General features: G+C 30.4%; 16 protein-coding genes and 1 long non-coding RNA gene across 44 annotated transcripts; 9 read left to right on the forward strand and 8 right to left on the reverse strand.

Moving 5' to 3' along the window:
- The first annotated feature begins 11,911 nt into the window (after positions 1-11,911).
- On the forward strand, positions 11,912-13,285 carry LOC113851157 (UPF0481 protein At3g47200-like). Its single transcript, XM_027481636.1, has one exon. It carries the CDS (start codon positions 11,912-11,914, stop codon positions 13,283-13,285), a length of 1,374 nt encoding a protein of 457 aa, XP_027337437.1.
- Positions 13,286-19,136: 5,851 nt separating this feature from the next.
- LOC113851158 (UPF0481 protein At3g47200-like) lies at positions 19,137-20,576 on the forward strand. Its single transcript, XM_027481637.1, has one exon. The coding sequence runs from the start codon at positions 19,137-19,139 to the stop codon at positions 20,574-20,576; it is 1,440 nt and encodes a 479-aa protein (XP_027337438.1).
- Positions 20,577-31,083: 10,507 nt separating this feature from the next.
- Positions 31,084-32,541, forward strand: LOC113851159 (UPF0481 protein At3g47200-like). The gene has a single exon (XM_027481638.1). The coding sequence runs from the start codon at positions 31,084-31,086 to the stop codon at positions 32,539-32,541; it is 1,458 nt and encodes a 485-aa protein (XP_027337439.1).
- A 2,314-nt stretch (positions 32,542-34,855) lies between these two features.
- On the reverse strand, positions 34,856-37,703 carry LOC113850185. Of its 6 annotated transcripts, XR_003502175.1 has the most exons (5): positions 37,495-37,703; positions 37,223-37,403; positions 36,467-36,527; positions 35,329-35,371; positions 34,856-35,018 (listed from the first exon to the last, which is right to left on the reverse strand). XR_003502175.1 is itself a non-coding variant. In XM_027480598.1 (4 exons), the coding sequence occupies exons 1-3, from the start codon at positions 37,632-37,634 to the stop codon at positions 35,352-35,354; spliced, it is 279 nt and encodes a 92-aa protein (XP_027336399.1). In that variant the 5' UTR covers positions 37,635-37,703; the 3' UTR covers positions 34,856-35,018; positions 35,329-35,351. The 6 variants fall into 6 exon arrangements, 4 of the variants coding, with proteins under 4 accessions (XP_027336399.1, XP_027336398.1, XP_027336397.1 ...); XR_003502174.1 differs by lacking the exon at positions 35,329-35,371; XM_027480598.1 differs by lacking the exon at positions 36,467-36,527 and having other exon boundaries at positions 37,285-37,403.
- A 4,108-nt stretch (positions 37,704-41,811) lies between these two features.
- Positions 41,812-46,522, forward strand: LOC113850140 (O-fucosyltransferase 29-like). The gene is made up of 9 exons (XM_027480526.1): positions 41,812-42,400; positions 42,483-42,573; positions 43,529-43,605; positions 44,067-44,155; positions 44,257-44,446; positions 44,624-44,805; positions 45,186-45,288; positions 45,453-45,781; positions 45,916-46,522. Exons 1-9 carry the CDS (start codon positions 42,173-42,175, stop codon positions 46,241-46,243), a joined length of 1,617 nt encoding a protein of 538 aa, XP_027336327.1. The 5' UTR covers positions 41,812-42,172; the 3' UTR covers positions 46,244-46,522.
- Positions 46,523-46,647: 125 nt separating this feature from the next.
- Positions 46,648-62,695, reverse strand: LOC113850075. 15 transcript variants are annotated; one of them, XM_027480425.1, is made up of 17 exons: positions 62,558-62,683; positions 62,345-62,439; positions 56,647-58,451; positions 56,019-56,534; positions 53,752-54,131; positions 52,910-53,200; positions 52,728-52,789; positions 52,289-52,341; positions 52,095-52,202; positions 50,229-52,009; positions 49,916-50,024; positions 49,435-49,615; positions 48,654-48,721; positions 48,449-48,564; positions 47,517-48,377; positions 47,253-47,349; positions 46,648-47,155 (listed from the first exon to the last, which is right to left on the reverse strand). In XM_027480425.1, exons 3-17 carry the CDS (start codon positions 58,439-58,441, stop codon positions 47,139-47,141), a joined length of 6,435 nt encoding a protein of 2,144 aa, XP_027336226.1. In that variant the 5' UTR covers positions 58,442-58,451; positions 62,345-62,439; positions 62,558-62,683; the 3' UTR covers positions 46,648-47,138. The 15 variants fall into 15 exon arrangements, with proteins under 15 accessions (XP_027336226.1, XP_027336218.1, XP_027336225.1 ...); XM_027480417.1 differs by having other exon boundaries at positions 52,728-53,200; XM_027480424.1 differs by having other exon boundaries at positions 46,879-47,349; positions 62,345-62,436; positions 62,558-62,695.
- A 5,774-nt stretch (positions 62,696-68,469) lies between these two features.
- LOC113849671 (formyltetrahydrofolate deformylase 1, mitochondrial-like) lies at positions 68,470-71,813 on the forward strand. Of its 2 annotated transcripts, none has more exons than XM_027479737.1 (8): positions 68,470-68,673; positions 68,747-68,859; positions 69,456-69,606; positions 69,729-69,802; positions 69,895-70,054; positions 70,289-70,387; positions 70,508-70,594; positions 71,568-71,813. In XM_027479737.1, exons 1-8 carry the CDS (start codon positions 68,548-68,550, stop codon positions 71,712-71,714), a joined length of 957 nt encoding a protein of 318 aa, XP_027335538.1. In that variant the 5' UTR covers positions 68,470-68,547; the 3' UTR covers positions 71,715-71,813. The 2 variants fall into 2 exon arrangements, with proteins under 2 accessions (XP_027335538.1, XP_027335539.1); XM_027479738.1 differs by having other exon boundaries at positions 69,943-70,054; positions 71,568-71,780.
- A 2,123-nt stretch (positions 71,814-73,936) lies between these two features.
- LOC113849663 (VAN3-binding protein-like) lies at positions 73,937-77,821 on the reverse strand. Of its 3 annotated transcripts, XM_027479724.1 has the most exons (8): positions 77,319-77,821; positions 76,988-77,120; positions 76,517-76,855; positions 75,735-76,119; positions 75,071-75,250; positions 74,866-74,915; positions 74,730-74,787; positions 73,938-74,299 (listed from the first exon to the last, which is right to left on the reverse strand). In XM_027479724.1, exons 3-8 carry the CDS (start codon positions 76,787-76,789, stop codon positions 74,061-74,063), a joined length of 1,185 nt encoding a protein of 394 aa, XP_027335525.1. In that variant the 5' UTR covers positions 76,790-76,855; positions 76,988-77,120; positions 77,319-77,821; the 3' UTR covers positions 73,938-74,060. The 3 variants fall into 3 exon arrangements, with proteins under 3 accessions (XP_027335524.1, XP_027335525.1, XP_027335523.1); XM_027479723.1 differs by having other exon boundaries at positions 73,937-74,299; positions 76,988-77,821; XM_027479722.1 differs by lacking the exon at positions 77,319-77,821 and having other exon boundaries at positions 73,981-74,299; positions 76,517-77,289.
- Positions 77,822-82,053: 4,232 nt separating this feature from the next.
- LOC113851353 lies at positions 82,054-83,373 on the forward strand. Of its 3 annotated transcripts, XR_003502208.1 has the most exons (3): positions 82,054-82,195; positions 82,302-82,454; positions 82,674-83,373. XR_003502208.1 is itself a non-coding variant. In XM_027481817.1 (2 exons), the coding sequence occupies exon 1, from the start codon at positions 82,296-82,298 to the stop codon at positions 82,452-82,454; it is 159 nt and encodes a 52-aa protein (XP_027337618.1). In that variant the 3' UTR covers positions 82,674-83,047. The 3 variants fall into 3 exon arrangements, 2 of the variants coding, with proteins under 2 accessions (XP_027337618.1, XP_027337617.1); XM_027481817.1 differs by lacking the exon at positions 82,054-82,195 and having other exon boundaries at positions 82,296-82,454; positions 82,674-83,047; XM_027481816.1 differs by lacking the exon at positions 82,054-82,195 and having other exon boundaries at positions 82,296-82,450; positions 82,674-83,047.
- A 3,039-nt stretch (positions 83,374-86,412) lies between these two features.
- Positions 86,413-89,943, forward strand: LOC113849893 (inositol 2-dehydrogenase). Its single transcript, XM_027480120.1, has 7 exons — positions 86,413-86,708; positions 87,035-87,205; positions 87,880-88,044; positions 88,126-88,290; positions 88,788-88,922; positions 89,148-89,245; positions 89,379-89,943. Exons 1-7 carry the CDS (start codon positions 86,523-86,525, stop codon positions 89,578-89,580), a joined length of 1,122 nt encoding a protein of 373 aa, XP_027335921.1. The 5' UTR covers positions 86,413-86,522; the 3' UTR covers positions 89,581-89,943.
- A 2,806-nt stretch (positions 89,944-92,749) lies between these two features.
- Positions 92,750-95,433, reverse strand: LOC113849802 (60S ribosomal protein L15-1-like). Its single transcript, XM_027479981.1, has 4 exons — positions 95,361-95,433; positions 94,624-94,790; positions 93,268-93,465; positions 92,750-93,180 (listed from the first exon to the last, which is right to left on the reverse strand). Exons 1-4 carry the CDS (start codon positions 95,362-95,364, stop codon positions 92,935-92,937), a joined length of 615 nt encoding a protein of 204 aa, XP_027335782.1. The 5' UTR covers positions 95,365-95,433; the 3' UTR covers positions 92,750-92,934.
- LOC113849803 lies at positions 94,069-113,527 on the forward strand. Its single transcript, XR_003502142.1, has 3 exons — positions 94,069-94,295; positions 97,018-97,029; positions 113,516-113,527. It is a non-coding gene; the product is annotated as an uncharacterized LOC113849803 (long non-coding RNA).
- On the reverse strand, positions 102,759-111,101 carry LOC113849800 (E3 ubiquitin ligase PQT3-like). 4 transcript variants are annotated; one of them, XM_027479976.1, is made up of 16 exons: positions 110,449-111,059; positions 110,072-110,252; positions 109,495-109,591; positions 109,224-109,305; positions 108,961-109,130; positions 108,263-108,339; positions 108,094-108,150; positions 107,829-107,985; positions 107,601-107,749; positions 107,239-107,403; positions 106,843-107,142; positions 106,649-106,690; positions 106,247-106,496; positions 105,884-106,003; positions 105,435-105,510; positions 102,759-103,587 (listed from the first exon to the last, which is right to left on the reverse strand). In XM_027479976.1, the coding sequence occupies exons 2-16, from the start codon at positions 110,235-110,237 to the stop codon at positions 102,973-102,975; spliced, it is 2,523 nt and encodes an 840-aa protein (XP_027335777.1). In that variant the 5' UTR covers positions 110,238-110,252; positions 110,449-111,059; the 3' UTR covers positions 102,759-102,972. The 4 variants fall into 4 exon arrangements, with proteins under 4 accessions (XP_027335777.1, XP_027335779.1, XP_027335778.1 ...); XM_027479978.1 differs by lacking the exon at positions 110,072-110,252 and having other exon boundaries at positions 102,780-103,587; positions 110,449-111,086; XM_027479977.1 differs by having other exon boundaries at positions 102,814-103,584; positions 110,072-111,101.
- On the reverse strand, positions 113,077-119,069 carry LOC113849801. Its single transcript, XM_027479980.1, has 11 exons — positions 118,922-119,069; positions 117,910-118,008; positions 117,033-117,092; positions 116,895-116,934; positions 115,815-115,993; positions 115,626-115,664; positions 115,412-115,498; positions 114,931-114,991; positions 114,599-114,723; positions 113,547-113,638; positions 113,077-113,394 (listed from the first exon to the last, which is right to left on the reverse strand). Exons 2-11 carry the CDS (start codon positions 117,955-117,957, stop codon positions 113,280-113,282), a joined length of 846 nt encoding a protein of 281 aa, XP_027335781.1. The 5' UTR covers positions 117,958-118,008; positions 118,922-119,069; the 3' UTR covers positions 113,077-113,279.
- Positions 119,070-126,610: 7,541 nt separating this feature from the next.
- LOC113851160 (probable glycosyltransferase At5g03795) lies at positions 126,611-132,323 on the forward strand. Its single transcript, XM_027481639.1, has 7 exons — positions 126,611-126,781; positions 127,133-127,471; positions 127,563-127,693; positions 130,052-130,127; positions 130,723-130,953; positions 131,932-132,228; positions 132,315-132,323. The coding sequence occupies exons 1-7, from the start codon at positions 126,611-126,613 to the stop codon at positions 132,321-132,323; spliced, it is 1,254 nt and encodes a 417-aa protein (XP_027337440.1).
- A 9-nt stretch (positions 132,324-132,332) lies between these two features.
- Positions 132,333-132,573, reverse strand: LOC113850373. Its single transcript, XM_027480900.1, is given in 2 exon segments — positions 132,333-132,452; positions 132,487-132,573. Coding segments are annotated over 2 exon segments (207 nt in total).
- A 6,708-nt stretch (positions 132,574-139,281) lies between these two features.
- LOC113849647 (transcription factor MYB114-like) lies at positions 139,282-141,352 on the reverse strand. The gene is made up of 3 exons (XM_027479692.1): positions 141,217-141,352; positions 140,011-140,140; positions 139,282-139,609 (listed from the first exon to the last, which is right to left on the reverse strand). The coding sequence occupies exons 1-3, from the start codon at positions 141,350-141,352 to the stop codon at positions 139,282-139,284; spliced, it is 594 nt and encodes a 197-aa protein (XP_027335493.1).
- Between the last annotated feature and the right edge of the window lie 1,527 nt (positions 141,353-142,879).

Raw genomic sequence — 142,879 nt, forward strand, 5'->3', positions numbered from 1 at the left:
CAAAGTTTTTTGGCTGTCAACATCTTCTGCACATTTACAAGAACATTCTTAGCTAAACACAAGTGAATTGCACTTGCAACTCTCAAATCTAGTTCCTCCCACTTCTCTTTTTCTGTGCTGAAAGTCTTTCCTTTCAACGCCTTGTGTAATCCAGATTGTATTAGCACATCCTTGACTTGTGTTTGCCACAAGCCAAAATTGATCCTTCCATCAAATTTCTCTTGTCACACTTGATAGCACTTGAAAATGATATTGTAGCACTTCAGCGACCAAGGATGATTCTCCAACAACATGGAATTAATTAATCTTTTCTTATGTGGAAGATCAGACTAAGCTACAACTACAAAGCATACTAAGAATATCCTACCGAACCATAAGCTATTTATACCACTATTAGGAAAAGAAGAAAAGTACCTTTACTCCTTGAGAATTACCCTTTTAACAGAGAAATAAGATAAAAATAATCACACAAGAATATAATGTGAAAACTCCAAAAACTGAAGAAAAAATCACAATCGTTGTCTAATGACAACTAGAGAATAACACTATGTGAAAATTTTACAATGCATAGACTATTCTCCCTTGTCCCAATTATACCTACACTCTCAAAAGCAAGTAACTAAACTAAACCTCACAACACTCTAATAAAATTACAAGAGAATAACACTATGTAGAAATTTTACAATGCATAAACTATTCTCCCTTGTCCTAATTATGCCCATACTCTCAAAAGCAAATAACTAAACTAAACCTCATAACACTCTAATACAAGAGTATAAAAAAAGTCAAATACAAGCTTAAAGTATTTCTGTCTTAGGTGCTTTGATACCATGGACTCAGGTCCATGATATAGCATTTTTCACCTACTCCCTTGTTCATCCCAAGCAATGTGGGACTTCTTCTAATATATCTTGAACAATGTGAGATTTTTAAGACGTACTATTTTCATCAATCCCAACAAGAAGGATATCAAAGAATGCAGATACACGTATTTTAGAAGGAAGCTAGCTGTATATTATTCTATAATAAAGGGACGAGGCCAAAATCAATAAGAAAATGAGGGAGAAGGACCAGATGAAGAAGCAAAAGTCACTGCATCTCAGAAAATACAAGATTGGCACCGTACAAGAGCTAAAGGCAGAAAGGATTAGAATAATTAAAAGTTTCAATAGCACCTCTTTTTACCCCCAACTTCACTGCTGATGGAAAATTACAACTTCCTAAGATCATTGTGGATGGTTCAACAACTTTTATGTTCTTGAATCTGATAGCGTATGAGATATGTCCAAACTTTGACAACAACTTCGAGATCAGTTCATTCATAGTGTTTCTCAGTTCTCTCATTGACCAGCCAGAGGACGTGAAGGAGTTAAGGCATGCTAGCATAGTATGAAATGAACTTGCCAGTGAGAAAGAGGTGGCCATTCTCTTTAATAAGATGGACATTGTGTTGGTGCCCGAGATGAAAAGATTTTCCCAAGTCAAAGACCAAATTGAAGCGCATTTTATGTCGAGGCGTGGGAAGATCAAAATGACAAATTGGATGGGAGAGGCTTACAATAACTACTTCCAATCACCATGGACCACCATTGCCTTGTTGGCTGTCATTCTTGGTCTTACTCTCACTTTTATTCAGACATGGTATATCATCCACCCAAGAGGTTCCTAATCTTAAGATAATCCATATGCATCAATTGAGTGGTTATACATATGGACTGAAGTTAGTGATTTGTGGCGACTTTATTGTTATTATTTCATTTGAGATTCTATTAAAATTGTTATTATTCCATTCTCTTTTTTTTTAGTCAATTTTTAGTGTTTTCAATAAAGTTTTTTACTCGCGTTCATTATTGAATTAACGCGTGATACTTTCCTTCTTAATCATTGAATCTGTCTGAATTAGTTTTGTCATATAACCGTTGTGTACTAATTATAGAGTTCATTTTTTTTTAATTTCTCATAAATTAGATTTTAGTTTTGGTTCAATTAACAAGACTGGTTCAATTAACAAGACATAATGAATCGTATTGTAAATTTTATAATGAGTGATGTTATTAAAATTCAAACGTTTTTTTCACATAGCTCATTCTTTTTGTTTTCACACATCACTCAATTTGTTTCACATTTTTTCTTTCTTCTCTTACTATCTCTTGCTCGTTGTAAAAGGATTGTAAATAAGTGTTAAAATAGCATTACTCTTTGAAGAAATTTTACTAAATCAACGATCATACACGGTGTAGAGTTGAGAACGCATACTTGATTTCCAGCTAATACCAAAGAAATCTTCTTTCTAGGAGTCTTGCATGCCAATGAATTTTTATCGAAGTTGCCTACTCAGAAGAGAATGCACATGTTATCTGCCCAACTCCAACTTCCCCATTGGCAAATACCATTTGAGGCTGTTATTTACTTCTATTCTTTCTATGATCAACAAACTTGAGAATGTGCCAACCATTGAAGTAATTGAACATCATTGTTAATTGATTAAGCTACATTGATGAGAGAAAAAGAGAGTTGGGGTAGAAGATGATGCATACTCTGTTTAAAGACTTGGATTGGCTTCGAGGGTTTTGCATTGTGCTTGTGGAAAAAACTCAAGTAATAAATTATTGAAATTGCAGCCGCTGATTAAATTGGTGGAACCAATAAAGAAAAAGGTTCATTCGGCAGTTATACATCTCCTACCCGTATCCACAGACGAAAAATTGGCAAATATACTAAACCTTTCATTCCTCATATTTTTCAAACATTTGTATTCAAGTTGAAATTGTCTAAAATGTACATTCCATCCTAAGGAGGGCTGTTATCGATTGTTAATTATTTCAATTTTAGTGTTAGTTATTCAGTTAGGAGCAGTTAGAATATAAATAGTTGTAATTGTGCCCTCCTTGTACTACTCGGTCATTGTAATGAAAAAAGGAATCTAAATACCTATTTGGTTCAACCTCATGACAAACATCTATCCAATCATAATAAAGATGATTAAAGAAGACTAAAATAGATAATCATTAAAGAAAATGATTAATTACCTAAATAATTAGAAGGCTAAAGACAGGGCTGAGTCATGAAGCTCATTAGCCCAATATCTTGTTTGTATAAAGGAAAGTAAGAGATATAAGTAAAGAGTTGACTTATGAATAATAAATAGCATTTATTACCTAGACTGACATCTGACTTTACTATTGAAGTGCCTTTCGCATGTACCTCCCTCACATCATAAGAAGAGGACTTGGAATATTCACTTCCACTGTACCAAGGACACTGCGATAGAAGGTAGAGAAAGAGAGCAAAGAAGACAAGTGTATCCTTAATAGGAACACTCCTCAATTGAACAATTTAATTTCTGTTTTAGACAATCTCTTTGAAAGTTCTAATTTACCATCTGTTTTTACTGTCAAATCACTTAACAAAGTAACACCACATCATTTAAATTACCAACAAGACATTTTGTCTTTCATTATCATGATTGTTATGGTATTGAAGATGATTAGTGTGTGCCAAAACTTGCAATCTTGTGTTTCACCATGCCACTTTATGTCTTGTATAGAATAAGAAAAGAAAAGAAAAGGTGAGAGAGAAGAATATGGCTAATTTATTTAAATAATGCATTTTTTTTAAAACAAATTCTTTTAATAGGAATTTTTTTAAAACTAATTATTTGTCTAATACGATTTTTGACTAAATCAGCAACAGTATCATATATGCATGTCCGATAATATATTTTTATTAATATTTTAACATACTATTGTCCCTCATCAACCGATATACTTTCAGAGGTTGACATGTGGTAAAGATTGAACATGTATTGCCACAACAGCAACAATAGACATTGGACGATTTATATATTGACACATGTCATCCACAGGATATGGCCAAGGACATAGTCATATCCTTGGACAAAGTGCACAATGCTATCGGATAATTGACATTAGAGTTCCTAAACAAAGCCGTGAAACCAATGATGGTGAGTGGGTCAAGATTAAGGAGGAAGGACTTGTGAGCTTTCATGCGTAGTAATGTTGCCTTTAGCAAAAAAGATGGTGATAGAACAATACCCCAACTTTATTGGCACTTATTGGGGAGCAGTTAGCACTGCCTTTTGTTCAGCAGTTGTGGATTATGCTGATGCATACTTTTTTGTTGGCCCAATATTCAATGACATTAACTCTTTAAGTTTCTCACTGTCGCTTAAAATAAAGAGAGCAATTGTAGTGCTGCCTAATTATGTAATTATTGCAAATAGACCTACCATTGGTTGTGTTTCAATGAAGGACTTCTTCTTTAAAGTACTCACAAAATACCTTAAACCTAACACTACTGGTCGATATTTATTTTCTTTTATTTATTTATCAAATTTTAAGTTTCACGTGTAAAGTGTATTGGTTGGTAAAATTCAATAGTATGTTAAAATATTAATAAAACTATGCTATCAGACATGTAAGTGGAATACTGTTGCTGGTCTGGACAAAAATCGCACCATACAAGAAATTAGTTTTTAAAAATTCTTATTATAAGAATTTATTTTTAACAATACATTATTTAAATAAATTAGCCTCTTTTTGGTTTAAGGTTATGTTGGGAGACGGATAAAATAGAGAAAAAAAAGTTAAAAATTATGTTATTTAAAAGAGTGAAAAAATAAAAATAAGTAAATTACATTAAAAAAAATATTTATAATAATCATAAAAAATTAAATTAATGATATATTATATGTTTGTTATATTTATATTAATTATTAAATAAATTTTTGAGTAAAAAAATTAAAAATTTTAAAAAAATAAATGTGAATAATTAAAAATAAAAAATTAAAATCACATATAATTAAAATATGAAAACTATAAATAGAATTAAGTCTTTTTCATGTTTCACTAATAACATTATTTATATTACAATATATTTATCTTATTTTATATATTTTTTTGTAATTTATATTTATTTATTTAGATGAATTTTAAATTTCATTGAACTGAATTTTTTTTAATTTAATTTCTAATAATCTAAGCACTAACAATGGTTAAATCTCTAAATAAATTAAAGAGATTGTGTTGAAAAATTAATTTTAATATGAAATTTAAGACAATAAATTTCTAAAATATAGATTTTTTTATAAAATTACATAAATATGGTGCTTCAAAACTCATGAAATGTTGAAAGTTTGAGCAACATCTTAATGTGTGACATGGGAGGGAATATCTAAAAATCATTCTCGTCATGAACAAATAATTTTCGTGTTTTTTAAGGTCCCAAAACTCACTAATAGTAAGATTTAATGTTATATAAATGGCAGTTTGAAGAAGAAATCAATGAATGCATTGTAAGACTTAAAAATTTGAGAGTCTAAGGTTAAAAAACAAGGTTACACTCTTAAAAAAAAAAAGAGTATTGAGATGGAAGAATGGTACCGAAGGAGAAGTACTTTTTTAAAAAAAAAATATGCGATTATCATTTAAAATAACACTTTTTACTTAGTTATGAATGTTTTAAAAATATTATTTATTATTTTTGTATAATTTTGTTATTAGACTTTTTATTATTTATCTGTTATGTGTTTATGCAGTTTTTAGAAATAAATAAATGATATAATATATAGAAAAATTAAAATAAACTAAAATGAAAATATACTGGTTAAAGATAACATTAATATACATAAAATTTGATAATAATGAGTAAAGTTAAGTAGTAATTATATTAAAAAAGTTAGTTATTCTGTGATGAGTAAGTCTCATGTGCATTTTGCTATAAATAGTAACGTATCATTCATTTTAAATGAATATATATAAAAAAATATATGTTGTTTTCTTTAATATGATATTAATTGTTTAATTGTCATTTCTTTTCTTTGCTTATGATCAAATGTAATATTATTATTTTTCTTTTCATTACTACTTCACACTTTCTTCGTGAAAAGTATTTTAAATCCTTTGTTCTTCCATTATTTTTACGGTCCTAACTTCATTCTTATATTTCAATCTCTCATGAGAATCAATTATAACACTTGAAGTAGAGCTATGTTTAGGGGTGTTCAAAGGTCGATCTGTTCAGATTTGAAGAAAAAAAAACAATCCAAACGATTAAAATGGATTAGTTTAGTTTAACTTGTATCTGTGAAAAAGATTTAAAAATCTAAATCAATCCGAATTAGACATGAACAGATTATTTTATTCAGATCATCAGATTGTCCGATTAAATAATCTAAAATTAAAAATGTATAAAAAAATAAAAAAATGTTATTTTTTTATTCAAATAATTCTTGATATATAATTTCTAATACAATTACACAAATCTAAAATAAGTTTCAATTAAAAAAACAAGTTCACTGTACGTGAAAGTGTTTTTTTTTTTTTTTAAATTGACACAAGTCAATAAATTAATAGGTATGTTATTGGGTCTATGAGTCGGCACAGTATCAACCTGTTATCCGAACTAAACTACTTTAGGTTTAATCAATTTGAATTGGATTAAACTCATCAAGTATCGATTTGGATCGTTTAGGTACATTGGTTTATCCGATATGATGAAACTATGCTGATAATTTTATTCGCAAAAAACAAAATGAATTTTATGGATCTCTCAATTCTTAAACCAGATGAATAGGAAAGCTTTTTTTTTTTTCTTGAACTTGTAACAATAACGTCATCATTCGTTTGTGGATCTTCAATTTAGTATCCAAAGAAATTAGCATCATGTAATTAGAATATGCTTTTAAGATTTGGCATGATCTCAAAATAGGGTTTCAACAAAAGAATGGTCCTCACATATTTCAACTTCAAAAAGAATTAGAATCTGCCTTTGATTCTGTCTGCCAGTGTTACACAAAACCCAAATTATTTGGAATGATCTCTCCACCTACAAATCACTTCTAAATTGCAATTGCAGTGGACTTCAACCTCAACATGTCGTGTGCTTTCTAACGATATATATACATTTTTATCCTAATTTAATCCTATAATCAGAAGAGGTCTCTCTAACGTGAATGTTATAGCGTTTCTTGCAAGAACATCCTTTATTAGAGCTTTTGAAGAACTTTGAACCAAAGTCAACCAGCATAGAAAACTATCTAGCCAAAAGAGCTGTTTAACACAACCATCTTGTACAAACCATCAGCAAACTTTTTCTCTTGTAAAAGAAAAAAAAAAGATATAAGGAGCATTTTGACATTTTATAAATCGTCTTTAACTTTTACTATCAATAATTCAAAGTCATAGGAGAAGGAAAAAAGATATAAGAAACATTTTGACATTTTATGAATCGTCTTTAGCTTTTACTATCAAGAATTTAAATTCTATTGGAGATAAGTTCAAGCTAAGAAATTTAAAAAAGGATCAACTTATACTCAATTATCCTCTACGTTACAAATTTGAACTTAAATAATCAATCAAGTTATTGATTCTTCTCTAGTTCAAAATCTCAATACACTATTTTCTAAATATAATTTTAAATTCTTGCAATATAGGTATTATGATTTGAAAAAGATCAAATCATAATTTAATCAAATATAAACTGTAAATTAATAAAAGTATTAAAATATGACTTTACTTATATTAAAGAATAATAATATACTTTACAATTTTTTTATTAATATTTCTAGATAATTTATTTCTTTATCTTTAATTGTAAAATTGATAGTAGAATTATGGATATACAAAATGAACTCACCGGTCCCTACATGCGCACCCTTTAAAATTAAATAGTTTAAATATTATTTTAGTCTTGTTACAAAATCAATTTTTATAATTTGATTCTTATAAAAGAAAAAAAGTCGTAAAGAAGTCTTTAAATAAAATATTTTCAAAATAGTCTCTAACGTTAACTTATGTTACAAAACTATTATATCATATTTACATATTTTTTATTTTAATCTCTATATATAATATATTTTTTCATTCTAGTCCTTATATATAACAAAATTTTTATTTAGTACTTATATAAAAAATAAATTATAAGAATATATATATAAATATATATATTTAAGGAATAAAATATATATATATATACATAAAAGTAAAAAAAAAAAAAAAAAAAAAGAAACTGTTATGATGATTCATGATAGATTATAAAAGATGATTTAATGATTTTAAAAAATATTACTGTAGCTTAATATGATTATCGAAACTGTTATGAGAAAATAATTTTTAAAATTTAGATAAAAAATATTTTACTTTTATTTATTTTTAAATATAGCATAGAAAAATGTGAAATGATTTAAAAATATTAAAGTCGTCTTTTTATTTGAAAATGCATTCAAAATTCCCTCAAAGTATAATACTAAAATATTTTTCACTAACATGGTAACTCCTCAACACAATTTCCATTACCACATTACTGTATGGTTATATTATTTAAAGTTATTTAATTATTTTATAATTCACCATCACTATAATTTCTTTAAATTTTAATCAACAGTAAATCTTATTTTACAGATTGTCACACTTATTTTTAGTCCTTATCCATGACAAGTTATTCTATTTTGATTCTCGTTAACCACTTTAAACAGACGACCTTTACTTCCTCCGTTCCCACTAAAAATTTTAACCGCAAAAGTCAAACCAAGTCAAAATGGACTTTCTTTCCCGTATAGCTTGCGTGTGCATTTCAAAATGGATTTTCCGCAGCAAATCAAGATTCTGGTGAAGAGGAAGTAGAAAATGGGCGGTAAAGGCTGGAGTGCTTGATGATGCGGCGCATTCATGAAGACATTAGAACAAAATGTAATGAAGTTTAAGAGACCTAAGATTCAAAGGGTTCCAGATTATATGGGAGGACAGGTAGAGTTTAATAGATTCTAATTGCCCAATCTCATTTCCATTGGTCCAATTCATTTTTCTAAAAGACACCCGCCAAACCTACGATGCTTTATTGAATAGAATTTTCGATTACCTATTCGATATTGCGTTGAACTCATACGCGCCAGGCTTATGGTCCACGGTTCACCCTTCGATTGACTGTAGCAGGTATTGGGAACCTTTATGTTGATGGAGGATGAGTGTTCTGTACTTCAAGTGTTGGTCTGTAGATTCTGATAATCCAGAAAAATATCACTGACAAGTTGGTGCGAGTGCATCCCTACCAATTGCTCAAGCTCATATGTGACTAGGGTAGTGCAAAGCTAAAGAGATGTATGCGCAATTTCCTTATAATCCATGGTATTGGGGAGGCATCCAGAAGAAATGATGGTGACTGTGATGAGGAGCACAATATGACAATAGTCCAAGACCATGAAGAAGAGGAACCATCTCATCTTTTAGACTATTTGTGGAGGGCACTCCTTAGAAGGGACAAAACGCAAATCCACAAAGAAATCAAATTAAAACCAAAGAAGCGGAAATCTCTGCATCTCAGAAAATACAGGATTGGGACCACACGGGAACTTAAGGCATCAGGGATTGGAGTAACCAAAAGTCCCAATAGCACCTCTTTCTACCCCATTTTCACTACTGATGGAAAACTACAACTTCCCTGTGAATGGTTCTAACAGCTTTTATCTGATAGCGTACGAGATGTGCCCAGACTTTGACAACAACTTCGAGATCAGTTCATTCATAGTGTTTAAAAATAAATAAAAGTAAAATATTTTTTATCAGTGAAGGAGTTAAGGAGTGCTGGCATACTTCGCAACGAATTTATCAGTGATAAAGAGGTGGCAGATCTCTTTAATAAGATGGATGTGGTGTTGGTGCCCAAGAGGGATGCATATGCTCGAATCAGAGACCAAATTGAAGAGCATTTTGTGTCGAGGGCGTGGCGAGATCAAAATGTTGGGTTGGATGGGAGAGACTTACAATAGCTACTTCCGGTCACCATGGACCGTCATTGCTCGTTGGCTGCCATTCTTGGTCTTACGCTCACTTTTATCCAGACCTAGTATGCCATCCACCCTAAAGGTTCCTAATCCTAAAGCAATCCAAACAAGCTCATTTATTAACTGTCGTATGTGATTGATCTGGTGTATGATATGCATTGAGTTGTTATGTGAACTTAAGTTGTTATTTATGGAGGGCTTGACTGTGATTTTTCCACGTTCCCATGATGTTAAAACTGTTAATTTCCTGTTCCTTACCTGGGTGTATCGTCATGTTGTAAATTTCTCAAAACTCCCATGGTTACCTAATCAATAACAAGTTATCCTTTTGTCAATTTTGATTGCTTTGACTAACTTGAAGTTTTTGACAGAATAAGTTGTCACGTTCGTTTATTGAATTGATAGTGAAACTCCCAAGTTAATATTGAATCTGTTTTGTCAAATATAACCGTTCTGTTTCCTTTTTTGAAAAAAAAAATTTCTTAACAGCATTTGTCATCATTTTTCACAACATAATTTTTCAGAAAGTAGAGTTTTGCTTTGTTTTTAATGAAGACATAATGAATTGTATTGTTAAGTTTATAATGAGTTATCTTATCCTCACTCAAATAATTCTGCACCACTTTGCGTCACTCATCTTATCTCACCTTTTTCTCTCCCCTTTTTATCTCTTTCCTTGTAGTAAAAAGTACTTGGCGAAGGTGTTAAAATATACTCTCTCTGTCTTTTGTAGTATGTTATATAACATTTACTAGTTCTTGTCACCCAAAAAACTGGTCAATTTCGTTTCAATCATCACATACTCAAAGAGATGTGCACAAGGGAGAGATGGAGTGGTGAGATAGAAGTTCTGCAGTAGGCAAGGGTGTTAAGATATCCTTCTTTGATATAAATAGAGTCAGAATATTCTTTATAAGAACTAAGATAATTCTTTTTTTATGAGCTAGTTAGCTTTTGAGAGTAAGTTAAACTCAAATTTGTTAACATAATATCAAAACTTATTCGGTTTAAATGTTGAGTTACCTACATATATTCAGTTTTGTTAGAGTTCTGCAAATTTTAAGCACCATATATCTAATTTTGAGCGTAAAAAAGATGTGTTAAAATATCACGTATTGGTAGGAATAGAGTTAAAATATTTTTTATAAGAATTAGAATAATCCTCGTCCAATCAGCTAGTTTTAGAGTAAGTTAGACCCAAGTTTTCATTTAGGTTTGCTTCAAAATGCGTGTTTGGGGGTGAGCTTATCTTGACAGACATATGGGTGGGCTATTAAAAGACGTGTGTGGCTTGGGATTGTGTTCATGCTCAATGACGTGTGGGGGTAAAAGTTTTTGGTACGGAGGTGCAAATCAGTGAGGGTGAATAGACGAGGTGCAGGCTGTTTGTGTTAGGCAGTGGGATCACAGTCAGACCGAACAATAGAAAAGGCAACAACTATTATTTCAGATCAATCATAAACATTGGCAGAGGGTGCAAAAGTTACAAAATAACTACAAGAAATTTTACTAAATCTACGTAATCATCGTAAAGAAAGAAGCAATACATGGTGTTTAGTTGAAAACGCACGCCTGTGCTCCACCAATGAAAAAGAAAGCTTCTCTCGGGAGTATTACGTGCCAATGGTTCTTTGTCTGCATCTTCTGTCTACCTCCTACCCCCTCCGTAAGAATGCACACATTATCTGCGTAACTTCCATCTTCCTATGGCCAAATACCATATGAGATAACAGCAATAAGTTGAGATAATGGAACTCAAGAGGGTAAGATTGCAGCTGGGTGATTGAAATGGGTGATGGACATTTGTTTCTAACATTTTCTTTTTTTGATTACTAACATTATTTGATCACACATATTAAACCATTTAATTTTTAACATACATTAAAGATTTTTTTATAAAAGCAAAATCGTTCATGTATGTATAAAAAATAATAATAATTTTGAGCCGACATGTGTTTCTCGATGATTTACTCGCTACCACACAAATTAGGTCAACTTACCCTACCTTTTAAAGCAAGCAGCGAGTTTCCCACCAAGACTTTAAGTTGGAAGTCAAATACAGTCTTGCTTAGAAGCATACCTGTCTCGTTCGCGTGTGTTAAGTGCTGGAAAATGATGCCTGAAGCTGCAGATTTTGATGAAGCTCAAAGCCGTTGGGAACAAACAGTAAGACTACTAAAACACCCGGAAGACATTAGCATGATAATCGATGAAGAGTCCAAGCCCATGATTCAAAGGGTTCCAGGAAATTTGAGAGGACGGGTAGAGTTGGAAAAGTTCTACTTGCCCAACCTCATTTCAATCGGTCCAATTCATTTTTTAAAACCTTACGTGAAGCGAGGTGAGTTATACAAGGTCGTGTGGACAGCAATGTATCTCAACAACACCAATCAAACCTACGATTATTTATGTGAAATAATTCGTAATTCATTTCACGAACATCTTGCGGGCTTGTTCACAGAAGAATGTTGGAAATATGATGATGCCCACGACTTACGGCGCTCCCTGCACGTGGAAGAAATGTTGGTAGTGGATGGATGTTCAGTGCTTCACGTGTTGGACAAATCTGTGGATTCTGATTATCCAGATAAAGAACTCAAGGTTAACGTTGACCAGCTTGTGCGGGTGCATCATGATCTGCTCCTCTTGGAGAACCAAATTCCTTACCAAGTGCTCAAGCTGTTATGCAACGACAAATCGAGGCGAAAGAGATGCATGCACAATTTCCTTTTGGTGCATGGTATTGGGCAGGCATCGAAAAGAAATGGTGGAGAAATGTCACAAGAGCACTATATAACAGTCCAAGAGAATGAACAAGACGAAGAGGAACCAGTTCATCTTTTAGACTATTTAAGGAGGGCCCTTTTGAGAAGGGACCGAAACCAAGTGAATAAGGAAATAAAGATGAAGCAAAAATGCCTGCACCTTAGAAAATACAGGATCGGGACCGTACGTGAGCTCAAGGTAGCAGGGATTCGAATAACTAAATGTTCCAATTCTTTCAGCCCCTGCTTCATTGATGGAAAACTACAACTTCCTGATATCGTTGTGGATGGTTCAACAGCTCTTATTAGCTTGAACCTTATAGCGTATGAGATGTGCCCGGACTTTGGGAATAACTTTGAGATCACCTCACTCATAGTGTTTCTAAGCTCTCTCATTGAGCAACCAGAGGACGTGAAGGAGCTAAGGCGTGCGGGTGTACTTTGTAACCAACTTGCCAGTGATAAAGAGGTGGCGGATCTGTTTAACAGGATGGATGTGCTGGTGGTGCCCGAGACTGCTACATTTGCTCTCATCAGAGACCACATTGAAGCGCATTGTAAGACCAAACGTCGCAAGATCAAAGTCTTGCGTTGGATGGGAGAGGCTTCCCATAACTACTTTCGATCACCTTGGACCATTATTGCCTTGTTGGCAGCCATGCTTGGTCTTACTCTCACATTTATTCAAACCTGGTACACTATCCGCTGTAAAGGTTCTTAACTACATAAATTTTGGTATCTGGTTGGATCACTCATTGATTTTTTATGTGAGTTGTTACATAAACTTATGTTGTATCTAAATCCTATCCTGTTTGGCCGTTAGTTCCTGTTTTATAGCTTGAATGTGATTCCACTGTGACCTAAGTTCTCGTGATGTCAAAATTGTTAGCTATTTGTGCTATTCAGTTTCCAAGTTTGATTCCTGAAATTGGAGTGTCATCGTGTGGCTGAGAGATTGTATGCCTGGCTCCTAGATTTCTTATAAGACTCCATGATTTCCCATTCTTCAACAAATTATCAGTTTGACAATTTTGAATACTTTGGCTTATTGACGGATCTACTCATTCATAATTAATTGGTATCACTTCCAATTTGATCATTCAATTTGCATTAATTAACATTGTCAAATAATCATTGTGTATTAAATATATATAGATTTCTTTGTTCCAACATTTATTGTTATTTTCTGTAACATATTTCTAATAACAAATCATATTGTTAATTTATATCAGAGGATTTCTTGGTACACGATATCAGAAGTTTTACACAATATGCTGTATTACATTTACTTGTTTCTTGTCACCTAAAGTTCAATTTGGTTACTATCTTCATATACGGGTGTCATCGGTTGCAAGGACTTGGTTATGTGCTGGGCTAAATGATGAAAACTTGAAGTAGGTGTAGTTTGGAGTTGATCTTTGTTGGTTAAATGGAATGGATGAGTGGTCTTATCCAATTACTGCTATGGGTTCAGGGTACGTGAAAGTGCAAGAAGAACATATAATATCATGATAGGGAGGTGCTAAATGGATTAAATGCTGACTGTTTTGGTCAGTCATTGGGTGACGGTGAGACCAAACGGTAGAAAAGGCAATAACCTCGGACAATTGAACCTTCTCAAATTGTTTCTTTTTAAGAACTAAAAAGATTTGTGCCAAAATAATGGATGACAAGAACAACAAAAGACCTGGACACATAACGGATCTTGAAGTACTATTTCTGCATCCCTTTGACCAAATCCACCCACATTGGGATTACTCGTTAATGGTTGATAAGTTTGATAGATTCTCCTTCTGAAACAAGAAGTTCTGGTCTTGGAGGTATAATATCAATCACTTCAAGTCCATCTGATGCATCCACTATAGTTATTTTTCGTATCTCCTTTTTCTTTTCGTATGATTCTTTTTACTATACCTGCTGCTGTAGCATTATAAACATTATTATTACTCTTGCTCCCGTCGAGATAAATCTGACCTCTTTCCCCTGTTTCCGCCTAAGTATATAGGATATTTTAAAAAATGAACATTTCTCTTAGTAGTGGGATCTGGGGAAAGAATGGGAAAGGTGATTTCATTATATTTCTGACCAGGAACAGGACTCACCACAATAATATTTTTTTTAGGGCGATAGTTTTGAAAAGACAGATTACCTATCTTTACTTTAATCTCAGGTGAAAAACGATCAAGAGGAGCCAATTCAAAAATTTTCGGTAAAATAAGAACAGCCCCCACATTCAAAGCCCCTTTTTTACCATTAACAAAAACTTGTTTCACTTGCATATCATAAGGAATAAACAACTGCTTCAAATACAGTATCAGGAAGTACTGCTTGTGGAACCTTAATATCCACGGACTTATTAGCTAAATGGCAATTGGCACATACAATACGTCCGGTTGCTTCTCGTGGATTTTCATAACCCTGCTATGCAAAAATGGGATATGCATTTGAAATGGGTGCTCGAGTTATTATATATATCATAATTGATATGGAAATGGATGAAGTAATCTCTTCCTTTATCCAAGAAAAAGCATTTCTAGTTTGCATAGTCTAATCATTGATCCTGAAAATTTATACAATAAAATTAGGTAGGTCACTGGCATAGTTTCCTATCCATGATTATGCTATTTACTGAAATTAGTTCCTTAGAATATAGAAAGAATATGGGGGAGGGGGGAAAGAAGGAAAAATAAAAAGTCATATTTTTTTATAATGCTTTAGCTTTTATACAAAAAAGAAAGAAAACAAACTTTAAAATTGTATCAATGGATCAGTTTTTCAATCAGTCATTTATTGAATGATAAATTACTACAAGTGACAGAGATACACAATTTAAATAACAGAAAATCCAATATTTAAAAGCTTTTTTTATTCTTTCATTAACTAATTTATGTATAGGATTCCATCTGACTTATGGTTGGAAACTAATGATTATTTCTTTCTATAAAGATTTTAGATTTGTTCAGAATGATCAAATTATATCTGGTCTTGTTTCCACTTTTTCAGTCATTTTAGATCAAGTATTTCATCTAGAACAAAACAAACACCGCATGCGAAATGACCACAAGATATTTTATTAAATCAATGCAATCATAATCCATAATTCCATTTATTAAAGAAGTATTCGTAGTGTGGTGGAGTTGAGAATGCATACCTGTGCTCCAGCTACCAATGCCAGCTTCAAAGAAAAATTGGCTAAAAGAACACAATTTTCTGGCATCAATGTTAAATCGCGTGTATTCCTCACCAACGTATTTGTCCCAAGCCCAACTGTTGAAGTAAGAACGCTGGGCTCGAACGTACTTGTTCAGCATTGTATTTGTCACAGCTTCTAAATTTGTAAAAGCGGTCTTTATTTAAAAATTTATGTCTAAAATTGCTAATTAGTTTCTTAAAGTTATTATTTCATTATCAAATTTTTTATTATGTTTGTTTTCATAAACAAAATATTTTTAAGAAATAAATTTTCTTAATAAAATTATATTTATTAATCAAAGTTTTATAATGTAAAATAGAAAAACAAGAACTTAATTGAAGCAATAGTAAATTTTTAGATAAAATATGGCCATAAAAAATATAATTTTTTATTGAAATGAAAAAAAAAATTAAGATATCTCACATGAAATTTGTAGTCCTGAACATATTTTTTTAGTAAAATAAAGTAACATTTTAATAAATTTTTATAAACTCATAAGAGGTTGATAAATAAAGTTATAAAATACAAAAATATCAAAAGTTAGTTGAGAGATTATGTTTTTAAAGTATTTATTGTGACATTGATATGTGTAGCAAGTGAAATTAAGAATTAGTAGAAGACTATTTTATTAAGGGGAATGGACCAAGTTATTTTTTTAAAATATTTCAAGTTCAAAATTCTAGTAAAAATAGAAGATCTAAAGGTTTAAGTCACTTTGTCACTTAACAAAAAGAGAAACTATTAAAATTAAATCTTAACTTTTAAAAAACTCGTCAATGAAATTAAAAAAAAATCTAAACTTATTAAAATATTGCTACTTTTATAGGGATAAGATCATGAAATCGAAACTGAAAATTACAAACAAAAGGAAACACATAATTTTTTCAAAATAAATTGTAAATTTTTTAATGGGATTTGTGTAAAAATGATTTGGTAAGTTTGTGTCTATGATAAAATTACTCTTTTTTTTTTTACCACCCATTGGTTATGGATCTTCACTTTTTTATTTTTAAATATAAATTTTAAAATAAAAATTGATCAATAAAATTGTATTTTTACCATTGGATGTATTCTATGATTAAAATTAATTGAAAAAGATATATAAATTATACGTGCTCCAATTGTCTTACTCTTTACATATGTCTTTTGTTATTTTTGTTTTAAATTTTAAAAATTAATGTTGTTACTTAATTTTTTTATTATCTTTTATAAATTTTTATATTTTTTATAAATATATTTTAAGTTTATAAAATTATCTTTATTTTTATATTAAAATTTACTTTTAAAAGTCTTATCTCTTAATTGTTAATATATATTGATTATTATATTTATTGAAAAAATTTGTCACTGTATAATAAATATTGTTTTAAAATAAAAAATATTTTAAAATAATTTAATTTTATTACATTTTTATCATTTTAATGTATATTAGTTATAAAATTAAATTACAATAAATTATTCAAAATAATTTTATTATATATAAATAATTATTTGCAAAATATAAAATTACATTCTTTAATTATTAAATTATATTTATATTTATTGTAAAAATAAAATCGTAAGCCGTTATATAAAACTAGTTTTTTTTTTCTTTTATCTTCTAACTAGAGTAGAATTATGGACAAGGATATGGATGAATTGAATTTTCAAAAAACTAATCTAGATTCATTTAAAATTTAATTATGGATTAGATTTTGAACCAATCTATTTTAATTTTTTTAAATTTATTTAAATTTTTATTTAATTTAAAATTAATTTTAAATCAAGTAAAAGTACACTATAAATATTTTTATATTATTATTAAATTATTATATTAAAAAATATTTAGATTTTATAATAATTAATATAAAATTATATTTGTATATATTTTAATATATTAATAATATAATTTTTATTATTTTATATTATATTAAATTAATATATATTTTACTTTTTATCATCTATTTATCACACAAATTAATTATACAGTTAAATTTTAAAATATTTTAATTTATTTTTTTAATTAATTTAAAATTAATTTTAAAATTTAAATTTAATTTAAAATTTAAATTTAATTTAAAATTTAAATTTAATTTAAAATTATTTTTAAATTTGATTTTTTTAAACTAGTTTGAAATTTAGTTTTACGTTAAATTAGTTTTGAATTCAATTTTAAATTTAATGCTTAAGATAAAACTGATTTTTAATAATTTATAAACTTATTTTTTTAAAATAAAACTAATTTATTATACGCACTATTGCATAAATTTGTGCATTTTAAGACGATTCTAGTAATATTTATTAATTATCTTATATTTTATAAAAGTTTATAAAATATTTATTATTACTTTTAGTTATTTTTAGTAAACAAAATTGATGATAAAAGTTTAAATTAAAATCTATAAAATAAAAATTAATAATATAAATAATAATAAAATTATTATATTATAATATTTTAATTAGTAATTAAAAACATAAAAAAGAAAAAAATCTAAAAGTATTTATTACAATAATTTAAATATTATTTTAATTTTTGTAAAAAAATTTATTTTTAATTTATTATCTATATAAACATTATAAATAAGAATTAAAAATATTATTTTTAAAATAGTCTTTCCTATTAATTTTTACAGTTAAATTATCATTTCGCATTTAAATAAATAAATAAATATATATATATATATATATATTATTCTTATTACATAAATTTTGTATTGAAAATAAAATAATAATTAAATTAAATTAATTTAAATTGACCTCCATAACATAGAGCTAACCATGAAATGCAAAGAATCAGATAATACACTTCTAAGTTCTATGTGTGTTATGTGTATATAAATAAATAAATATATATATATATATAAAATATAATATAATTTTGTTTTGCTGTGTATTTTATAATATTTATATGATATTATATTATATTTTTATTAAAATGTGCATTTTAATTTATTTAATTTTTATTAGTATATTATATTTAAGTAATTTTACAATCGCATGAAATTATAAGTTTTTATATTTTTAATTTTTATAATATATTATAATATTTTAAATTTACAATTTTTATCTAAAATACTTGTTTCTTCACGTTCACAATTGTTCTTATCTAACAACCAGTCAACCACCTAAACCAAAAATAAAGTCTTTGCTCCATATTTAAAGTGAAATTCTGATCCACCCAATGACTAATTATAAAGACTCATTAAAATTAATTTTTATAAAACTAAATTTTAATTTTGTAAAATGAAATTCAAATTATGTCTGAAACAATATATCTAGATTTTTTGCCCTTCCCTTCCCTGATTATGGGTGGGCGCCGGGCAGGTAGTAAACTCACCCGTCGTCATATTCCCCTCCAACTGAAACAGAGCTACGCCAAGTAAAGTCTGCGCATTCGAGAATGGAGTTTCCTACATATGGTCAAGATTATCATCGCAAAGAGGAATGTCGGAGACTGATTAATGGAGCGCGAATGCATAAGGAAAGAATTAAACAAGAACTACGCATCCATGAAGAGATTAGAACAAAAGGTAATGAAGTTTCGAGGCCTAAGATTCAAAGGGTTCCAGATTATATGGGAGGACGGGAAGAGTTTAAAAGATTCTACTTGCCTAATCTCATTTCAATTGGTCCAATTCATTTTTTTAAACCTTATGTGAAGCAAGGTTATCGATACAAGAAACTATGGACTGCAATGTATATTAGGGACACCAATCAAACCTACGATGATTTAATTAAAAGAATTTACTTTTCCGATTATATTCATGAGCGGAACTCTTACGCACCAGGCTCATGGCCAGAGGATCCCCCTCAGGAACACGATTTCACGAGTTCATGGTGGTGGCAAGGACTTGTTTTAATGGAGGATGGATGTTCGGTACTTCAAGTGTTGGACAAATCTGTGGATTCTGATAATCCAGAAAAAGAACTCGGGGTTAGCACTGACAAGTTGGTGCGGGTCCATCAAGATCTGCTCCTCTTGGAGAACCAAATTCCCTTCCAATTGCTCAAGCTCATATGCGACGAGGATAGAGCGAGGCTAAAGAGATGCATGCACAATTTCCTTATAATTCATGGCATTGAGGAGGCATCCGGAAGAACTGATGGTGATGGTGATGGGGAGCACAATATAACAATAGTCCAAGACCAAGAACAAGAAGACGAACCATTTCATCTTTTAGACTATCTGCGGAGGGCACTCCTCAGAAGGGACAAAACGCAAATCCATAAAGAAATCAAATTGAAGACTAAGAAGCGGAAATCGCTGCATCTCAGAAAATACAGGATTGGGACCGTGCGGGAGCTGAGGGCAGCAGGGATTCGAGTAACCAAAAGTCCCAATAGCACCTCTTTCTACCCCATTTTCACTGCCTATGGAGAACTACAACTTCCCGAGATCACTGTGGACGGCTCAACAGCTATTATGTTCTTGAATCTGATAGCGTACGAGATATGCCCAGACTTTGTCAACGACTTCGAGATCAGCTCATTCTTAGTGTTTCTCAGCTCTCTCATTGACCAGCCAGAGGATGTGAAGGAGTTAAGGAGTGCTGGCATACTTCGCAACGAACTTGCCAGCGATAAAGAGGTGGCAGATCTCTTTAATAAGATGGATGTGGTGTTGGTGCCCGAGACCGATGCATATGCCCGAATCAGAGACCAAATTGAAGAGCATTTTGTGTCGAGGCGTGGGAAGATCAAAATGTTGGGTTGGATGGGAGAGGCTTACAGTAGCTACTTCCGATCACCATGGACCGTCATTGCTTTGATGGCTGCCATTCTTGGTCTTACTCTTACTTTTATCCAGACCTGGTTTGCCATCCACCCTAAAGGTTCCTAATAGTAAAGCAATCTCATTTAGGAACTGTAGTATGTCATTAATTTGGTGTAAAATATGCATCCCCTGTTTATCTGAACTTATGTTGTGATTTATTGCGGCTTGATTGTGATCCTTTCTTGTTATGTTAAAATTGCGCTATTTAGTTTCTTGTTCTTGATCTGCGTGTATCTCGTGTCCTGGGTGAGCTTGTATGCCTCCTAAATTTCTCTCAACACTCCCATTATTACCCCTTTAATAAAAGTTGTCCTTTTGTCAATTTTGAATGCTTTGACTGACTTTATTTTTTGACAGAATATGTTGTCATCTTCGTTATTGAACTGGTGAGTGAAAGGTATCAAGGTAATCATTGAATTAGCTTTCGAAATGACCGTTCTGTGCACTATATATAGCTTTATTTCTTTTTTAATTCTTAACAGCATTTATCATCATTTTTCATAACATATTTTTTTAATTAGAGTTTTTGCTTTGTTTTTATTGAAGACATAGTGAATTGTATTGTTAATTTTAATTGTAGGATGTTATGTAACATTTACAAGTTATTGTCAACCGAAACGTTATGGTCAATTTCGTACCAATCTTTAAGGAGACCGTATTATCAATGCAAAAGCATGTATTCACATTGTGCGTGCTTATGTTTTATACAAAGATGTAGATATCTGTTGGCAAGAAAAAGATATGTAGATATCTCAAAATGTTTTTTTTTTTTCTAATTTTCTGTTATAGTTGTTTGTTGTCAAACAAAGAAGTGAGAAATAAACTATGATTTCATATATCATATTTTTAGCAAATCAAAATATTGATATGAAGAAATTTTGCTTAACTGAATCGTGCAAATCTCACAAAAACGGAACTGAATCTCGATTCCTATTCTTAAGTAAGAAATGATTATTGGACTTTACCCCTAGTAGTCAAAAAAGAACACAATCGACTTTTCATAACTACTGTACTGGGGTGTTAGTTGTTAATATAAGCAGGTTTTAGCTGAACAAACTAGTCCGTAGAAAAATTATTCGCATATTATAGTGAATTGCAAAGATTAAATAAATCTGAGTTGTATCAAAGATTAAGGCATTTGTTGTGCATGTGATGCATAAAATTTGTTTTAAAAAAAAAGAATTCTGTAAATCAATTCAATCTAATGAAAAATATACTAATCCAACCAAATTAACCAAAAAATTGCAATATAATTTTATTGAATTGAATTGAATCGAATCGAATCAAATTTTGAAAATCAATCCAATTCAAACTAAATTTATACGTGTATATATAATTTTATTTATGAATTTAACTTTTTATTTATACTTATACAACTGTATTTTATAAAATTGTAATACTTAATTATTTATTCATGATTTTACTTTTGAAGTTACATTTTATTATTGTTATTTTAGAAAAATATTTTATGATTTTAATGTGTTTATAAGTATATTTATTTTAAATTAATTTAAAGTTGTTCTTTCGTATCATATATTTTTTTTATAAAAATTATATTTTAATTGAAAATAATTTAGAAGAGATAATAAAATAATTAATTCATCACCTTAACTAGATTAAAAATTAAATTATTCAATATAATTTAAATCACTTTTACTTAAGTAAGATTGCGTTATATTAAAAATTTGTTTATCCAAACTAAATAATAGTGTATTGTGATGATTAAAAAAATAAAATGAATTATCTATTTAACAACGTATCCAATTCAATCTTCAACCATTCCTATATCTATATCTATAACTTATTTAATTAGTTAGTATGAATATAATATAATATAAAGGATTTGAATCTTTGAAGTTATAACAAACAGTAATAAATTAATGTATATCAAATTGTAACAAGAATGATGTAATAAATTTTTAAAAAACACTTGAAAATTGAGTAATTTTTTAATTATGTTATTGAATAAGTTCTGATAGTGGTCTTTTTTATATTTAAGAATGACAAATAAAATACAAAACAAGTTGTTTACTACGGATGTTTATTTTAACTCAAAAGTTTTGTAATTGGAATTTGTTCATAAAGCAAATAATGTTTGCAAAAGCTATTCCTCAGATGAGGTTGGCTCTTTATTTATTTACTTTAGAACGCAAAATTTTTCGTGGACTAAATATCTTTAACATATGCGTATAAGGATGTTACCAACATATAATTGTAAATAACAATTAAATATGACAAAAATTTTGGTATTCAAAAATTATTTAATTTAAACATAGTTAGACTTTTTTTTTCTTATTTAATTTTATCGCGTGCATCACACAGGGTTGTTAAACGCTAGTTGCAATATAAATAAAAATAAAACTCACCCTCCCAAGGTCAAATCCAAATAATTCAGCACTGATATCTATATTTTATTTTACATTTGCCCGTATAAAATGGATCCTTTTCATTTAAATTTCCTCTAGTCTCTCTCCTACAAAAATTTGACCACTGAATTTCATATTGAATGACTAAATTAGTCAACAAAAAATTGAATCAATTAATAAAAATAAATTTATATAAATTAATATTTTTACCTAATATATATATACACAGAGAGAGAGCGAGAATTAAGTGACACATTATTAATATTATATAAAAAGAAAATTAATAAACATTTTATTGTATTACTTTATTTTAATATATCATCTTCTGTCTCACCTACTCTCAATTTTGTTTGAATTCGAATCCATTCTAATTCAACCAAAAAAAATTGACTGAGACCTCAATATGACAGCAGGGAAGAAGAAGCACACTAGCAAGGTGCAGCAACAGTGATGAGCAACAAGTATTGGCGGCAGATATAAACAAAGCAACTAACAAGAAGGCTGGAAAGTGAGAATTTCAAATAAAAAAAAAAAAAATTAAATGTATCACAACTACAAGGGGTAATGCTTGTTGTTCAATAAATTGATATGTGCAATGATCTAGCGTTTAGCAATTCTTAGATTTACAATATCATAAAGTTTATATATATGACATGCAAATATAACTATTATATATTACACTGTCAGATTGTTAAAATATTACATTATAAAGCACTGTCTCATTATAATACCTTTATTATTATTATATGCATACAAAAATAAATAATTTTATTATTGTATACATTAATTATTTTATTATAATTATGAAAATATTATTATTATTATTTTGCAGAAAGTTAAAAAGTTTAAATTAACTATCAAAACAAACATCTTTATTATTATCAACAAAATTAATTCAGTATAATTATTTTATTATTGTGTATATGAATAATAGTGTTATGTAAGTCTTCCAAACATTAAAAAGACACAAAACATAACACTTTTAAACGAAATCATAAGACTTTCTTTTTAATAATATAATTTTAAAAAATAACATCATTTTGAGTAAATATTTATAATTTTATCATTTTAAAATAAACATTATATAACTTTAGAACATAATGCTAGATAATATAAGCCTAATTAAATTATAATTAATAAATTTTGAATGATATCATTGAAAAAAACAAAAACAAAAAAAAACTACGTCTACATACCCGTGCAACGGAAAGTACAAATGGTAGTGTAGTCTAAAATCCTGGAAATAAACTATGTTAATGACAATTTGAATTAGGTAAAATAGTCAACAAGTAGAATCATCAAAATCTTAAATGATAAGGCCACAAAATATAGATAGAACCTGAAGAAGGGTTGCTCTTATGGTTTCAAAAGCATCATTTGGAATCCAAAAAGCAAACCCAAGAGAAAAATAAGAAAAGAGCATATTTGTTTTTATTTTAATTTGAACATAAAAATAAGTATACTATTTTTTTAAAATAGAAACAAACATGCTTAGTGTTGACCTTCATCACGTAAGAGGAACAAGAAAGACGAGAGAAAGAAAAGGATCCTTACATTAGTGAACGTTGTCCAACTTGACCAAATGAATTTTAATAAGAAGAAATGAAGAGACAGCTAGAATGCAAACATTTAAATTTATCATCTTTTGCAGCATAAAATTCAAGCACCATTCTTTCCATATATACGTTTGAAAGGATGTAAAATTTAAAATATTAATTTTTTATTTAAATTTTATCCTAACTAAATAATAAATATAATATTTTATTAGTATTGTATGAGTCAATTTTTTATCAAATAAATAATAATTTTTTGTAAAATTATTCCAATAATTTAAAATATTTATTACTTTCTTTAATCCTTATAAATAAATTTAAACATCAACCAATTTGAATAAAGTGAGTAAAATATTATTTACAAATTCTTTATTAGGTCATTTCAATTGAATTTTTTGTTTAAATTTGAAGTGAATGTGTTTTGAACTTTGAAACATTGAGTTGGGAAAATTGGAAGTAGAAAATATTCTAGTACTTTTCAATTAAATTTGCTTATACTTTTATTTTTACTCTGAATCATATGTTTTTTAGGGAAATTCTTTATTCAAATCAGTGTGGGAGTGAGATGATCTTCTTAAAATTTCCTTTTCTCGTTGAAAAACTGTTCATGACATACTATTGACTAATAAAAAATATTTTAATCATAAAATTATTAATTTTTTTATGTGTTATAGATGCAGAGAGGCACCTAAGTCTGTTATCCATATCCTTAGAAATTGTTAGGCGAGAAAAGAAATCTAGAAACATATCCTAACTAGGTTTCTTTTTTTAATCTTGGCATATCTACTTGGTTATTTTATAATCTCTCTGCAAATAATTTTTCTTTATACCCTCTTTGGAGTAAATTTTTTGGGATTACTACTTGGCTTTTATGGAAGAATAGAAATTATTTTATTTTTCAAAATTTACCTTCAAACAATGAGGTTTTATTGCAAATAATCCTTTATGATTTGGATTATTTCCATTTCTATGGCAAGGATAACTAGAGGGATATTGCTGAAAAATGAGGAACTCACAGTCACGTAAAGTGGTAGCTCCCTCTTAAAAGTCAATTCAAACTTAATATTGATGGTTCGATGTATTTAGGCCTTGATTCAACTAGTTGTAGAGGCCTTATTCGTGACAATAAGAGAAGATTTATTGCTTGATTTTTCAAGTCTCTAAACTCTTACTTTTTTTTAGCTGCATAACACTGAGACTTTAGTAGTGATTATAATTTATTATTTTTAGGAATATCAATTGTATTTGGATAGAATGTGACTCTAAAAAAGTCATTTCCTTTATTGTTAATATCTAATATTCTTCTCATCCACATTTATTTGTTCTTGATGAAATTAGAAACCTTCAAATGCATCCAATTTGTTAGGTTCAATTATGTCTTTAAAGAGATTAACTAATATGTTCATTGGTTAGCCAAAATATATCCAGATATTAGGTTGACTCTTTGTTATTTTGATAAGTCTCTCTCTTTTTTAGTTCCATTATTAAGACTTGATATTATTAACTTTTGGTAGACTAGAATGTTAACCTAATTTGTGGTGTTTCTTGCCTTTGGCCCCATTTACTATAAAATAAATATTACTACATCTCTTAATTATTAATGTATATTTTTATTATATTTAATTAAAAATTTTTGACACTGTATAACAAATATTATTTTAAAATAAATTATTTAAATTTTTTTATTTTAAATTTTTTTTATTATATATAAATAATTACTTACAAAATTTCAAATTTTATTTTTTAATTATTAAATTATATTATTTATTCTAGAATTATGGGTGGGGCCGGGACGGTAGTCAAGTCACTCGTCGTCATATTCCCCTTCAACCGAAACAGAGCTACGCCAAGTAAAGTCTGGGCATTCGAAAATGGAGTTTCCGACAAATGGTGAAGATTCTGATGAAGAGGAACGCAATTGGAAAATGAAGTTACTAGCTGACGAGGTTGATATAGCGGGAGAGCGTAGGGAAAGGATAGAAGAAGAACTACGCATCCATGAAGAGATTAGAACAAAAGGTAATGAAGTTTCGAGGCCTAAGATTCAAAGGGTTCCAGATTATATGGGAGGACGGGAAGAGTTTAAAAGATTCTACTTGCCTAATCTCATTTCAGTTGGTCCAATTCATTGTTTTTAACCTTATGTGGAGCAAGGTTATCGATACAAGAAACTATGGACTGCAATGTATCTTAGAGACACCAATCAAACCTACGATGATTTATTTAAAAGAATTTTCGTTTCCCTAAGCGAATATATTGGGCGGAACTCTTACGCTTCAGGCTCATGGTCACTTTCTCCCCCTCGGGAAGACCGCAGCATAAGTAGACAGTGGTGGCGAGAACATGTGATGATGGAGGATGGGTGTTTGATACTTCAAGTTTTGGACAAATCTGTGTATTCGGATAATCCAGAAAAAGAACTCATGGTTAGCACTGACAAGCTGGTGCAGGTCCATCAAGATCTGCTCCTCTTGGAGAACCAAATTCCCTTCCAATTGCTCAAGCTCATATGCGACGAGGATAGAGCGAGGCTAAAGAGATGCATGCACAATTTCCTTATAATTCATGGTATTGAGGAGGCATCCAGAAGAACTGATGGTGATGGTGATGGGGAGCACAATATAACAATAGTCCAAGACCATGAAAAAGAAGAAGAATCATTTCATCTTTTAGACTATCTGCGGAGGGCACTCCTTAGAAGGGACAAAACGCAAAACCATAAAGAAATTAAATTGAAGACTAAGAAGCGAAAATCACTGCATCTCAGAAAATACAGGATTGGAACCGTACGGGAGCTGAAGGCAGCAGGGATTCGAGTAACCAAAAGTCCCAATAGCACCTCTTTCTACCCCAATTTCACTGCCGATGGAAAACTACAACTTCCCGAGATCACTGTGGACGACTCAACAGCTATTATGTTCTTGAATCTGATAGCGTACGAGATGTGCCCAGACTTTGTCAACGACTTCGAGATCAGCTCATTCTTAGTGTTTCTCAGCTCTCTCATTGACCAGCCAGAAGATGTGAAGGAGTTAAGGAGTGCTGGCATACTTCGCAACGAACTTGCCAGCGATAAAGAGGTGGCAGATCTCTTTAATAAGATGGATGTGGTGTTGGTGCCCGAGACCGATGCATATGCCCGAATCAGACACCAAATTGAAGAGCATTTTGTGTCGAGGCGTGGGAAGATCAAAATGTTGGGTTGGATGGGAGAGGCTTACAGTAGCTACTTCAGATTGGAGCTTTTAGAATTTTCAAACCTTATAAAAGAAATACATCAAGCATCTTATTAGACACGTTTTACATATTGTCTTTTACTCTTTTATATATCTTTCATTTTATTTCTCTTGCACGAGATCGTTGGCATACTTTTTGTGAGATTTGGAACTTCTAGCGACCGTACTTAAAAACTGGAAAATCATCTTTCTCATTTGCTTTTTTCTATGGCTTTATTTATGATTATTTTAGTTCTTCTCTTTAGCATGAGTAACTAAATTCATAGCTAGAGTTATAGGAACTATTGTTCATAAATTTATGAAATTTTGAAGTTAGAATCTATATTTAGTTTCCATTTGTGATTAGCTTTTATCTTATTGTGTATAATTATAATCCTAATTAATCATATCGTCAGGCAGCCGTACCTCAATTAGTTAATATATCTATAGGATTAAACGAGACAAAGGATTAGGCGGACTAAACCAATCTTTCTCTTTCAATCGTTATTAATTAACAAGTTTGTTGGTGTTTTCTGCTTTCTTTAATTGATGTCTTGCATGATCATTGGGGATATTAATTTAAAGAAAAGAATATTAGTATTGTATGATTATTGGGTATTAATAGTATTTGTATGAATGATTGGTGATCGCAATGAAATTAAATTTAGGATTAAACAGAAAAATAACATAAAGGATTGAATGAGAAAACTCATATGTCCTAGGTTATTTTTCTATAAGTTCAACTAAGACGTGTGTTATGTTATTTACTTTTATTCATAATTAAATTATAGTTCTTACTTAATTTCACATTTTTTAGGCTCAAATAATTGAATTAAGAAATTCTTAAAAATTAGAAATCAATCTTTATAGAACAATATCTCGAAAATTTACTTTAGAACCCTTTATTACTTCTCGACCGGTACACTTGCCCTCTAACACATCTAGTTACCTACAGTAGCCATTACAATTCAAGAAAGAGAGAAAAGAGATGAGATGAATCGATGCCCTAAACTCCTTACCTTAGTTCTCCCTTCTTTATTCTATTTTCTTGCTATACTCCCTTCTTTCTGATTCTCTTTCTTTAAAATTAAAATAAATGAATTCTCGTTTGAGTTAGAAAGTCTTGCTCAAGCCAAAGACATTTTTGCTTAAACAAATAATTTTCACTTAAGCGAAAATAAGGCAGAAACTTAAGTTTAATGCACGCATTTTCACTCATGCGAGGGATTCACACTTGAACAAGAAAGGATCAAAATCATCTTCCTTATGTCTTAGCCTTCCACCTTTATTGCACTCCTAAAATTAAGAATTTTAGCAAAAGATGATTAAGATAAACCTTCATCTTAATTTTTAAGTATAAGAAAAAAACACTTAAATCAAATTCTTTTAAATTAAAAGAAAATAAAGATATAGATTCAATACGTTAAAGTAAATCAATGCTCAAATTCATGGAACAATTAACTAAAACTTGGCACTTATCAAAAGTTTAAATTAAAACTTAGAACAATAAATATGAATAATATTAAATAATAACAAAATATTATGTTTAATATTTTAAAAAATTTAAAAATAAATTTAAATATAATAATAATTAATTTAAATATATTTATTATATTATAATCTTTAATATAATAATTATATTTTAAACATATTTATTTTTAACTATTTGATTTTAATTATAAGAATTAAAGTTTATAAAAAAAAATATTAGATGTAAAATGTGGTCATGAAAGAAATTTTGTCAATATTCTTTTTATAGGTAAATACACTAGTCATATATTTAGTTTTTTTGTACGTAGAGGTCTAATAAGTCGAAATGAAATGTCTCCGTGTACAAATTGGATTTAAATGAACAAAAAAATTTCAATTTTAAAAATTAAATTTAAAACACTAATTTGATTAAAAAATATTATGAACCAAGAAATTAATTTAATATGCATTCAAATTTTTTAAATCAATTTAAAATTAGTTATGTATTAGACTTGAATAATCGAATTTTTTGCAACCCTACTTAATTATTGAAAAAGTGTTGTAAGAAAGATGAGTTCTTTGCTGATATGATGTTCTTTTCGGTTGTTAAATGAAATAGGAAATAAAATTTCAGTTGTGGAATACATGTTCTTCTGTATGCCCCTTATATTGCATTTCTTTGCTCTTTGCCTTCACTTCATTCAGAACAATAGTAGTGGTGTTTTTGGCTTCTATGTGTTTGATGAGATACCTGCAAAATACGTTAGTTTCTTATTATATATGTAATGGTCAAACGTATCGAAACTTTACATGTCATGTTAAATGAATTGTATTTTTATAATGGAATAATAATTTTTTTAAGATACAAAATGAGAAAAGTGGTGATGGAACATCTTAGAGCATGCTAAAACAAGAAGTCTTTTACATCTAGTATGAACCTAAGCATGTATTTGACTAACTTTTAGGACTAAGTTTATTTTAAATACCTTTTAGATAATGGCTTCTGAACTATGATTAAATGTTAAATGATTTTGTGTAACGCAGCAAATTGGATCATCCAAAAAAATATATCGCCGCAACTTATTTACACTAAAAAAATAGTAAGTTGTATTAATAAAATACAAATTACACTATACTGGTAAATTTTTTAAATATTACACTAGTTTGGGGTAAATTTGAAAGGAGATTACCCATTTAAGGGGGGCACCATTCTACATGAAATATCTCCCAACAAATTATTTTCATCAAATTTAAAATTATCATTGAAGTGATGAATGGAAGTTAAAGTAAACCGCCACTACCACCTTTTAAAATTGTTAGGAAAATTAGCTTATTACGCAGTAAATTATCAAATATTTATCAACTTAACTAAATTAAAATAAATTAATCAATTTGGCTTGACTAATTTAATTGATCAAATTGACGCAAACACACTCCAATTTGCAATTATATACTGCAAAACACTTACCAATATTTTTATTGATATTTTAGATGATTTCAGTTTTATGGGGAAAAAAATTGGTGAAGTGTGCTACAACAAGGCATTTTGAGTCTAAGAATTTGAAGAAAATATATAATATCGCTGGTGAGTGTGCCATTTTTTACGAACAAAATTATCTATGCATGCTCCGAATGGCCAGGAATTTCTTGCTATGTACTTTAATCAAATATGAACTGTAAATCAATAAAAATATGAAAAAAAAAAATATATATATATATATATATATATATATATATATATACTTACATTGAAAGAATAATAATATACTTTACAATTTTTTTATCTTTTAACTGTAGAATTGAGAGTACAATTATGGGTATGCGCTGCGATAGGTAGTCAACTCACTGGTCACCAATCACCATATGCCCCTTAAACAGAGCTACGTTTGCTTCCTTCAAAATCCGCACTTACTAACCTCAAAGTTGAAGCTTACAAGCCTACCCATACCGCTTGTCTGCGCATTCGAAAATGGCGTTTTCGGAAGAAGGCCAATATTCTTATGAAGATGTTGATGGCATGGATGGCTTCATTTATTGGCGTAGGGAAAGTATAGAAAAAGAACTAAGCATCCTTGCAGACATTAGAACAGAAGGTAATCAAGTTTCGATGCCTAAGATTCAAAGGGTTCCAGATTATATGGGAGGACGGGAAGAGTTTAAAAGATTCTACTTGCCTAATCTTATTTCAATTGGTCCATTTCATTGTTCTAGACCTTATGTAGAGCAAGGTTGTCGATACAAGAAACTATGGACTGCAATGTATCTTAATGAAACCCACCAAACCTACGATAAATTATTTTTTAGAATTTACAGTTTCCAACGATTAGTATTTATGCGGCACTCATACGCACCATACCCATGGCCGCAAGAATTCCCTGAGGACTACTACCAGTACCACTCTTCTTTCAGAAAACCAAATAATTGGCCATACCTTGTTTTAATGGAGGATGGCTGTTCAATACTTCAAGTGTTGGACAAATCTGTGGATTCTGATAATCCAGAAGAAGAACTCATGATTAGCACTGACAAGCTGGTGCGGGTCCATCAAGATCTGCTCCTCTTGGAGAACCAAATTCCCTTTCAATTACTCGAGCTCATATGCGGCGAGGATAGAGCGAGGCTAAAGAGATGCATGCGCAATTTCCTTATAATTCATGGCATTGAGGAGGCATCCAGAAGAACTGATGGTGATGGTGATGGTGATGGGGAGCACAATATAACAATAGTCCAAGACCATGAAAAAGAAGAAGAACCATTTCATCTTTTAGACTATCTGCGGAGGGCACTCCTCAGAAGGGACAAAACGCAAATCCATAAAGAAATCAAATTGACGACTAAGAAGCGGAAATCGCTGCATCTCAGAAAATACAGGATTGGGACCGTACGGGAGCTGAGGGCAGCAGGGATTCGAGTAACCAAAAGTCCCAATAGCACCTCTTTCTACCCCATTTTCACTGCCGATGGAGAACTACAACTTCCCGAGATCACTGTGGACGGCTCAACAGCTATTATGTTCTTGAATCTGATAGCGTACGAGATATGCCCAGACTTTGTCAACGACTTCGAGATCAGCTCATTCCTAGTGTTTCTGAGCTCTCTCATTGACCAGCCAGAGGATGTGAAGGAGTTAAGGAGAGCTGGCATACTTCGCAACGAACTTGCCAGTGATAAAGAGGTGGCAGATCTCTTTAATAAGATGGATGTGGTGTTGGTGCCCCAGACCGACGCATATGCTCGAATCAGAGACCAAATTGAAGAGCATTTTGTGTCGAGGCGTGGGAAGATCAAAATGTTGGGTTGGATGGGAGAGGCTTACAGTAGCTACTTCCGATCACCATGGACCGTCATTGCCTTGATGGCTGCCATTCTTGGTCTTACTCTCACTTTTATCCAGACCTGGTTTGCCATCCACCCTAAAGGTTCCTAATGGTAAAGCAATAATCTCATTTAGGAACTGTAGTATGTCAATAATTTGGTGTAAAATATGCATCGCCTTTTTATCTGAACTTATGTTGTGATTTATTGCGGCTTGATTGTGATCCTTTCTTGTTATGTTAAAATTGCGCGATATTTAGTTTCTTGTTCTTGATCTGCGTGTATCTCATGTCCTGGGTGAGTTTGTATGCCTCCTAAATTTCTCAGTAACAAGCTATCCTTCTGTCAATTTTTAATGCTTTGACGAACTTTAGTTTTCTTTTGGGTTTGCTGGAGGAAGGCGTGTTTGGTCTTAAAAGACGTGAGTGGCTTTGGGGTTGTGGTCATGCTCGAAGAGGGAAAATGTTTTTGGTTCAAAGGTGTAAATCAGTGATGGCGAATAGATGAGGTGCAGGCTGTTTCCATTAGCAATGGGATCACAGTGAGATCAAACAACAGAAAAAGCAATAACTACTTTTTCAGATTAACCATAAACATTTGGGAGGGGAAAAAGAGGGTGGGTGGGCTGCAAAAGGTTCGAAATAACCATAAGAAACTTTCTCCAGCAACGAAAAAGAAAGCTTCTCTCAAGGGGTCTTGCGCGCCAATGGCTTTTTTTAATCCGAGCAGCAGTCTCCTGCACTTCCTCCTTTTTGTCTGCATTTCTTGTCCACCTCCTAATAATAACCACGTTCTATGGCCAAATACCATTTGAGGCTATTATATACTTGTATTTTTTCTTCGATCAACGCACTTGGGAATGTGCCAACTATTGAAGTTATTGAACATTACTGTCAAGTGATTAAGCCACGCTGGAGAGAAAAAGGAGGGTTGGGGGTAGCAGAGACAGAGAAGAGGATGCATAGTCTGTTTAGAGACATGTGGATTGGTCTGGAGACCCTTGTTTTGAGCTTATGGAACTCAGAAGAGGTAACGATAAGTTGAGATTGCAGCTGATTGAATTGGATGATGGACATTATGTTTCTAACATAATTTGAACACACATATTAAATCATTTAATTTTTAAATAAAAATTTAAATACAAATCGAAGTTTAAAAAAAAAAAAAAAGTGTATTGAGCCGACAAGTTTGTTTCTCGATGATTTCCGACTTCCACACAAACTAGTCAACTCACCCTACCACTTAAAGAGTTCTACATTAACTTGGAAGTCGAAGACAGTTTTGCTTGGAAGCATACCCCTCTTTAGCTTGTGTTACGTGCTGGAAAATAATGCCTGAGGCTGCAGATTTTGGTAAAGCTCAGATCCCGTAGGAACAAAAAATGATCAACTCACTCATTTTGTTTCTCAGCTCTGTCGTGGAGCAGCCAGAGTGCGTGAAGGAGCTAAGGCGTGCAGGTTACTTTGTAACCAACTTGCCAGTGATAAAGAGGTGGCAGATCTGTTTTAAGAAGATGAATGTGTTGTTGGTGCCCGAGACAGCTACATTTGCTCTCATCAGAGACCACATTGAAGCGCATTTTAAATCCAAACGTGGCAAGATCAAAGTCATGCATTGGATGGGAAAGGCTTCCCATATCTACTTTCGATCACCTTGGACCGTCATTGCTTTGTTGGCAATCGGCAGCCATGCTTGGTCTTACTCTCACATTTATTCAAACCTGGTATACCATCCGCTGCAAAAGGTCTTAACTACATAATTTTTGGTATCTAGTTCGATCACTCTTTTATTGATTGTTTTATATGTGAGCGGTTATATAAACTTAAGCTGTATTTTAATCCTATTTGGCAAATAGGTTCCTGTTCTGTAGCTTGAATGTGATTTCCCTATTCTTGTGATATCAAGATTGTTAGTTATTTGTGTTACTGAGTTTCCAAATTTTGATTCCTGAAATTCGTGGGTCATTGTGTTCTGGCTGAGAGATTGTATGCCTTACTTCTAAATCTCTTATAAGCTTCTAAGTTTGCAACCTTCCACTGTGTTTGTTTTTCAGCGGCTTATGGCTGGGCTCTAATTTCCTTGTAGGTGTGTGAAACTCTGGTGCTCTGCTATTCAGATCAGTTTCAACAATGGTATCGTTCCTTATTTGCAACTGTTGTAGCACGACCTCTTTATGTTTTGTATTAAGACAGCATTTTACGTCACTACCTCCTTCGTTTTACGTAAGATTTATGATATTAACATCCATGTTCGTTTTGATCCGTTTTCCTCACTTTGACCATTAATTCCTACCATCTTCTCTCGTTTATACACCACATCGATTTCTTGATGAATTTATTATAAAAGCCGCCGAATCAGTTAAAAAAAATCAACAGTATTGGGAGATGAAAGTAACACGGAGACGGGTGTCGACAGTTTCAGGCGAGTATCTTTTATTCAGTCAAAAATCATTGTCTCAGACTGAAAGAATTACAGTGAGTGTAGCCGCTTCCTGCGTATGATATAACAACCATAAATCCAAGCTTACAAACGTAAAAGGCTTTCTTCAATCTCTTCTAGCAGGTCACCTTGGAACCGATAGACCAAGCTCTAAAACAAATGAAACATAGGGTCAATAAGCAACACGCTCAAGTAGAAAAGCCTAAATAATAAAGCAAAGGGCCAAAGCCTGAAGAACCAAAAATTTAAACAACATAAATAACATCGCTAGTCCAGTACAAGGAAGAAATAAAATGTTTAATGTGTAATCTGAAAATTTAAGCTCCGGTAACATGTTCCAACAGTTTTCTTAGAATAATATCTATATAGCTCAACACAATTTTAAGCACAAATTGCGAGATGGCCATTAGCTATGGTTCTCCAGATTGTTTTTCAGGCGACAAAGACAAAAGGATCCCACCTTAAGAACAGCATATGCATGTCTCACGTTCCATCAATTCCATCTGGGGAAAGTAGCAGTTATGTTATCATATTATATTTGCTTACTATAAGATGATTATTCAATATATTATAAAATTTTAAGGCAGATAGCATTCAAGAGTCTGGTTGGCTTTCGTAACAGTACTTAATCATCTATTCAACATTCAACACCCAGTGCATTCCTAATTTCAATTTCCCTGCGTATAACACTGCAAGGCTTTTCCTTGGTACTTCCAAATATATCCCACTGGTGAGAAAATTTGCACCAACAAATCATGAACACAAAAGACAAGTGAAACCAGTACACTCACTCTGGCCACCTTGTTGCATACTTAGTGTAAATTTGAAGAATTGAATAAAATTACATACATGTAATTTTTCAGGGAAATGCTATTGTCAGCTCAAGTGCCCAAGTGCTTGGTCCTCACTCAAGGTTTTTTTAATTTAACAATAAGATTCGTGAATCTCAAATAACAAACTAGTCATCCTACTGGCAACACATCCAGTGCCTATAAGCTTGATTGTTTCACATCATGGCAAGAGCTCATCATCCAATTAGTTAAGGGTAAACAGAATATAAATATACAGATTGAGGTAACAAACTGAAATCAGTAGCTAAAGCTTTACACAGAATGGAGCTTACAAGACATCAAGTTCAACAAATGAATGGAAGAAATGTAGTGATTATTAGTGAGGCATCAAACCAAAAAAATGACTGACAAAATGCTCATCCAATGTTTCAATAATATATCAGTCTAGCTCTTTATTTAAATTGAAAAAAGGCAAGATTCGGATGCTCAAAAAGAAATCATCAGACCATTAACAATGAACGATTGCTGTGAAAAGTGGAATATAATTAAATCCTCGCTAAGGAAACATTAAGACAGAGGAAACCATAGGAAATGAATTAAATTCCTCTCACTTTTTTCCCACCCCTCTTCATTTCCCAAACAAAGGAAAAGGGAAGCCATCATTCCAAGCAAATCCATCCAGACTTAAAATAACTGCAGAAGCCACCAACAGAGTTTCTTTTTCTAAGATAACAGAAAAGGAAGATCTATTCTAATATTGCTGAAGAGATTATTAAATGTTAAAAAAGAACACTTATTTTTCCATACTTGATAATGAAGCAGTACGCCATAATTGGCTGGTCCCGCAAATTCCCAATTAACTATGTGCCTGCAGGAACCAAATTTTACAGTTAGTTGACATTGAAACTCCCAGTTCAAGAACTTTCACTTCGTACTCATGGCCTCCAAATTGTTTTATCCATGAAGCCTACGTACCCAAGCTACCGTGCCCCATTATATAAACTAGTGACTACCCAGTTACTAGACCACACAAGGCAGTCTGAAACACTCATGACTGTTCAAGATATTCTTGGGTAGACACTACATGATAAGATTGCTAAAGACCATTCCGACACGAGTATCTATACATTAGCTTGACAAAGTCTACATAGTGAAAGACAGATTTGAAAATACGAAAAGTGTAATATTCTATTCACCAAGTGAACAAAGTATAGAGTTTGACTACGAATTTTCCGAAATGGTCTCTACACCAACTTTTTTCTATCAGCTAAATTTTCTATACCTTTTTCTTTTTTTCTTATTTTTGTGAATTCTCTATTTCTTTAATTTAAGTACCTACTATTAACATTAAACACACCAAAATCATCAAGAGGCCGCAAAGTTAACAAGCAGCAGCAGTTCCAGAAGCAAAATACCAATGCAGGGGCCCCTTAATGAAACAAAACAAACCGATTAAAGCGCTTTATTTTAGTCATATTTTTCACTCGTAAGGCTTATCCAAATGCAGCAAAAGAAAGAAAATCCGTAGAAAATCTCAACCCAAGAAGCAAGGAAGCTACTCACACTTTGCGAATAATTTTGAAAAAGAAAGTATTAGAGGCCGGGAGAGGTGCAGCAGAGAGTACCCTGAGAAAGCGCTCGGCAGCTTCTAGAAGTTATGCTCAGGCACGACATCATTCTGGCCACCGCCACCGCACTGTGCAGCGGCAACATCGACTGCACGCATCTCAGTTCCGGCGCAATCCTGCGTAAGACAAACGACAACAATGAGATCGATAACTTTAAGCGTTGTTTGCGTTTAGGAACAGAAATGAACATCGTGGGATGAAGGGAACCTGGTCAGGAAGGATCGGGGAAGAGGAGCAGAGGAGGAGGTTGGTTTGGTGAAAGAAGAAGTACGAATGTTGGATTTAATGGCCGATTTTATGGACGAAATCGATGCTCTCTGTGCGATTCTGCTACACGTTGAAGCCATTGACGATGAGATCAGATCGGAGGAGGAACGAGAACAGCGCAAGCAAGGGTTTAGGGTTTTTGATTTTGTTTCACTCCTTCGAAATAAATAGGATCGGGTCTGGCAAGTGGGTTATTGGGCCTTTTTGGATGTAGTTGTAGTAGGCACCAACTGAATAACAATATCATGAAACCACATATCCACTCCATTCACTAAATTGGTTGCAGACGAAGACATCCTTTCAAGGATTGCTCATGCAACTCTTAATATTACTAACCCATTAAATTTAGGGTTGACAAAAAAAGATTAATCTTTTTGGGAAATGCTTACTGGTATAAATAAAAATACGCTTCTTGACAGAAAATATACATAATATTCTCACCTTTAATATGGGTGATATATATTATATACATGATCAAATTATTTTATTTGTATATTTTGAAATAAATAAATTTTAAAAAATAGATTTTAAAATAAAAAGCCCTAAAAATTAGTCGTACAATTTATACAAACGAGTTGGTATTATTGTCACTTACGATTAAACGGTAGTATTGGTGTTTTTTATACGTGATCATCTTCCACTTTTGTCGCCTATGGATTATTGTCCTAGTTTTGTTGCCTCGTCATCATTTTTTGGTATTTCGCTTGACTGTTTATCATTTTTATTCTCTCTTCTTCTACTTGTCTCATCCACGACATCACAGTTTCTCCTCACCTTCCCTGTGTTTTTACTTTTCACACAACAATTTAGTCTTTGCAATAAGATATTTATGAAATCTTTTTTTTTTTTTAGCATTTGTCTTTTCAATAAAGATGGAATAAGCACCATGTAATCGATATGCTGCACCAAAGAGGTGTAAGTTATTTTTGTGCTTTGTAAAATCTCCATCCTATGAAGTACATTAATCACGGAGATATACTGTCCATTGTTTGGTAGAGTCGGACGAAGATACGAGTAAAAAGTAAGGGCAAACTCGAGCAATTGTAGAAACAAACAAAAGTGTAGAGTCATGCAAATGTTGAGGCAACATATTATTCTCCAGGGTGATAATAGATGGTAGACCAGTTTTAGTGGAAAGAGGTAAAAATAATAATTGTTTTTAGCCTATTATTTTTTTAAATGATAATTTTATTCATTAATTACTATTGTATAAAGAAAAAATTTCAGTAAAAATATAAATTTAATACAACCACAAAACTAAGTATACGTCCATCTAACCTTGGGAGAAAATTGAAGATAAACATATTCTAACTCAAGGAAACTCTTGAATCGAGGAATGAGTGAAAGACTTCCTTGACAATAGGGTCAATTAATGGCTTAGTTATTATTTACATGTGTTTTTTACAAAAAGTTTATGAATAATTTGTTTCAGATTATTTTAATAAATTTTAGTTTATTAATATATATATATATATATATATATATATATATATATAATCACACACAAAAAAGCATTAAGTCCTTCTTACGTAATCTTCATTTTTTTTTTCGCTATTTTTCATTCTTTGCACAGCTATCATGTTTTTATTGGGTTTGTAGGCTACTTATAACAATTTTAGTTAGGTATAAGTTAGGAGAGATATTTGTATACATAAACCCCTTTGTCTTGTATTCTTGTTGAGAGAGAAAATACTTGTTCTTCAATCAATGCCTTATTCCTTGTAATCTTCTCGACCATATTTTTCTATTAGTTTTTACAATAATAAATTACAAAAATAATAGTGATTATGACATATTATTTAATAAAAATTGAGATCAAGGGGTTGCACAAGATTCACATTCACTACCTATGGATGAGATCTAAGTGATATAAATGTCAGATTTACTATTTAACAAAATTATTTGATATTAAATATAAGAAATAATTTATTTCTTTTCAAATGTATTAATTGTGATTTTTTTTTTGTTATCCTTATTTGTTATAAGAATTATATTAATGAAATACTAGCCATTTATTTATAAAAATTGATACATTTATTTATTTAATATATAACAGACTAATTTAACTATTTAATATTATGAATATTTTTAAAATAAGTATAAATTTATGACATTAATTATTTTTTATCAATCTTAATAAATTAGGTATTTGTTTTTTAAATAAGAAAAGAAATAGTATATTGAAAAATTGACTTCTCTGGTACGACCTACGCATACAGGTGATTGGCTAATTTTCCTTTATTTGTGAACATTTGTTAAAGAGAAACATTAAATAATAACATTGTAATTAGTCAAAGGCCAAAAAAGAAGAAAAAGAAAACGACAGCCATTGTGAAAATGCAAGTGCAATTGCATTAACTATCTATATCCTCCTATTCGGCTATTGAAAGAATGGGTGGCCCTAATTATGGATATGGCTAAGTATTAACATTTCTCAACATTCAAACAAGTATTCATTTCCCTGTTAATCAATATGACACATACATAACCCATTCAATGCATATTAATTAATTAGTAAATTACTTTAAATGGTCATATCTGCGACTGAGACTAAAAGATAATAGGTCCATATTATGTCTTCTTTTGACGATGACGAGATTGAAGTCGTTGGAAGCAGTGGAATGGACAGAAAACGGAGAAAAACAGTAAAAACAAACGACAAAATACTTTTTTTGGTGGGTCATGACTCAAATAATGAATTTCTGGGACCCGTACATGATTTTGGTCAATCTCCAAGAGTCAGTTTTTACTTTTAAAGCAAATATATTTTAACCTATAAATTATAATTTTTATATTAAAATATAATTTTAATGAACTTCTAAACGCATACTAAATATTTTTCAGCTCTTATCATAAGGAAGTATGAAATAAAAGGAAAACATATAACATATATCGGCAAACTAAACTGGCCTTAGAAAACAATTTGTGTAAGCTATTATATATATTGTAAGAATAATTTAATTTTTTTATCTTTATATTTATAAATTCTCTTAATTATTAAAAGATATTGATTTTTATAATTTTAAATTAATAAATATATATTTATGTAATACTTACCTTATAAAATAATTAATTTATTTAAGAAATCTAAATAATATATAATAAAACTCAAATCACAATATTCAACCATTGGTGGGTAATCATTTATGCCTAGTGCCTACTAACACACGCCAACATTAATTGCTCGTCTCACTCACCTGTGAAATACAATAATACATTGTTGTTTCTGTTCATACGGATACTGTGTAAAATCATAGAGCAAGGTCGATACTTTCGGTAACTGGGTCGACTGCTCCTGCATGTTACTCCATTCTGTGTTCATAGCTTTTGAAATTCTTTCATAGACTTAGTTCAAACAATTTATACGGATTAAATCGATAAAAGTGATGTATTATTATTCATTAAATGAATAAAAAAATTATTGAACACATATATATCTGAAAATATTTTATTTATTTTTTATTTAGTTTGCATATGTGATGTGGGCAAGTTTGTATGAGAATTACAAATATAAGGCAGTTCGCCTTGATATATGAATCTAACTATCATTCATCGGAGAGAAATGAAAAAAAGAAAGGTTATAACTTATATTTGTGCTTTTATCCTCAATTTTTTAGCAGTTTTTAATTATTTTTTATTTTTTTAGCTATTTAAATTAGTTTTTTTAATTTCATCAAGTAATTAATAAAAATATAATAAAACTGTCACATATTATTGATTTATAAAAATAAAAAAAAATCCATAAAATATAACAAACATGTTCTTATTTAATTTCTAAATATGTTTCAAAACACTTTTACCTTAACATTAGAAAAAATGATTATTAATTTTTAATAAAAATTATTTATTTAATCTTTTCATCTCTTACCTAAGATATACATGTTATAATTGTTACATAATTTAAGCTTTTTCTTTCTGAATTTGGATCGCTCGTAGTTTTGACAGAAATTACGTGCTGTAATTTCACGTTTATTTAATCGAATTTTAGTTTAAGTTGCAGTTTTTTTCTTTTTGCATACTTTAAAATGACTGAAGATATATATTAAAAACTATAATTCAATTTTACTATGTTTACAGGTAAATATGATTTACTCTAAAAACATTGATAGGGTGGGTTTGCATTCAAGAACTACGATCTGTGTCTCCGTCGTAATTCCCGTAATTTCATTTTCTGTCATTTTCGTTTTCTCTCCGTGCTTTCAACTGACAAAACCAGGTTGATATGGCATTATTTCTTGCCCCCACTCCCTACTCATCTCATTTCACTATATTTCTATCATACTTCATTATCAAATCAAATGTAAACTACGCCAATCTAAAGTAAATCAAAATAATTAACAAAACAAAAATTGAAACATTTTTCATTTTGGTAAAGGAAAGAAGCTTGAAAGTTGTGCGTAAAAAGGAGAAACTCTTCTTGTTCTCCAACCACAACACACGTTCACATTTCAGAGTACACAATCCTGAAAAACCCTAAATCAGGGTTCTTCTTCCTCCACATCCACATTGCTTTCATTGCTACACTCGAAACTGCACCACACTGCATCTTCCCCCAACGGCAACGGGGTTTTTAGAATTGGAATCGATGAAAGATTGGTTTTTGTGACGCAAAATCGAAATGGGTGTGGGCAAGGCGTGGTGGGTGTGGACCAACCTGGCTCTGTTGCACCCTAACGGTAAACATGTTTGTTGGAGATCCATGGCAACGCCCAAGTCCATTTCTTGGTCGATGGTTTGCGGGTTAATGCTATTCGGTTTGGGTCTAATTTCCCTCTTAACGGGTCACGTAGCTTCTCATCTTGAATGGTACTCTCAACGACTCGTTCACCGCACTTTCTACTCACTGGTTCGTGATCTTCTTATCATGTTCGGGTTACCAATGATTTTGCTTGGCTACTACAATTAATTGGTGTGTCTCTTTTTTGTAGGATGGAAATGATCGTGCACCAATTGATATTTGGAAATCACAATATGCTAAATACTATTATGGATGCAAAGAAAGGGGACGTCATTTTGCTCGTGAGTTAATTCAGCGATTCCTCGTGTTTATCGTTTACTGTGTGACGATAATTCCATTGAAATGTGTGGTTTTTCGTGTGTTGCAATTTGGCTTATCCCTGTGCCAAATTTGAAGTATTGTCACTTTGTGATGTTAATGTTGCTGTTGCTTTAAGTTTCTGTATAAGCCAGGGTACGAATCTTTTTTAGGTATGATGTGGTAATTGCTGATGTATGAAGTTTTGTAACCTAATGGCAATTTTAGGAATTTTTGATTCGAGGGTCTTGTGAGTTTTCGTCTTGCCATGTGGATGATTACTTTTTGTCTATTGTCAAGTTTGTATACTTCTGGTGTTATATGGTAATGAAACTTAGCTTCTTGTGGGATTCTTAGTAACAGAAGGTGAGTACTTCAATTTCTCCGCAGAACCCATGGGTGCTGTGCTAGATAGGCTTATAACAGTAGAAGTGATTCTACTTCAACAGCTATGAACAATCATTTTAGGCATGGTGTTTTGCTTTTTTTTGTATATAGTACAGTTTTATGGATATCAAATTCTTCCAGATTAATTGTGGCAGCTGAATGCTTGACAAAATTTTGACAATTTGACCTTTTACTAAAACTCTGTATGATAAGTCCTCGTCTTTCTGCTTTTTGAACATGTATGCATTAAGTGCAGGTGAAGAGAGTATCGTCCTTATCCCTTAAACATTTTTAATGTGTCTTGATCTCTCGTTTATGTTCAAGTTTGTATACACACACACACACACACATGCTGAAAAAAAACTAGACTGGTGCAATCTGGGTTGTAAGAGGTTTTTGTACCATCCTTTATGTGACTTGTGAACAAATTTGAGGTTTCCATCTTATATTTTGTTTTATTTCTAAACAAATGCATCCCAAGATTAGGCTGAACTGTGTAATAACTTATCCACTTGTTGCTTTCTATCTTATTTTGGTAATTGGATAATATAGCTGCTGTACGTGAGCGCATGTCAAATGGCTACTTGCTTATTGCAACTAGTGGAGGACTAAACCAACAAAGAACTGGGGTAAGTAGGGCGTTTATTTTATATGGTATATTTTCATTGTTACATTGTAAGAATCTTTCTATAATATCTGCTGGTCACTGGTTTGGTGATCAATTACACATTTGTGGATACAAAAGAGTGTGTTTGGTGTCCTAGTTGCTCGCTAATTGATTAAAAATCATAAAAAAAAAATGGGACAATTTTCTCATAGTTCATGTTTGAATTAGCTTTTTTTTTTCAGGGAAATAATTACTTATTTTTAGAAAACTCTCTTTGCAAAGCTAACAAAATAAGCGATTATTTTCTCAAATTAAGCCAAACCAAACATGCAGTTAGCTCATTGGTTCTAGTTCAGTTGTTTTAAATAAGAGCATCCGAGGCTTGGATACTTCTCATTGTAGCCACTATAATCAGTATTCTCCTTTTTAAATAGAATTGATAAGTTCTTTCTATGGAAATGACAATCATGTTCTTGCCTACAGATAACTGATGCTGTTGTTGTTGCACGGATCCTCAATGCTACACTAGTTGTACCTGAGTTGGATCATCATTCTTTTTGGAAGGATGACAGGTAGTCTGCATATCCTATCATACTTCTGTTACTCGGATGAAAGTTGACAAAATCTAATTAGCAATTGTTCTTTTAACAAAAGCACTTTTGTTTGAATACAGTGACTTTTCCAATATTTTTGATGTTAAATGGTTCATTACTTATCTCGCAAAAGATATTACTATTGTCAAAAGAGTTCCTGATAAGATCATGCGATCAATGGATAAACCCCCTTATACAATGCGTGTCCCAAGGAAATCAGAGCCTGAATATTATCTTGATCAAGTTTTGCCAATTCTCTTGAGAAGACGGGTAATGGCACATTTTATGATTGATACGATACATGTTTGAAATTTCTTAATTATCCCACTGCAAAATGTTGATTCTGTAAATGGTTGCTATGATGAAGTGTTGTTGCTTAATGACAGTTTGGTTAATTCCCTTATGATTTGGGCTGTGGTGGTTACTAACTTTTGGGATATTTTGCAGGTTTTGCAATTGACAAAATTTGATTATAGACTTGCAAATAATCTTGATGATGAGCTACAAAAATTACGATGTCGTGTTAATTATCATGCTTTGCGATTTACAAAACCTATACGAGAACTTGGTCAAAGACTTGTAATGAGAATGCGAAAGATGGCAAGCCGTTTTATAGCAGTCCATTTGAGGTTTGTTCAATGAATCTGATGTATAGATTTTAAATTCAACTTTCATCTTAAACCAACTGGGGCAGGTTGGCCTATCACATAATTTTGTAGATCTTACAACTTATTTTCTTTCATTTGCTCTCTCTCGCTCTCCAGTCTCATAAATGCTGTCCAATCTTATTATCCACTTCAATATCTTTACACTTTTCCAATGTGGTTGATTTGACTTCCCTTTTTCACAACTCCTTTATGGTTTTCTGACAAGATTGTAATTGTTTGAATTGAACAATTGGAAAATGTCAAATCTCTGATGCAAATATAATAACAGCAATGTAGTAGCTTTGAAATATGGCTGTTGCCGACAAAATGTTTGGGTTCTCATAATTCATGATTCATGGCAGGTTTGAGCCAGATATGCTGGCATTTTCAGGTTGTTATTTTGGTGGGGGTGAAAAAGAAAGACGTGAGCTTGGTGAAATCAGAAAAAGGTGGACAACATTGCCTGTAAGACTACAATCCTAACTTCTAACGACAAAATCTTATCATACTGGCAAGAGGACAAGTTGATGACAGTTTGTCCTTTTTGCACTCTGCACTGAAGTCCCAAAGTAGTGAAACTAGATATTTCCTTGCTGATATGAATGGCTTATTACCTTGTGGTAATACAGGATTTGAGCCCTGATGGAGAGCGAAAGCGTGGGAAATGTCCTCTTACTCCGCATGAAGTGGGTTTGATGCTGCGAGCACTTGGTTTTACAAATGACACATACCTCTATGTTGCATCAGGAGAAATATATGGTGGGGATGAGACCATGCAGCCTCTCAAAGATCTTTTCCCCAACATTTATACCAAGGACATGCTTGCTCAAGAAGAGCTGAAACCTTATCTTCCATTCTCTTCCCGCCTTGCTGCAATCGACTACATTGTTTGTGATGAAAGTAACGTATTTGTGACTAACAACAACGGTAACATGGCCAAGATTCTTGCTGGTCGTAGGTAAGAATACATAAATTAACTCTGATGTCATTTTTTTTCTTCCTCTGAGATTCAAAAAATAGTACAAAATAAAACTTTATTGTATTATTGCTTTTAACATCAACTTCTAGCTGAATTATTTTTGTGCGGAACAGGAGGTATTTTGGTCATAAAAGAACCATCAGGCCAAATGCAAAGAAGCTTAGCGCACTGTTCATGTCCAGGCATCAGATGGACTGGGATACGTTTGCCAGTAAGGTCAAGGCGTGCCAAAGAGGATTCATGGGAGAACCAGATGAGATGAGACCAGGACGAGGAGAGTTTCATGAATTTCCCAGCACTTGCGTATGTGAGAAACCGTTTGTGGATGAACTGAGCCAAAATGGATTTCGCCCCCCTAAACTGGCAGACTCCGCAATGAATGGAGGAAATGCATATAGTGTTGTAATACAAAAAGGAAGTGGGAGAAGGGCCAGTACGTGATAAGGATGAGTAACTTAAGACCGACGTCATTAGTGGAAGAAAGAAATAAAAGTGGTTAATGATAACAAATGCTCTACAGCAATGCCTCCCATTCTCACTTATGATTTGGAAATCAAGTTGGTGCAAATTTAATTAGTCACGGCCATGATGAAAATCCACCTCATTCATCGTGAATGGCTCAACTCAGATCCATGTATAGGGTATGAAAAGAAAGAGACGTCAATGCGGTTCAATTGTTGATAATAGATATGCTTGGTGTAGATTCGGTTGAACTCTTAATAGGTAATCCGTCCTTGTTACTTGCGAGGCCCGTTCATTTAGTAGATTGCCAGATGACTAAGACATGCCCTAAAAATTGAGGGAAATTACTTCAATGATTAACAAAAGTGGAAGTTGATGGGTAGACTGACACGTATGATAAATTAATTTATCAAACAATAAATAACTCACAATGGACAAAGTTTTCAATTCTTCTAAATTTATCATCTCGACTGCCATGATGAATTTCAGTAAGTTCATCCGAATTTTTATTCTTATTAACCCCAAATTTTGTCAACCTAAACTTACTACAGATTAGTGTCACAAAGGACAACGGAGGTGGAACGGTAGACAGGTACAAGTCGACACCCAATGAAGAGGAACATGACGTTGCCATTTGATCATATCAATAAACCTCTATAAACAAGTCAAGGAGGAAATTCCATATACAGCCTACAGGATTAAATCAAATCATATTGTAAACAAGATAAAATCACTATTAACATCTACAGAACTAGTTTGCCTAAACCGAAGGAAACAAGAATTTCCATTCCTATGTTCCCTACTGTAAATAAATATACACATATATGCTGAGTGCGTCGGTCATTCAACTGATCGGCACAATGCAACTACTCCATCAACTCTGGTTATTACCTGTTACAGTCAAAAGGTTGACATGTAAAACATAGATTCACAAAGCTACTACAAAAGCAGGCGACTCACTCGAAGAGTTATATGCACAGATTCTCACCCCTAGAAGTATTACGATTCTGGTTTTTTTGTCCCTTTTCATGTGAACCAGAAGGAATCTTTGAGATAATTAAAGAGCTCTGCAATCCTTCCAATAGCTGTCAACCCAAAGTCAAACCCCATCAGACTCAGAAGACAATATAAAAAATGCATTTTTTACAGGTCTGAGAATAGAAATGGCAGATTATACTTTTGACAAAAAGATGATGAGAAAATTTAGACACAACCTAGAACAATCAATTTCAGTTAATGACCATGTTCTTACTCTTGATGTTGGCTGGATTCTGCGATTGGATCTCCGAGGCTCAGTGACTTCAGATGTTGATTTCACTGGATTTTCGTTTAAAATTTTTAGCTCATCAACTTTGCCCAACCTTCCACCAGCAGGGGCAAGTTTTCCTTTACTTGCCCTTGATGTTGATGTCTTTTTAGTGGAATGAGAATCAGTTGAAGAAGCAAGTGATGAATACAAGATTGGACCAGCTCCAGCTCCACTGTTTCCAGAATAGGATGCTCTTTCCGAATGATTTTCACTCCCAGATGCATTCTTAAAATGACTTGCAGAATCCTTGATCCTTTCTGTACGACTTATCAGATTATTGGCATGAGAGTTTGATAAAGAGTTTTCTTTTGATGGGAGCACTCTACCCAAAACACCCTGTGGCTTTCCAGACTTCGAGGGCTTGGAGTCAGCTCCTAGTTTCTCCTTCGTATCATTTTTTGAAATATTTTTCCACCCACGCGATCCAGAACCTTGAGGCATCAAAAAATTTGCAAGCTTAACTGAATCATTTCCATCTTTGATCTTACTTGTCCCATCTGCAACGTAATGCTTGCTTACTTCCATAAATTTCCTTTTCTTTCCAGGTTTAGGAACACCGAAAATCACTCTTGATCCTTCTTTTTGAAGACCAGTCCTCACCATTCTATGACCATCAGCTTTATTTTCATTCTTGCTGTTCTTACCAATATTGAACACCTTATCATTTTCAGTCAAGTCAAGTATCCTCAACTCACTGGGATTAGCTGACTTGACAGCATCAGTACCTTTTGGAATCTTGTCTTTCCCTTTTACCTCTACTGCAGGGCTACCTAATTTAGGTCGTTTTTCACGAGGGGTATCACCCTGCAAGCAAATTGTATAAATGAGTAAAGACATGCATTAGGTGAAAACATCAGAGGTTGCAAATAAAGTACCTCATGGGTTGAACTTTCATTTGCTCCAACCTTGGGAGACTCAATCCATTTTCCATCCTTCCAAATAAGGGATGGACGTAGCTGCCAAGCTCTGACAACTGATGTTTCTCCACTAGCTGCAATAAACCAAATAGATTATGACTTTCCAATAGGCTGGTTCTATAAGCACAATATACATTTATGTAAAATCAAATAACGTACATACCTGGGAAGTGAACAGTTAATGTTGTTTTATCTCTCTTGTTCTTATCTGTAATAACTCCTTCCTGCCAGCTGATAACAAAAGTATCAAATGTGAAATAACTTCCTCAGCGAAATATAGATGTAATGTATAGAACAGAACTACATAGGAAATAGATTAAAAAAAGGTGCCGTAGCACAAAAAATTTGCAGTAATAAAAACAATAATACTTCAATGCCAAACATGGCAGCTTTGAAGTTTCTGTAAGGCAGTGGAATCTGTAAAATTTTAGTGTATATCTTACTCCTGAAGGAACCAAATGTGTAATTAAAGATGGTATCTATCGGTGTTATCTGAAAAAGTTCCTCAAAATGGTGGTTACTCTGAATTTAAGACTATATCAAGAACGATTGTTACTGTGCTTTGAGCATAATAATCCTATCAGCACAATAAAATTCATACCCTTTGGCAAATTTCTTGATCTGCATCTGAACTACAATAAATGAACCCATAGAAATTTTCCCGTATCAACAACCAAAGCATCCAATACTAGATGCACTCAATAGACAATACAATACAGTTACTAACAAACATATTTGGTTTCTTCATTTATCGAAAAGAAAAGCAAGTTGGAAATAAATTATTTCCCCCTTTTCCGTTGGAGTGGTGTCAAACAAATAAAACATTATAAGAAAGCAATAGAAAGTGTCACAGAAAAATACCTCTTAAAACATACTATTATATTCAAGTATGAAACAACACTTTCCATCCCATAATCATAATTTAAAACTGTAGATAAGCACACCTTTCCTGTATCCAGGCATCAATCCTATCCCCAACAGACCAAGTATATTCTATCAAAGTTGCTCTTCGTCTCTTCCTTGTTCCTTCATTATGCAAACCTGCCAGAGGACGAGCAGTACGTATTCTGGGAGGTTGGTCTTCTTCAACTTCAAGTGAAACCCATTCCTTTAAAGGCCCTGCACCTAGAAAACAATGATATTTTATTAATTTTCTAATCCTCAATTAAATGTTTATGTATTAAACCTACGACAAACACCTTCAGAAAAATATCAGATGCAGTTTTATATGATCTGATTTAATAGCTTTTGCATTCCAATGTTCAATTCTAAGAGTCCAGAATGTACACACAATGAACCCAAGTCAATCTTGGCACTTGCAAATGGTAAAAAAGTTGCAAAAGAAATTCATATAATCTGTCTCACAGGTCAAGTAGTTAAGGTATTTCATTCTCATCAAAAAGAAAATGTATAAGCTTGACCAACCTTCATCGTCTACAAGCACACTGTAGGATACATAAGCTTTACCATCCTTCAAACTTAATATATTGGCTGTGTACCATGCTGCTTTAAATCCTTCTCCGTCTTTGAAAACCTGATACATATGATTGCTTCAGATAACCAAGAAAATATATAATTTAAAAGCAGTTCCAAATTGGAAAAATCCATCTAATTTTAATTATAAACAATGACCCGATCATATCATCAGAGTTGTTGTGATATCAAGAGAGCAAATGGTTATTAATCTAGCTACTTTAACCAAATCAACTTAAAAAAACAAAGAAATCATGAAAGCAACCTCTACAAGTGAGCCCTCCTTGATGTTATTTTCATCCCGATTTCCAAGTCCATTAACAACAGTAAAAGAAGTCTGTATTTCAGACTCAGATTCAGGAAGCACATCAATGGAATTGACTAAATCAGAAACCTTGCGGCCCTTTGGTCCTTTCGAACTCTTTTCACTGACATTATTAATTGGAGAAATACCAATGGATCTCATATGGTCCTGAGAGATTTCATCATGTATATGAAAAGGTGATTTCTCACTTGCAGCAATCTTCCTCCGCATTTCATCAGATGAAATATCTCTATTAGATGTATGAGAGGTTTCCGGTCTGTCTCCAACATTGTCTATATTCACCAGACCACTGGTCATGTCTTTCAATATTTCAACTTGATGAGAAGACTCGGGGGCTGATTTCCAACAACCGCCTGGACCAGATTCTACTAAGTCATTTAATGCCAAAGGATCACCCATAGTTACAATCTTTCCAGCCTGTGATACAGCTTCTGCCGCCAGCTCAGCAGCCTTAACAATAGCATCCATATTTTCAGCTCGTTTTCTGGCAGCTGATGCAGCTTCCACTCTCCTTCTTGCAGCCTCCTTTGCAGCACCAATAATAGAACTAGAGCTATTTGTTCCAATAATACCCTTCAAGATGGAGGCAGGGGTTGCATTTCCCAAGTTACTAATACCCTCTGAATGAGAAATTTGGTAAGAACTCTCATAACCTTTTGAGACCAATGCTTCATCAGCCATCAGTTTTGCCTGCAATGCAGCATTTGATGCTACATTGGCAGCAGCAGCCGCTGCCTTTGAAACAGCAGCAGCTGCTGCAGCTGCAACTGCTGCAGAAGCTAATTTTGCCTCAATATCTGAGACCAATCCAGAATTTTTCTGCTTATCCAACTGTTTCCATATCTCCAGGCTATGATTCACAGCAGCAGCAGAAAGAGCAAAAGCTTCCTCCGCATTTACACTCGCCTCTTTAATTTTCATAAGAGACTCATCTGACATAATCCTCTTCTCAATATTCCAGTCACTTTTGAGGTGATCAGCAAAAGATAGAGGAGTTACAGAGACAATTGATTTTTCAACAGTAGTTATGGGCACACTCCCAACAGGGATTGCAGTAGCAACAGCAGTAGGTATATGGCTGCTTACAACAGGAGTTGGCACTACTTGAGACTGCAAATGCATAGCCTTCTGGCCAGGATCCTCAGACACTACAACCTTTTTCCTTTTTTTGGGCTTTGGATCTGTAGAATGCTGAGCATGTGATACAGTCACATTGTTGGTATCAAGCAGAGGGGAAGTTGCTACAAATACACTTTGTAGACCTGTACTAGAAGTTGGCTGACCAGGCAGAACATTTTTTATGCTAGAGGAAGGAGGCACAGCAGATCCTTTGACCGAACTTAACTTAATTGTATCAGTGGAAGCTGATGCAGAAAGATGGGAACTGTTGTTATCATGTGCAGGAGTAGGAGTCCATGGTCCACGAAGGGGAGCTTGGGACATCCAAGCTGTGTTATGTCCAAGAAAGTTTCTCAGAGGTGGAGTTTGATAAGGATGCAAAGATGTAAGTGCCTGTGGATAATCCACAACAGAACCTCTTGCAAGGGCACTAGGTTGAAGGGAATCACAGGGAGTAGGTAGACTCCAAAGGGGAGATGAAAGGGGTATTAAAGGGTTTGCAATTGTTGGAGTAGCCTTGCTACTGACTAGGCCAAGAGGTGAAGGGATGCCTTTTCCTTGAAGTGCATTTTGCTTTACTGCCAAATCAGCAGTTCTAGGACCTGCAGATCTCAATTCTCAATAGTTACACAATCAAACCAGAGTGAAAAAAGAAAATAAAATCAAAATAAATATCATAAAGGATACCAGATCGTGATTGCACTGGAGTTTCTGAGTTAATGGGATGAGCTTTATTACCATGCTGCCTTTCCACGCAGGAAGACCAAGCACTCTGCCAAATGCTCCTTCCACCATCTAAAAACACAATAATTAGGAACTCAACACTTCATTACAAACAAATAAGAGAAAAAAATGTGCAAAGGGAACATGGTTTAAAAAACCTGGGCCCCCAAAAGCTGATATCATATATGCCTCATCAGGTACTGTGCCTTGACTGCAGCAACAATCAAAAACAATAAGATAATTAATTGGCACAAAATGATTATCATACCCAACAGTATAGATCATATCAAGCTGCCTTAGTAAATTACTATCTCATGAAGGTACACTTGTCCAACCTTTCCCTTAGCTTAAGATATGATATTGATTGAACAAGCAGAAAATAGGTCAGGTTAAAGGTTCAATGCATCAATTAAATCTTAAATCCTAGCAATAAAACTGGATTGCCATTTTTAAATTAACTATGAGGAATTGGTAAAGTCAAGTGAGGAATAAGTGTGGTGGGAATGGATGAAGAAACACTTCACAAGCACATGTGCACATCACATCTATGTAACATCCATAACAATGAACAAAATACAGCATAGCTAACAAACTCACATCAAAGCTCCATAGACAAAGATCTGTGCACGCAATTGTACTTGTTGAATATCCATGAAAGGCTGTTGAAAAAGAACAGGTAGAGAAGCAGAAGAGTTCAAATCAGGAAGGCTAGATGTTGAAGCATTTAAAATAGCAAATGGCATTTTAGAGACAGAATCAACATGCCCATACTGCTGCACCTCGTTGGATTGCATCAGCTGGAAACAAGGTGATGGGCTCAGAGACACAGCAGTTGATCTATCCCCTCTTTCTGACTGTCTCGCTGAAGTTTTTCCTTTATTTCCCTTTCTAGATGATTCCTTCCCAGATGTCTTGTTAGATGCTCGCCTAGTTTTGCGTTCAGGTGTACCTTGAGTAACATTACGTGTTGTGTCACCATCAGATATTTGTGGACTCCCAAGTGAGATATTTCCTGCTACTTTGGTTTTGGGAGTACCTAGTGCAGAAACCAGTGGAAAATCCTCTACAACCTTCAATAATAAGGAAAAGTATGAGAAAAAAAATAATAAAATGAGTGCATTAGATCACTGCATAATGATATATATATAGAGGAGGGATTAAATTACATCACTCTTACACATTTAATAACTTGATATTGAAAACAATTTTTATCAATCCAACCGTTGAATTACAGTTATATTTACCTAGATTATTTGTGTCAAATTTTGTCAAAATTGAATATATATATATGATTGTTATCAAAGGATCTTTATCTTCATATATTTCAAAAGTATATATTACAATAATTTTGATATATATGAATAAGGTGTCAAATACGAGCTATGTGACTGGAAATTTTAACTTAATGGTTCAATTTATGATAATCCAACAAAAAGTTATTAAACGGTATAAAAATGAGTATATCTTTAGCTGGTGTATATATATCTTACAAATAAATCTTCCAAGTTTCAAAAAACCACCATGCATATCAGGGAAACTAATCATGATATAAACAATACAGAGAACAACGTTCAGATAATAGTGCATTAAGATTTAGATTATGAACTGCAACAAGAATTACCGTTGAAGCTTTGTCGACTATAGTAACATGATCTTGTTGCCGCTTACCAGCATTTCTTCCTTTTGTAGTCTTTTCTGAAACATCAGTTTTGGACGAATTTGCCACAGGATTTACCTCAAGAGTTAAGCTTCTCTCATCTTTAGATGCATCATTCCCCTTAGGATCATGATCAGTAGACATGTTTGACACATCCTTATTTTTGCACTCAGAAACAGGAGGATTCGGATTAGCAGAAGCCTTAACTAGATTCACATCCTTTTCAGTTTCAGGAGGGTTTCCAATTATAATAGAGGTATCACAAGTATTATCAGTATGATTGGCATGACTGCTTCCAGTTTCATGCAACTCGGTGTGAGAATCAGGTAAAGAAGATTTGGAACCTTCATTTGCAAATAAAACGTCAAATACAAAATTAATTCATCTTCTACTAGGTGTGGAATCACTTGAATAATGTTAACAGACAGAACAGGAGATGCAATGTACAATTATACAACAACTAAGATGTAATTTGTACATGCTACATTTGACAGTTCTACCACCATAAGATTGGTTAATTCTAAAACAAGACAGGACAAGCAGTAAAAAATTGCTAAACATTTTCCTGTATTCACCAGAGGTTCACTACTATGCAGAAACAAGAATAAACACGGCAGAACAAATGTAATTTGAAAAATTAGACAAGTAAAAACAAAGAGAATGCCACCAAATGCAATAGGCAGAGACCATTAAGTAAGCGGAACACACACACGACAAACAGGGATAGGGTGATTAAGAGAGAAAACGATCGTCAGGATGAACATTCTGAGAAGACTGGCACAAACGATACTCATGTGACTTGTGAGTTTGATCCATGTAGTCAATCCAAACCTGTGGGAACAGGTTTTTGCTATTTTTGTAGTGACTGATAATCTTGGAAGAGTCATCTCTTATGTTCATCCCTCTTTTGTACATCATTCCTTCTCATTCTTTACCAACAGCGGCTCTGCTCTGATTTTGCATTTGGAAGGATGCTTCATTGAAGGCCTTCATTTCAAGAACCCTCCTTCATAGTTCATACGCAAAGGGATTTGAAGTTCCCAGTTTTTGAGATGAGGGGACATCATAAGTTCACAACACAAAACATTTTTGAATGAGCATTGTCTATTATATAAATTATTTTGAAAATTAAAGAGCACTTCCAAGTTCTAACTGCCCATATAATCAATCTTGTGTTTGTTGGCCCAGGATCATATATTCCGCTCAGCAAATTCTAAACTGTACTAGTTTGGAATTCCATTTTTTAAATTTAAAGGCTGATGTAATATTGATTATATATTATATGGGTAGAACAACTCAACCACTTGACGCCTTTCATACTTTTTTCCTATTGTTGGTAAAGGAAAAAGGAGGGAACAATATAGCACAGAAAGATAGTTTTTTGTTTTCACTTTTGGTTCCGAGCAGTTCTCAGTTCAGTCAAAAGCTTTTTTTCAATAAACTAATAGCAGTTACAGAAAAATCTATCAGGATATCATATATAAATACTACTAAATTATTAAACTTCATTTTCTCTTCTCCCTTGATCTAAAACTCCATTTTCCCTTACCCCCATCGTTTTCATCTTAACCATACATACACATGTATTGCTTTCTAGTTTCTTATGGGAAAAAAAGGGACAAGTCCTATAAGCCCAAGTTGATTATTAGAGCAATAGTCAAACCAGAGATTCAATCCACAATGAAGCCAAAACAAGGGTACACTAGTAATTTTCTGAGTGGTGCAGTAAAAATCTTCCACAGACACGACGACTAGGTATTTCACAGTGTACAATTAGTTTGACGTCTGAGAAACCACAAAGCCACTTTTTTAAACAGAATAGTCAAGCATCCTAAAAAAAAACTGATAATTATTTTGCAAAAGCCTCATTAAGAGTACTAAAATTAACAAAAGGACAGAACAAACACAGGAATGAAATTTCTTATATTGTAACAATAAACACTTTAAAGAATAATGAAACTCTATTGACATAATATTTCATGAATTGATACATAATGACAATGCTTTCCTAAAAGTTATATAGCATAATCAACAGTCACAAAAATGAGTACATAAGCGAAAATTTACTAAAATCATTTAATTAGAGGAAAGAAGAGAAATTTGCATAATTAGAGTAATATATCATGTAATAGTTTTTTCCCATGCTCTAGAATGGACACATAAATCTTATATAACAAACCACGGAATTCGAAAGGAATCACAAAAATGGACAAGACTAGATTAAAGAATACCTGATATTTTTGAGGATGACTTGTCATGGTTCTCTTGTGTTGCCTCCTTGTCATCCTCAGTAAAAGAAACTGCAACTTCATCAACCTGTTTCTCAACTGATTCCCACAGAACAGCAGATACACCATCCTCTTTTGTGCATTCTTGATGAACCTTATCACTTAGTGTTTCTTGAGGTTCATCAATCTTCTCAGTAGCAGTAATCACACAACTGCTTAAGGTCTCATCCAACAGTTGCCTAGACGCAACAGAAAAATCTAGTTTTTGAGTTCCAGTTACAGGACAAGGAGCAGTTTCCTGTTCAGAAGACCCAACAGGAAGAGACATGCTTGCTTCATCTACTATTTTAGCTTTAGAGTCTTCCTTTTCAACAATAGAAGCAGACCCAACAAGCATCACTCCTTGAACTTCATAGTGATCTGCAACTTCATGTGTGGACCCAACTCTGCTAGGCGCAGGCGGAACATTCACTATCTCACAGGATGTTGAACTAATATTTTCTGATATACATTGTGAAGCTGAAAAGTAAGATGAAAAGGAACCTTGTTAAACAGTTAAACCTATAATGAGTTAGATCCTATCCTTATAATATATTGAATCAACTTTATTTTCTTAAATTATATAACGTACCTGAATTATTGACAGGCATGCCATCAACTGATACTGGGGGAGTTGTCATCGAAATTTCCGTTGTACCAGCATTAATAGATGAAGAACTAACTCCTGTATCAACAAGATGGGATTGGTCCACATCACAATGCATTAGGCAAGAATCAAAAGGGACCTTTTTATTCTCCTGGTCAATGACAGAAACCTCTTGACAAAAGTTTTCATTTTCACCCTGCTTGTCATGATCACTGTTTTCACACAATTGAGTTGCCTCACCCAAAATACAAGATTTTGTGGAAGCCACTGCACCTAAACTAGAAAAATCTCCTACTTCGCTATCACTATTTCCCTTACTAACAGTAGAAGTATTTTTATCCCCCAAAGCAAACATAGATGGCTCTGACTTACTTAAGAAAACCTCTGTATCCATCTGGTTACCAATGTTCAATAACTCCTTTTCCTTAGCAACACTGCTCTCACTATATGTCTTCTCAACAGTAACCACATTCTGCTGAAAATTAGAACATGTATTACAATCGGAATTGCTGACCTCTACTACATGCCCCTCAGAACTGGAATCATTTTTAATAGCAACCCTTGGTGAGTCACTTGTAATTGGTGCAGATTGATTACCCACCAAAGCATCTTCCTTTGCATTGCCCTGAGTCAAATTACTGAAACATGTATCGTCATTGCATCTTTCTGCTTTCTGCAAGTCAGAAATATCATCAGATACCATGCTCATGGAGCCCTCTAAACTACTTCCAGCAGTCTCTAGGCCTTCAACTACATTGCCACTTTCCAATGCTTCTTCTATGGGGATTGAACACGGAGGTTTATCAGAATGATGCACTTCACCCTCAACTGCATCTACGTCCAAAGTTTGATTGTCAACATTAGAATCTTTGTTAATTGCAGAAGAATCCAAATCTTGCTCATTAGCTGGTATTTGTAAAGATTTTTTCTCATCATCACCCATTCCAATTACTTGATCTTGCAAATTTTGAATATTTAAGTCATCACAAGTGGAAGAGATATTTTGTGCAGAAGTTGAAGTAATACTAGTCTTTATGCCAGAAGCAGATGAACCCTCTTGAGTTTTTTCTTCGAGAGAACCATCAGCCTTATTCTCAACTTTACTTTGATCTGTATCATTACTTTTGCCATCAGTAAAGAGAACCTCCCTACACACAGGCAAGTCAATATTACCATGCATATCATGTGGTTGCACATTTCTTAAACTTCCATCAATGGATAATTCACCTTGGGAAACTCCAGCCAGAGACGGTTCCCTTTCTACATCCTCCTTTAATACAGACAAGTTTTCATGGATATAGCCTGGGGGCTGTAAATCAGTATCATTACCTTTAAATTCATTTTTATCATCAGGTTTTGGATTGGACTCCATTTGCTTAGCTAAGCATGCCAGTTCATCACAGGCATCAGATTCCTGTATAACAGTTTCTCTAGGGATAAATTCCTCCTGTCCAACAGATTTTAATAGCATTTCAACAGATTCTGAGGAAGTGGCCTCAGACCAAACATTATTAGCCCTCAATATAGAGCAGGATTCAGCTGCAGTTGAACTGAACTCTATGCCACTAGTCCCCCGGGAATACACGTCAATCCACTGGTTATCTTCGTTACTTTCAATACCAAGGAAAACTTCAGTTTCAACCAAACTATCAAATCTTAAATGCCCTTGAAGGCTTTCATCAAAATCAAACTTAGAGAGAGCATATGGAGGAAATTTTGTGCTCCCTTCACCAGCTAAATGGAGATTCTGGCTTTGAAAATCACTGTCATCATAATCCATGGGTGTATCCCTAAAACAAATAAGCACATCAAAATAAGAGAAATAAATCAAATAACTAGACAACTGTTCTTAAATTCAACATAAATATATTCATAAATTGATACACATGCACAAACAAACAAATTCACAAGCAGAGGTAGACAGTGTACATAAGAACCACCACACAGACGTACACATCAGATGGCCATGCATCAGCAAACAAACACAAATACAAAGAAATAAAAACTATTTTTTTGAATTTAGAATAATGAACAACCTAAAGTAGTTCATGCAAAAGGCGTACCCCCTCCCCCAAAAAAAGCACTGCAGGAGCATAAAAGATCATGGAGTGGCTGCTACCACAAAGATAATAGCAGCTAGAATGAAAAAATTGAAAATGTGTAAAACATCCCAAAAATTGATATTCTTATCAGTTTTAAAATCATGTGCCACAACAACAACCAAGTCTTTTCTCAGTAGGTACAATATGCTACATGGATCAAACCAAGGTAGTTAAAATTGGAATTTTACCTTGAATCAGAAAGGGGATTGAAAATCTTAAATTGATTTATAAGATTTTACAAAATCCATGCACACATACACATATATGCATAAATATTCCATAGTAGTCAATAGCAGCTATAATGGCCACTATCGCGGAGGAGTGGAGCAAAACAGTAGGTCACCGCTATCAGGAGCTTGTAGCATTGCATTTCAGTGGAGTGGCCATCGCACCACAAATAGCAGCCAAATCACGGGAGAATCACAGCCATAGCAGCCACTATTTCATCCCTGGCCAAAACCCAACTTTGCCCTCCCTTTCTTAACATTGGACGACTTTATATAGGGGTAATCTTGGGATTTTTTCCCCCTTTTACATTTCTGATATTTTCTTTTTCCTTGTGAGCCCTAAGTTTTCATTCTCATTTCTCCTCTCAGTTCTCTCTGGTTCATTCTTCCCCATCTTCGTTCTCTACAACATTCTCTTGCTTCTAGTGTCCTCCATCTCTAGCGAGGCTTTTGACCGATTATCTTCTTTATCTCTGGCGAAGCTTCCAACGTGACTTAGATGTTTTCAAGTCATCGTCATCATCTCTAGTTGTCTACTTCAACTCCGGCAAAACTTCTGACATGACCCTGACATTTTTAGTTCATCTTCTTTATCTCTGACAAAACATCTGTTGAACTTGCACATTTTCTAGTGACTAATTCTCTGTTTTCTTATTTCCTTCTCTGTTTTTTATTTCTTTCTCTCTATTTATTTTCCTACTCTGTTTTGGATATTAATTTCATATTAGGTATACTTAAACTTCATAATAGTGGTCATCCTGCTACCTGCTATGCTGCTATAGTGTTTTTGGAGTCAACCACTCCACGCTGCTGTTTGAGATTGACTATTATGATATATTCATATATATGTATTATGTGCATATAAATTCATACATATGCACATGAAATAGTATAAATTAGGAGGAAAAACTTAAATCACTAAAAACACTTAAATAAAACAGCACTCATGAATCATAATCCATATTCCATAAGAATGTCATGCATAAGCCATAAAATACTGAAAAACTTGACAACCCAGTTGAAGAGCCAGCCGCAGCGGAGCTAGCCACAACCTAGTACCACCACCACCAGCAGCCCCTTTAGAAGCCATTTTAATTCCAACACAAAAACAAAGAAGGGTATACAACAATATGAGAACAGGCAGCAGTATAACAGAGAATAGTGGCGTCTAAAGCAGACACACAATGCTTAGTTGCAGACTAAGTAGTACAAGGCTCAGACTGCTGGAGGTTGATAATGGCATCTAGGGTTCAAAGGGAATCTCCGACTAGGGAAGCCAGGTCTGCTTGAGTTAGATTACGTTTGAAAAAGAACAGAAAAGAAAGAGGCATCTAAGTGCAGTTAGGGTTTATAAGCTTTTTGGATTTATTTTCAACCATGTCACAAATCCAGATCCAAAATCTGGGCTTTCAGCATCGAAGTGAATCCCATGATTTAAGGGAATTTATGCTTAAATCCAGATTTTACAGCAATTTCAGCATCCCACAATTCTACTTGTGATTTGAATCGCTAAAGCCTTCCTAAATCTTAAAATCCACAATTTTACAATTCGAATCCTGATTTTTATTACCATGAATCAAACAACACAATAATGTTGTTTAAACACACAAAATTAATATTGCTTGTTAATAGTTTTAAAACTACGTACCATAAGAAAAATTTCAATATTCAAAATTCAAGAAAAAAATCCATCATTCACATTTGCCCAAGTTACTTAAAGAATTAAAGTAGCAATAACAAGTCTTGAAAACTTAACCAAACAAGTAAAGAAAGTAAAAAGGACAGTAATGCCAATTACTAGAGAAAAAGAACAGTGATTTCCTATTATCTAGAACTAAAAAAGTTTTCTTAAAGAAAAAGTTCAAATTTGAGCATAAGAAACCTAACTCTGCACCTCCTGTCTAAAACAAAACAGAAAGAGAACTTCCTCGACAAGCTACAATTAAATATAAATGGAATTTCCAGTCCTGGCTGGATGCACTATGGGTTATTTGATCAAGATCTACAGGCTAAAGTGACCTTGGCCCACCCAGATCTAGACCAGAAACCCTAATGGCAACTGCTTTATACACCACCCATGTCTGAAGGGCCAAAATTGAGGTGCACCCCACCATTATACTAAAACACTCCACCACAAGCATCTGGGAGCTGGAAAACTCCACCCACCTAACTCCACTCCAGCTGCGATTGATTACTTAGGAACAGCCACCCTACACAAAGCAGGGTAACACATAACCCCAAATAAGCCAAAGCAGAAAACAACTTCAGCATTAAACATTTGGCGATTAAATAATTTAAAATATTGACTCAATTCAAGAATTGCCTAAAATATTTGAATAATGAAAAACCAGAAAACACATTCATATACAAAATACCTTGAGTCATTATGGATTAATATTTATGAATCTATCTAATCTATAACTAATACAATTAAAAAGGCACTGCACATAGAGAGGGAAGAGCAGTGGCAAACAGCTTGATGCCTCTCTGGTTTAGAGACTTTGTACTGATCTGGGAATGCTGTTTTGAATAGTATAATGTGGTAAGAAGATGTACATAATAAATACAATACAACTAATTGAAGCCATCCATGTGGTTTCCATTCGTTCACTACACAGATAATTAACACAATCATCATGGAGTAAGAAAATTTCTTCTGCATACTGCCACTATAGCACTAGGTTGGCTTCTTCAAATCAAGCCGTTTTATTAAAACAGCACTGCTATATGTCATGATAATTTTTACACGGAATTTGCTCCCATTAGCTTGTATAACTTTCTCATTTTTATCAACCAAAATATAATAAATAAATGAGAATTAAAATAAGGTAACTGTTTGACAGATATCATGCCTGAATTCATAACCAATCTCGTAAAAAGTTTTGTAACCAATATCATATTTCTTATTGAAAAGACACCAGGTTGAAAAATGGATACAGGATGTCCACTTTACCAGTGACACGGTCAGTTTACACTTCCAGTCACACACAGCGCCAACCTTCCCAATGGATGGAGCAGTCATATTCCTTAACAAGGCTTCCTTAAAAACCTTCCAAAATAGTTTTCATAGATTGACCACCTTCTTTGTTGGATCAAAAGCAGATATAGAACAATTCTTCTCAGCACCAACCAGGCAGACCGAACAGTGAGAAAAAAAAAACTCACGATTTCCAAGCAAAAAAAAAAAAATCCAAACAACAGCGGAAATATATCTCAAAGCAAACCACCCTAATCAGAAGAAAAGAACGAAAAATTCAACACTACAAAGAAAAGCAAGCCCAATCAGAACAACAAAAAACGAGAACGAGCACCCTATATCACCCAAAAAAAAAAAAAGTTGGACATGAACAGTACCAGAAGAAGAAAGTCTAAAGACGCTACCTCCCTCCATCCGGCGAGGAAATCCAGCCCCTTTGATCTCACCTATTCCACAATCGTACAGTCATCTACTGCATCAACAATTCAGGCTTTGTGAGGGTAACCTAAATCAACTAACTAAACTTCGAAGAAAAAAGTATAAGAAAACCAACAAGGTCAATGAAACCTCGCCGGAAGCCAGTGTCTCACCGGTGAATTCGAAGTCCGGTGGATCGAATTAGGGTTCCGGCGACAAAAGAGATAGAAAAATAGAGAGAGAGAGAGAGAGAGAGAGAGAGAGGAGAGGAGTGGAAACAGACCAACACGCGAAGTGTGTGACGCTTTCCCAGCGGATTTTTTTAATTTTTGATTTTTATTTTTCTTTCCCTCTCCTTTATTATTCTTCCCTGGCTTGGCTGAGAAAAAGAGTATTGAATTGTTTTTTTATTTATTTATTTTGCATTTTTGTCTTTTCCAAGGCAGAGAAAACAATCAAAACAGGTGGCGAAATTGAAAGGGTAGGTAACAATTTGAGAATCCGCATCCAATAAAAGTTTGATATAATTTTTTATTTAAGTTTGATATAAATTTAGGAACTAGGAACTTTTTTGTGTCCTTACTATTAAATCAAATTATATTTTTAAAATAAATAATTAAATTTTATTATACAATTATTTTAATTTTATAAACTAAAAAACATATTATAATTAATAATAAATATTTTATTATGTAAAATAAGATTTATAACTCCCTAAAGTTTTAGACTTCACTTAATATTAAATTAAATAAATAAACATATAATGTAAAAAATTTAATTAACATAATAAAAAATAACTAATAGAAATACTTTCAATTGAAAATATTTATAAAAATGTTTTTTTTTTCAAAAATTATTACTCATAATGTATATACAAAGGTAAATAATTACTAAATTTTTCAATTATACTGTTAAATTAAATTCTGTTAACTGCAAAATTAAGTTTAAACATCTAAAAATAATAATTTTTATTTAAAAATTACAGAATTTGTTTTCTTTTATTCTCAAAGTGATAAATACTTTCTTAATAAAAACGTAAAATGTTAACGTTATTCCCTCTAATTTCAAATATAAACAAAAATAACTAAATTATACTAATTAAAATAATTAATTAATTTTGTTTAATATTCTTAATTTTATAAAAAAAATAATTATATTGTCTAAAATATCTTTTTAAATAATTTAAGGATGATTTGTCAAAATTAAATATTATTAGTTGATAATTTAAATTGATATATTAAATATTAAAATTAAGTTATAAAAAAAATTAAGTTTGAGTAAGTATAGTGATAATTTTTGTTATTTAGAAATAGAATGATGTTTATGTTTTGAATGAGAGTAAAATTTTAGATTTTGTTATTTTAAAGTTTTGGAAGTAGCAGTCACTTTTTAGTAAAAAAAAAAAAATTATATTGATTGATTGGTATTTAAACGGACGACATTACATTCATTTTAATTTAACATGAGTTTGTTTATTCTTATATAAATGTTAATTTTTTTAATATATATATATATAGATATATATGAGTTTTGAGTTTTTCATAAACTTTTTAGTTATATATATTTTGTCTATACAAAAAATTATTTAAGTTTTATTTGGTAAAATAAGTTGTAAACTTTATAATTATAAAACTAATTTAAAGTTGTGTATACATAAAGAAAAATAAAGAGAAAATAATTTACTAGAGAGCCATGAAAAAATAGAGAAAATAAAAAAATTAAAAAAAACAAAAAAATTAAAATTAATATATGTAAAGTTTTAATTGTGTTTTTTTAAAATAAAGAAAGAAAAATAACAATAGAAACATTTATAGTTATCTTTTAAAAATTAAACTTTTTTTAAATGATTTTCAAAAAGTTAACTTTAAAAAACTATAAGTTTATTTTATTTTTTTTATCTACTAAACATTTAATAAAGTCTAAAATCTTAAATAAATTATAAGTTACTTTTTATTTTGGTATCTCAATAAAAAAAATTATTAACTATTTTCAAGGAGTTTTTTTTTAAGTTGTATGAAATTAATAATTTATATCTTAAAATAAAAGAATCATTAAAAATAAAATTTAAATTAAATAAATATATTATAAAGAATTAAAGATAATCTCATTAAATAGGGTAAAATTAATTGAAATTTACTTATATTTTAGACCATCATGTTTTAGTTAAATTTAGTTATATTTAAGAAAAAAAATTAAATCTTACTATATTTAAATTATAAAAGGATGATAAATACTTATTTTTAAAATAAAAATTTACTACTTAGGTGCTGAACCTAATAAACAAAATTTTAAAGACATAGGCTAAAAATGTATTACTTTTGGTTGATTATTTTCTTTCTTTTAAGGTTGAATTTAAACCATTGATAATAGTAAAATGTTATCAAACAAAATAAATTATTCAACATACTTTCATAACAATAAATAATAAATGTGTTATTTTATAATAAACACTATATTTAATGCTTAAAGTTAATCTAACATTGAAGTTAACAAATTTCCTGATTTAAAATAAAAATCTTTGAATAAAAATTTTAAAATATATTATTTTTTTAAAAAATAATAAATTTTATAAATGATAAAAGAATAAATATTATAATTAATAATTAAAATTATTTTATTATAATAAATAAATAAATATTTTTAAATTAAAAATTTATGAAAAATAAAATAAAATTGATATTAAATTAAAAAATTGATATTTAATATATAAAAAGTCACTTGACATTTTGAGGAAAAAATTCAATTTTAAAAGCGCTTTACTTTGAAAAATAATTTTTTTCTAATTTTTATTTATTCTATGAGTGTTATAGAATTAAAATATTTTTTAAATAAATAATTTTAAATGTTTGACATGGTTATATTAAAATTAATAAATTTAAGAAAGAGTAAATTTATTGAAAACTATAAAAATAAAATAAATAAATATTAATTTAAAAGTGAAAAAAAGTAAAACACGTGTAATTTTGAAATTTTTAATAAATTTTAGCTAATAGTGAAAAATGTGTTAATAAAAATGTATTTTTAGCATAAAAAATTAATTGATCTATTAAACAAGAAAGAGAAATGCTAAGAACACACTTTGTGTAATGCTTAGTTTATTATTAACTAAAATTTATTGAAAACTAAAAATATCACATGAATGTTACTCTTAATTAATATTTTTTTTCTCATGGTATGAGGGATCATTAGGTGTTTGAAGGGTCTATAAATTTTATTTTGAGTGAGATCAAAATGGTAAAGTTAGACTATGACATTGTAAAGTCTGCTCAACTTGGTATTTCGAGAGAAGAGAGGTAGATAAAGTAGCTTTCTCAACCAGAAGACAACTTCTTAATTAACGTAAATGGAAGCTCTATGGGTAACCCGAGTATAGCTGGGTTTGGAGGCTTAATCAAATATGCAGAGGGCAACTGGATCATTGGTTTCTATGGCAGCTTGGGTTATACAAATAACTTATTAACATAATTATATGAGATTTTTTCATGGGGTTAAGTATTGCATGGAGCAAGAATTAAAAGTAATTATTATTCTGATTGTTTGGAGGTTACTAATTTAATACTTGTTGGACCCCCAAATTTCCATACTTATCATGGTATTATATACTTTATCAGTGAATTGTTGAATCAAGAATGAAAAGTTAATCTCAAACATATGCTCAGGTAAGGAAATTTTTATGGCAAACCACTTGACTAAAAAAGAAGCTTCCCAACTGCAGTGCTTGTGATTGCAGAAAACGTTCCACCTGACCTTTCTCATCTTCTTTTGGCTGATAGTTTAGGAGTATAGGTTTTATGTATCTAGTGTTTGTCTTTTATTTCCTTTTGTAACAAAAAAACACTACTATAAATAAACATGATTTATGAATTGTATTTGTTTAAATTCTCACAATGATGAGTTTTGAATTGATGTTTGGGAAATTATCTTAAGCAACCAAAGTTTGCTAAGTGGATTAATCTATTGGCCATAGATATTAGGTATTATGGTGGGTTTGAGTATTATATAAACTCTTTTTTTGCTCTTTTTAATTTTATATAAATTATATTATATTATATTTCTATAGTTTTCTTTAAAAATGTCTCAATGTTAGTTTGTTTTTTTCGTGACTTATATATTGGATTTTATTTGACATTGTTATTAATTAATGATATTATTTTCACCTTTATTACCTTCCACTTTATTATACATTTATTAATAATAGAATGACTTGCATGGCAAAACAACAAGAATGGAAAAATGTGACTTGAGTCTTAAAAGTTAAACCAATTTTGTAAATATGCCGTTCAATTTTTTTAATAATTAATTGATCAATTCTATACACTAAAATCTACAAATGAACGAAACAGCAAAAATATAAAAATCTACAAATAAATGGACTTTATTTGCTAGCCATTTTTGACATTGGATATCAGTAAATAATTTCGAGCTGCTCATTTACATGCCACCTGTAATAGTATTTAATAATAAATATGAATCTGAACAAAGAATAATAAAAATGTAATTTTGTTTATTCATTAGAATGTGTACAAATTTGAGCATAAAAAAAATTAAATTACTAGTGTTTATTTGATTTAAAAGTAAATAAAATTGATTTTATTAAAATTAATTTTAAATTATTAAATATAATTGACATTCATGTATAATTTTTTCTAAACTATATTTTTATTAAAACATATGTTTTTTATTTTTAAAAAAAATGCGAAACTTATTTTTTTTTAATCTAAAAAACAATAAAATCCTTAGTTTCAATGGTTTGAGTTATCTATTGGGTTAAAATAACGGAAATATAACATAGTAAACTTCCTTTTTTATGGTATTATAAAAGTTTTTAATGAACTTTATTTTTTTCTCTTTCGTTTTCTATTGAGTTATTATTATTTTTTTTAAGCATTGATTGTTTATAAATTTAGTTCAAGTTAAATGAAAGAATTACTTCCAAAACAACTCAATCTTGCCTAATTTTTTCAAATTAAAAATTGCTCTAAACCTTTATTAAGGTCCATTGATATATTTTATAGTTTAAGTATTACTTTTTAAAAAATTAAATCTATTTTTTAGTTCAAAATATTGTGATTTTTTTAATTTAGCATTGTATTTTTAAAATCAGACTACATAAATTTATTTTTATATTTTAATTTAAATATGTTTAGTGGTCGAAAGTTTTATGGTGATATTATTTTTATATTAATAGTGATAAATTTGGGTAAAATAATAATAAATTAGTGACAACAATAATACAAGTGACAGTCCATAATAATAATATTGGTAATATTAGTTATAATTATTGTGGTTTGTTTTGAGAGAGACACAACGTTGATTGTATTTTATATTTTATAAAAAAATAGAAATACCTTTTATTGGTTTAAAAATATAAGGTAAAAAATATTTTGAAATTAATTAAGAATTAATTCAATTTTATTTCAGTTGATTATAATTTTTTAAATTATATTTCAAAATTTAAAATCCATAACCATCTTAGACATATCTAAGTTGATTTTGAGCTTTAGCAAATAATGAAATCAGATCAACATTCTATGCAAATTTGTTTAAGACTTTTTATTATAAAGCTTAATTGCAATACTTTAATGTATATATAATTTTGATATTTTTAATTTCAATGACCCGCATTCAGTTTTTATAGTTTTTTAAATATTCAAATTAAGTTTTATATCCTAAAATTTATCTAATAATTAATAAAATATAATAAAAATATGCCATTTTATTAATTAAGCAAATAAGTAAAAAAGTATACAAAATATTCTAATAAAAATAAAAAATACAATAAAAGTATTGAAGTGAGAGACTTAATTTAAACATTTAAAAAACAACATGAATTCAATATTAGCACTAATAATATAAATTTTTAAAAATTGACAAATATTAATTTATTAATTATTTGATTTTAAAAATTTGAGGTAAAACTAAATACAAAAAGTCAAGAAAAAACTAAAATAAAAATTTTACAAAAAAAATATAAACCCCAAAAACATATTTAATTAAAAGAAATACAAGAAGCAAAACGGCATGTCGTGTAACAGCACATGACTCACACTGCAACGAAACGGATCAAGGGATAAGATGGCGGAGGGGAGAGAGAGAGAGGTGTTGGTTGAACATGTGGAAGGTTGGTGGCGCTTGAATCAGAACGTTGCGATTGAGAGAGAGAATGGCGATGGTCCGAAGAGTCCCTCAATTTGTTGTTGGATTGGGCAATAGGAACAGGTACTTTTCCTTCAAATCTTTGGATCCTCCATCCTCCCTCACCCACGGAATCCACGTCTTTCATTGCCCCGTAAGTCACATTTTGGTTTGTGAATTGTGAATTGTGTTATTGGAAAGGAAATTGAATTTGGTTTTGTGAATAGGATGCAGTAGGAATTGTAGCTAAGCTATCCGACTGTATTGCCTCTAGAGGTGGTAACATTCTTGCTGCTGATGTTTTCGTACCTGAAAATAAGCAAGTCTTCTACTCTAGAAGGTAAACTTATTCTCTTGTTTTTATGAAGCATGTAACACACAGGCAATCATACTGACTTGTGAAGCTGTTTTCCAATTAAAATCTACTTTTCATCTTGGTAATTGCTGTCAATTTTAGTTATCAAAATGAAAGCCGCGGTTAATCACATGAAATGCCAATACAATACTGGTAGTGTCTATGGTACTAAATCCAATATCATGCCTGTCTCTGAAAAATAGTTGTTTAAGACTGTCACACAAGAATTAAGAAATACATTTAATTATTTTGTTTTTCATTAAAAAGTATGATGAAATTTACTATTATACTTAGAGACTATTTTTTAGAGACAAAGGTAGTAACGTTTGAATGGGTGAAAGGAATCTCTCTCCTTCTGCGTGTGGCTAAATGCTAATGCTGACTCCGCTTACTGTTGAAAATTTTCCAATCTGATTTCACTGTGGATACGTTCAGTTTGTGGTGTTGGAGTTCCTTAATCCGATGCATGCTAAAATGCTGTCAGGTCGAGTTCAACTAGTTTGCTTTTAGCCATTTGAATGGTTATAAGAAAAAAGTAACTGCATCTACAATTCTACATTAACTTGTGTTGATCATTCCAGTGATTTTGTTTTTGATCCTGTTAAATGGCCACGGGTGCAAATGGAGGAGGACTTTTTAAAGCTTTCACAAACATTCAATGCAACAAGATCTGTTGTAAGAGTGCCAGCTCTCGATCCTAAATATAAGATAGCTGTTCTGGCTTCAAAGCAGGTGTGCTTTATCGCTTTCTCTTTTCTTGCCTTCTTTTGTTTTCAAAAGAATTATATGTGAATGTGAGGATAAATATTGATATTTGTTGAAGTTTTTGTTGTTTTTTTTTTTTTTTGCTTCAGGATCACTGCCTGGTTGATTTATTACATGGATGGCAGGATGGAAGACTTCCGGTGGATATCACTTGTGTAATTAGGTGAAATATCATTAATTACTTACACAATTAAATTGATTTATATGTCTCTTATTTATTTATTTTGTAATTGTTTTTTCTGATGCATTCACTAGTAACCATCATAGAGGTTCCAACACCCATGTGGTTCGTTTTCTTGAAAGGCATGGTATTCCTTATCATTATTTATGCACAACTAAAGAAAATAAAAGTGAAGGGGAGATATTGCAGCTGGTTCAGAATACTGATTTTTTAGTACTTGCGAGGTATATGCAGGTAAATATCTATAAAGAATTCCTGGTCTCTTTGTATTTATTATATTTCTAATATATAAATGAGTTAGGTTTTGGTAATTGGACTTATTCTTGAAATTTCGGTGCTTCTGGGAAGAACTGACTCTACATTTATGAAAATCTGATAGTAGTTTATAATTATCTCCTATTGTTTGCCATTTTTAATATTTGATAGTATTGAACCATTAATACTTACAGCCTTGATTTATATGCAAAGATATTGTCCGGAAACTTTTTAAGGAGCTATGGGAACGATATAATTAACATTCACCATGGCTTGTTGCCATCATTCAAAGGTGGTAATCCATCTAAACAGGTAGGCCCTCCTGCACCTTCACAGGTTAAACTGTTGCAATTTTTAACTGTTTGTTATGTGCTCTGTCTGATTCCTTTCTTCATTTGTGTACATGTTTAATATGCTAGATTATTTTGGCAGGCCTTTGAGGCAGGTGTTAAATTAATTGGTGCAACAAGTCACTTTGTGACAGAAGAGCTTGATGCAGGACCTATAATAGAACAAATGGTGAACATCATTTTTCTTTTTACACTTGTTTTTCTGTTGGTCATGTTTCATTGCTTCCTTTTTGTAGGCTAATAGACATTAGCATGATTAATTCCATTTATTTACCGCATTCTTGACTTTTTAATTAAACTTTATGCTGGAGATTGAGATCATTTGTGAAATATTTCTGCGTCTGCCATCTGATCCATCCACAAAACCCGAAGTCCAGAACCACCTAGAGTTAGATAGGCCACTAAGATAGAGTGACAAAGTGTAGGTGCAATGGGCAAAAGGAATTTTGAGTCTTGATGTATGTGCCAGTCGATCTTGCAATTTTATGTCTCTCCTTCGAATAGTTATGTCCAAACCATTTCATGTTTGACATTGCCATCATTTGTTGGAAAAAGAAACATATTTTGTGCTACCTAAATTGCAAGGCTAACTTTCAGTTTATCAATCTCATGCAAGATTTATGTTTTCTGAGTATGGGTTTCCTTGTAGATGTTCTTAAGCAAGTTTTGTTATTTTCTTGATCTAAGATAAAAGACAACTAGAGCAGCACCTGAGATTTTGCATGGGGTAGAAATTCCAATTCCAATGCACTAACAGCAAAAAAAAAAAAAGGAACAACTAATGATTGGAAAATATTGCCTCAAAGGTTGACATCTTTCCAAATTCTGGACAGTTTTTATAGTACTATAGATTACATTTGGTGCGTTAAGATTCATCAGCACCCCTCCTGTTGACAAAATAGAAATTAATACTGCTGCAGAAGAATCTGTTCAGCATGAAATACCAAAGGTTTCTGCTCAGTTACAGGCAGATCGAGTTTCCAAGATATATTTGAGTCTTTTACTTTTCACTGCAACCTTTTTCCTGTGTCATTTGCTAGACTGTAAATTAAGCATACTTAAAGACTGTGCAGATGCATGTTATAACATATACTTTAATGGGCTATTGATCAGAGGGTAAAATTGTTTAATTTCATTTGTAGGTTGAGAGAGTCTCCCACAGAGATAACTTGCAGAGCTTTGTGCAGAAATCAGAAAACCTTGAGAAACAATGCCTTTCCAAGGCTATTAGATCTTATTGTGAACTTCGAGTGTTACCTTATGAAGAAAAGAAGACTGTTGTATTTTGAGGGACAGCTAATAAAAGATAGTGAACCAAAATAGGGTGCATCTGTATTTGTATTCAATCATTTACTGGGAAAATTCAAATAATATCACGCTTCAGTTGCGAAAAATGAGCATGAAAAGAAGACTGAACTTAATTGTTTTGCTCTTAATCACTGTTTTAATTTCGTAAAATGAATTAAGCAACTTGTGCCAAGGTAGTCACTAATAAACTGTGGGGCTTCTCCTAAATGGTATCGTTAAAAAGAAGAAACGTAGAACCATTGCAGCGTGACGTGCTAAACTGATGGAAAATAGATAAGGAAGTCCTAGGAATGTTTCCTCAAAGTTGATTGTGTCATGCACTTTAGGTCTCGAGATTGCTTTCTTCTGTTTTGACTTATCTTTCCTTTCTTGCATTTTAGTAATGATATTCTTGTGTATTATATTATCAAATTAAAGTAACTAAAAAACAATTTAAAATATATATTATGATCTTTTAAAATTTATTACATTTTATAAATTTAAAAAGAGTAAAACTATTAAAAATAAATCTTTTATTATATTAAATGAATAGATAACTTGTGAATTTTAAAAAATAAAATTTAAAAATAAATTTTTAATATAAAAAAATACAATAAATATTATTTTTCTAATAAAAATTTATTATTATTAGCTGTTTATTCTCAATTTCTTTTAATGTTAACAAAATCCTTACAAAAATCAATTTTTAAAAGTGATTCTATTTGAATTTTTTTTAAAAACGCTCATTCAAAAAGCTATATTCATAAATTATAATAAGAGAAATGAGTTCTTTTAAAACAAAAGTAGGACTAGAAATTAGTTATAGAAATTGCAAAATAAAAGAAATACTTGTTCTAAAAGTTATATTCATAAATTATCTTTTAGTTACAATTGATTCCCACAAAATGGTGTTGGGAGTGGAAAGATGAGACAAAATAATTTTAGTAAGATTTATAAATTATAATTAAGATAAGCAGTCTTCAAAAAGGTTTTCTTTTTTATGGTTCAGTTCAAAGAGCCTTAATAAATTGAAATTTTCCGTTAAATGGTTTTTAATAAGCTGTAATGGTATGTTTGGTTGTGGAGAAGAAAGAAGAAAAAATCAGATGATGGTGCTTCTTTTTTTTTTGTTTAATTGAAGAGAGGATGAAAAGAAAGAGAAAAAAATTAAAAAAAAATTAAAAAAAAATTCCTCTCCTTTACTCAATAATTCAAAATTTATTTTCTTCCTTTTTTTTTCAAGATTTTTTCCCCTCTTCATTTATTTTCTTTCCACTCGAACAAGAAAAGGGTGGGTTAGAGATCTTTATTGACAAAAACATAAGCGTGTTATTTGGGTTTAGGACCGCCAACCCAATCTATTCATGCACCAACTCGTCAACGCCTATAAATACAAGTATTAAATAGGTAAAAACACTTCTAATTACTACCCTCTGCCACTTTCCTGACTTCGGCCCAAATGTATCATTGCTTTCACATTCCACCTTAATTTGCTTCAACGTTTATTTTTAAAATCAATTTACTTAAAAGTTTTAATCACATAAATTATATTTATAAAATTTAATATTAGTTTAAAATTATTTAATACCTTATTCATACACGTCAAATTTAACATAATATATATATATATATATATAAAGAATTTTAATAATAATTTTTTAGTTGTTTAATTTTAACAAAATTTAACATAAATAATTTAAATAATATATAATTATAATTATAATTTAACAGTTAAATTAGTAAAATTTATCTTTATATTAAGTTGTTGATGGTGTAAGAATGAATGTAATTTATATCAATATAATTTAATCCCCTTCCTATATATATTATAAGTACTTTAAAAAAAAGTTAAAGTTCTTTATTTTTTCAGAATTATTTAACTTTTTTTAAAAAGAATTAATCAAAATAACTGTGTTAAAAAATGTGTTTAAAAAAGTGCATCAATGCAGGCGCCTAGCATTCTTCATCAGCACTTCTAATTTGAGATCACGACCGCCGCACACTTGCATCACCAATACAATACATAAAGAACTTGAGCTTCTGATTATAATTGTGATAATTCTACACTCTTCATCTTCCTTGTCTGTTATATGTATATATGTCATACTCTTCCACATTCTAAGAATCCTACCAGGCTCTAATAATTTCATATTAATTCAATTACACATCCCTTTCTTGAAAAAATTCCATTTTAATTGTTATGATGATTTATGAACTTGAAATACGAAGGAAATGAACCCCATTGCTTTATAAGAGTACAGTGTTTGGCAAAATTTTGTCCTACTCTGCTAGATAGATACACATACATAATTTGTATACGTATACATATACAATACAACTCAAACAAGTCATATGGTGGTGCTAATGCTTAAAAATTCTAGAGAACGCTCTGTTGCTTCAACAGAGTTGACTCGACGAAGTAGATCCCCTATCCCATCAACCCATCTCTGCTTGTGGAGTTTAGTATTGCATTTGAACTCTAGAAGACCTTGTGCAGTTTTGAGGCCAAAGTAAAACTCTTCCGATGTTTCCCTTTCTTTTCTGTATGGCCATGCACCATCTTTATCACAGACTCCATAAACCACACCTAGTACAATAATCAAAGTTAGGATTACTCATTATTCTAATAAAGAAAGGAATAGTATCATGGATAGACTAGCAAAATCAATGTGAACATTACCAAGATATGATTTAATTTTAATTGGACACAAAACCTAAGTGCAACTTTTTAGGTGTTTTTAGTGTTGTTTATCCATTAAAATCAAAGCTTTATCTCAATAAAAAGTCTGTATTTAATGTTATCCCAATTATCAAGATAAAATTTTTAATTTTAGTTGACAAACAGTATTAAAAGCATATAAAAAAATTTCACCTAAATTTTTTCCTTTAATCAGAGAACAACCTCAAAAGCCCTTGAGAAACTGCACTTAGTTTTTTTTCCTCTAACGATGCCAATGGATGCTTGGATAAAGATGGGTATGCGATTGATAGAGTTTTTAATTTGAGAAAATGTTTACATTTATTCTTTTTGGAGAAGGCTCCTCCAACATGCTTGCTTTTGATCTTGATTTTGACCTGAATTCAAAAGGAGAATTAAAAAATTCTTTCCTTGAAATCACATGAATATTTGTTTAATTCGGGATTTAAGCATACCTGACACTTCTTGTTGATGTAAACAGAAACATGCTTCAATCGTAACACACCTGAAAAAGTAAAGCTAAACAGTCTTAGAAATGGTGACAATCAAATCCAATGCAGCAAATTCCTATTAATTGATCACATGTATTCGTGTATATATTCGTGTACTTCTTGATCTTTAAAATTAAAACTTGACTATAGTGGAGAATGTCATCATCACCTTTTCGTGTGAGCTGCAATAAATCTCCCACACATGGAGGATGATGTTCACTCATGTGACTTTCTAAAGCAGGATGCCAATGAGATTGCGGTATTTGTACCCTATCATAGGGACTTATAGATGCATTCCTCTTTGCTTCGTTTGGCAATCTTGCTTTTAGAGCTGCTTCTCCTCGCAAAGCTAATTTTGTCAAGCAAAAATAAAAACGAATTTAATCGGTGAATCATCAACAACTTATTCTATAACAACGCTTACAGACACTCTCAAATTGGTAATGCTTTCTTTATTAGGAGAAATAATCACATTATTATCACTGAAGTCCTATATCCACCACAAATATAATTAAAGAAGAACCTATAAATGTAAAACAATTCTCACTTTACAAGCTAACTTTTGGGACTCAAGTCCAATTTAAGACCTATTAACATATCTTCAAAAATTGGAGTCAAAACGGACTGAGTTAAGCTAAACTTCACTAGACTTGAGCTTACTTCATACTAAACCTGTTTACTTGATATGGGCTCTCTTTTAGGAGCTAGTATGGCCTTTTTGAAGGTTTGGCTTGACCCAAAAGCTTATTTGAAACCTACTTTATAATAAGGCCGAATACACATTAAAAAAATAATTAAAAAAAAGAAAAACCAAACAGGCATTAAGCAAGAACCTGTTGCAGCTGCAGCAGTAAGAGTCATTAGATCACCCGGGGTATGAATATCAACTGCAGATTTTACAGTAGAAGCCACATGATCATGATCAGCTCCGGCTAGTTCAGCCAATTCAATGCAATGTGATGCCAAGAGTTGTGTGGCTGAAGCCAGAGCAAGGTTCAACTTTGAATGAGAGTCACTAGAGTCCTCTGCTGCAGCTACAGCAGCCAACGCTGAAGCTAGCCCAGCAATGGACACAGCAGAATGCACACGAGCGTTTTCTAGACGAGCCCTATCTTTCTTCCTCACAGTTATATTAGCATTCCCATGATGCCTCTGATGAAACCATTTTCCAATAGTTCCCATCTTTCGACAATTCGCAAAAGGTATGATCTTCCCTGTCTGCAAAAGAAAGAGTAGAAAGACAAAATAGTACATGTTTTTATACACTTGAATTTCAATGTTCTAACATGTATACTTATCATGTGGGGGTTTGTCTAAGTTATCCATGGAGTACACAATCCCATCTTTAGTGGATTAATGAAATAAAGACATTATATTGAAAATTGTATGAACATTTTATAGACAAAAATCTTGGGAGTTCACTATTACAAACCCCAAAACATACCCATATTTGGGCTTTGGTAATTGGAAATCAGCCGGTAATTTTGGTAACACTTTTTTTATTAATCAATAGTCATTTAGATTTATGGAAGATGATGAGATTAAGAGATGCAAATCATGCAATCAAATAATGAATGCAAATGGGCATTGCATGATGAGAAGGGGCGTGTCTTACTACTAGCTGAGGTGCCAAAATAGCTTCTGGCAACGTGGCTTGATTCTTATCATTGAAAGTATGCTTCTGTTTTTCTAAAAGAGCCTTTGAAATTTCTGCAGCAGAGAGACTCCAAGACCTGGATAAGAACTCCATTGGCTCATGTGGGGTAGGTGGCTGAGGTATGGCAGGTAATGATGAGACAAGTTTGAGTTCATCATTTTCTTGCACATCCTCTAACTCTAACCCATGCCATGAACCAATTTTGCGAGGTGGAAAAAACCCACCTTCCATTTTGGTTTCTTTCAATATGTCTCCAACCAAGTACCGAATGAATGCTCAAGTCAAGAACTTGGGATCCTTTATATGCACATAACACGACCCAAGAAGCAGAAAAAAGGTTAGTTCCAACTTCTGATTATATAGACTATATTATTGGTTCACGGGAGCTAAAATAGGCAAAGGCAAAAGTTTGGTGCGATTTGATAGTACCGGCTGAGAAGTTGCTTATGGACTCGGAGTACTGTTTCAGTGTTTGTGCACAACAGCAACATATAATAAGTACTTCCAAAGTATCCTTTGCAAACCGTGCCTTATTTTCCAAACTCTTCACTGAACTGATCGTCTAAAAGAAGAAGTGATCAATAAAAGAATACAACAAAACATCTTAGCAAACTTTAAATTTTAGAAAGCACATTAGAAAAATCCATTGAGAAAACCCAACTAAGGCCCTTATAAACTTCAATGGGAGAATCCATAATATATAACAATCAGATTTCCCATGGTAAAAAAAATTAAAATTTAGAGAGATAAAGAGACCAACTTTACAGAGCTTGCAATCTCAACAGAAGATTTTAACCAAGCTAGCTACCGCAACTTGAATCTCAAATAAAAGCGATAGCTTAGAAGCAATGAGGCAGAACGGATTACATGAACACTAATCTAAATATTGTGCTTTGGACCGCCATGAATTCAGGTAGAAGTTGATTAAAGAATCGGAGACAATGGGGTGTTCACGAAGCTCAAAAAACAAATTATACTATAAATTTAATAAGACATAGTCCTTAATAACCGGGCATTGGTTCGTAGGACTCATGCAAAGCACTGTTGTCGATGAATGAAACATTATTAATATTAATTTAAAACAAAGACTATTAAGATGTGTCGTGAAGAAGAAGGGTAGGTAGTTTGGGTTGTTGGAAAATGGAATAAAGTGGGTGAACGGGAAGGACCAGTGTCTATAATCACAACATTGTATGGACCTTAGACTGGACGGCGGTGGGGGCGGTTTCGTTATCGTATATTAGTATGTTGCTAATTCCCAGCTCCCCGTGACACTAACCTTTGCAATTCCCGGGGGTGTCAACAAATACAAATATTTTCAATTATGCTATTTTGACACTTTCTATTTTTTATATTTTTTCACATTATTAATATTTTCGTATCTCATCCACTTCCACCTTTCATGATTAAGAAAAAAAAATCTCTCTTTTCTTTTTAAATATAAATGTGTGAAATGTATCAAATATATGGATGATTGCCTTTTTTTCTTTTTACATTTTGTCTGTATTTATATATGTACATGATACTTGTTGGTTCTATTCTTAGAAATAAAGACTAGGACTTATTTTATAAATGAATCAACTTGTTTTCGATTTCAAATGTAAGGAAAAAAATAAATTATGCTTAAAAATTAGTTAATCTCATTTAATGTTCTTAATTTTATCTAAAAAATAAACTTAAACTTTTAATATGCCTTTGATGATATTTATTGCATAGAAAAATAAGTTATTTAAAGATGATATAAATTTTTTATTAATATTAAATAACATTAGTTGATGGTTAAAGTTGTTATAGTAAGTGTTAATATTAAATGAAAAAAAAATTATGAGAAAATTTTAAATTTTGGAAACTCGTCTCAAGTAAAATTTTCTCTTTTCATTTTAAAAGTTGTATGAAATTGTTGATGTTATATCTTGAAAATTAAAAAAGATTAAAAATAAATTTGGAATTAAATGAAAATAGTTTAAGAATAATTTTATTAAAAAGTGTTAAATTAATTAAGATTTGCTTGTATTTTAAATCACCATGCTTCAGTTTAGATTTGTTTATATTTGAAACTGAAAAGAGTATATTTTATAAAAAATAATTATGTTTAAGTTTGATAAGATTAATATAGATTTCAAATATAGGTGGCATCTAAAATACTACAATATCCATTAATTTCTATACCTATATTTTAAAATTTACTTCTTCCTGTAATCCTGATTTTATATTTATGAGTTAATAAATTTGGTAAAAAAATTAAAAATAAAACTTTCTTAATTTATAAGCAACTTTAAAAACTAAAACATTCAATGATATAATAGAAAGTTAAGTATTATTTTTTTTATTAAAATTTAAAAATATAAATTATTTTCTCAATTTTTAATACAATCTTAAACATAAAAAAGAGAAAGAGAGAATAAGACAAAATAAGTATTGATATAACTATTTTTTTAATTTGTATATAACAAATTTTTGTTAAAAATGATATAGTATTATAAAATGTAATACATTAATAATATTAAATACTATAGTTTTAATATAAAATTATAATTTATGAACTTTTTATTGTGCATCACACGTTAAAAAAAACCATGAATACAATTGGTGTGTCATTTCCTTTCTTTTCTTTTACTCTTTTGTTGTTGGTGACAGTTAACATGCATAAGCTTTCGAAAATCCATCTAACAATTGGTCCAGTTAGGCTAATGTTGCGTCAGAGTATTAGAGGTTATCGTGCAAGTTAGGCACATAATCGATCATGTGACTGTGTCATCGTATGAGGATTGAGGAACAATTGGATGTCCACGACATATATCTGATACCAAAATAACTGAAAATGACTTCTAACCAACCACATAATGGCATATACATTATAAGGCATCCAACTTTCCATTACTGCTAGAACCAAAAAGCTTTTAAGTGGCCCCAAAACTAATTTGTGTAGCACCAATATGATGTATTATTCCATCAGAGTAAAGGAATTGGCCATGATTTGACTCATAATATATATATAAAAAACTAAATGTTTCGTAAGATTGAATCTTCCCGTGGTTTCATGCAAATAAACCAATCTTAGATGCCATTTTATAACTTGGCATTTACAAACATCTTATGAATTCGATTAATTATCAATTTATCAACTTCACAAACTTGGGAAAGTACATTTTGTAGATGAAGCTGAAATAAATATTGAAGTTTAAAACTGAAGTTGATCAATTCGTGTAAATCTCCGTTGCCATAGGCATCCTAGCTAGTATAAAGTGTTGCGAGAAAGTGAAAGGCATTATCTGCCTGGGCAAAGCTAGTTTGGCATGACATCGTCCACTCACTAAAGTCAAGAAGCTTATCCATCCATAGATTCCTTTTTTACTTGCTCTAGTCCTTTTTTCTAAGATTTTCTTTTTGCTATTAATTATTAATCTATGTTTTATTAATTTTGCTTTATTTTTTAGTAACTAATTAACTAGTTATTTGACCAGAGTTTACATTGGAACAAAATGAACGCATAATCTCAAATTAAGGATTGATGATAGCAATATTCTTCATGTGTGTAGTGTGTAATTTTTTTATGAAATTAAATTCAAATAATTGACTGATTGAGATGTGCTTAAATTAATCTAACTACATATTTATATTTGAACCTGTGTTTTTAATTGATAAGTACCATAACTGATTTTAACTTTAAAACAAATGAGAAGCTTATTAGTTGGCCACTAAAAGTTTTCTTCTGTGTGTAGTAATTTATCATTTCTATTTTACTTTATGAAAATGCTCGATGTAACGTTTTTTAGTGGTCAAAGATTTTATTTACTCTGCACTTAATGATTCATTTATAAGGTAATGTTTGATTTAAAGATAAAGATATTAAAACAGAGATACGAAAACACGCGTATTATATTTAACTAGTATTTTGTTGGAGAGACATAGATATAAAAAAACACACACAAATTCAAAAAATATTAATATATCTCTTAAAAGAAGGGATACTAGTGTCCCAGCTCCACAGACATAGAGGTTATACTTTTAAAAATGAAAATATTCCAAATAATTTTGTAAAATTATATACACTATTCTTAATCCTAACTCTCTTTGTTCTCTCTCATAATTTTTATTTAAGTAAGATAGTCATTTCATATTTTTTTTTTCTTTTTATTTATATTTAAACATAATATAAGATGCAGTACATAATATTTTATTATTATTTTTAAATATAATACACAGATATAAATATTAGTGTATCTAACTTTCATTATTTTAGTTCTGTCCATGTTATCTAAAAACGATATCCAAAACGCTACCTTAAGTTGTTCATTTTTAGCATTTACTATACGATGTTGTTTGGGTCACAAAGCATTAACTATACCTTGGTCACTACCCGCTACTGCTAGCCCATGTTTTCAATAGATATGGCCAATCATATCCATATAGAAATGCATTTGGGTTTGGAGAAAGTAAGGCCCAATTCAAAAATTAAGAATGGTTGACCAAAAACAAAAACTAGGAGACAACCCCTTAATTAAATAAAGGTTTATCTGTACTTAGTTCAAAAGTGAATCTACAGTGGATTTGATTATATTGTCTCCTCTTTGAATTTTGTTGTATTGCCTTAGACTGAGTTGGGCTTTGATATTTATTAATCAAACATCTTGGACAAAAAGAGAAATTGAAGGGTTAAATAGAAAGTTAAGATTATTTAGTTTAACAAAGAAAGAAGAAATCTCGTGCTTTTTTTAAATGGTTTAAATTTGTTTAAGAACTACGTAACCAAAGTTACCAAACTGTGATTAGACCTTTTTTCTTTCATTTATTGTAATGGTGATTATTAAAGCAACAAATTATTATATTGATTTTTATCAATTTTTTATTTGTCCTCTTTTTTCATTTTTCTTTAATTAGGCAACATGTAAGAATTACACAAGTAAGATTTTTAGATTATTTAATTTTTTTATTTTTCAAACTTTCAAACAAAATAAAGGATTTTCATCACTTTCTCTCCCTCTTTTAAATTATTTTTTATATTTTTAAATGTTAAATTATTTTAACCTTTTATGTCTATGTACATATTAAAATAATTTAAAGATTTTACTTAAATATCTTTTGATTCTTTAAAATATATTCCTAGAAATTATTTTATTAGTTTTAATTCATGCATTTTTTAAAAAATATTAATTTTAATCTGTCACTAGTATATTTCACAAAAAATAACATGTAGTATAAAAATTGATATATGACAATATGAATTAATTATATCATCATTGACTAAAAATGAAACTATTAATTTTAAATATAGAAATAAAAAAAACAAAATTTAATATATTTTAAAGGATTAAAAATATCTTTAATCCTAAAAATTTATGTAGTACTCATAAAAATACGAAAATTTTCATTTATACATATCTTACTAACAAGGTGTGTACTGTGTTATACGTGTATCAGTATGTGTACCCGTATTCGGGCCGTATCCGTGTTGGCGTAAGGAGCTTCCTTGGTTAAAAATATGGAAAAAAATGGAAAATGAGAGTGCAAATGCAAAATCGTTTCATATATTGGGTTAGAGAACAGGAGAAGCTTCCTTCCTTACCTTGACAGTGCAGCAAACGACAAAACACTGAGTGGGAACGTTTTCTGTTTGAGAGTTTGGTCGACATGCCTGTAAGTAGATCTGGTTCGGTTCGGTTGGGACAAATATGATGTTGTTAGGGTTTTCAATTTTGGGATTAGGACTAATCGGATTGTGATTTGTAATGTTACGATGCAGATTAGAAGCTTAGTAGAGGTGGAGCCACCAAGCCCACTCAGATACTTGATCGGAGCCGCCGTTATGATGATCGGAGTCGTGTTACCCGTCGGCTACATGATGTTCCGTAACAAGCGCGTTCCCTCTTCTTCCTCTTACTCCAAACAGACGTAGGTGTGCCCTTTCTTTTTTCAATTCTTTGTTTTTATTTTAATTTTTATTTCGTGCGGCTCATAAAAATCACCCAATTCCTTATAATGCTGCGGTTAGTGAGATGAAAAAGGAGGTGTTTTTATTATTATTATTGTTGTTTTTATATTTATCATCAAATTAGAGTCAGTAGATCAAATCGAAGGAGTATTTGGGTGGGACTAATTTTGATTGCTATTTCAGGAACAAGGTTTTGATTTGATATAGAGACATGATGGTGATGGTGGTGATAAGGGGAGAAGCCTGTGGTTTAGTGGATATGTTTGGAGGGGGTGATTGATTAGATTAGAGGCTTCAACAGATCTACAATTTGTTGTTCAATTGTATATGCATTTTGACATCCCAAATGTGGTTGTTCACCTGATTCTAAATTCCTATACATGCTGATTGTCTTCCCATCTTTACTCCTGGTATTCGGTATTGTGTAGCACAGAAAATTTCAATGCACGTGATTTGGTTTTAATTTGTTTATTTAATTTTTTTTTTTAACTTTTAAGCAAGAAGGAAGACTTGAGTGTTGATGCTGGCCTTGACTATTTGATCAATTGGTCTTTTTCTGTGAGGATGCTCGAGTCTTGTGAATTTGTATTGGTTTAGGGAGTATGAACTTGAGGTTAGGCAGTGATCTTTCAAATATGTGAATCCTTTCAGTTACTGGCTTTCACTATTTGGATGATTTCATATATAGATAACTTCTGCTAGTTGAAAGATTTGTGGGTATCCTGTTAGAAATGTTAGTGACATTTTAGTTTGATAAGGGTAGTAACTTTTATTTTATTAATGTAGAAAGACTGTAATAGCAGTGTATGTCATATTAGCTAGAATAGTCACGATTATTTAGTAGGGTGAATGTTTTCATGGTTTATTACCCAGATATATTGATAGTAAACTTATAAATTGAGGTGGTGTTGGAGTGAGAAACTGTGAAAGACATGAAAGGGTGCAATGTAGCACTTGGCTTTCGAGGTGGTGATAGAGTACGTTTGACAACAACATGACTTTAAGCGCCCAATATTTTTGTAAAAGATTTTGCCCTTGAGCTCTATTCGAGTACAACGTGTGACTAGATTAGCTGTCCTTGTAGAAGTTACTGTCAGCAAATTTTGGCTATCACAGTATTGGTATGATTTTGGTTTTGTTGGAAGTTCTAGATTATCAGCATGAAACAATCAAGATTTTTTTGAATAAGAAATTTTAGATTAAAAGAGGAAGCATAGGATGTACTAGTATGGAGATTTCAAATATGGAGGAAAAACCCTCCCTCCCTCCTTCCACCAATAAATAAATAAATATGACTAGCAAAAAGTCTTGAAAGGTTAGCTGATGACAATGGATTACTTAATTGACAATTACACTTTTTTTATTGTTAAGGATGTGAATGTTATGATAAGTGGAAAATGCAAGGATGTTTCATTCAGCTGTTTAATGCACCTGCACCATCCGTTTAATAGGCTCATAAATTAGTGGAAATATTTGCAGTGGTCTTGTCCGGCTTATAACAGAACTACTTATTTTCGTGACGCGATAACTACCTAATGCGGGTATGCAAACAATAAAAGTGTGACATACAAAATTTGCATGCTATACAAACTACTCTTGAGTTTTTGACTACATTAATATATAAATTAATTTAAACAGTTAATAAGAACTATACCGAAAGAGGAGGGGTTTAACTCTGAAAATAATTTACTTTTACTCCACGGATTAACGACTGTATTTGAAAAGAACCTTTGGAGTAAGTCTCCAATGGCCATTAGCTTTTAGAACTGTCTGATAAAGCGGTAATCAGATGTTGTTATTGACCATTTTAGATTAACGATGGCAATTGAATTTGGACCTAAAGATAGGAGCGTGCAAAATAACTAGTTTTACAAGTTCAATCTAAAACTAAATCTATCCCAAATTATAACAAGCTGGATTATTAAATCAACTGGAACTAAAAACCATTAAATTCAAAATTGGTTGGTTAAATGGATCTTGAAGATCCAAATACGTGTGACCATGGGGGCTTGGGCATTTGACCGACGCCATTCATTCGTCCTCTTTGTTTTCCTCAAAAAGGATACGCGACTTTTGTTGGAGCCGGAAGTGTGGATATGAAAAGAAAAATTCATAAGAACAACGTGAGGAATGCTAGGAAAAAAAAAACTATAAAAATTGCATGAGTTTTAATTTTTTTTACTTAATTATATATCATAATGACATGACAATAATGAACTAAACTTTCGTCATTTAATTCATCACTTAACTAAGTACAATTAATGATATAGACTAAATTTTAATTTATAAAGATGAAAAATATAATTAAGTATAAATTTGCATGCCCTTTCTTTTGTTTGACCACGTCATACAATCAATTACAAATGTAAACACGTGTGCATAAAAAGATAATATGAACTTGTTAGTTGAGCTTATAAAAAAAATATACATCATTTCATGGGAAATAAATTCTTTGTAGTTTGTGTGGAAACTGCAACATATAATTTTGTTTTTGTTTAAACAAAAACAATGCCATCTCTTTTAGCCTCTTCTGCTTTCTCTTTCTTTATCTCAACCCCCTTCTCCCACCGAGTTTTCTCTTTCCTTCACCCCTTCCCTTCACTTCCAGCCATAGCCTCTCTCTCCATCCTAACTCCCTTTTCATTTTTTATTTTTTCTCAAATTGCTTTAAGTAAAATTTATTTTATTTTTTTGTATATTTCACTTAAATGAATTAAAATTTGCTTAAATGAAAATGTATTACAAGCTACAGTTCTATCAAAATTGCAGAGGATCTAAATCTCCATTTCATAGTGCTTAAAAATTGACATAACTTATTTCATAAAAAAATATTTTTTAATTTTTATTTTTTAATAAGTTAGTAAATGCCTAAATTATTTTATTTTTAAAAAATTAGTGTATAAAATTTTAATTTTGTAAAATTTTTACTTAAGAAAATGAAAAGAAAAAACAACAAATAAAGTAGGAGTATGAGTATTATTCACTCCTATTCATATTCACACCATATATGTATTATATTTTACCACTTAAATTTGAATTTATTTTTTTGTTAATAATCTTTAATTTCGTACTCAAAACCAATTTTAAAAAATATTTTTTACATTGGAGAACGAAAAGGAAAACCAACAAATAAAACAGGAGTATGAGTATTATATTACTCCTGTTCATATTCACAAAATATATTTATTATATTTTACAACTTAAATTTCAATGTTTTGTAAATAATTTTTTATTAAGTTAAAGGATTTTATTTGTAAAGTTTTTTAATTTGGAATTGGATTATCCTTGAATATTTCTTCATTTAAGTTACCTTTTTTGCTCTTTATCAATGTTCTTTTTATTGACTTATTTATTATTAATATTAATGGTATAATAACATTTTTGTTTTCCAAACAAGTACACAATGAGAAATGATATTTTAGTTAACTAAAATGAGAATAATGAATTTGACTACGGGTACTGAGTATTGGTGGCGAATAATGATATTTATATTGAATATTTATTTTTTAATTAATTTTATAATTTTAAAAATATTTTATTATTTATTTAATATAATAAATATTTTTTATCATTAATAAAAATATTCTTTTAAAAATTTCTCAAAATTAAAAATAATAATACAATGTATTTTTATTTTAAAATTTTAATTTAATATAATAATAATGTAGTATACGACAAAATTTACTAATTATTTTAAAAGATTATCATCAAAGAGAAAAATTATTCATGAAATGATGGTAAAAAATAATGATCTTAATGTATTTTCATAAAAAAAAAGAACTTTTCAGTTTATCGAAAATAAAATAAAATAAATAAATAAGCGTATGTTTGGATTTTAAGACTTACAATTAATAACATTAAAACAAAATCATGTTCATGAAGGTTTAAAAGTGAATTTAAGATTATAATTTTGTCGGATAGGGAACGACCAATGAATGACATCTCTGTTACTCTAGTTATCAGATTTTTGACAAACCAAAGAGTTGAAGAGGTGTTGTAAAATTAGATTAGAAGAACCAGAATTCAGAATCGATGGCCATGGTTGGGTCTATTGTAAAGTACGGAATCATAGGAGTTGGAATGATGGGTAGGGAACATCTGCTGAATTTGTACCATCTTCGCACCGAAGGCGTAGTGGTTGTTGCTATCGCTGACCCTCACCTTCCCTCACAACAACTCGCTCTTGACTTGGCACACTCCTTTAATTGGCCTCTCAAGGTATACAATAACTTCAATTTTCATATTTTATCAGTGTAATTGTCAGCAAGAAAATTAGAAATTATCATAGATGTAAGTTTTAAAATAGATGTACAAAAATTAATATTGACAATTTATGATTAGATGTGTTTATGCATTTTGACTTGGATATATTATTGTTGTTATTATTTTGACTTGGATGTAGAAAATTATTGAGGTTTCATTGGTAAATATTTTGGTTCTATCTGCAATTATCTTGGCAGTATTTACATTTTGCTGATAGTTTAGTTAAGCAGAGAGTGCTACATAGTTAGGTGAATGAATGACTTGAGTTGAAAGTTGTGAAGGTTTTCTCAGGTCACCAGGAGCTGTTGGACAGTGGACTATGTGATGTTTTGGTGGTATCAACTCCTAACATGACCCATCACAGGATACTATTGGACATAATCAATCATTCCAAACCCCATCATGTACTGGTAGAAAAGCCCTTGTGCACCACAGTCTCTCACTGCAAAGAGGTTTGTTATTCCTCCCATAAAATTTGTTGCTGCTTGTAGGCTTAACATTTAGAATGTAATTTTGTATACAGACCAATGAGTGATCTTCATAGGAAAATGTTTGTAACTTTTTATATCTCTTTTATTGTGTTCTCCATCAGGAATTGAGATATGAACTATACTTGTGTTATTTCCTTTATTGTTATCATGTGGCATTGGAATTTTGATATTCTGTATGACTTCATACACAAGTCAAGATGCTGCATAAAAAATGACATAAACTGTTTTTCCTCTGGCAAATGAGTATTGTTATTGTTGGATTCCTTACCGTTAGCTGGGGGATGTCATGAATGACCTTGAGTAACTTGTACTGTACTCTTTCTGCACTGAAGAAGTAGAAAAAGAAATAAATATAGTAATATTTGGTTCTTTGTTGTCGTAGTAAATAATAGAGTAGAATTTGTTTTTGTCCTTACAAAAAAAAGATTAATTAACTCATTGTATGATTGTAATATGTTGTGTTTTTTTTTTTTTTCCAATATGGTTAAGGTAGACAGTAAACTTGATGTGTGCGCTTTTTTTTTAATTATAATTGGACATGTCGATTAGGTAGCAGTAATTGAATTATGCTGTTTGACCCTCTAATATGTTTTTGACAATGTACTAATTTATTGTACTGTATTACTATGGATTAGGTTGTTGATGCTGCTAGAAAAAGACCAGATATATTGGTACAAGTTGGACTGGAATATAGATACATGCCACCTGTTGCAAAGCTGATAGAAATAGTTAAGGGAGGAAGCCTTGGGTGTGTCAGAATGGTAGCAATTCGGGAGCATCGGTTTCCTTTCTTGGTTAAGGTTAGATTTATACTAATTGAAATTACATTACATGTTTTTGTTCTGTTACTGAGACAGCTGAAAGAGTGATACTGGTTATAGGTGAACAATTGGAATCGGTTCAATATTAACTCAGGGGGCACTCTGGTGGAGAAGTGTTGCCACTTCTTTGATCTGATGAGGCTGTTTGTTGGTGCAAATCCTGTTCGTGTGATGGCTTCTGGAGCTGTTGATGTTAATCACAAGGACGAAATATATGATGGAAAGGTAGATTATATACTCCGCTTGAGTTACCATGAGACCAAGCTTCAAACATTAATCTGTCTGGTAATTTGTATGATACCTTGATTAATACTGATTATAATCTCTGTATAGTATTCTTCAATCCAGAAAAGGGAATATGCACCGAGCTTGTTTTCAGCCGTTCAATAATAATGCATAATCCCTTGAACCAATAAGCATTTCAAAGTTCAAACCAAATAGTCTGACAAATGTATAATGGGTAACCTTTTTATAACAGTGAGCACTTGAAAGATTTAGTTAAACAGAATTGGGTTTCCCTGGTGTTTGTGCTTTGTTGGTGAATAACTACTGATTATGACTTTTTTCAATATGAAGATTATGGTATATTCTGTTTTACAAAGTTCACAGGTAAGGACTTAAGCTCATACTGTCACTGTTCTATGCGAAAGCAGTAACTGGGATGGAGTTTTTCTTTAAGCATTATTGTTTTATTTAGGTATTCACTAGTTTACTTTGGGCAGGTGCCAGATATCATTGACAATGCCTATGTTATAGTTGAATTTGACAATGGTTCTCGAGGAATGCTTGACCTTTGTATGTTTGCCGAAGGGAGTAAAAATGAGCAAGAAATATCTGTTGTCGGAGACATCGGAAAGGTGAAGTTCTCCTATCAGCCATTCACTGTACTTATTATGTTTTATAGTATTTCTTGAGGTAACTTCTTGATTAAGATATGATTGAGGTTTATCAATAATGCTTCAGTTTAACATTTCAACAATAGGGTGCATGGTTTAAAACTACAATAAACATTCAACTTGTCTTTCTTGCATGAGTTTCTTTCATGGTAAATGTCAATATGTTACTAAGTATGCTTACGATAGGGAGAAGCCCTTGTTCCTGAGAGTGTTGTGCGGTTTGGTACACGAAAAGCAGCGCGAGACGGTGTCCAGACTTTGAAAGCTGAGGATAATCGAATAAAGTGGGTAGCTTCATTTTTAGTTAAATATTTCATCAATTAACTAAGCTTTGAGATGGTGAAATGAAATTAAATTGGGTCTTATTATAATGGAAAAATATTCCATGTTTTGGATTATTTATTTTGGCCTTTGCAGATATGATGGATTACATCATGGGTCTAGCTATCTAGAACACCTTAACTTCTTGTCTGCAATCAGAGCTAAAGGAGAAAAGGTTCCCAGTGTAGATCTCCAAGATGGATTAATATCTGTTGCTATGGGAGTTGCAGCACAACTCTCTATAGAAAATGGTCGATTTGTTACTATTGAGGAAGTTATGGTTGAACTCAAAATTTGAAGGTGTTTCAACTTGGAAGTGAAAGTAATTGTTGTCTTTGCTGTTGTTACAAAGTGACGCTATCACTCCCTCATGAAAAAGTGCGATATGAATTGTGAAATATACATTTATTTCACATAAACTAGTCTATTTGTAGCGTTAGCTCCTCTATTTTTGCAACTCATTTTATGTAAACTGAAACGGGAATATTATAAGCCAGAACTGCAAGTTTAAGCCAAATAACGGTGCTCTAATATAATTTTAGGATGGAGATGTGATACATATACTTGTTTAGACAGTTACTCTGATGTGTTTTATTAATTACATTTTGCACTGTAATTGTAGAATTTTGCTGAAAATTTGAAACCTGTGTAGGATTTTAGTCATTTTACTCTGATCTCTCTCTCTCTCTTTTCACTCCTTTTTTGTTATTATCCCTTCAGATCAAAACAATAAACTCTACTGAAATCGAAGTTCTTTCTTCTAACTTTGCTACAACCTAACCACTCAATCTAGCAAATTGTCAGGCCCTTTCTCCCAATCTCTTTCTTTTGTGTGGTTTTCATTTTATTTTTCTAGTGGATAATTGTCCAATTAGTCGCAGTTTCTACCACTTCCAGGATTAAATTGTGGTTGTGTTATCTTGAACTTTAAAGTGGTACGAATTTAAATAAAGCAACGATGAGCGCAGCATTGTTCGTTTAATTTTACTCAATCAATTTGATCTACAGTGATCGATTTTATTTTTAAAAAAATCCTATATGATTATTTTACAGATTTTAAAATTTAAAATAAATAATTATTATCTCTTATGTATGATTTTTTTAATGTCAATTAAGTCTCTATTTTTAAAATCAAGTAAATTTGATTTTACTGTGAATTTCTACCTAAAATTTCTATTTTTTTATTTTCTATTTAAATATTCAGGGTTTTATAATAGATTTAGGACACGAAATAATTTTAAAATTTTAGATACTATAAATTTAATGAAATTTTGAAAAAAAAATATAAGATGCGAAATTAGAATTTAAAGAAAGAATATTTTGAGAATTTTTCTGTTTTGGGTAAAATTTAATATTTTGGTTTGCGAGATGAGTGGAATTAGAGACTTTATTAGTGTATCCAAATTATTTAAGGATATTTTGTGCACTTACATTGATTTATAGTTAAAGTTGACAGCTTAATAAATTAGGATCAGGAGCTAACGAGCTGAATTAGCGCTAGAAGCAATATTATTTGTTAAAAGAATTTATTATAGTAAATGACTTGAATTTGATTTCATAAATTGGGTTATCAGAGCGATTTATATATTTATAAGGACCTCTGTTATTATTCAATAAAAATAAAATACATATAGCAAAAAAAATAAGAATAAAAATCAGGGCACAGTTATATTTGACAGTTGTATATTTTATAAATTCCTGATCCATTTATAGAGAGCATGTGAGGACTTTTTTTCTTTTTTATTAACATTTAATTTTTCAATCGATACGTCATACGTGTCAAATTGACACATTTTTCTAAACTTTATTAATCTAATTATTGCATTATACTTATAAAATAAAATAAATTTATAAATTTTATTTTAAAAAAATAATTTAATATCTTCTTCTTTTTTACAGAAAATAAAATAGAATATTTTTTAATTTCTAATTATAATTATAAATTATAAATATATATAAAAGTAGATGAGTTTTAGAAAAAAATTTGCTTTCACAACTACGTTGATTTAGTGTAATTAACATATTTATTTATTTATTTGTAACTTTAATATTAACATATTAATGTATTTATTCTGAATTTTAGAGAGAAGTTTACATTTACAATTGCATTAATTTAGTGTAATTAACATATTTATCTTTTTTTTAAATTTTAATATTAACGTTTTAATGCATTTATTTTTTTTAAAATTAATGGGTTTATATATTCGAAAGATCATAAAATAATAGAATAAATAAGAATTAATATGAGTTTATATATTTAAAAGGTCTTGCATGTTATATTTTAATATGTTATGTATAATCAAATGATTTTAATGTTATAAATATAGTTAAATGGTGCATGAGAACTATATGAATAAATGTAAAATATTTAATAAAGAGAAATAAATTAATTTTATTTAATATATATATATATATATATATATATATATATATATATATATATAAGAGTAAGTACAAGTTATTTGTTTAAAATAATATTTCTAAAAAATGGCACTACGATTTTAATACTTTCTAAAATATAACATGAATTAAAGAATAATGGTTTAAATCATTCATTTATGATTTTTTTAATTTAAAAATAAAAATTAAGTCAATAATATGAACATAATTTTGATCGATAAAAAGATAAAACTATTAAATTTTTTTAATACATAAAAATTTATTATTATTTAATTTAATTTCTTCATCTTTTCTCATTATTTTAGAATTTAAGAATTCATTATTATTTAGAATTTATTATACTGTTAAAAAATATATTATATCACGTCATAAAATAAATTTAAAATATATTAATTATTAATTTTTTTATATTCTTATTTAATTAATGTCATTAAATATACAAGTTACCATATATATCATTTACTATTATAAAATTTTTAAAATAAAATTTATATTTATGAAAAAAAACTGATTTAATTATTTTTCTTATCAGAGTAATATTTAAAATACTAATAACTTTAAATTATTAGGTCACATCTATCAATATTTGGATAATCTAAAACTGTTTAAATTATCCCAAATTAAGCCAAACTCAACTCCGAAACTGAACGGAGAAAATGAGTACAAACAATCCTTTAATTTTCCAGCATTAACTTCACCAAACTTGAATCTACTCAATCGGGTATTATTTCATTTAAAAATATGGTCATCAAACTACCATTTATAACTTTTACGAAAAATGCTAATACACTTCGAACACATTATTATTAATTCAAAATGAAATCACACTTCAAAACATTATTCATTCGCAATTTACCGAAATCGTTAAATTACTATCATTCCTCTTTCCAACTCTAAACTGTGTCTAAAACTTTGCCTTTACCCGGAAAAAGAACCTTTATCATTTTCTTTGACAATCGCAACGCGGTAAGTAATTACCAAAACCATTAAACAAGATAAAAAAAAAAAGATACCAAATGAATCATAGCACGAGAATTGCTACGATTATAAGATCGACAAAGATATAGAAGAAAACAATTCTGGCATATAATAGAAAACTTAGATCATTAATCTCCGCTATTTTACCCCTAAGACGAGATTCGCAAAAAAAGACATGATTCAGGCGTTCAAAATTTTGACGATTTCCAAAGTCAAAATATAATGCACTCCAAATATTCGGAAAATGAAGCCACATAAGATAACAGCAATAAAATCAGCGGTAGCGGCGAAGGGAAAGGGTGTTGTTTCTCTTCCAGGTTGCCCTGCGGGATGGACGTGCTTTGTGGTACAGATGCCCTCTGCCCCGTAAACCCCTGTTGCTTTTCCCAGCAGAAGTGAGGCCTCGCAGTTCCCTGTGTTTATGGACTGGATTGCAGAGCCAGTTGATCCTTGGATCATTTCTTATAGCACTGTGGGCAACATCCACCAGAATGATCTCAAAATATTTGTAAGTTGAGTCCTGTAACACACAACAATTGCGTCAAGCTCGATAGCCAGCAATTCATCATAACCAGCTTTCAATTTCATCAATGGTATGATATCAAACCTCATTCACCCAGTACGAATTGAGGACCCTGAGGCCACCCAGCATCCGCCCTGCTCGCTCCTCAGCAACAGACCTCTTGCTTCGCTGAAATTTGAGTTGAGTAACACCTTGATTTGTGGGCTTCCCATAAACAATACCTTTGGGAACTGGTCTCTTACGGCCACCCCTTCTAACACGAACACGGTATATCACATAACCCTGGAATGTTATAGAATATAACCACAATCAAGATCAGAAAACAACAAATGAAGCAAGGTGAGACTGCTATACAAGGACTGGCACAAGCTATGCATTTCTCAATTAACGGGTTAATAAATATAGGGAAGAGCTGCGTCAGATTGATACACCAGCAAATTTAGTAAGGAAATACGCTTAGTCTCTGATCAACTGCTCACTTTACTATAGCTGGTCTGAAGAAGAATCCAATCATTTGTACATATGCAAGTTTAACCGCTAAAGGGCTTAACACTGTTGTCTTGTACACTCATAGAAACTTCCTCTCAATGATTCATTTTTCGCATTGTTTGTTTCATTAAACAAGAAAGGAACTACATATAATTCCCACTGCATTGGCTATTGGGGCAAAACTTTGCAGCTAAGAAGCAAGAAGGAAAAAATGACACAAAAAAGTAAAAAAAAAAAAAAACTAAATAAATTATACAACTCTCATAACTAAAATGCAAACAAAACTATCATGAGTAAACACAGAAAAATAAATCACTAAAAATCATGTCAAACAAATAAAAAAAATTTCACCTACTTATAATATAACACAATCGCAGGCTCTTCCTATTAAGTAATAATTAATAAAAATGGTAAAAAACTGTATCAGATTGTTACAAAAGCAAATTTGATAAGAAGAAAATTTGCTTGGTCAGATAATCGACTGCTTATTTTACTGTAGCTGGCATCAGGAAGCATCCAATCATTTGTACATATGCAAGTTCCCCAAGGGGAAAATATATATGCATCAGGACGCAGCTTAGCCAGCACTCTGTTGTAGAATACTTACATAGAAATTTACCAAAGTCAATGTCTTAGCTTCATTCTGTATATCGTTTTAATAGTACTGAGCAGTTGTCACCTTTTTCAGAAACAAATTAAATACAGAACTACATCTAATCCTCCCTGCTTTGGCTATTGGGGGTTTCCCTTCCAGCTAAGACTTATATTTATTTAAAGATTAACACTCCCAGCTAAGAAGCCCCAAGAAAAAATGACAGAAAACAGTAGGAAAAAAGTAACTAATAAATTATACAACTCTTGACATTTAAAATGAAAACAAAATTAGCAGGTCAATGAACACAAAGAAATAAACAGCTATAAATCATATCAAACAAACAAAAATTTACTCACCTGCTTAGCCTTGTACCCCAGACGGCGTGCCTTGTCTGGGCGAGTAGGCCTTGTCACACGGACAATAGAAGGTTGCTGACGATACTCCCAGCACCTCACCCGCTGCAAGAATCTCATAACATCAGATTGCTTCTTGCGCCAAAGCTCCGAAACATACTTGTAGGCACCTATGGACACATAAATCAACAAAATTCATCAATCCCCACTCATTCCAACACAACTAAATCCTAATTTCACTTGAATAGTCAAACAATATGACAGCAAGCAAAGCCATCATAATGAATAAACAACATTCTTACAAAAACCAAATCGGAACAAGTGACAAAACGTCACTATAAAACCCCTGAAAGTTACGTATATCATCAATAATTCATTTCATTTAGGTTTATAAATGGGGCAAACTTGACTATAACCACTAGAAAATTGCATAAATTTTAAAATCTGGTTAGTGCAACCAACTAAATCAATAAAAAATCCAAAATAAAAAATGAAATGGAAACACTGTCATTCACAAAATGCTCGCATTCCCTAACCAATTTTCCACACCTTACAGTCCCTAAAATCTTACTATCAAAACCGAAAAAACTTGCAAAATGAAGCGAAACTAGGTCCATCTTAGCATGCACGACATGACTGTGAACTCTATGAACCAAGTTTAACGTCGAAAGAGAAGATTCAAACCAAATTCATAAGAAAACAAATGTAAAAGCAAGGGAGGAAATGGACAGAGGAAGTACCCATTGTGAGGAAGTGCGCAGTCACAGTAGCGATGAGTTAGGGTTTGAAGGCTTCCTCTAACTTTTATAGATGCTACCACATACTAAACCCTCAGATGAATAGATCTGAGCCGTTTGTTAATTCTGCGGGACTCAAAAATGAGTTCAAGCAATTGCTCTAAAAAAAAAACTCAAGTGTTAGAAAAGTTTGGAATATATTTCTACTTATTTTTTTAATACTCTTTTAATATTTTATAAATTAAATATTAAATGTTATATATAAAATCTAAAAAATTAATATTTTTATTAAATAATTAAAATAATTACAGGAAATAAAAGATAAATTAATTTATAAATTTTTCTGTAATTAAAAGTTATAAAATTATGTGTATGACTCATTAAATTCGAAATTAAATCAAAATAGTTTTTAATATATAAAAAAATTAAAAGGTGTCAAAAAATTATATTAACTAATAAATATATCCATCCAAAGTATAGATTTATATAAATATATTTTTATTTTTATTAATTAATTATATATTAAAATAAATATAATTCAAATAGTAATTATTTTTAATGTAACAAAAAAATAAAAACTTTGATTATTTTTTAAAATTAATTATATATTAAAATAAATAGAATAGTTAAACTTAAATTATATATAACTTTAAATATTCTAAATATTAATAATAATTTAATTATAAATTAGTAAATATAATTGTGTGTTATACAAATTTATTTATATTTTTTTATTAAATTAATTTATTTTAAAATAAACAAAAATTATAATTTAAATATAAAAATATATAATAATAAAATATTACTATATTAAATAATATTAAATATAATTATATTAAAAAAATATGATAAATATATTTTTATATATAAATATTTTCATATATTTTATATATTTTTCATCCTCTTCAATAATAAAAATTGTTATTTATTTAGTTGATATAAACATAAAAATTTTTTAAAAAATAAATTAAAGAAAACATGAATAAACAGTAAAATTTTTAATTATTTTTAAATATAAATAAAATAAATTTATTATATTATTATTGTTATTAAATATTTTAAAATAAAAATAAATATATATAAAAAAAGTATATACCAATGAATAGAAATATAATAAAAAATATTTTTTTAATAAATAATTATATTTAAGTAAAATCTATTTAAACAAAGTTTAATTTTTATTTTTTAAGAATTGAAATAAATAACATGAATGATGTATAAGATTATTAATTTATGATTTTAAATATATTTAAATTTGAATTATAATAAGTAAATGTATAATAATAATTAATAACTCTAATTTAAAATATTTTTAACTTTTAAATTAGTATTAAATTTAAAAATATAATATAAATAATTATATCAATACAAAAGTATTTATTTATCTTATTTTATATTTTAAGTATAATTTAGTTTATAATTGAAGAATAAATTGTAAATCCATTACATTATTGAATATTTAAAAAAAATTAATAATCACATAATTAGAATATAAAATATTAATAAATAAATATAGTTTAAAACATTAATATTAAAATTATAAAAAAATATTTTTATAATATTTTAAAAATTAATTTATGTCTTTATTTGATAGTAGATTTTTTTAATAATTATAAGAAAAATATTTAAAATGTGAAATAAATATTAAAAAGTTAAAGAGCTCTAATTCAATGTTAAAACAAATAATATATAGTAATAAGTAGATGTAGTCAATTTTATATAAATTTATTTATTAATTTTAATTAAATTTAATTATAAATTTTTTTTATGAGTGCTATAAATATAATTAAATTTAACAATATTATATTTTATTAATTAAATTTAAAAAATCTTTAAAAAATATATTCACAACATGAAATTATATTATTTTTTATAATTATTTTTGAAATATAATTATAAATATTTTTATTTATAAAATTTAAAATATGATATAATTTTAGATAATATAAATTTATAATATTATAGATTAATTTAGTAAATAATTATTAATAAAATTGATATAATTTAATTAGTTAAAAATAAAATTTAATAATAATATCACTTAAAAATAATATAGTTTTATATTTATTCAACAAATTAAAATAAAACATATGAATATAATTTAATAAAAATAAAATATAAAATATCAATATTAATAATATATGTACTTAATAAGATAAATAATTCCTAATGTTGACATGATTCTAAAATAAAGTAAGATGATAAAAAAAAATTTAGAAAGTTTTCAAAAATTACGTATCATAAAAAAAATTCATTTGTATTATAATTTATTTATTTTTTATCATAAATATAATTTAATAATATATAATATAAAATAATAATTTAAATCAATACATTCAAATTTAAATATAAGATATAATTTTATTTGTCATTAACATATCACTTGAATTATTAGAAAAAAAAAATCATTTCACTTGAGAACTTCATTTAATTTTAAAAAAAAAAAATTATGTAATTTAATTAATATTTGTTTCTTATTTTTTAATATTTTACAATTAAGTTTTTACAATTAATTTTTTTATTTTTAATATTTATTAAATTTAAATTTTTTTTATTAAATATCATTTATAACAAATTTGTTATTGTCTTTTTTAAAAATGTATAATTATCTATATAAAATGTTTACATAAAATCAATTCTAATAAAAAAATTTAAATATAATTTAAAAATAATAATTATAAATCAATGATAATTTTAATTCTTAAATTATATAAAATATTATAATTAATTTTAATAAATAATTATTAAATATAATTCATAGTCAATATGCTATTTTTGTTTCTGACATTACCAACATTTGTTTTGACTTGAGTTATTAGTAAAAAAAAAATCATATCATTTGAAAATTTTATTCAATTTTTATGAAATTTAATATTTCTTTCTTTTTTTAAATATTTTACAATAAATTTTAATTTATTTTTAATATTTAATAAATTTAAATTTTTTTATTAAATATCACTCATAGCAAATTTGTTATTAACTTTTTTAAAAGTGTATAACTATTCATATAAAATTTTTATATAAAATAAATTTTATAATTTTTTTTGAAATATAATTTAAAGTTAATAATTATGAATCAATGATAATTTTAATTCTTAAATTATGCAAAATATTATATTTAATTTCAATGAATGATTATTAAATATAATTCATAGTTAATATGTTATTTTCATTTCTCACATTACTAACATTTGTTTTGACTATACATATTTTTCTAAATCTTTATAATCATAAAATTTAATATAAATATATAAAGTAATAAGTAGTTGCAATTAATAACATTGTAAGTTATTTTAAGCATTCTAAAGTTTAATAATAATAAATTTTATTGTAAATGTAAATAATTTTTATTAAATGTTACTTATAGCAAATTTGTTATTTTTTTTTTGTAAAAGTGTATAACTATCCATATAAAATTTTTATATAAAATAAATTTTAATAGAATTTTTTTAAATACAATTTAAAGACAATAATTATGAATTAATGATAATTTTAATTCTTAAGTTATATAAAATATTATAATTAATTTTAATTAGTAATTATTAAATATAATTCACTGTCAATATGTTATTTTCGTTTCTCACATTACTAACGTTTGTTTTAACCATACATATTATTCTAAATCTTTATAGTCATAAAATTTGATAGTTTTAACCATACATATCATTCTAAATCTTTATAATCATAAAATTTGATATAAATATACCAAGTAATAAGTAATTGCAATTACTAATATTATAAGTGACTTTAAGCATTCTAAAATTTAATAATCATATATTTTTTTGTAAATATATACAGTAATAAATAGTCATAGTCAATTTTATATATAAATATAAATAAATGTAGATATAGATGATATTTTATATCTGAAAAAAAATATAATTATTAAACTTGAACTAGTAAATTAACTTGTATGAGTTAAATGAGCTAACAATTTCCTTGCACATTTATTTTATTTAATTTGCAAATTTTTATATGTATTTTTTACCAAGTTTAATTATATGTTATTTTAAATTTATGTAATTGGGATTGACTTCAAATGCTTTTACATTTTATTTGGTTCAATGAAAAAAAGTGTATTTTTTTTTTTAAATCTCTCTTCTTTTTTATTTATGAATTATGAAAAATGAATTTTAAAAGGAATAAATGAAAAATTTTATGAGTAATCTATATAGTAGACCTACGAGTTGTGTAAGAGGATTGTAATTAATATTTTTTTGTAATATCTAATGTGAATGATAATTATAGACTAATATAGTTTTTAACTTGGTGTGGAAATGGTTAAGACTTAAGCAAATCAAAACTTCAATTTGAGAAATAGAGTATGATAAGTTGCTTACTAGCTTGAAAAAAGTTGAAAGGATGTGTGGCATATGTGGTTGAAGTAAGGTAAATATATTTTACTTCTTTTTTCAAATATATTTACTTACTTTTCTAACATCCTCTCTTAAATTTGGAAAAGTAAGGTAAATATATATTTTTTAAGAAAAGCTTGCCAGTATTATGGACCATTGATTAAGATTGGATGGTTAAAAGTGTAAGATAAAAAATTAATGATACAATTTAAATTTATCAAATAATAAATTGGTAATTTAATATATATCTTCTTGTTCCTCTCCTTCTTACTTTTTTTTTTTCTCTTTCATTTTCATCTCATTCATGTGACATGAATTCATTTACTCTCTATCTTTTATTGGCATTACTTTTCATTTCGCTATGACTATAAATTATAATTTACAACATCAAGGATTCACAAATACTAGAATTATGTACACAAAAATATAAAATTAGAAAATGTTAGAATTATAAAAAAAAAATTTTTTTTGTCCAAATCCCTTTTGATTGTTTAGGTTAAATAGATATTGAAAAGTTATATATAATTTGCACAAATATGAGTTCTATGCTAAAAGTTAGTTTACGATGTTAAAAGACAATAAAATTTATAATATTTCACTACTTTCTATATTGGTTCTCCCAGAAGAATGAGGTATAAAGTAGCATTTAAAAAAATATATACTTTCGACGTTGATTCTTTAAAAAGAATTAGAAATTAGTGTTTTATTTTTTTTAATCTACTTTCTACATTTGTCATGCCCAACTCGTCCATAACTTAATTTAAGTCAACTCGCTTACTGCAAAACTTCAACTTTCTATCGATAACATCAAATCTGAATTTTATCCACCTCAAACAGAGTTTCGATTAAGGCAATGAGAAATATTTTTCCCATGTTGAAGTGACATGGATCTATTTGTTGCATTATTTTTGGCCTTTTAATTTGGTTTTATTAAACGAACATGATCGTGACGGTGACAATTTAAATTAATGAGTTTTTTTAATGAACTTTGGTTGTACTTCAACTTCTCAATCAAATAGCTTTGTTTTTCTCCATCCCAAAGATATTCCTTTTGAAAAGTATAGTGATATAGATGTTGAAAGCTCTTGTAATTCACAGTCCATAGAGGATATAATTATTTGCGATAGTTGGTTCTATAATTTTGGATGAACTAGAGATGAAAAATGTTTCTTGTGATGTTTAGAAGAACAACAACAAAGTAGAAGGGAAGAAATGGAGGAGGGGGAGTGGCAAATTACTAATTTGTCCTTCATTATTCACACTATAACTTGTTATTATATAAGAAATTTACTCAAAAATGATTAAATCCTAACCATTCATTTATTACAAAATCATATCAATGGTTCATAATTATTTATACTTATTAAAAAGCATTACTTTTTTTATTTCTTTAGTTATTTATTTAAGGGAAGATATTATAATCACTCTTAAAAGATTGAAGTGATTTCTTTAGCTAAAGTCTTTGAACTTTCTTTGATTTGTTGTTTTGAAAATATTGAAATTATTTTAGTTTCCTTAGCTAGCCTTCCTAGTCATTTTGTATTTCCTTTTTTTCTTCTTCTATATTTCTTATCTTTGAATTATGCAAAGATGATGGAGAAAAATACACGAAACCATTTATTCCCTAAAGAAAATCACAAAATTATCCTTGTTTGTTCTTTTTCTAAGCAAGATGCATATAAACTTAATAAAATAAGTCAATAAAATCTAATACATATTTGGCCACTTGTGGTGGCCTATGGTAATATGACTCTAGAAAATCTATTAGAGGTTTCTTTTTCCTACATTCTCATTAGATGAATCTATGTCAAAGTTGAACTCCAAGAGTTTGGTGTGGGTCTTCTCCAAGTAAAGGACATGGATTGCTAGATGTTAGAAGTAAATATAACTCTAAGCTATTAACTTAGTTTTGCCCTCAATCTTATCATTGTTTCACATTGGAAGATTTAATCACCCCATATATATATATATTATTCTGATATATGTGCTGATAATCAAGCTAACTTAGGTCACACATAATTACCTAAGCTATCATAATTTGGACATCCCACTCCTTATTAAGATAACTTTCTCCAACTAAACTTTTACCTAGTAATTACTATTAATACTACCACCACCACTACTACTACTACTAATAATAATGTGTATGCAGACTCCAAATTCACACAGGGACAGGTCATAATTTGTGCCCCAAATAAAATATTTCTCATAAAAAATAATTTTTGTCACATAGTTTGATTGTCTAGGGATTATTATGCACCTAAGAAATCTAAATCAAAATAACTTAAATATATTCTAAAAATTATATTTTTACAGTCACTTTTTTTATACTCCTTTTTTAATTTTTATCTTCTTTTTTTATCACATCATCTATCGCATTTCATACCTTTTTCTTTCTTTCTTCTTTTCTCTCTTATCCCTTCACCCATGTAACACCAATTTAATGACAGTGAATATGAAGATAATATTGACAAATGTACTCTATCCCATTGTTATCCATAAGATGACGTTAGTATCACATAAAACGATAGCAAATTACTCAATATATATATAAAAGCAAAATTAGAAAAAAAAAAAAAAAAAAAGAGGTTGTGATAAATAGTGACTATCTTAAACACACAGATGACTTGTTGGATAGGAACAAACAACTGAGTTTGGGGTATCAATATATCTTTGATTGCAAAAATAAAAAATAAAAATTAGTGTATCAATTCATAATTCTCCCTCATAGCAAAACTTTCATAATTTTAATATAAAAAATTTCAGTATTAAAATTTTAAATGGAAAAAACCTGTTGCACAAATTGTCACTCATCGTATAGAAGCAATGCAGCGGCACTGATTAAGATTTCGCGATCGCGACAAAGGGGCTGAGAAAAGAGGAAAAACGAAAATTCCAACGGGTATAGCGAAATGTTCATAAAATCGCTTCAATATATTAAATGACAATATGACTTAAATTTCTATCCATCTCAATCACAGGAAAAAGATACATGCAACATGCACTCTCAAAACTAATTGACAAAAATAGAATAACCAGAAGTTAGAGGAAGCGTTGGTATTATATTAAGAAAATTCAAATGGAATTGAAGGAAAACAATAAACAGATTCATTGGATTTGAATAAAAAGTGATAATTTTACATGAGAAAATTATTGAAAACTGATAGAAGTGAGTCACAAGTTACATTGAAATTGCATCCAACAAGAAGTTTATTTCAGGCGTTGGAAGAGAGGAGCAATGAAAATGTTGATACAAAATATCACCTATGCTTGCGCTCCCTCGATCCTCTCGAATGCCTTCCTTCATCCTCCCAATCGGCAGCCGGCGGCGGAGGAGACGGCTCATACCTTGACGGCCTTCGCTTGAAATGCCGCTCATCGTCGCTAGATTCGTAATCGGCAGCGGCGTTGCTCTTCCTCACTTCGTAATACCCGTTCGGCCCTGTCTTGAGGTGGGCCGAAGAGGCACTGGCAGTGGTAGTCACTGGTTCCGTCGTGGAAGAAGTGCTGACCTTTCTCTTCTTATTAGGGACTTCCTCCTCAGCCGGGAAGCTTATGCGGGAGAACACGCTGGCCTTCTGCTTCCGATCAGCAGCTATTGCCGCCGCTACTGCTGCTGCGTTCGATGAAGTTTTGGTCACCGGTTCCGATGACCTTCTGGATGAGGATTCCGAACGGTGATGGCGGGGATGGTGGTGCCGTTCGTGCTCGTACTCGCGATCCTTTTCTTCGCGTTCGCGATCAGAATGGTGGTCGGACTTTCTCTTCACCGGACGCGGAGGTTCCACCTCGCGTGGAGACCGATCTGGTGACAGCCGTTCTGAACGGTGACGGTGGTGATGGTAATCGCTACCCGAAGACGGTGGAATTGACTTCTGCACCAAAATAGAAACGCCAAACTGTTAGGGCCATGTTCTATAAATTAGAAAATTGCTATTTTTAATTTATTTAACCCTTTCAATTTAAAATATAATATCAACTGTATGTATATCTGACTCAAGCAGCAACATTGGGCTTCCTAATACCTATATCGTATTTACTATATATTATTTATTTACATCCACCATCATATGAAAGATTTGTTATTCCACCCAAATAAAATGCACTTCTTTCATAACGGCAATTAAAACACTGCGTCATCTACTTTGAAAGAGGAATAATTTTTTTTTTTTGCTAATGCAACCGTATAAATTTTAAACATTTATATGTACAACTTGTACAGTCTTCACATTATTGGCAATATTAGTGCTGTCATAATTTCTGTTGCGATGAATTCGCTTGGTTCCTAGTTACTGCCATTTTTCCCGATATAAATCCTTTCTTGAACTTCCAAAAAATTAAAATAAAATTTCATCTTTAACAATTTATAATAACTAGACTGAAATCATAGACGCAACCAAACAAAATAACCAAGACACCGCTAAGTACAACGCACCCGATACATTTATTAATAGTTGAACTGTTAAAGTAAAAATCATAGAAAACATTACAACAATGATCATCCATCTTATTTTTTCGCGGGAGGATAAGAGGCCCAAGCCCACTCGCGTTCAACGAACTATATATCAGTCGGGCCAAATATTCAACAGCACAAGACCTTTCCCTAAACCCCAAGTCCCACTCAAAAGCATTTATAATCAACTTCAGTTTTCGAAAACCTAAGTAACAAAAATGGTGTTTCTTTCCAAAAAACAGTTTTCATCTAAACATTACATGGACCATTCGTGGCCCAGATAAGGTGGATTTATGTGTGACTAGAATTATGCACATATCCTAAACAAAAAATTGGGGGATAAGCTGAATCCAGGCCAAGGGAGTTAAGTAAAACAAACTTCTGCAAATGCAGTAAACATCGCCAGAAACTAATAAGCAACAAGATCCTTTAGATGCCCTTTTGAATGAGAACAGTCAACTCCCACTGGCACCATTCACTCATTGTAACCCATTAATTATTAATGAAAAGACTAACGTACAAAATCCACATTCCATCCATTAATTATACTATACATATGCTCGACAATTTCTAAGTTCAAGATCAAATTATCCAAAATATAAATATCCCCAACTTGATGAATCAATTTATTCCACCCTCATCAGTAAACATAGATTACCAACAGGAAACCAGATACAGAGAAAACAGACATGATGGTCTTGAATGAATCCACAAAAACTTGACACTGCACCCAAATACAACCTAAAGAAAATGCTTCAAATTGCAAAGATAATTCTAAGGGGTTAAATGATTTGAATCTGTTCAATGATTTAAAGCATGCCCATAAGCCTGAATAGATGATGACGGAAAGGCTTTGACACTGGGATCATGAAAATTTAATTATAGTACTGCACCGTCACATTTAGTAAGATGCAGCACTATCCACTACTTTGTTCTTTTAATACGTTTTAAATCAATTGGTTGCTGTTGACCCAAAAAATAATGGTAAAACACGTGGGCTTTTGCTCCCTCAACAATTTCATGATCAACCTGAGTATCACTTGATGAACAAATCTTTTTATCAATAAATGAAGTCAAAATAATTAATTGTCAAAGCTTACTATAATTAAAGGAACAAAAATAATAAGTGGGATTATCTTGTGCAATCAGTGCTCTTTTGCAAGCTTGAGGTTTCTTGCTGAACTTTTGGTAGAAAAACCCAAAAAAGAAAATGGCACGCAAAAGTCCACGGTAAAAGAGAGCAAAACTAAGACAATAAAAAGCACATACAGTTTTTGATTTCATTGAAGAAACATCCCCAACACTGCTCACTTCCCTACCAAACTCTCGATCTTTGGAGAAGTCCCTGCTCCATAAGGAAATAAACTCATTAAAAAAACCATGAGAAACAAATTTTGGGACAAGTCTAGAGAACTATGAATAATTAAAAAACTTTGGCAACTAAATTTGAAAAAAAAAAAAAAAGGACGGAAGAATATATCTTATGTAAAGCAGGGTTCTACAATTATTTTACCAAAAACCACAGCATAATATCGCTGCTCTTTATTGGGGGCAGTAGGTTGAATATTCATATTAAAAATTACAAAGATTAAAGGGGCCAGATGACAATGTCTTAAGTTTAACTGCTGCTATTTAAAGTGTTTAAAAAAGTTAAAAGTGAATCAAACATAACCACACAGCAGAACATGACAGCCATCCAAATAGTAATTCCAATTTACCTTTCACCCCGTCTCTCATTTTCACGCTTCCTCCTCAGATCAGCTTTCCGTGCTTCAAACTCCTCTCTACTCATAACAGGAGGAGGAACATTCATTCCCATATTGAACTCAGCAAGATCCCTGAACAGTCATAGTTACTATATTACAATTCGGCATTTTAAAAAACAAAGTATCAATAGAGTCAGACAAACATGCAACCAAATTCACCAGAAGTGTTCACTTCGCAACCCTCAAATCCCACCCTCAGCATCAAAAAGATATAAATATCCTGGACAGGTGTGTCTGTGAGTGAGAATAAGAGAAGGGAGTTGGTGGAAGTAGCAGAAGTGCTGAATTCTGATTTTAAATAGCATATTAATATACCTATGAGGTGGAACAACAGGCATCATGTAACCTTGCATGCTAAATGGGTCTTGAGGCATACCACCTGCAAATGGCATGTCCAAGGGGCCTAGACCATAACCCATCATTTGCATTGGACCAGCATATGGTGCCATAAATCCATCCATACAAGGTTGCATGCCATTCCAGTACGAATTATAGCCAGGAGGAGGGCCCATTGGCATCATATAGTTCTCAGCCCCAAAGTCATATGGGGTTTTCCACTGCAAATCTGCAAGGTAAATAAAAAATTAATTGAAATTGTTAAAAACCAATGAAAAAAAGCATCTGTATATGCCCTCAATCACTAAAAGTTATCATGATACCAGATCCAGAAAAAAAAATACATATAATGGGGTACACGTCATACAACAGAAAATTTACCATTTGGGGGCAATCGGACTTTTTTTTTTTTCTTTTTCTTTCCTGCAAAATTTAAAAATCAAATGAGAACAACATCAACAGAAAATCAACAATTAAAATAGAATTTTAGCAGTTCAAGAAATGTTGACTAATAATTTCCCATTTTCACCAAATCATATTAAAAAAACTTGGGTGACAGTAGCTATCTACATTACCTGCCTCAGCAGGAACCACCTTTTGTTGCACTTCTTCCTCAACCAACTGACCACTCCCTTGTGAGATTGGTTCCTTTACACTGATTGATTCATGAGTAGCTTCAGATACATCAGCAGCTCTGGGGTTCCTTACTGGCTCAGATGTCTGCTGTGGAGCAGAAACAGCCTTTCTATTGTCAGCAGTTTCCTGTATATTAGTTGTTCCTTCATTAACAGGTGAAATCTTTAGTTCTCCCTTAGATGCAGCAGATGATGTTGGGGATGGAATCTTAGACTGTGGACATCGAGCCGACTCCATATCTGAAAAATCAAAATCAGAAATTAAAATGCATACATTGACAAATTTATAACAGATAATAGTCCAAGCAAGATTCACATCATAAAAGTTTCACTAACCTTGAACTTGGAAAGTGCTCCCAGCATTTTCAGCACTGCTATTGCCTGACTCTAATATACGATTGATGGTATCTCTAAGTGTCTTATTTGGTAAGAGATCGTCTGCAAGAATATTTGTTGCACCACATACACACATTGACTTGGAGATAATATAGTCCCTTATACCTGAAAAATTTTCAGAAAGTTATAATAAAACTTCAAGATACAACTTCATACAATAGTTCAGGGCAAAAAAAAGCATAGAAGACATAAAACATCTAAACTGTTCTGTGTTTGCTTAATGAGGAAGAGGAACTATACACTAGGGAAAAGTGAGCATAGTACTGAAAACTCTAAATACAACATATGCTTGAAAAACATACATTTGTCACAGAAGCTTTTGAAACAGCACTTGCTTGTCAATACAGCATCTTTCATGACATCATTGCACAAGGGACAACGGAGCTCAGGTGGTAGGTCCCCAACAGAACGTGTTGATGGCAACCCTTCAATTTCTTTCTCAAAAGCAGCCCTGTTTGCAAGGACAAGATGAAATTCAACTTCATGTCTTCTCATGATAGAATGAACAAGCATAATCAAGATGTACTCACTCATTTGGCTTCAGGACAGCTACCGAACCATTTGGTAAAGCGTAGGAACCTTGTGGGTTTACCATCAGCATGGATCTAGGAATACCAGTAGGTTGCTTGACTCTTTTGATGTCATAATTTGGGTCACCATTTGTGGGGCAGTGCTGAATAAAATGTCCTAAACAAAAAATGAAGAAAAAAAGGAAGTAAGCCAATAAAACTGACAAATGCTATCCAGAAATTTGCAAGCAGAGGGGAATTAAAAAGTTCAGAAACATTAACATACCAGGCACCTTGCATCTGTGACATACATAGCCTTGTGGAGGTGTTTTCCGTTCCAACCCTGCCAGATATCAGCAAGTGAATGACTGAGCATTTGTTGATCATAACACTACTATTTGTATGAAAAGTAGCAACTAACTCAAAAAAAGTATATAATAGGCAAAGAGAATTACCAAAACCACGTCCACCCCCCATCCGTCCACCCATACCCCGCCCAAAACCTCTACCAGTGCCAAAGTCTGAACCTTGACTGCATGTCAAAATTATTAAAAAAGAACTAGCATAAATATTACGAAGACAAAATGAAAATGTTTTAACCAAAACAAAAACACATTTATGGAAAGAAATCTTTGGTAGGAAAAGGGATTCCTTAGGCTATGTTGGAATTTATGAACGTGAGAAATGGAATAAAATTACTTGCCATTGTTTGAGTTTTTTTCAGTAAGGTCAAATGGATTGGAACCTGATGGAGTTTATTGCATCCCATTCCATCCAATCCAATACCTTTATTTTCTCTTCCATCCCTCCACAATTTTGGAGGCATGGCATGACTAACTTATTGTTCATTAATCATCTTTTTATCATAAAATGTCCAATGATATGATAATTTTATTTCATTATAACCCATTCCCATTGCATTCGGTTGTGCCATCATTAGATGCCCAAACATGACTAGTTTGGTAGGAAAAAACTTGGAATAACTATGCCAACCCACGTCTTCTACAGATGAAGAATTCCCAATGCCCCTTGAAGAGATGACCCTTTCTTGCAGATGGGATAGAATTAGTAGTTTTTGTTTCTTATTTATCCATTCTACGCTTATTCCAAGAACCAAAAAACACAGCAAAAGAAATGAGGATATTCTACTCACCGTTGCCAATCCAAGGCCGGAGTATCAATCAGGGCCTTTATCTTACTCTCTTCATCAGCTTTGTTAGTAGTTGGAGGAGCCTCTGGAATTATGTTGCTCGATTGAACAGGAATTTGATCAGGAATTGAATACAAATCATTGCCAAATTCATCCCAATCCAGATCTTCAGGCTGTCAAGTTGTATAAAGAGCTCAAACTCCAAGGGATTGAATCTGAATTGTTCATTGTTCATAAAAGACAAAATGAAAAGAAAAGAGACTTACAAGTTTCATGGCAGATGTATCTTCAGCTGGCAAGCTGCTGTTTTCAGGTTCAGTTTCCACCACCTTATTCTCCACCTTTTGTCTGCAAAAAGAAGAAGACAGTTGCAACTCAAGAACACAGAATTAATCTCAGGAATGAATAGTGCAGTTTTTGGTTGCGCCCCTATATACAAACTGATGAGTACCCATTTTAACAAATTTAGAAACCAAATGCATGAAAAATGATGAAAATTTTAACAACAGTAATGAGATTATAAGTTTGAGATAGTACTCTAGTTCAGTAACAATTGGTAAACGTGGCCGTCCTGGAACCCGACGAATTAACACTGAAGTATTTTTAGGAATCAACATTTCTTCATCATGATATTCTGAAATTCCAAACAGACAGAGCAGCTATAAAACACTGTAAATATGCTACTCATGAAGCCAACTATATGAACTACCACACTAGAAATTTCGCAAAGTCAGGCACCTTTAATTCCTATAGCTAGATTGTAGCCTAACTTAATGTTAATACCCAGGTTAACACTCTGCACTTTCAATTTTAAGTATTTCTTTTTTTTCTTTTTATGTAGGGGAGTGGAAAGTGAATTCAAATACAAATAAAATATATTTCAGTTTAGCGACAGAGAGGTTCGTAGGACTAGTAAAAATGTGTACTTGAGAGAGGTACAAGATAAATACTGTGAATTTATCCAAGAAACCCCTCCTCAAAGCTAAAGAATATGCAAAAGATTAATTTTTAAAATTTAAAATTAAGCCTCGAATTAAAAGCTTAAAGCCCACACTCATATTATCGCCCCAACCCACTAGTTAAAGACAGTAGTTCAATCAAAATCAGAACCAACCTTCATTGGTCTGGGCGTTGGTGACCACGAGGTCGAAATCAGTACCCCTCCCCAAATGCTTGGATTCAAAAATTTTTTCTTTCAATGTACCAACAGAGATGAAAGGACCGTCCATGGGAATTGAATCATAATCTCTTGCACTCTTAAATTTATAATACACCGCCATGGTATATTTCTCTTTCTATCAATCAAAAAGATTAACTTCAAAGCAATAACAAAGGACGATAAATCAAAGGGCCTCTGAAATTTAGAAACGGCCCTGTTATTAATCTAAAAACAAATCAAACAGTACAATATATCCAAGCTCATTTTTTTTTCTCTTTTCTCTTTTTTCCACAACTTGCAGATTACTAAGGTTAAGATCGAACAAATCGAACCGCCACGACGATGAGAGCACTTCTAGAACTCTTCACGAGAAAACGGTCAAAATCTTCGTCTTCGTCTCACAAACCCGAGCGCACTCAGAATCCAGAGACTTCAGATTCCGTCCAGAGAATCAAAATCAGAGTAACAAGATCGTCATCGTACGATCGTGGATGAAAATCAGCCGAATCCAAATTCGCAGAAGCAAAGCCCTTTGAAATCACAAATCCACAGAAGCAGCAGCAACAGTTAGGGCAGAATAACGCAATCGAATCGAAGAAAAGGAACAAGAGTATTTGTTCCTTCGGTGAAGACTCAAGCCAACGAACCACGAAGCGACAGCGCGTTCGGATTCGGCGCGAACCTCTCCGATCGGCAGCGACGGAAGCTTCAAACGAGAGTCGCGAAAAACTCCTCCTCCTTGTAAAAGCAGCAAAAAATCTGAAACGATTCTGAAGAATAGCGAAGCAAATCGAAGATCGGTTGTGGAGAATCGACGATAGGGCAGAGCGATTGAAACCCTATGATAGGGAATAATTGGGGCTAGGGTTGGGTGAGAGAAGCGAGAGTGGGAAGGGAATGAGCAAAAGAGAAAAGAGGGTGTGGTGTGGTGTGGATTGAACGTGGGTGAGGGTGTGGCTGTTTGGGGGTATTTCCTGACAAACCTAGAAAAATAATGCTAAGTTTTTATATTTATAATGATTTGATTTGAATGAATGGCTTGCTTTGCTTGCCCTGCAGGAGTCGGCGTGTTTTATACTCGCTGTTCTATGCGCGTCTCGACACTGTCACCGCCTTTGTTTTATATAATTTCACTCCGCTGTGATATGATGTATACTTTGCTAAGATATAGTTTACCAAGAAAATCAAGATAAAACTTTCAAATAAATTATATTTAAATAAAGATACCTTTATCTAACCACTAAGACAAGGATTTTAACCGCCTTTTCTAACTAAATTTTTATTTTTTAACTATTTTCTTTAAGTTTAGTTACAACGTGACAAAAAAAATCAAATAGATACTTAAATGAATCTCATATCATTATGAGAAATTTAAATCTAAATTAAAATATAAAGATCAAATAAAATCAACCAAATTAAATTTTATTAATATTGCAGAGTTGAGTTTAGATGTTGATATCGAAGAAAATTAATTAAATATTTATATTTTAATGTACGATTGAATTTCAAAAATGACGTTAATGATAAAAAATAATAATTAGTCTAAAATTTCTCAAACAATATTAATAAAAATATTATATTAATTCAATAAAATAATTATTTAGCGTACATATAATACAATGCATACTTTAATTATTTTAATTTTAAGATATAAATTTTTTAAAAAATCATATCTCGTTCACAAGTGCATGAGATCAATGATACATTAATAATTTTAATTTCTAAAGTCTTTAACCCTTCTAATATGAAACAGTTCGCATGCATTCAAGAATTTATTTATTTTTATTTTAACGTTTGGTATTTAAAGTTTTTTTTTGTCAACATTACTTTGCCGTTTCTTTATTTTCATCTATAAAAGATTATATAAAAATCACTAAAGAGAAGTACAGCAAAAAAAGAAAATAAGTCTAATGCACAAACCAAGCTTAAGATTAATGATTTATTTATTTAATTTTTTTTGCCATTTCTACACCAAGAAATGGTTGTGTCTATTAGAAGTGCTGTAATTATTTTATGCCAACAACCATTTTATCACTTGAATTCTTATTATTTAAATCTCAAAACATATAAAATAAGATAGATAAATTAACTTTAAATTTATTTAACTAACTTGAAATTTCATTTCATCAAGATAATTTTTTTTGACATTTTGTTATTAGTTTTAATGTTTTATAATTATGCAACTTCAAAATAGCATTTGAACTTATAAGTTTATACTTTTTTCATCATTATTATGTCATTTATTTATTTATTTATTTTTATATAATTTCCTTATTGAAATTCTTGTATTTAATTTTATTATAGTTTAAGTTAGAGTTGGCAAAAAGATTATCCGACCTATTGAAACTTTATTTTTTCAGGAAGCTTGATCAGATCAGATTAAAAACACCTAAATTTAATTCAAACTAAAGTCGTACACTGTATCAGATAGATTCAAGTCAACTTGGTTGAACATCAACCTCATTTTGCATGCTTGAATTGAAGTTGTGTGTATGATTGTGTTTTAAAAATTTATTTTAATAAAATATTTAATGTGTTATTAGTGCTATTTATTGGTTAAAAACATATTTCAATAAAATATTCTCATATTATATTATTATAGACTATTGAAATAAAATTTGATTGTTGTATTAAAATATAATTAATTTTTGTATTAAACTATAATTAATTTAATCAGTAAACAGTAAAAGAAACGCCTAAAATATTGAACCTAATTTTTATTTTTCTAGAAACTAATTTGAATGACGTATTCCCAATCTTAAGAAAATTATAATCAAATCGTCCAAATTTAAATTATTCAAATATAGCTATTTCGTTTGCATGTATGACATTCCATGTATTTTAATTTTATACATCCTATGATCTGATAACGTAAACCAGGCTGTTTTTCTAATTGTTCCAAATTAGTGTAATTAAAAGGCTGAGACTAATCCACAATTATCATAAGAACGGCAAAGTCGATTAAATAAATTCTATTTTAGTGATAGACATAACATGGGATGTTTTTTCATTTTCTAATTGGTATAGAGGATCAGCCAACAAGAAATCCGTTATCAACCGAGGAATCCAAGGCTTAATTTTTCCCCCTCTCCCCTCATTACTGTATCTATGATGGTATAACAGGAGAAAAGTAAAAATTACAAAAGAAAATATAAAGTGAATTTCATACATCTGTTAATATTAATGAAGATATAATGACAACATACGCCAGAAAAAAGAAAACAGCAATCTGTACGAAAAACTTTGGATTTTCCCTCATGTTTGGTGATGTCACCGCCCTGAAAAGTATAAAATATTATAAACTCGCTTATACCCCATACGAGGGGAAAAATGGAAAGCATGCAAGCAGAAAAGTAGCGGTACGAGAAAGACCATGACAGTTATTCAACTGATATTGAGATTTCACTTTGTTACTCAAGCACAACAATACCTAGCAATTCGTTGAGAGAGTCGATGAAATGGTAAACTTTGCATGAACACAATGCCTGGTCCGGTTAGAAGAGCCGTGACCGCATTGTCACCCTGCAATATTGAGATCACAATCATATACACCATAGTTTTGAGAAAATCAAGATGCATATTGTTATGAATCTCACGTTAAATAGAATATGATGTTCAATGTGATACTTAAGTCATGAAAGGCTCTCTTAATTAATGGACTAATCTTTTTGGTTGGGTTCTTCACATGTAGTTACGTCATGACACGTGTTAAAAGAAAGCTAAGGAAAGATTAAGGGTGGCATGAGGTCCCCATAGGGAATATTCTTATACATTGTATAAAAGGTGGCCGTACCCTGAATCATCCCTATTAATACAATATAATTTCCAATTATTGAGGATCTCGTTGATCCATCTGGAATAGAAATTTATAAAACAGTAGAAGCCAGTTAACAAATCATAAAAAGGGGCAGCCTAGTGCCTGTCTCAAAGTATCTACAATGCTTGGAACTAAGGTTGGATTTGGATAAAGTAATTCAAAACCACTATATTAAATGTATTTAGATAGTTAGAAAAAATATTTTTAAAATATTGTAAAATTTTAACTACATATTTTTATGCTAAATAGAAAGAACTATAAATGACTTGTCTTTGGAAAAATTTTAAAAATATCTGTTATGCTTAACTTTTTGTATTTATCATTCATAACTTCTTTCATACTTCACTTTCTCTTTGACCATTTTTCATTATTAATTTCAAATTTTTTAGAATTTTAAAATTATCCATCCAAACACAACCTAAGGGTTGAATACTTGGATCCGTTGGTTGCCTATAGATAACAAATAACGAATTTTTGCCAGCATACCTGCTCAAATAATTACAAAGTTTACTACTGAAGTTCTCAGGTCGTAAAGTCTTTCCCAATGAGCATAAAAATTTGAAATCAATTCCTACCATTATCAGGGAGAAAGGAAGACACCAACCATGCAAGGTTTTTAAAAAAGGAAATAGAAAAAGGCTTGAGAAATAGAAGCTTTTACTTACTCCAAACATTGTCCTCCTTGCAGAACCATTATATTTTATTTGGATATTGACTGTACTTGTCACAGCAACAATGCAAGAAACATCAACAGCTAGAACTTCACCGATCTCAAGATTTTTCTGTACAACTAACAATAAACAGAATCCAATAGAGTGCCCCAATGAGAAGTAATAAGGGAGTATGGTTAAAAAGAAAATTGAAAATACTCCAAAGCAAGATCTTAATCAGAATGGCATTTAAAAGTTGGAAAATAAATGGGAAGGAAGGAAGAATTGTAAATGGAACAAAAAAATAAAATTTTATGAGCACATATCAGTCAAGAAGAAAATAATACCAGATCCACCCGCTAGTATGAATGCAAGTCCTTGGCCACATAGCTTCTGCCTCAAGAATCCCTACAAAAAGAACATGATCTTAAAGAAATGAGATGGAGATATGCATGACAAGGAGACTTATTTCATCATACATGCAATTGCAACCCAAAAAAAATGTTTATGAACAGGAAGTTGACAATCAATCACACCAAGATCCATTATTCGACAAGCAATGTATCCTTAGAACTTATTTAATGTCAATGATATCTTCTGCTGCAAACAACAATTCAATGTCGACATTGCAACCTACACAGATTGCAACATCTTGGAAAGCAAGATCAACGTCCATTTCATGTAATGTATCAAAACTAAAATATTAACTATTATTAAGAAAGCAAACTAAGATTGGCTGCCAGGCCAGTGATATCAAGTATAAGTTAGTAACAAAGAAGACGACAACAACAATAATAATAATAATGAGAAACAACCCAATTATTTTACCTCAGCATTAGCAACAACATGTCGTCCCCTCTGATCAACTATGTTGCTAACCTTCACATCACCCACAGAGCAAAGAAATGCATCTGGCTACAGAAAAATTCAAAAATCAAAATAAGGTTATGTTGTATTCTGTTATTTAAAAGAAAATCAAACAGTAATGCCATAGAAATTTAAAATCCAATCAAACAGCAAATTGCAAACAAATTAGTTATACCTGACACAATATCTCTCCATTGAACATTGCCAAATCGATCTGTATTTGAACAAGTAACAGACACATAACCACATACAAAAAGAAATTCAGTCAGATGAATATGAATGTGTTTTAGATGATAAATTTGAGACTTAAAGCAAGAGTAACAATGAAGTATTCAATTAATTTGAAGAGGCATGTAAGTATAACCGGAAGAATTCTTGCAAAATAAGGTGCAGCAATTCCAACAAATCCATCGCTTGGTCCAGCATTGCGAAGAACAATGCTAGCTATGGTTTTGCCAAATAACCACTGCCACATGCCTACTTCATTTTCTGGAAGGTAGGCATTTTCCATTTCAACAGATCCAGACATAAAGCACATGGAACCTACAATTAAAATAGCATAGAGATTCTGTAAAAATATTGATAGGTGTGATCCAAAAATTGCAATCCAACTATAAGTTATTTATGCATATAGACACGAACATGGATGAATTTATTGGTATCAATATACATTATATAAGATATCACGATGAGGACTACTAGGAAAAGATCAAAGCAAATTATCCGCATATCTCCTCTCCCACTAAAATCTACTTACAGGTAACCCGTACTAAATGATACTTCAATTATGAATTAGGGAGACCAAAGAAAATCACAAACGGGCATACAGGCAAGCTTGTGCAGTACTGACAATTATAAATCAATTTAAGAACAAGGAATTCATTATTATTTTTCTGAATAACTTCTTGGCCTTACGTTTATCCAGTTGTTTCTCAAATATTTTAAGCAAATTAAAACAATATATTCAGACTGAAAAGATCATTAAATATTTGCAAACCAAATAAATAGTTTATTTCATCCCCATTTGACGAAGAGTCATGACCAGCCAGTATCACCCATGTTAAAGAGATAAACAACATGACCCATAATTAACCTAAGCCTCCATTGCAACGCATGATATGGGCCTCCCATCTAGTGGGGTTTGAGGAGGGTAAATTCATGCAGCCTTATCCCTACAAGCAGAGAGGTTGTTTCTAGGATTTGAACCTTCGGCCTCTTGGTCATAAGACAACAACCTCACTGTTGCACCAAGGATTACCTTTCATTGCAATATTCATTATTATATATAAAAATAATGTTTGGATCAGTTTCATATTCAGGTATGTAATTGATATTTACAGTTCAAAATGACAGAGCAAAAAACTTACATTTGAAGCCTGCAAAGAAAGATCATCAAGGAAAAACAAAAATCAAGATTCATGAATAAAAGTCCCTAACAACTTACCAGGCTTTGCGATGATTTTTTCTTGTGGCTTCAGCATTATCTGTATTGCCAGAACAAAATGAAGAATAATATTACACAGCCATAGATAGTATAAAATATAATAAAATTGACATTTAAATTTTGGAAGGTCACATTTACCTGAACCACTTGAGCTTCACCCCCTAAAATCTGAAAAGGTATAATTGCATCTTGCGGGCTCTGAACAGCATAACATGAAAAATTCACCAAGATATATAAGGATATTTGATAAGAGCAAATGCATATTGTAGAATGTCAGGCATTTCCTTTTATGATAGAATCCTATCCCATAAGAAGTTGAGGGCATTGAGACACCCTTGAGAAATAATGCTCACAAGCAAATATATGAATAAATATATCAAGAAAACTTTCCTTTTTCTTTAGGTTTGTGCATTAGAATTGCTAGTCAGTCTTTTCAATTTTCCAGCATACGTTTTGCTGGTCATTTGTGAGGTTAACTTCTCCTTACTTCCTTATCAGTTATACCCCCCACCTTAAGAAACACAGCTATTTTACTGAGAACAATAAGCATGATAATAAAAGTGTTACCTATTTATCAATTTTAATAATACACAGTACTAGACCAAACATCAAAGAAAAGTTCTTTTTTAGACAATGGCATTTTGCACATTCCAGAGGAGGTATGTAAGTTCAATGGAGGCATGGACCAAAGGAGCAAATTATCTTAGATCTTGAACTCAAAAGTAAATTTTGTTGATTATACCACAAAGCCACCCCATCAAACTAATGTAACACGAACTTTGATTGCAAAAGCTTAGCAATGTATAAAAGAGACACAAATTAATCTTCTGGAAAACTCCAATTTCACAAATTAAAATCTACTTGAGAAGTCATTGAGGCATCAAACACATTAAATTACCATTCAAACTCCACTAAGCTGTTCTAGAATTGAGATTAACCAAAAGCAATTGATTGGAGCCAAGGAAAAATTTAAAAAACATATTCTTTTGTCAAGGGCAAGAATTGATGCAAGTACCTGATAAACATAAGGCTGAAAAGGCGTTGAGAAAAACGGTGCAGCCATGGCTCAGACACAGGGATTACTTTGAACTCACCAAAGATAAAGGCGGCCAATCTGGAACCATATCCATGAAGAATTTAATTGAGTTTTTATTGTAGAATTTATTTGAATTCGATCATGTCGTAAATTCTTATGTTTGGATGTAACAAGTTTCAACTGACAACCGATAGAATGATTCAACTAATCATATGATAATAAAATATTACTAACTTGGCATTATTCTATCATTATTTTATAAATGTGAATTAGACATATTTAATCACAATGCCAGCCATTATCTTTTATATTGACAATATTTAGAGCAATAAATTGCTAAACTCAGGATTCAGCATCAAATTGAAGTTAAAGTCACAAAAGATATATTCACCCCATATCAAAATAACAGTTTTGTTTTATCTTTTGGCAATTAACTTATCATCCTTCTAAACATTCCACATGCTACAGAAAGCTTTTGCACACCAAACAAGTACAGCCTCCTAGACAAGAAAAAAAAAAACCCTAGATCCCAAAAACACTTCCCTGAATGCTTATTTTTTTATATGATCCAGTACACTGATCCACTCACTTGAGCATTTTTATTTCACTTTCTTTTCTGATAACTCATGCTCAGAACCAACCAGATAACAAAGTAACAAAGCACATGGATGCACACATATTCTTTGTGGTGAAAAATTAAACCCAGATACATAACCAAAATTATACTCGCGAAAACAAAAGATGCACAAGATTCAACTAGAAACAATTAGAGAACGCCCAATGCTGTGCCTCAGTAGTTGCTCCAGCACCTTTAAATAGAAGACCTACTCTCAATTAAATCTTGAGACAAAATCGAGGCAGTATAAGATAAAACCCGTCGAAAATCATTGTTAATGGAGGTTCAAACGCAACTAAAAACCAAGAAAAATATTCGCAATTGAATATTACAGTGATAATGTCAAATTGCAACTTCTCTTGCATAACAACTTACTGAATAATATAGTTGGTACCCAATCGAACACAGATCTGGTCGATCAATCGATACCCATAGGCAAGCAAGTCTAATTGAGAGGAAGACGATACATTGGGTTACTGGGGGGTTCGGGTATGTTAAAGCTTTTCTTTTCTTTTTTTTAACAAAAATTACTCTTTTCCCTCTTTGACTTTGTTCTTGCAATTTATGCTACACGTGTCTATCATTCTGACATGGCTTTTTTCTATTGGCTATAGTTGTCAATCTTGCTGCTGGCTAATTCCTATTGGCTAACATAGCGTGATCAAAACTGTAAATGGTGCATATTAAAATATCTTGTAAGCTGCGAGTTTTCAAATAAAAATAAGATATATTATATCATTATTTTAAAATTTAATAAACTTAAAAGAAAACAAATATTGTAATCAATAATTGTCAAGCACATGATGAGAGTTATTCAATAGAGGATAGTTGTCATCTAAAAAGATATTATAATCAATAATAATAAATCTTAAATATTAAATTAAATAATATTTTTAATTTTAAATATTAATTGTAAAAAAATAAATTGAAAATTAATTTTTCAATGCTAAAAAAGACGGATGGTACGATTAAAAAAATATTATTTAAATTTTACATTATATATGGATATTTAGGGTCAAATAAGTTGTAATCTACTTGCATAAAAATTTCAAAAACTAAAATTGATCTAGTAACCCAAAATAATAGGTAAAAACATAAGGACTGTCCTTGCTAACAACTGAGGTAGAAGCGGCTCTTAGAAGTAAAAATTTTGTTTAAGTTTTTTTTTTTTTTTTTTCCCCTTATTGTTGAGTAAGATTCTTTGACCTTTTTTTTTTTTTTTTTTTCTAATTGTGTTGTATTAGTAGTGTATAGAATTAATAGTATTCTGTAAAAAAATTAAATTTAACAAAATAACACGTCATGGGAAATAATTAAGATAGTTACTTTCTAAGTTAGTGATATTCAACTTAACAGTAATTTTTTATTATTTAAAAATATTTTTAAAATTATAATAGTATAATTTATTTTTTATCATTAAACATGTTGATTAATTAATAGAAAATTTATTTGAACTTAATCTATTACCTCGTATTTGAGTTTTAATCAAAATAACTGTGTTAAATAAAAAAAAAAACTTATGATATATATAAAGAAAATAGTATAAATTTTCGTATAGAGAAATATTTCATAATAAATTTGTACTAGTTTTTTATATTATTTTATCTAAATATAAGAATATAAATTTTTTTTACAAAATTTATGTTTAAGAGGGAGGAAAAGAATTAAGTGGACTTGTTCAGAAGTTACTTAACTAGGAAGGAAAAAGATTTAAAAGTTTTTTCTTTTTTATTCTCTTATACTTTTTTATGATTAAGATTTTAACTTTTTTTTATATATATAAATGTTATTTTTTCAACTAAGAATTTCTTTAAAAAATTTATATAATTTTTTTAAAATTATTAATTTGTAAAAAAAATATTAAATTATTTATTTTTTTAAAAATAAAAAAATATTATTTATATAATTAAATTTCATGTATCCTTCTCTTTTAATATAAACATTTAAAGAAAGGAGTTTAACCACATTCTTTCTCTATTTCCTTTCTTTTACCTCCTCTCCTTCTCTTTCAAATCCTTTTTCTTTCTCTTTCTCCAAATTCTCAAACAAAATTGGTGATAAATTAAAAAAACATAGAAGATAAAGAACAGGATTTAAACCGCATGACACTCAAGTCTCTATCCTCTCCTAGATTTTTTTTTAAAAAAATCCTTACTTTGTTTCTTTTTTTTCACTGTATTATGCTTCTACTTGTGAGTAAAGTGAAGGGTGGCTTCTTTGAGACTTTTTTCCCCCTTAAATAATATTATTTCAAAAAAAATTAAAATTTTGTTTGCTTAAATTAATTTAACCATAAAATTTAATAAGTTGTGTCACATAAACGCAACATATTTAAATAAGTGTCATATATTAAAATACTACGTATCACATATTTTAACATGTAAAGTTAAATGGATAGATGTCATGTCATACTTCACCTTTTATTTTTGTTTTATATAGTAAATTTATTGTATCGTATGTAATTATCTTCTAACTATATTAAAATACTAAATACTTTTAAAACTTGTAATATTCTAATAAAAAAAAATTGTTACATATATATTATTAGATACGATATTTCAAAATTATCATCAAAATACGGAGTAAACTTTTATTTTAGTCTTTAAAATGTATAATATTATTTAAATTAATCTTCTAAAATTAAAATTTTAAATGTTATTTTTTAAAATTAATAATTTTTAATTGCTTTAAATTTTATTATTAAAAATATTAAAATTAAATAATAAAATAATGATTTATTATATTAAGTAACACGTAAAAAATTATAAAATGATGTTATTTTAGGATTTTAAAAAAATAAACAATTTTACCAAATAAAATGTTGGAAGGTGAGTAAAGAAGAGAGCTGAAGAGGATTCCTCGTTATGTTCCTATAACCTTTAGAGGTTGGTGTTCATGGTGGCAACCAAATTCAAGATGAGTTTTGGTAATAGTTTACTCATGATATTCCAACGACCTTTAGAAGTTGGTGTTCATGGTGACAACCAAATTCGACATGAATTTGGGCAATAGTTTATTTAGAATGAATAAATGATTTATGATTGATATAAGGTTTATGATCATAGTTAACGGTGAATTCAACATATAATTCTTTTTGTGGTAAATCTAGAAGGAGTGATAGTAATAAAATTATCTAACTGAAGTTAGATATTAGACTCTAAATCACACAAGTCAAATTAGTAACATAAAAAATAAAAATAAGCAATGAAACATAAAACTAAAATATAAAATATATATCGTTTTAATAATAGAAAAAGTTAAATTCTTTGAAACTATTAATAAGTTTGCCCATTTACACTTTTTAATAACTTTTTAGAAAATATAACATTAATTAATTTAATAATTGAATCATGTTATATTATTTCCATGACTATATATTTAAATTTTATATAATTTAAATATTTTTTAATATTTTATCAACTTGATATTTATTTATATTTTAAAAGTACAATACACATTAAAATAAAGTAACATAATGAATACCTATTAATTTATTTTATATATAAAATTTTATAAAATTGACGTACTTATAAATTTAAAAAGAGTATATATACTATTTTAATTGGCATCCAAACACAAGCGCAATAAAAATTTTCAAAATTAATCATTAAATTAATTTATTTTATATTTTATAAAAATTTATTGTTATATAAATATTTAAATTTAATATCTAAAGTCGACTCTATAGAAAAAAAAATGCAGATATCTCTTTTAGAGTTATTAGTAAAAAAAATTTGAGTACACAAATAATTAATATAATATTTTCAATATCTAAGAAATATGGCAAGTAGTTTTGAAAAAACTATTCAGAATAAGGTAAAAGTAGGACACTCTATCCAAGACTTCTTAGGTATGAACTCTTATCTCTTTTGGCTCAATCAGGATATTCAGGACCATAGCCCTATAGGTCCCCTGACCCAATCCCTTTCATGGAGTTAGGTAAACACCATTTAGTTTCTTCAAGTACTCATGAAGTTGTTTTTCCTATAAGAGACAGCATAGGCATAACCCAACATCAAGAAGATGCATCAATTTTTTATCAATAACTTTTATGAACTGTCTCTTCTAGAATTCTAGGGGTGCAGGAAATAAGACCTTTTATAAACTGATTAATGATCTAATCAAAATTTATAAGCTTGACTTTATTGCACTTTTGAACCTAGAATCAGTAAGGACAAAGCTGATAGGGTGATTAGGAAATTCAATCTAGATAGTTCTGTTAAAATGGATGCTATTGGGTTCTCTAGGGGCATCTGGTGCTGCTGTAACTCTAAAAGAGTTAAAGTTACTTCTGTTATTAAAAATAAATACATAATTCATCTTAATATTTGTATGGGTAATAGAAAGTGAGTCTTATTTTCTATATATGTTAGCCCTCAAGAAGGGCTAAGAGCTAAGTGCTGGAAGCTTCTAACTGAATTTAGTACCATTGTGAGTAAACCTTGGATTGTAGCTGGTGATTTTAATTCTATTTTATTTGAAAATGAGAAATTTAGGGGTAGACCAGCTAATTTGAGCCTTATCCAGCAATTTGCAGATTGTCTGGATACTTGTGACTTGCAGGATTTAGGGTTTAAAGGTTATCCTTTTACTTGGCATAATGGTCAAATTAAGGAAAGATTGGATATAGTAGTTGTCAATGACGCTTGGAGGATGTTGTTCCAAAATAGTTCCCTTATCCATCTTCCCTTACTCAAATCAGACCATGATGGGCTTTGGCTTAAAATTAGAGAGAAAGATAGTTTTCATCCAACCAATAAATCTTTTAAATTCTTGGGTGATTTCCAAATAATGGGTTGATAACATATTTACCTTTCAAAATAATATTTCTGAATTGAACTCAAACATCTTTGATAATATTTTCAAAAAGAAAATTAGGTTATTAAATAGGATTAGAGGTATTTCTTGTAAGTTAGCTTTGGGTAATAATTCTTTCCTCTCTAATTTAATGAAATCCTTATGGGCTGAATACCAAACAGTTCTTGATAATGAAGAAGTTTATTGGTACCAGCAGTATAAAGCTAATTGGCTAAATTTGGGGGATAAAAATAATAAGTTTTTCCATAAAGCTGCTATAATCCGTAGGCAAAAAAATAGGATTGAGGCCCTTAAGGATGATTTGAATAATTAGGAATATGATTCTACCAAGTTAAGATCCCTTGCTGTAAATTATTTTAAAAATTTGTATTCTGATTCTTCATATGTGGTACATATCCTTAATATTGTTTCAACTTTTCCTCCCTTAGAGGATTGTGCTAAGGCTGTTTTAAATTTCAAAGTAACTATTCAAGAAGTTAAGGCTGCCTTATTTAGTATAAGAGATCTAAAAGCTCTTGAATCTGATGGGATTTATGCTTTATTTTTTAAAAATCAATGAAAGTTTCTTGCCCCTTTTATTTTTAATTTTGTTTCTAATATTTTCTCTAATCCTTCTAATATTGCGGCTGTAAGTGAAACTTTCATTACTCTCATTCCTAAATCTGAAAATCTAGAGTCTCTGAAAAATTATAGACCTATTTTCTTATGTAACGTTAGCTATAAAATAATTACTAAACTCTTAGCTAACCGTATTAGGGTTTCTATGCCCCAATTAATATTTGCTAATCAAACTAGTTTTATTCAGGGTAGGTAAGGGGTAAATAATATTATTGTTCTTCAAGAACTTATCCACTCTTTTAACAATATAAAAAGCAGGAATAGTTTCATGCTAATTAAATTGGACTTAGAAAAGGCTTATGATAAGCTAAATTGGGGTTTCATTAAGGACACTATCCAGAAAGTAGGTTAAGCCATGAGTTAATTGAGCTTATTTACCATTGTATATCCTCTCTAACTATGTCTATTAATTGGAATAAAAACAGAACTGATAGTTTCCATCCTAGCAGGGGTATTAGGCAGGGGGACCCTATTTCTCCTTATATTTTTGTTTTCTATATTGAAAGACTGACTCACTTAATTCAAGATAGAATTGTTGATCAAAGATGGATCCTTATATTTCTCACTTACTTTTTGCTGATGACTTAATTTTAATAACTGAACCTGATAAACAGAATTCTACTGTCATTAATTTTGTTTTGAGTAACTTTTGTGCAACATCTGGTCTTTTTATTAATAGGGATAAATCTTCTGTTTTCTTTTCTAAAAATTGTGGCCCTGAGATTTCTAGGGAGGTTAGTCTCAGCCTCAGAATTAATCACTCTCATAATTTTGAAAAATACTTGGGCATTCCTATTAGTTATTTAGGCCCTACTAGGAAAGATTTTTCCTTTATAATTGATAAAGTTAAGAAAAAAACTATCAAAGTGGAAGATGAACTCATTATCTATGATTGGTAAAATTAAGCTAACTCAATCCTGTATCATGAGTATTCCAAATTATTTTATGCTGCCTATGCTTATTCCTAAGTCTATTTGTAATGAAATTGACTCTTTATGTAAAAGGTTTATTTGGGGATCTTTAGGAAGCAGGAAATGTCACTTAATTAGCTGAAAGAAAATTTGCAAACCTAAGGAAATTGGGGGTTTGGGTTTCAGAGACTTAAGGCTTGGTAATCAAACTTTCATAATGAAATTGTGTTGGAGGTTCATTTCCTGTCCTAACTATTTGTGGGCTCAAGTGCTCTACAAAAAATACAAATTTTCCATTAGGAATCCTCCTGTTTATGGCAGTAATTACTCTCAGTCCCATTTATGGAGGAATATGATGTCTGTTTGGGATATTTTTTGAAAGGCTTAGGCTGGGTAGTTGTTGATGGGATGACAATTAGATTTTGGATGGATAACTGGGTTCCTACCTATCAAGACCTTAGAAGCCATGCCCTATTGCCTCTCTAGAGTTCTAATCTGAGTGAGCTAGTAGCTGCTTTTTCTACTCATGATAGTTGAAATTGGAGTCGAATTAGACCTTTGCTTCCTGATTCTGTGTGTGAGTCCATTGCTCTCATCAATCCTCTTATCTGGCCAGGAAACCAGGATTTGTGTTTCTGGAAACACTCTAGTAATGGTTTTTTTCTCGATAAAATCTGCCTATAAGATGTTGTGTATGTATGATAACTCTGCTCTCAGTATTTTTAATTTTATTTAGGACTGGGAGGGTCCACCTAAAATTCAACTTCTCTTATGGAAAATTGCTAATGGTAGCCTCCTTACTAATGTTGAAAGGTGCAATTGTAACTTGGCTAATTCTTCTATTTGTTCCAGGTGTAGGGAGGCTGATGAATCTCTGATACATGTCTTCAGGGATTATTGGTTTGTTAAACAAATTTGGAATAGACTTGTTATCCCTAACTTCTGATAATCTTTTTTTAGTAAAAGACTGTCTAGTTGGTTGAAATTTAACTTGACAAATAATAAGTTGTTTAAATATCTTTATTGGAACGTTTTGTTTGACATGGTTCTTTGAAATTTATGGAAGAATCAAAATTGTGATATTTTCAGAATTATTCATTGGATTCCGATTCTCTGTTCTATAGAATTAAGATCGATTTGGATTTTTTTTTGCACTATGCAGATCTAAAAAGAAGATTTCCTCTACTGTTTTAACAAATCAATATTTTACTAGATGGGTGTCCCCTTGTGATCCCAACTGAAGTTCAATGTGGATGGTGATGCTAACTTTAGAGGCCTCACTGGAGATAGTTATAGTCTGTTTGTGGCTGGCTTTCATAACACCTTTAATTTTTGCTCTCTCCTTGTGTGGAATGTAATTTTAAGGAAGCCATTTCTTTAGTTGTCAATTTTTTTCATTGTAATCATCCATTATTTTCTATTATTAGTGAGATTAGAGAATTGACTAAGGGAATTATGGATCATGGTATCCTAGGCTTGTAAGCTAACTTTGTGTTGTTTTTTAGGCTCTCTAACTCCGTTTATTAGAAAAAAAAAATGACAAATAATTTTAACATGGATCTCATCTTATTTAGTTAGGGAATTTAACTTTTATTATAAAGTGTACGTAGACCACGACTACTTCGAAAATTTCTGTATTTGTCTTTACATCATCGAATCTTTTCTCATGGTAAATATAAACACCAGAAAAATAAAAGATAAAAAAATTTGACTCCAAATGGAGCCAGAGGCCATTGTTCTTGCCTTGATTTGGCCATCAACATCGTCGAAAGTCGTAACAGTCAGTAAGCGAAGACTGCTATTCCCCGTTTGTGACGTTGCTTTCAGTATCCTCATTTTTGAGATCCGTGGCGTAGTTCACCAGATTCAGATCCATAATCTGAACAAGGTAAAAATTGCATTATCGTGTGCATTCATTTAACCTTCGATTTCCAAATTTAGTAATTATGCATCACTTCACTCCATGCATTGTTCATGGCACATAAAAGGAAATTGTCTGTGACGTGTGACGTTAACATGTTCTTTGTTCAGTACTTTGTTCCGGTGAAATAGGAACTAGAAATCGGTATCGGTGTTGCGATTCGCCCAAGCATTGAGAAATGAGATGAAGAAGGCCTTCGAGAAAACATGTTTAATCCTGATGAGGGAGCTATCGTGGCGTTGTTTTGGGCACAAAATTGACTGGCGAAGATTCTTTGTACTTGCGGCTGTTTTGACTGTATCTGCTTTTCTGTTTCAGATGCTTGTACATCCTTTTATTGTTTTACCAAACACACCGTTACGCTCTCCTCATGAAACTGATTCATCTTATCAGTCCTCTAATAGTAATAGCACTGTGCACTCAAATGAATTTCTGGAAGGGGCCAGACTTCAACAGGTTCACCTCACTCTTCCTAACTCTGTTATTTCGCCTAATTCGTCTGACAAGTTAGTCCAATCATTCTCAGCTGAGGAAGATAATGTAGACTCTCGAGCTCCGCAGAAGAATTTCGTATCTAAGAACAAAAATATTGTTGATGCTATAAGAATTACAGCAACGTCTCCGTCGCATCGTGGAGATGTTCCTTCTGGCAAGCAGGTAGAACTTGATGAGACTTTGAACTGACTTTTTTTTTTTAAGTATGATGAGGAAGGAATCACCAATACTTTGTTGGATATATATATCTCAGAGACGTGTATGGTTGTTGCCACCTGACAAGGCTCTTGTGTATGCAAAGAAAGAGATTGATCATGCCCCTTCAGCTAATGAAGATCCTAATCTTTATGCTCCTTTATTTAGGAACATTTCTGTTTTCAAAAGGTATACTTCGATTTTTTTTTCTTATCTGTGCATATTTATTCATCTTGTTAATGATTGTGTCATGAATTGCTGTTGTTGTTTATTGATTTGTCTGAAAATTTTTAGAGGATTGAAAAGAAAAGGAAAAGCTTCTCTAAAGCTAGCATGTAAGGGTGTATCCATTATCCACCTATAGTTTAATCTAAAGTGCATTTTTATCTTAAGTCACTAAATAATGTAAGAGCAGATACATCTTTACTTGGTTACATCAGAGACAAACTTGTCTAAGAAAAATCACAATACATACTTGAACTGTTGAACAAATATTGTTTAGCAAAATAAGCTTTTACAATTCAGAAACTAGGAATTGCGGGAGAATATAATCCAATTCTTCTGATATTTGTTGTCCACGAGGAGGAGGGGAGCGTAAACCTTTCTTATACCCTTTAAAACTCCATAATTTTTCTCAGTATTAGCTGATTTCACCATAAATGCTATAAAAGACCAATTGATTAAATTGTTCAATTGAAGCAGAAAAAGAAACTAATAGTTCTCTATAAACCCTTTTCCAAGAATAACACTTCATTTGTGTTAAGAGAGCTTCTTCATTGAAAGCGTGTTTGATTTATTGTTTCCAAAATCAAACATATGTTCCCTGCATCCAAATTCAGATTTGGTTGCATTTGGGTGAATTCTTATTTGCTCACCCTCAACACAATTCACACGTCTAATGTGGGTTGGGGTTGAATCAAGAAATCCCTACTCTCTCATTTCAAATGTCACCATTGGACAAATAAATGTGAATGCTAAATTTCCAACAACAAGCCAGAGACAAATTTAACCTTCATAGGGTAGAAGGTTGGACATTTTTTTTTGAGAAGGGGTCATTCAAGAGGCATTCTTCCATAATTTAAGATAACTTTGATGTTTAAAAGGGTTTGGTTTGATTCTTGTTTAGTCTGAATGGTGAGCAATATGATTTTTTCTTACTACTCTAAAGGTGTTGCCATTTTTGAACTTTTGCTGGTCTCTTGGCTTTATAATTACTGCTCTAATGATATTCTCCCAATTGTTTATTCTGGTTATAATGGACAATTTTTCTTTTTTAGGTGTTATAGTGAGCAGCTAATCAAATTATTGGTGGCAATATTTTTTTGTATTATAGTGGATAGCGATGTGTTAGGTTTTAGAAGAAAAGAATAAATGGTTTGCTTTGTCACTCATTAGTGTTGTTGATTTCTTGTTCATGGTTGACAACATTTACAAGGAAGAAGATAAATTTGATTTATAACCACAAAACATTTTTCTTTTTATTGTGTTTAAAATATTTGGGTTTTGTAGTTTGAAGGGGTTTACAATGTCTTTCCTATTGTTGTTACCCATTGTTCTATTGGAAAAGAAATATAACAATTTTTTTTGCATTTTGAATATATTTAAAAAATAAGCAGACTATTAAAAATGTAATCAAATTACAAAAGGCTAATATTTCAAAAACAATAAAAAAACTATTTTTTTTTAAATTATAAATCACATTTTTCTTCTTCCTTGTTAGCATTGCCAACCATGAAAGCATGAAATTTATGAATAAAGCAAACATTTCCTTTTTTTGTTCTTTATAAAAACATCACATCAGTATTGATATCCATTGTAATTGAAAAATAAGTTCCCCCAAGAATTTGATTTGTAGGATGATCAACACTAGGATCTATAAAAACAATTTGATTGGCTACTCAACGTAACATAAAAAATAAATTGGTACTCGCTGTAACTACAAAAACCAATGTCTAGGATATGACCAGAACAATATTTAAGAAACCAATAGTTCACTGGTAGTTGAAAAGTATGAGAAAATATACTCAACAGTCTTCTAAACAATAAATTATGAAATAAAATAAAATATTTAGTTCCAAAAACAGAAGTAGTTTGAATCTCAGCCATTTCAGGCTAGAAATTTCTGATTTCAATAAAAAAATAGGAGGAATAATACTTCTTTTCCTCGGAGGGTTTCCCAATCACCAAGGATTTCTCCTTTCACCAGGAGAAAGTACTCAATATCTAAGTGATACATAACATAATGAACATCTTCCCTTCAATCCTCCTATTTATAATCCCCGTTAGCTAAATAACTATATCCTAACTAACAGTGACCCAACAGGAATCCACCCAAACGAAACCAAACCTGCATCTGGATGCAGTGAATGTCTGTTTGGTGTTAGAAACATTAAACCAAATAGAGACTTTGATACCATGTCATGAACCAACTGTCCCAAAATGGTTGTTTTTATTTTAAATCTTTATCAAGTAGTATCAATAATGTACTACTCTGTTTTTTTTTTTTTTTTTGGTTGCTATTAATGTTCTACTCTGTTTACGTAAAAGTTTTCTGGACTTGAAAAAGTGTACAAGGCTTAAAGTCATCATAGATTCTGAAGAATGTGGCAACAAGGAAGTCACGGTAATGAATGTGGTCAACCTCTTATCCAGTAAATATTTTAGTTTAGACCATGTCTAGAATTTTAATATCTTTTAAGCAACTTAACCTGTGGATCCAATTAATTAGTAGTTTCACCAAAATTTCTAGCTTTTAAGGACGTGAATATTGAAGACTTGGGAGCTCAATGTGTAACTTGTTGGCTGGAATTTGTGTGTTTTATTAATTTTTTGTGTGCAAATACAGATTATTAATTCCCCATTTACAAGAAAAATAATCCTTGTAATTGGTAAAATAACCATTCCATCCCATGCTCTTCACAACTCTTCAATTTGTTGTTACCAATTTAGAATTTTTTATTATGAATATATGACACAATGCTTGTTAATTGCTGCTGAGTGCTGATTATGTCTTTGGACTGTACTGAAACTTTGGTATGTGAATAGCATTGTCTACCATGTTAAAAACCATCTTGAACCAGGACTTTTGTCTCAACTTCAGGAGCTATGAATTGATGGAAACGATACTTAAAGTATATATATATCACGACGGATCAAGGCCCATTTTTCACAAACCGTTCCTTAAGGGAATTTATGCTTCTGAAGGATGGTTTATGAAGTTGATGGAGGAAAATAAGCAATTTATCACCAAGGATCCTGAGAAGGCTCACTTGTTTTACCTTCCATACAGTGCACGCCAAATGGAATTGGCACTCTATGTGCCTGGGTCACATAATTTAAAACCATTATCAATCTTTCTTAGAGACTATGTGAACAAAATTGCTGCCAAATATCCCTTCTGGAATCGCACACATGGGTCAGACCATTTCCTTGTTGCTTGCCATGACTGGGTATGGGGCATGTATCTGTTTTCTGTTAAATTGGTTGATTCTAATAGTTTGACTTTGCTATGCTTAATAATTGTTTAAGTGTTTTAGGATTTTTAATTCTTATATTTCCATGTCTGCATGTTTTACATTGATTAGATAATTAGATTGAAAAATGAAATTCTTTAGTAAAAATAACTTTGAGATGGCTTTGATTCATAAAGATTGACCTAAATATTATATGATGATGAGATTAATAAATAACTATTTATGGTTGGAAATATATGGCTTGTATGGGCACACAGATACGGTATTTTAAAGATGTTTGTGTATCTGCGTGTGTTACATGGCTGGAAAAGTTATTTTCTCATTGTTTCCACCTATTTATCATAATTTAATCTACATTTCATCCCTTGCCCATTAAAAAAACAAAGAAAAATTTTCTGCTTAGTGCCTTAATCTCTCTGCTATTATTTCACATTACTCCTGCAACAGGTCAAATTCCATTTGTAAATTCTAATTTCCCTAAAACAACATATCTTTGTTTTTTATCCTATTACTTTGAAATATGCAACAATGCAAGTCTCTGTCATGCTGAGTATGACGGTCTGCCTTGTTTACTTGTGTACCTGTAACACTCATTTATTACTTTTTCCCTGGTGATTATTGAACAATGAACAAATCTTTTGTGAACATTTTTTTGCTGGAAATTTTCCAAGATACGTCTTTCTTATATGCATGTGAATACCCACAAATATTATTGGTGACTTCTAAAAAATTCTGTACTAGTAAAGCAGCATGCAGGGCTAATGTGTGATTGAAAACTTGAAATCATATTATATTGAATGTGTTCGGGGAGAGATTGATTATCACAGATCTTCCTTTTGCAATGTAGTCTATTCAGTGTTATCCATGTTGTTGGTGGAACCTGATCAATTGCATTTGAGTTTACTACATTGAAATCGTTGTCCTTTTTAATGCCTTCTGTTCAAAACATGGCAGGGTCCTTACACAGTGACTGGGCACGAGGAACTGACCAGAAACACCATAAAAGCTCTATGTAATGCCGATAGGTCTGAAGGAATCTTTGTTGCAGGAAGAGACGTTTCCCTACCAGAAACTACCATAAGGGCACCAAGAAGACCTCTTAGATATCTTGGTGGGAATAGAGCATCACTACGTCCAATCCTTGCTTTCTTTGCTGGAAGCATGCATGGGAGAGTGCGTCCCACTCTTCTTAAGTATTGGGGTGGTGAAAAAGATGAAGGCATGAAAATCTACAAACGTTTACCTCTAAGAGTTTCCCAAAAGATGACTTATATTCAACACATGAAATCAAGTAAATATTGTATATGTCCAATGGGCTTTGAAGTTAACAGCCCTAGGATCGTTGAAGCCATATATTACGAGTGTGTTCCTGTGATCATTGCAGATAATTTTGTCCTTCCTTTTAATGAAGTTCTGAACTGGAGTGCTTTTTCTGTTGTGGTGGCAGAAAAGGATATTCCCAGGCTGAAGGAAATTTTATTGTCCATCCCTATAAGAAGATATGTTACAATGCAAAATAATGTGAAGATGGTACAAAAGCATTTCCTTTGGAACCCAAGACCAATAAGATATGATCTATTTCATATGATTTTGCATTCAATATGGTTCAACAAGTTGAACCAGATTCAAACTCCGCGAACATAGAAATCATTTTGGTATTGAGTTATTAAATTTGAAAGCACGAATCTTGTTTGGACAAGGTTTTGGAAAGAGCCAAAAGTGCTATCGACGGGGATAAGAATTTTGATTGATTTAATTTAATTTATTATTTGAGTTGAATACTTGGTGCGAGGAACTAGGAAGCTAGATGGTTGATTCTTAGTCAGGTAATATATTGATGTATAAGTTTGTTGTATAGATTCGATTACTGTATGGTTACCGGTTTTGGAGAACTAGTGGAATGCCATGTTATTTCGAAACCTAACTTTACTTCTTTTATATTAACTATAGTTCCACGCATTACACATGTTAATCAAATTCCATATTATAAACAAGAAGTAAAACTATTTACTATTTCTCACGTGTACATTTTGAATTCAAATTAATTGAAAATAATGTGTGAATTTTTTTTTCTGCGGAATAGTTTTATTTTTTATTTACATTTTTGTTAATTTTATTTTAAAATTTGAATATTTAAGTCATTATTTAACTTTTTCTTATTAATTTATATAAATTTTCATTTTTTTATGAATACTTATTTTTACATTAATAAAAATTAATTTTAGTTTTCTATTTTTTTAAATTTGGAGTTTATTTTAAAGAGTCTTATCTTTTGAATTTATGGTTATTAATATATCTTAATTATTGGCATTTAATAAAATTATTTTTTGACAACTACAATAAAATTGTTTAATTTTATTATATTTTTATCATTTTGATGCATACCATTCGTAATATAAAATTGAGTCAAAATATTATTTAAAATTACTTTATTATATATGTATAATTATTTATAAAATATAAAGTTTTATTCTTTAATTATTAAATTATATTTATTGTAAAATAAAATATTAGTGCATTGCTCGGGTTACTATACTAGTTTATTTAAAAATATTATCTTTTAATTTTATAAAAAAATATTAAAAAATATTTTAATCTCATAATTTGATTAGCATTAGAAAATTTAAATATGATATAATTCTATTCATTGAAATCAATTTTAAATAAAAAGTAATTATTACTTCATTATTAATATAATTTATTTGTTCATTTCTTTTATATATCACATCAATATTTTTTTATAAATTTTAATTAATATTTATTCTTGTAATTTTGATATTAATATAAATTTTAATAATTTATATTTTTTTATTAAACATCATTATTTTATTAAGAACATCTACGGTACAAAGGGTATTCTAACACGTTACAACCTTAAAGGAGTTAACAATACATGTCAAGAGATCATTAGTCTAATTCACATATACAGTTAATCTTTCCAATTAATCTTTCCAAAGGCCAACTGCAAGCCACTTTCAAAATACATATTCCAAATATTTGGCCCAAGTTTTAATCTCTTCATAGAATTATTTTTTTATAAATTTAGATTGAGTTTATATCTTGGAGCCGTGCTTCTTTCTCTTTACCTTACTAAGTGCATTCTTCACATTAATTTTGTCATGTACTATCATCTCAACAACATTAGATTAAAGAGAATCTAGTCTTTGACTCAATACGTGATTAGCCTCGTTTGACTCATGAGAAGGTCTAATGATCAGACTATCAGATTCGTCAATAAACTCTTTTTGTGTCACATCTTTATTTCTAGTTAGTTCCTTATCAATAACACAAAATTATTATAATCTTTTGTTAGCTCTCATGTTCCACTATTTCTTTTTTTCATAAGTTTCAACCAACAAAAGTCAAAGGCCTGCCTTTCAAACATAATGATTTATATATTAATATTTTAATTTAAAATTTCATTCTATCCACTATAAAAATTTAATAAGAAATCATTATAGTCTTATATGATAAAAAATGTTGTAACTTTCTTAAGATATTAATGAATATTTTGGTCATGAAATTAAAATAATTTAAAAATAAAAATAATGTATTATAATTTTTGTAATTAAGAGTAAATACAAAATAAGTTATGACTAAAAAGACGTAAGTTTCTTTAATTAAAATATAAGTAAAATTTTGAATTTATTAATATCTTTTTGTTATCTTAAATTTTAATCTATTTTATCAATTTGTATAATATTTTTTGCTATATTACATAACAATCGTCATTTATCAACATTCACAAAATACGTTAGTGTTAACAATTTGTTATGCAACATGTTTTATTTGCCAAGATATTCATGATGCGAAACATCTCTCATGCAGATTAAGTTATGTTATATTGTTTGGAAACATATTTTATTTTGCAAGATATCTACTATGCAAAACTTCTATCATGTACATGTATGTCATGTTGTTTAGGAGGTTAAGTTAGTGGCTGCTTCATCTCTGACACTTTTGTATTAGGATCCTTTCCACCCTTTATATGATTTTGCATACATATTTTCTGAATAGTTTACATATTCTATAATTTTTTAATTTTTTTTCTTTTTCTCTTTATAAAAAGGTATAATATTTTTGGCAATTTTACATATCAGTTGTCATTTATTGACTTTCACAAAATTCTTAAGTGTTAAAATGAAAATTGGTACTATAGAATTTATTTAATAATAATTAAATTATTATTAAAAATTTAAAGAATTATATTAATAAAAAAAATGTTAATATATTGACTGTGTATATTAATATTATATAGTTGATATAATTATTTATTAGTAAAATATATCATATTATTAGTACAATCTTAAACTATACTAATAATTATATTTTTATCAGATAAATAATACTAACAAAAGTTAACTCAACATTAAAGTATTAATAATTGACAATTTTTTTAGTTCTACATGATCACTGATTATATAACTTATTCCTAATGAAGAGATAATTCAATACATGTGATATGTGTAAATGTTTTTTTTTATCATGTTTTAGTTAGAAAAATTTGGCCAATATAAGAGTTTTATGAGTGAGGATAATTAAATAAAAAATTCCCTTTATATAAACATTAATGGTGTTAGGGGTGAGTTTGTAATTTTCTACACTTAACATTATAAATGTTAAATATAATATGTGTTTAGCGCTTATATAATGTATCATGATACGTCTAATAAAATTGACATTTATCAGAAATCTCATATAGGATATAGCATGCGTATTTGATGTATGACTGTAATCGTTGGTGAGTTTAAGAGAATTCCCTAATAAATCTTAGTGAAGTGAAGACAGTCTTGTTAGTTATCAGAGTCTAGCATTTAGTGACGGATTAGAAAGTTAATAATTATGTATTATGCCTTTGCATTTTAAAATTACTAATGTATAATAAAATTATTAATAAATAGTTTAAATAATATTAATGATTGATCATACTATTATTCGATGATGATGTTTTTATATTTATTCTTAGTTTGTCTTGGATTAAATGTTATTGTGTGAAGCAAACAAAAATCTAGTTAAATATATTAAATACTTGTATTTATGATAATTATAAATTAAAAAAATAAAAGTATGTGAAATTAATCAAAATTTGAAATTTTATTGTGTTTCAAAAAATTGTTACTAATTTTTTAATATCTTTTACACATTAAAATAGATTTTTTCAAGTGAGTCGCTGGCATAAGCTCTCGTTGGATTATTATTTTAAATAGCTAAATTAATTTGGAATTTTTTTAACCTCAACTCATATTAGCTAGTTATCTGATACGGGTTGGATAATGTCAGCCGATTGGTAACTTTGAAATTACATAGTAAATATAGTAATTATATTTATTTAAAAATAATAATAAACTAAATTTATTACATATTTGTATAAAAAGACAAATCAAATATAATTTATTTGAAAAGGTTGTAACAAAAGAATGGATATACACGTAATAAAATGGAATACCTTAAATTGTTCAAAACAAGTAAAAAGGTTTAGTGTCAGAGAAGAGGTAAATCACTAACACCTTCTTATTGGAGAAGTTGAATTGAGAATAATAGCCCGTAGTTTCAAGTTATTTGGTATGAATATAATTTATTAAAGATGACTTGCACAAACTCAATCATAACAATTTCCATTTGAAAATGATTAGTGAAAACATTTTATTTACTTCATTAAGGCATCACATGACCCATCATCTTCTGTCTAGTATGATAATAGATTGAGAGAAGGATCACTTTTGAAAAATTAGAGGATTCATATTTCCATTGTCCACTGGTGTTTGCATATCTTCTGGATCAAACACGTGTAAAATTTGAAGAACTTATACATCCATTTTGACTAAGAAATTCACACAAATACTCCTTAGTTTTGATAATGTCAATCTTATTGAGCAAATTTGAAGAGGTTCAAATGATTTTATTAAACTACTCAGAAGAAATAAGATTTAAAATTATACTATAATCTTGATGTTAAAAGTATAATTTTTTTAAATAAATCAAAACTATTTTTTGGCTATTATTACATGAAATACTACTCACTATAATTTATATTTAACAAAAATATGATAAAGACTTTTATTTGTTCTCATTTTTATTGTAGTAACATTAATGAATCATTCTTTTGTTTTTGTTGTAGTAACATTAATGAATCATTCTTTTTTGTCTTACAAGACTGTCTTTTTTTTAAAGAGGTTTGATTGTAGTAGAACCTTTATTATATGTCAAACTTCTTAGATAAAAATGTGCAATAATAAATAACTTGCTTATTTACATTTGATATAAGTAGCACATGTAATGCAAAATTTAGCAACTTTCGCATGAACTCAATTAAATGAGATATTGATTATGTTATAATAAAGTGTCGAGTTATTAATGTAGAAATTAATCATTTCTAGGGTTGAGTTGTTTAATATAGAAAAAAAAATAAAAAATTTGGAAGCTACTATTTTATATGAAGCATACTTGTTAAATTTTATTTACAATGACTTCCTCAGACTAAAAAATATAAAAAAAATATTATAAATCTAATTCGTTTAATGCAGTTCATTTAGTAACTTGAATTTGCATGCAATTTTAACATATCTAAAGAGTTGATATCAAATAATGAAGAGTTATTGTAAAAATTTTGAATAATTAGTTTAAAACATATTTAAAAGTTTGTGAATGTTATTGCACCGTTACAAACAACTTTATTAAGACGAGTTTTAAAATCTCTTTTGACCTTACGCTCTCATGAGAACTAACACCAAAGCTTTTGTTCTACTCAAATAAACAATAAGTAGAAAAAATATAATGAGAAAGAAATATTCAAATACGAGATGAAAAAAAAATTGTTGTTTTGCATAGATAAAAATAAGACAAAAAAAATATTGAATTTTTTTTATTTACTTATTTAAATAAATAGAAAAGAGAGTAAGAAAAGGTAATTTATATAAAAATATATATTTAGAATAAAAATAAAAAAATTATTTTTAAAAGTAAATTTTATAATGTAATATAATTTTTCTTAATTATGTAATGTTTAAAAAATTCTTAATATTTATATATTATTTTAAAAAATATTTTCAATAAAATATAAAACATAAAAGTTGTGTGTAAATTTCTTTTAGATTCCATATAAATATTATTATTTTTCTTATACATTTCCATCTACCCATAGTATTTTTTAACAAATCATGGGACAGAATGAGAGATAGTCTCGTAACACAGAGTATCTTATTTAACTCGGCTAAATAATGACACTAATAGGTGGAACAAGGTGGCCTTCACTGTAATAGTCTATAACAACGTTTGAATGTGCATGTGATTTATTCAATCGTTTTCATTTGCTGGATCTCACAAGTAAATATATCATATGTGATGACAAAATGTTGTCTCTATTCCCAAAATCAAAGTGTCATTTTCAGCCCAATAATATTACATTAATATCCGCACTTTTATCTGTTAACTATTTTCGTAATGAATAACTTTAGTAATATATATCAAAAATCGTGTTGCTAGCATTAATCTTCTGCTATTTAATACTCTAATTGGTATTAAAATACCCACTATTTTCAAATCAATTTTCTATATTACTATATACTTTATTAACTAAAAATACCAGTAGTAACGGAAGACACCACTGCCCTGCCAGTTCTGTATTATATCAGAGTAACGTGATCTTTACACTTTTGTTTTTTTGTTTATTTCTTCCTTTAACATTTATTCAGTGTTTTTGTTCCTAATGTAGAAATTGTAATAAAATTTTGTTGTAAACATAATATTAATAATTATTAATTCTACAAAGACAAAAGTTTTCTTACATATTTATATTAACAATCCTTATTATTTTTTAATTAGGAAGCAAATGACCAATTTACTATTACTTTGGAGGAAAGGAAGGAAAATTAAATTTCTCTTCAGTACATGTAAATGATATTATTATCTTTTATATTTTTTTATTTATATATTTTTTTAAAATATAAAAAATATTTCTTTTTTTAAATTTAGTAATTTTAAAATTAATATTTTTATTTTTATAATTTTTAAAAAAATCTCAATTTAAAAATTAACATGTCTTGAGACGAGAGAGTGAAAAAAAATATCTTAAATTAAAAAAAAAGAAGCAAGTTTGGTTTAGTTTATTTTGATAATTATCTTTTATGAAGTCTTTTGTAAATTTTATTGAACAAAAGTTATTTTCAAGAATAAGGTTGTACCAAACGGCGTTGAGAAATAGGGATTATGTAGCAACGATTCTGCGATGGGGTTAGGTAGAAGGACAAGTCATGATCACACAGAATATGGCAGTTCATTACAAAACTAGATCCACAAAATGGTCATTTAGATCTTTTGTGTGCTCTCAGGGATGTGATCAAGTTCTAAGTACTTGTTCACCCAATCATACCCATACGGTCCTTCAGAGAAGTTGAAGAATTCGTTCACATCAAAGCTAACATCCGAATTGCCACTTCCAATAATAGTTTCCTCGTTCTCGAACGTGGCACTGTTGTCCCCATAGTTCTGATTCTGGGGAATTGTTTTTTCTGTTGTCTTGGAAGTTTCTTCTTTCTCCTCTTTCTGATTCACTTTTTTGCACAAATGTGAATTCCAGTAATTCTTAATTTCATTGTCTGTTCGTCCTGGAAGCCTCCCAGCTATCAAAGACCACCTACACACATCCAATTCCATCATCATCTCATTGCAATGTTCATCATCTCATTAAGACATGAATGCAATTATATTTTATTATTGTTTTTTATATAGGTGATATTCAAGTTATAATAATATATTTTTTATTATTATCATGCAAAGGAAACATGATATATTAAAAATTAAACGTTGATGAGGAGGCAATCATATATAATAAGTGCATCGGTGTTCAGTTGGATTAAGTTACATCGTCAATTTTAAAGTATCAATCTATCAAAAATCTACCAATACTTTGTATTGGGCCATTGATTATTATTACTTTTATTTTTGCGTCTTTCTTTCTCATAACGTTGTTTACTTAATAATACGAAAATTCATACGTTTTATTCTTCTTCCAACTCTAATTGTATGATGACAAACCTGTTTCCGAGAAGTTTGTGAAGCCTAACAATCAAATCCTCTTCTTCATTTGATATGTTTCCCCTCTTGATGTTGGGTCTCAGGTAGTTTAACCATCTCAGCCTGCAACTCTTCCCACATCTATTTAAACCTACCAAAATGTTATGAACAGATACAATATTTTAGATACTTTAAGTGTTGTTCTTTAATTTAAATTTTATTTTGATAATCAACGTAATAAAAGTTATATTATTTTTTTAGTTAAAATTCTGATTTTGATTAAAAATGGCATTAAAATATCTATAATATTGTATCTAATATTTATCCTTAAGAAAATTGTAGCATTCCTTGGATTTCAAGTTATCTTCTTATTTTATTTCATGAAAAAAAAAAAAAAAAGCATTTAACCCCACTTTATATACTTTACTATGTATCTTTACTTTATTTTTATTTTAATTAATCTTTATTTTTTTATAATTAGACACTTCAATTTTAATTTTAGTTCCATCGATATTTCAATTTCACAAATAGTCACCCTAAATTTATTTATTTTTTCTAGTTAATCCTTAAACTTTACAGTTCTTACAAACATCTCTTATAAATCAAATAACGCTGAATTACGTATGGAGAAATTTTTTTACCATGAATTTACCTTAAATCTTAAGAATTACATCCAAACACAATAATTTTTTGAATTTAAGAAAAATAATCACAAAAAGTAATAAAAAATAAAAGAGTACGTAAAATGTAATAATATTAATTATTTTAAAAAAAAGAGTAAAAAAAGAAGTACTTTTTAACTATAATATCTATAGTTAAATTTTTATTATTTTTTGGAAATTTATGAATTTAGAATTTTTATTATGTTATGATGTAAAAAAAAAGGAATTATATAAAATTAACCAATGATTGAATTTTGCAGCAAATAAATGGTTGCATTTTTTTCTCTTAGTGATTTAATTTCAACTTAATTTTGAAAACTCACTATTTATAAAAAAAAATAAAGATTATTAAAAATAAAATTACAATTCGAGGTTTTTATTTTCAAAATTAGTGAAGTTTAAGAATTAATTGAAGTAAAATTAGTATTGAAGGAGTCTACTTAAAAATAGTTTAACGGAGTTAAAGTTTAAAGTGTCTATTTACATATTTACACAGCAAGGTTTAACCAAAATAAAAAATCTCTCTTATTTTATTTTACTTGGACATTGTAAGATTGTGTCTAACCTGATTTAACAGCAACAGTCTTCCACCTCTTAGCACCATGAATTTGAATGCATTGAGAGAGCTTTCGGTCTTCTTCTGGGGTCCATGTTCCTCTGTTCATCGTTCTTTTGGAAGCTCCATCATTCTTTGGTGCCATTAGGAACAGAGGGTTTTGGTGTTGAGAGCATGAAAACTAAGGTTCCCTTTATACGAGGGTTTGTGGATAGGACGTATGAGGTATCCTCAAAGGCATTATTCTTCGTAATATAGAAGCGTCGGTAAGTTCACACATCTACCCTTCATATAGAATGGTCAAAGAAAATCGCAACCCCCCAACTACCGGTTACTGTTAATCATTCGAGAATGGGAAGTGGAATCTTAAATGCTTAGGACACCTTTTGGTGAGTTTATGTACTAATTTTCATGTGTTTATTATTGTTTTTATTTGAGTATTTTCTGTTTTAAATATATTTATTATGGATAATTCACACATTCACCGTTTTAAGATTTAATGGATAAAATAACTAATAAGCTAAGTCAAATACTAAAAAAAAAAAAAAACTTTTTTTTATTGAAAATTTCAATTGTAGAACCAATTCATTGAATTAAATGTTATCAATAAAGTAACTATTAAACTATTTGATAATATAAAATAATTATTTATATTATTTTTTTCACATAATTTTTTAGATAAAAATTATATTTTTTGGTAATTATATTTTAAATTTTTTATTAATTTTGAGATTATATAAATTTTATTTAAAGGTTAAATATTTTATTTAAAATTAAAACATATATATATATATATATGCGCGCGCTCGTGAAAATGGAAAAATAGAATAATATTGATGACAAAAATGAATAAAAAAGTTATAAGCATTAACACTATTCTAAAAAGTAAGCTTGACTTATCATTTTAACTAATTTGTAGTATCTGATTGCTTTCATAAATAAATTTATCTCGCTAACTTATATGTTTTGAAACATGTTAACAATAGTTCTTAACTTTGATTTTAATGGTATATTTTTAAAAAAATATTTATCATGTTTTTTATATTTTTTATATAATAAGTAGTAGTATTTTCATATAAAAAAAAACTTAGTTTTTAGATATTTAAAAAAATTCTCAGAGTTAATATTAATAAAATTAATAATTCTTTTAAGTGTCTTGTTGACTTAAGTTCTTAAAGTTGAGTTTAAACATGTAGAAGTACTTAGTTTTATTGGAATTATAAAAGTGTAATAAAAAAAATTCTCAAATTTTTTTCAATAATATAAGTTAATAATTAAGATTAATATTTTTCTTCTTTTAAATGTTATTTGATCTTATAAGTTATTATTAATAAAACTTTCCATTTGTTTCTTCCTTTAATATTATATTATTTATTTTAATTATTAGATATTTTAATATATTTGATACTTAAATAAAAATAATAAAATTTCAAAGTTAACTAAAAAATCTAAAACTACAAGCACAAAAGAATAATTTTGTCTGTAAATATATGTGTATATATAAATTATTTAAGCATCATTTTTATGTCATTGTTCACTTATAAAGTAGTTCAACTATTAACTTTACCAAACATTTATAACTTAATAAGTTGGCTTAATGATTTTTAAACTCTAGATTAACATTTCCCTGTTCATAGTTTGATAACTATTTTGTCAAATATAGCTTTAGTAG

The sequence above is a fragment of the Abrus precatorius genome, unplaced genomic scaffold (assembly GCF_003935025.1).
Source record: "Abrus precatorius isolate BTA unplaced genomic scaffold, Abrus_2018 Scaffold9, whole genome shotgun sequence".
Lineage (NCBI taxonomy): Eukaryota > Viridiplantae > Streptophyta > Magnoliopsida > Fabales > Fabaceae > Abrus > Abrus precatorius.

What these genes read in the sequence shown, in the direction of transcription:
- LOC113849802 (XM_027479981.1), bottom strand. An exon ending in TGGGGTACAAGGCTAAGCAG is followed by an intron (nt 93,466 to 94,623) that starts GTGAGTAAATTT and finishes ATAACATTCCAG; the next exon opens with GGTTATGTGATATACCGTGT. An exon ending in ATTCGTACTGGGTGAATGAG is followed by an intron (nt 93,181 to 93,267) that starts GTTTGATATCAT and finishes TGTGTGTTACAG; the next exon opens with GACTCAACTTACAAATATTT.
- LOC113850185 (XM_027480596.1), bottom strand. Translation starts at nt 37,634, where the DNA reads ATGGCTTCAACGTGTAGCAGAATCGCACAGAGAGCATCGATTTCGTCC. An exon ending in CCCCGATCCTTCCTGACCAG is followed by an intron (nt 37,404 to 37,494) that starts GTTCCCTTCATC and finishes TGTCTTACGCAG; the next exon opens with GATTGCGCCGGAACTGAGAT.
- LOC113851158 (XM_027481637.1), top strand. Translation starts at nt 19,137, where the DNA reads ATGGAGTTTCCTACATATGGTCAAGATTATCATCGCAAAGAGGAATGT.
- LOC113849663 (XM_027479723.1), bottom strand. Translation starts at nt 76,789, where the DNA reads ATGGAAGGTGGGTTTTTTCCACCTCGCAAAATTGGTTCATGGCATGGG. An exon ending in TTTTGGCACCTCAGCTAGTA is followed by an intron (nt 76,120 to 76,516) that starts GTAAGACACGCC and finishes TTTCTTTTGCAG; the next exon opens with ACAGGGAAGATCATACCTTT. An exon ending in CTTCTCCAAAAAGAATAAAT is followed by an intron (nt 74,300 to 74,729) that starts GTAAACATTTTC and finishes TTATTGTACTAG; the next exon opens with GTGTGGTTTATGGAGTCTGT.
- LOC113851160 (XM_027481639.1), top strand. Translation starts at nt 126,611, where the DNA reads ATGGAGCCAGAGGCCATTGTTCTTGCCTTGATTTGGCCATCAACATCG. An exon ending in AACATTTCTGTTTTCAAAAG is followed by an intron (nt 127,694 to 130,051) that starts GTATACTTCGAT and finishes TTTACGTAAAAG; the next exon opens with TTTTCTGGACTTGAAAAAGT. An exon ending in TTGTTGCTTGCCATGACTGG is followed by an intron (nt 130,954 to 131,931) that starts GTATGGGGCATG and finishes AAAACATGGCAG; the next exon opens with GGTCCTTACACAGTGACTGG.
- LOC113849801 (XM_027479980.1), bottom strand. Translation starts at nt 117,957, where the DNA reads ATGGCTGCACCGTTTTTCTCAACGCCTTTTCAGCCTTATGTTTATCAG. An exon ending in GTGAAGCTCAAGTGGTTCAG is followed by an intron (nt 116,935 to 117,032) that starts GTAAATGTGACC and finishes CTGGCAATACAG; the next exon opens with ATAATGCTGAAGCCACAAGA. An exon ending in CTCTCTCAACGAATTGCTAG is followed by an intron (nt 113,395 to 113,546) that starts GTATTGTTGTGC and finishes TATACTTTTCAG; the next exon opens with GGCGGTGACATCACCAAACA.
- LOC113850140 (XM_027480526.1), top strand. Translation starts at nt 42,173, where the DNA reads ATGGGTGTGGGCAAGGCGTGGTGGGTGTGGACCAACCTGGCTCTGTTG. An exon ending in TTTATAGCAGTCCATTTGAG is followed by an intron (nt 44,806 to 45,185) that starts GTTTGTTCAATG and finishes GATTCATGGCAG; the next exon opens with GTTTGAGCCAGATATGCTGG. An exon ending in AAAGGTGGACAACATTGCCT is followed by an intron (nt 45,289 to 45,452) that starts GTAAGACTACAA and finishes GTGGTAATACAG; the next exon opens with GATTTGAGCCCTGATGGAGA.
- LOC113850075 (XM_027480412.1), bottom strand. Translation starts at nt 58,441, where the DNA reads ATGGATTATGATGACAGTGATTTTCAAAGCCAGAATCTCCATTTAGCT. An exon ending in CATGCCTGTCAATAATTCAG is followed by an intron (nt 56,535 to 56,646) that starts GTACGTTATATA and finishes CTTACTTTTCAG; the next exon opens with CTTCACAATGTATATCAGAA. An exon ending in GTCATCCTCAAAAATATCAG is followed by an intron (nt 54,132 to 56,018) that starts GTATTCTTTAAT and finishes TTGCAAATGAAG; the next exon opens with GTTCCAAATCTTCTTTACCT.
- LOC113849800 (XM_027479976.1), bottom strand. Translation starts at nt 110,237, where the DNA reads ATGGCGGTGTATTATAAATTTAAGAGTGCAAGAGATTATGATTCAATT. An exon ending in CAACGCCCAGACCAATGAAG is followed by an intron (nt 109,592 to 110,071) that starts GTTGGTTCTGAT and finishes TTGGAATTTCAG; the next exon opens with AATATCATGATGAAGAAATG. An exon ending in GGTGGTTCCTGCTGAGGCAG is followed by an intron (nt 106,691 to 106,842) that starts GTAATGTAGATA and finishes TAAATTTTGCAG; the next exon opens with GAAAGAAAAAGAAAAAAAAA.
- LOC113851157 (XM_027481636.1), top strand. Translation starts at nt 11,912, where the DNA reads ATGATGCCTGAAGCTGCAGATTTTGATGAAGCTCAAAGCCGTTGGGAA.
- LOC113849893 (XM_027480120.1), top strand. Translation starts at nt 86,523, where the DNA reads ATGGCCATGGTTGGGTCTATTGTAAAGTACGGAATCATAGGAGTTGGA. An exon ending in CAGTCTCTCACTGCAAAGAG is followed by an intron (nt 87,206 to 87,879) that starts GTTTGTTATTCC and finishes ACTATGGATTAG; the next exon opens with GTTGTTGATGCTGCTAGAAA. An exon ending in TTGTCGGAGACATCGGAAAG is followed by an intron (nt 88,923 to 89,147) that starts GTGAAGTTCTCC and finishes TGCTTACGATAG; the next exon opens with GGAGAAGCCCTTGTTCCTGA.
- LOC113849647 (XM_027479692.1), bottom strand. Translation starts at nt 141,352, where the DNA reads ATGGCACCAAAGAATGATGGAGCTTCCAAAAGAACGATGAACAGAGGA. An exon ending in GACTGTTGCTGTTAAATCAG is followed by an intron (nt 140,141 to 141,216) that starts GTTAGACACAAT and finishes ACATTTTGGTAG; the next exon opens with GTTTAAATAGATGTGGGAAG. An exon ending in CACAAACTTCTCGGAAACAG is followed by an intron (nt 139,610 to 140,010) that starts GTTTGTCATCAT and finishes GGATGTGTGTAG; the next exon opens with GTGGTCTTTGATAGCTGGGA.
- LOC113851159 (XM_027481638.1), top strand. Translation starts at nt 31,084, where the DNA reads ATGGCGTTTTCGGAAGAAGGCCAATATTCTTATGAAGATGTTGATGGC.
- LOC113851353 (XM_027481816.1), top strand. Translation starts at nt 82,296, where the DNA reads ATGCAGATTAGAAGCTTAGTAGAGGTGGAGCCACCAAGCCCACTCAGA.
- LOC113849671 (XM_027479737.1), top strand. Translation starts at nt 68,548, where the DNA reads ATGGCGATGGTCCGAAGAGTCCCTCAATTTGTTGTTGGATTGGGCAAT. An exon ending in CAAGTCTTCTACTCTAGAAG is followed by an intron (nt 68,860 to 69,455) that starts GTAAACTTATTC and finishes TGATCATTCCAG; the next exon opens with TGATTTTGTTTTTGATCCTG. An exon ending in GACCTATAATAGAACAAATG is followed by an intron (nt 70,595 to 71,567) that starts GTGAACATCATT and finishes TTTCATTTGTAG; the next exon opens with GTTGAGAGAGTCTCCCACAG.